The 124822-nt window shown below is 38.5% G+C and overlaps 2 protein-coding genes across 3 annotated transcripts; one reads left to right on the forward strand and one right to left on the reverse strand.

Annotated features, from left to right (window-relative positions):
- The first annotated feature begins 29074 nt into the window (after window positions 1-29074).
- On the forward strand, window positions 29075-30878 carry LOC137944576 (transcription factor RAX2-like). Its single transcript, XM_068790260.1, has 3 exons — window positions 29075-29419; window positions 29561-29690; window positions 30118-30878. The coding sequence occupies exons 1-3, from the start codon at window positions 29284-29286 to the stop codon at window positions 30821-30823; spliced, it is 972 nt and encodes a 323-aa protein (XP_068646361.1). The 5' UTR covers window positions 29075-29283; the 3' UTR covers window positions 30824-30878.
- An 8455-nt stretch (window positions 30879-39333) lies between these two features.
- Window positions 39334-102639, reverse strand: LOC137943895 (kinesin-like protein KIN-UA). 2 transcript variants are annotated; one of them, XM_068789321.1, is made up of 19 exons: window positions 102367-102639; window positions 95769-95869; window positions 95475-95597; window positions 94697-94882; window positions 93688-93909; window positions 93420-93579; window positions 93126-93275; window positions 92392-92480; window positions 91839-92051; window positions 83247-83426; window positions 82258-82383; window positions 81952-82080; window positions 81559-81673; window positions 81368-81460; window positions 68827-68952; window positions 67964-68089; window positions 50439-50582; window positions 50175-50303; window positions 39334-39593 (listed from the first exon to the last, which is right to left on the reverse strand). In XM_068789321.1, the coding sequence occupies exons 1-19, from the start codon at window positions 102527-102529 to the stop codon at window positions 39466-39468; spliced, it is 2703 nt and encodes a 900-aa protein (XP_068645422.1). In that variant the 5' UTR covers window positions 102530-102639; the 3' UTR covers window positions 39334-39465. The 2 variants fall into 2 exon arrangements, with proteins under 2 accessions (XP_068645422.1, XP_068645423.1); XM_068789322.1 differs by lacking the exon at window positions 39334-39593 and having other exon boundaries at window positions 50221-50303; window positions 50439-50509.
- Between the last annotated feature and the right edge of the window lie 22183 nt (window positions 102640-124822).

A 124822-nucleotide genomic window follows, 5' to 3' on the forward strand; every position in this document is an offset into this window, starting at 1 on the left:
TGAAAAAGTACAAAAAGAGTGAGGCTATAGCATTGTCAAAATTAGAAATGACCATGAAGGAGAATTTGAGAATTCTCCTTTCGAGGACTATCATACTCAACATAGCATTGAGCATTCTCTTTTAGCTCTTCGAACTCCTCAACAAAATGGAGTTGTTGAGAGAAATAATAGAAGCTTAATTGTGTTGGAAGATATGAATAAGTTGGAGTGTCATTGATGTAATTATCTTATGATTTTTGTCTACTGTTCACTCATTCTAGGGTGAAGTGTATAGTTGTAAAGCTTAGGGGGAAGTGTATACATTTTGGCATCTATAAGTAAAGCTTAGGGAAAGGGTTAAAACACAAGTCCATAACCCTATACTTTCTCCTCTTTTCTCCCCAAAGTGTGCTCCACCCATCTTCCTTTCTCTCCTAGATGTCCTCTCTCCTCTCTCCTCTCTTCTCTCTTCTCCTCCTCTCTTCTCCCTTTTCTTCTTCCTTCTCTCCTCCATCAAATATCATAATGTATGGAATATTGAAAGCCAACATGGTATCCGAGCAATGATTGATTTTCAGGATTCCAATTATTTTTTCCTATTCGACTTATGATCCATGAATGTGCTATTCGGTTTTGAAGATTGCCAGAGCTGCTGAATCGAAAAAGATAAGTTTTCCTGTTCAGTTGTTGATGATTTGGTGAAGTCCAGAGTGTTATCTGGACGTGGCTCAGATTAATTAATGTTGATTGATGCTGTTAAATTACGTCTTCCTTGCATCTTCTGGTTGTGTGCATATTTTGGTGCTCTGAGTTCTGCAGAATCTTCTTCAACAAGAAGTTTTTCTTTGTTCTTTTTGTCTATTACTGCTGGATGTAAACAGAAACTCAGAAATTTATGTGAAGGAATGTCAGAGAATAGAGGTACTGTAAGTCTCTGATTCCTTCTTAATTTTTCATTCTTATTGCTTGTTCTTGTGGGAAATCATCTCAATGTTCTGTTTTGGCAACTACTCTCATATTACTGCTAGTTTTTCTTTTCTGATTGAGTTGGGTATTTGTCTCTGGCATTGCTGGAAAGACTCTGGTATGGCTTCAAAGGACTCTCCAAGGTGTCATTGCTGGAAAGACTCTTTAGTTAATTTAGGAAAATGTTGGAGGATTCTAACAAAAATGACAAGATATACGACAAACACACGAAGTAGAATCACATAAAGAAGTTCAATTGTGCATGGTGATAGGAACCACAACCACAAATATGACGAGAAGCAGTCTCACTTGGACACGAGTACTTTTATTGATTGTAAATACAAATGTTATATTTGAAAACACTTGGCTAGTAATTGTTTGAAGAAAGCATTAGTAAACTTTGTCAGAAGAGATGAGGAGACAAGCCAACAAATTGAGTAGACACCTAAGCATTCCATGTTGATTCTCAACATTGGTAGTGTTAACAAAATTGGAAGACAAGAAACAAATAGACCAGGCAAGATCCAAAGTACTTCGATGTGGTGGTGAATGACAGAGGGACAAAAGCATTGGTGGACATTGAATTAGACAAATGGAATCTAAAACCTAGAACCCTCCAACGGTATATAACACTAGCCCAACACTTGAGACTTAGGACCAACAATACAAACACCGAGACCCAATTAAGGGATTTTTAGCAACTCCCAAACAGCTTATACAAGTCTTGATTGGTTTAGAAATGCAACACATAAATGTTTAGCAAGTTAATGCATCACATATCCTCTTTTAATAAGTGGATATTACAATATAAAACAAGAACAAGATTGCAACCAATTCTAAGGTGAATCTACCAGAAACTTAGTGGCTTTAATGTATATGACATTAAAATAAATACATTCCAGAACACCACTCAAGCTAGCTATCTGGCAAGTTTTCTAAATCAGACATTTAATGTGAAAATTAGGGAATGATGTAAAAATTCATTACCAAACTCCCACCAATAAAAAACCAAGTGTTTTAAACTTATATTTAATTAAATGAACAAAAATTCTTAGATTTGAGTGAAGGGAGACTAGGGCATGTGTCATAAGAGAAAAGGGAGAAAGCAGACTTGAGGGCATGAGTTATGTTTTCTCTCCTACTTCTCTTCTTATTTATAGTTTTAGGGTAGACACCTATTGATTTTCAGTATTCCATAGGTAATAAGGTTAAGCAAAGGAGAGAAGAAAGAAGGGAGAAAAAGAAGAGAGGAGAGAGTATGATACACGTCCAAGAGAGAAAAGAGAGAAGAATACGTGAGGGAAAAAGGAGGAAGAAATTAGGGTCTTGGACTTAGTCCAAACCCTCCCCTATAAGTTATATTTATAGGTATCAAAAGTATCAATATTACAAGTATACCTTCACCCTAATAAGAGTGAATAAGAGATTAAAAAACGTAAACTAACTACATCAGTGCCACCCTAATTACATCATATCTTCCAACACTCCCCCTCAAGCTTAGAGGTAATGGCAGTGATCCCAGCTTGAACCAAATAACATAGATGTAGTAATAAGCTCCTTCATCATGGTGTCCCAAGGATAAGCACGACACCAAGTACAAACTCTCAAAGCGTAGAAATGGGTGATAAAACATAAGTCGAAACCAACCTCAAAGGGTTTCAAACAAATATAGTGATAATAATCACTAAAGTGGGTAATGTTTATCATTCACAAGACGACATTAAAAGACCAACAGGTACCAATAAAAATCACAAAGGACTTAAAAACACCCATATAAATAAAAGGAACCAACCAAAATAATGCTCCAAAAGGGTTGGCCAATAGGAGTAAGTAAGAGTCAAATAAAGGATGGTAGGAGGAAGGTTGCCGAATAACTAATGAGTAATGGGAAAAGAGGAAGATAAGACGTTGAGGCCACCATGTACTTTATTTTTCTAAGAAATTCAAATTTTGCATTAGACGAACCAATGCCGACAATAGTCAGTGAATAATGAACCCAAGGCAAGCGATCGAGGAATTATATAAAAAATAGTGAAAATCCTTCATAACAATAAGGATACATGAGATAATCTGCAGTGAGTCCATCCTTGAGTAAGGAAGTTGTGCACTAAGTAATAAGCTTGTATTTGAATGACAAGCTACTATATAAATCAAGAACTAAAATGAGTCCTAAAATTGAGCAGTGAAACTCTCATGTGACACTAGATGCTGATCTGGTGATTTGAGTATATAAACTTGGATTCTTCAGTGGGAATCCAATTATGTGATCTTCAATTCTTAGTGGCAAAGACAACGCTCCAGGAAGACAAAACTATTACAGAAACATCGACATCATTCTAATTGTTCACTTCGAAACAAGCATAGTGATAGACTAATTGCAGTTGTGTTTGTAGTTGTTGTTAGAAACACCAAGGCTATCTGACAACTCCAACCAGATTAAGCCAATTCAGTAGCTTATAAAAATGAACATTAACAAGTAGCAGAAACGTGACCAGAGAATCAATAAACCCAAACTTATGCTGATTCACCAGTTAGAAAAAAACAGCAAGATATCAACGTGACATGTCTCAGCAATTAATCATAACCGGTGTGGAAAGAATCCCATTGTTGATTACAGTAGTTGATTCACCAACTTGATAAAACAACCAACTGAAACTTCTTTATGCTGGAGGCACGTAGATGAATTTTCATCATGCTAGAATTTAAACACATGCCGATTCACCAGCTAAATAAAACAAACCACATGAACAACATCAAGTGCAAGACGACTTGTAGCAACATGTGCTGGAATTCAAGAGAGAAGAGAAGGCAGTAGCTGCTTCTCTTACGAACGCAGGTGACTAAGTGTTCAACAACGTGTTATAGCTTGTTAGAAAAATTCCAGAATATTAAGTTGTTGAACCTAATTAACGCATTACGCTGAGTCGGTACATGGATCCACCTTCGCGGTAAGGTCGTCTTGGGGATTAGAAGAGGGGTGGATCCCCCCCAAAAAGGTCCACTATATATTGATTGTTGTTTCATTAAGGGTAGTTTAAGAATTTTACTCTTGTATTGAGGTTGCCCTAGTTTTCTCTTTATATTTGGGGCACCACTATTAGGGTTTGATCATTCGAGGGGCATCATAAGTTGCGGCCAGAAAAGGTTAGAGAAAAACACATGTGAGTGTGTGTGATTTCTCTTGTAAACTATTCCATCTTCATAGTGAATTAATGCAACGGCATATGACATGACGTAGTCTCACTTTGAGGCGAACTTGTATAAATCTTATGTATTTTTCCGTGCTTGCTTTTCCTTTATTTTGTGATTATTATTATTACTCTCGTTAGTTTGGAATTAGGGCATCTAATTCCTAACTCGAAATAGCAGCAACGTGTTGATTAATAGAGAATAAATTCTGAAGTTATATAATGCTTCAAAGCAGCATGGACGATAATAGCAACGTATCAATATTGTTGTTGTTCCTGAATGCTTACCAAGATCTATTGTTGTTGCTGATCCCAACTCTAATCACTACCGTGTATTGCCAAACACTCCCTCTTCCTCTCAGGGATCTATCAAAAACAGAAATATGAAGTCCTCTACATGGAGTTCGCTACGTTGTCTAGAATAAGGTAGAAGAGAACCATAATTCAACTACTATAAATACTTCTCCAAGCAGAGAATGGTAGATGAGAATCAAGAGATAGGCACCAACAACAAATAAAATCTGATCTTAAACTCTGCTGTAAGAAGCAGATAGCAGTAATATCAAAACGGAGAAGAGTGATATCTTCCTTGTGCTGCTCAGAAATAATCTCTATTGTTGGTATACTCAGGATAGAGAAACTAGAGAGAGCAACCTTTGAAACTGAGCCGATCGTATCTGAGTAGCCACACCAGCTACTATTAATCAATATGTTCAGCCTTGTCAATACCAACAAAATTTAATAACTGAAGACAATGAATCGAATCCTTTGATAATCTCCAAAAGATGAGAGGATATCTAATAACCAAAAAAAAAAACAACAATTGCACAGTAGAATCCCGATGAAGAAGTGTGATATCAATCCCAGGAATGTGAGATAACTCTGAATTTTGAAGCCAAAATCTCACTGGATTATAGCAACAACATTGTGAAATATTTCCTCCCTTTATTTTATATTCCTTGACTGAAACGGAAACTTTCCAAACATAACCTTTCCATGTTTATCACTTCCAAAGACAAACATTCCAAACATAACCTTTCCATGTTTATCACTTCCAAAGACAAACATTCCAAACTTTTCAAACCACAACGTGTAGATTATTACAAGTCCAAATAGAAAAAATAATCTTTCAATACTGTAATAACTTTACAATGTCTATTCACAATCAATGTGAGCCTTTATCCCGAGATAACTTCATCAAGCAAGGAGTTTTGAACAGAGTCGTAACCAGTTTCTTCAAATAGAAGGGTTCATCAAGAGAAGGCAGCAAAATGGGTGGAAGCAGTCAAGAAATAACAAAAAGGATTCAAAAAAGAGATATGAACTCTTGTAAACTCCAACATATTAATTCTAAATCTTGTGAGACTTCTTGCTGTAAGAATCATATAGAGATAAGATAGGATCCCTAATATCCCTAATTATCATGATTATCCAAATCTACATACATCAAGGAAAGATAAATCAATTATATTAATCAAGGAAGATTACCAAATCTTCCAACTCATGTGATAAGGATGCCAACTGTGTGATGACTCATCATGCCATCTCACGTGATCATGGTGGGTCCCACCTTGTAACACCCCCCTCAAGCTAGGGGTAAGAAAATATCTTAAATGTTGAGCTTGTTGCAGATGGTGGACAAGATCTAATGAGTGACTAATTTGGTGAGAATATCTGCAACTTACCCTTGTGAGGAGATATGTTTGAGATATAATATGTCGGCTTGGAATTTCTCTCGTATGAAATGGCATTCTACTTCAATGTGCTTTGTTCTCTCATAGAAGACCGGATTATAGGAGATATGTATTTCCACCTGATTATCACAATGTAGATCCATAAGAGCTTCTTTATAGAATCCCAGTTTAGTAAGAAGTGATCTGATCCATAGAAGCTCACTAACTCTGTGTGTCATGGCCCTGTATTATGCTTCTGCACTAGACCCTGCAAGTACATTTTGCATCTTGCTTCTTCATATAACCAATTTCCCTCCAACCATTGTACAATATTCCAAAGTAGATTTTCTGTCATCCGAGGATCCAACCAAGTCTACATCTGAGAACCCTTCTATGTTGAAGTGACCATGGTTCTTATAGAGAAGCCCTCTTCCTGGAGCTCCTTTAAAATATTGCAAAATTCTTTCTATTGCTTGCCAATGAGTAAGTTGTGGTCTGTGCATGTATTGACTCACCACACTTACTATATATGATATATCCGGCCTTATTACACAGAGATAAATGAGTTTCCCCATAAGTCTTTGATATTTTTCAATATCCACATCTTTTCTAGTGTCTACAAAAAAATTTGTATTCGAATCCATAGGGGTTTCTCCTGGTGTACACCCCATCATTTATGTCTCCTCTAGTAGATCAAATACATACTTCCTTTTAGGTAGTATAATCCCATGTTTGGACTGTAGTACTTCAATACCCAAAAATTATTTTAGTCTACGATCTTTTGTCTTGAATTCATCACATATCTTTTCCTTGCTTTCCTAAATGCCCTCGGGATCACTACCGATTAAGACAATATCATCAACATATACGGCAAAAATCAGTTTGCCTTTAGATGTGTCTTTAAGAAATAAGAGTAATCTATGGAACATATATGAAATCTGGCCTGTATGAGTGCTTGGCTAAATTTATCAAATCGTGCACGAGGAGACTGTTTCAGACCATAAAGAGATTTCTTCAATCGACATACTGACTCCCCCTCAACCACAAATCCAGATGGTTGTTACATATAAATTTCTTCCTTTATGTCCCCATTGAGAAAAGCCTTTTTCACGTCAAGCAAATGGACCGACCAAGAAGAATTAACAGTAAGAGATAATAAAATACCTATCAAGTTTATTTTGGCCACCAGAGAGAATGTTTCCTCATAATTGATCCCATAACACTGCATATAGCCTTTAGCAATAAGGCGGGCCTTAAGGCGAGCAACTGACCTATCCGAATTGTGTTTAACTATAAAAACTCACTTAAAACCGACACATTTTTTATCTGATGGAAGAGGAACTAAAGCCCATGTCTGATTTTCATAGAGTGTCTGCATTTCTTCGTCCATTGTTGCCTTCCACCCTAGATGTATTAGAGTCTCTTGATAGAACTATGGGACTGAGATGGAGGAGATAGGTGCAACAAATTGACAACATGAAGAGGATAAACGATGGTGAGACACAAAATTGGATATGGGGTGAGAATTAGAGGGCCTAGTGCAAGTTCTGGGTTCTTTTCTTAAGGCAATGGGTCGAGTAACGTATTGTGGTTCAAAAGGAATAAGAGAAGATGAATTTACCTCGATGGGATCTGTAAACTCCGATTGACTTACCTCGAGATGAATAACATCGTTGGAAAAGAAGAGAGAGCGAAAGAGAAAGACAAAGAGAGTGGCAAAGAGAAAGGAATAGCCAAGAAAGAAGAAGGAAGTAGAGATTGTAGAGCGACAAGAGGAAGTGGCAATGCGATAAGTCTGAAAATGAGTCATTTGTTTCCCTCTCTTCTTTGTTCCCTTTAGATTTCCTGGATTTTTTGTTGGTGACTCTTGAGAAAGCGAACCCGTTGTTCTTTTAGATAGATAGAGTTGAATTACGTCAAATAGGTTCTTCTTCGATATTAAGGAGCTTAGCATATATAAATTATTTTGAAGGGTGCGTACGACCGTAGTAAAATGAAGAATATTTCTTAATTAGGTTTTATTTAGAGGGTTTATCTTTTAATTTTTTTTAGGAAGTAAAGTTTCGAAATGTACGTCAACCTAAGCTAGAGTAAGCTTTATTTTGGGGAAGATATCTATAATCTTTTAAGATGTTTGGGTATTTGAGTATGGGTTCCTCTCTTGCTTCTTTTCTTATTTATATATTTCTGGTATTGTTGATTTAGTATTTTGTTTTCTATTAAGTTGATGCATCTAATATGCATGCACACAAATGGTGATGAATGGTAATATGTTTGGTATTTAGTCGTTAGCCTTTAGTATTGGTGTAGTGGAACCAATAATCACTTGTAGGTGTTCTTACTCATTAATTAATTGAATCTTGCATTATCTTGTTTATAGTTATTCAGTTCATCCTATATTCCAAATTGTACTATGTATGAGGTTCCTAGTTGTTAGTTGTTAGTAATAGTGAAGTCAATGACTAATTGTAGGTGTTCTTACTTGTTAATGAATTGCATCTTGTGCTATATTGTATGCAATTAATCAATTCTGTCTTATATTCCTTTTTGTACCATGTTTGATTTTCTCAATTGTTAGTTGTTGATAACAGTGAAATCAATAACCACTTGTAGGTGTTCTTACTTGTTAAAAAATTTTCTTGTATTAAATTGCATGCATCTATTCAGTTCTATCCTATATTCCAAATTGTACTATGTATGAGGTTCCTAGTTGTTAGTTGTTAGTAATAGTGGAGTCAATGACTAATTGTAGGTGTTCTTACTTGTTAATGAATTGCATCTCGTGTTATATTGTATGCAATTAATCAATTCTATCTTATATTCCTTTTTGTACCATGTTTGATTTTCTCAATTGTTAGTTGTTGATAACAGTGAAATCAATAACCACTTGTAGGTGTTCTTACTTGTTAAAAAAATTTCTTGTATTAAATTGCATGCGTCTATCCAGTTCTATCCTATATTCCTTTCTATAACATGAATGAGGTTCTTTAGTTTGTTAGTTGATGGTAATAGTGGAGTTATTAAGCACTTGTAGATGTTCCTTACTTGTTGATAAATGGTATCTTCTATTGTGTTTTATGCCGCAATTAAATTCTGTTCCATTTTCTTTCTGTTGGGGTACGTATGAAGTTATAGAGAATCATTGATGAGTACACATGAATTTCTTTATGTCAATATTGTTACAGAGCAGTGGGGAATTTGGTCCTCAACTAGGTAACCATAAGAGGATTATGTGGAGCTTATCAGTTGTCTAACAAGATGATGTGGGTCTTTCTTGGAACACCGAGTGACATATCTGGACCTCTTTTGGGATGTCGATTGAGGGATAAAAATATAAAATTGGCCAATGCTATGTGTGGACATATTAAATATGACTCAAAAAATGTTGTGTTTCATCTACAATGAGTAAGGATGACATCAAGTGACCAATGAGGGTAATTATGTGTTTAAACTAATTAATACATTGATTCTCAGTCTTTATGATGAAGATGTTAACCGTTTCTCATGAGAAACAGTTTCTCATAGAGACACAATTGAACTCAACTTCTGGCAGTTGCAACTCCCTACAGTTGCAACTCCCTCGATAATATGATGCCATGATTAACCTTGATGGGAGGTTGGCTAAAACTATCTACGGTTTGGTCCCCTATCTTGTAACTCGCTCACCCCTTCAGTTTTACACTATCACTAAGAGTGATCAGAGAGCGGAAGTGCCAAATAGAAGCCGAGAACGATGGTGATTTCTACGGAATCTGATCGTATGGACGGAGGTATGATTTTTGGCTTCCGTTTATATTTTTTATTCAAAGAATTTGATGAGGATAATTAGAAATTCATGTTAAGTTTACAGTTTTCCGATACCAGACGGTGCTTGTGGTGATCACGGCCACGCACCAACATCTATTCGTCGTTCGGGTCTACCTTCGTCGTAAAAACAATGCTCCTCACATAAACAAAGAGTGAGAAGGAATCGAAATTATTTCTCCCACTTGGTCCAAACTTCAAATATAATCTTAAACCCATCGATAATCTGAATTTAAGTAATAAATACATGAATCATGGTGACAGGTCCTCTAATGACGAGTATTACCTTCAATATATTAACCTTCCATATATTACTATGTATTTATTTATTATACTTTATGAATAAACCCTATGTTTACTCCTTGTCCAACACAAATGAATTTTCTCAAAATTAAGGTGCACATAAATATGAGAAAAAACATCACAATAATTAAGAATTTCACTGAAATAACATTGTTCATAGAATGTAAAATTACATAATGGAACCAAGTCCCATATTTACGACATGATCCTTGAATTTAAACGGTGGCATATCCTTTGTCAAAGGATCAGCTAACATTACTTCAGTGCTTACGTGCTCAATGACCACTTTCTTTTCTTTAACACGTTCTCTTATGGCCAAATATTTTATGTCGATGTGTTTACTTTGACTTCCACTATTATTGTTCTTGGTCATAAAAATAGTATCTGAATTGTCGCAATATATTCTCAATGGCCTAGAGATAGAATCCATAATTCTAAGCCCAGAAATATAACTCTTAAGCCAAACACCATGTGAAGTAGCCTCAAAATAGAAAATTAACTCGACTTCCATAGTGGAAGTGGAAGTCAAAGTTTATTTGGCACTCCTCCATGATATAGCTTCACTGGTCATCAAGAAAATGTATCCTGATGTTGATTTGCATGAATCAATACAACCAGCAAAGTCAGAATCTGAGTAGCCAATTACTTCTAAATTTTTCGTTCGTTTATACGTCAACATGTAGTCTTTGGTTCCTTGAAGGTACCTCATTAATTTCTTTGCAGCTCTCCAGTGGTCTATCCCTAGATTACTCTGATATCGTCTCAACATTCCTACAACAAATGCAATGTTAGGTCTTGTGTAGACTTGAACATACAATAGGCTTCCGATAGTAGAAGCATATGGAATGTCCGTCATTTGTTCTATTTCAAGGTCATTCTTCGGGCATTGGTTCAAATTGAACCTATCACCCTTCACAAATGGGAGCTACACTTGGTGAAATATCCTTCATTCGAATTCTCTCTAAAACTTTATTAATATAGGGTTCCTGAGACAGAAATAAGATACCTTGAAATCTATCTTTATGAATCTTAATGCCAATCACATAAGATGCCTCACCCATATCCTTCATATCGAAATTTTTAGAGAGAAATTGTTTCACCTCATGTAGAAAACCCTTATCATTGGTTGCTAGCAAAATGTCATCCACATATAAAACAAGAAAACAAATTTTACTCTCACTGACCTTATCGTACATACATTGTTCCATAATGTTTTCTACAAAATCGAATGAAGAAATTACATTATAGAATTTCAAATACCAATGGCGAGATGCTTGTTTTAATCCATATATGGACGTTTTTAGCTTTCAAACCAATTTCTCACCATCACTGGAGGGGAATCTTTCAGGTTGTTTCATGTAAACTTCCTCCTCTAGTTCTCCATTGAGAAATGTCGTTTTCACATACATTTGTTGCAACTCTAAGTCAAAATGGGCTACTAATGCCAAAATAATGTGCAAGAAATCTTTCTTAGATACAGAAGAAAAAGTTTCCATGTAATCGATTCCTTCTTTCTATGTGAATCCCTTAGCAACGAGTCTTGCCTTGTATCTCTCAATGTTACCTAATGAGTCTTTCTTTGTCTGAAAGACCCATTTACATCCAATGGCTTTAAATCCACTAGCCAACTCAACAAGATCCCAGACTTCGTTACTCTTCATAGAATTCATCTCTTCCTTCATGGCATTGTACCATAATTCTGATTATTTGGCTCTCATGGCTTGTGAAAAGAACTTGGGATCATTTTCAGCTCTGATGTTGTAGTCAGATTCTTGCAAATACTCAACATAATCATTAGGAATTATTGATCTCTTTCATCTAGTAGATCTTCTTAATATTGTACCATCATATTCCTGAGAAGTATGTGGTTCAACTAGTTGCTCAAAAGTGTTTGGACACTCTTGAACTACCTGATCTACTAGAATGTTGTCAGCAACTTGTGGAACTTCAATGATTGGTTGTTCAACACCAGTTTGTACTTGAGGGGTGTTGTAAACAATAACCAATCTATCACTTGAGGTAGAAGTTTGAGATTTTGAATGATCCTTCTCAAAACCTATGTTCCAAGTTGGATTTCTCCCACTGATCAAGTCATTTTCAAGAAACTTTGTATTTCTTGATTCCACAATCCTAGTGTTGTGAGATGGACAATAAAATCTGTAACCTTTGGACCTTTCAGCATATCCAATGAAATACCCACTAATGGTCCTTGGGTCCAGCATCTTCACTTATGGATTATAAATTCTCACTTCAGACAGGCATCCCCAAACGTGCATATGTCGTAAACTCGGTTTCCAACCTTTCCATAATTCAAATGGCGTTTTAGGAACAACCTTGGTTGGAACTCAGTTTAATATATACATTGTCGTCTTAAGTGCTTCAACCCACAAGGATCTAGGAATATTGGAGCTACTAAGCATACTCTGCACCATGCCTAATAATGTTTATGGTTTCTTTTTTCTACTACACCATTTTGGTCTGGTGAACCAGGTATGGTATATTGGGTAACAATCCCATGTTCTTGAAGAAACTTTGCAAATGGCCTAGGGGCTTGTCCATTCTCTATGTATCTACCATAGTATTCTCCACCTCTATCTGATATCACGATCTTAATTTATTTATCGCATTTTGTCTCTACTTCGGCTTTAAAGATCTTAAAGGCATCTATTCTTCATTCTTGTTACAATGCATGTAGAGATACATGTATCATGAGTAATCATCTATAAAAGAGATGAAGTATTTCTGACCATGTGAGTCCATGTCTGGACTACATATATCAATATGTATGATCTCTAATATGGTTGAACTTCTATTTGCACCTTTCTTTGACTTGTTAGTCTGCTTTCCCTTAATGCAGTCTATACAAATTTTAAAATCAGTAAAATCCAGAGTATTAAGTACCCCTTCATTTACTAATTTTTCATTCTTTCCATAGAGATATGACCTAATCTCCAGTGTCACAATGTAAATGAATCCTCATTAATAACACCTCTTTTTGTACTAGTGTGAACATGTATTGAATCATAAGTGGCATTGTTTTGTAAATTAATGCTATAAAGACCATCGGACAAATTACCATTCCCAACACAATCATACTTAAAATATAAACTGAAAGATGAGTCTGAAAAATTAAAGGAATATTCATAAGGTACAAGCCTTGAAACTGAAATCAAGTTTCAAGAAAAACTTGGAACATAAAAGGACTTGTCTAATTTTAAAACAAAGCCACGACTTAAACTTAAATAGCAAGTTCCTATAGCTTCCACATGTGACCTCATCTTATCTCCTGAGAAAATGTTATGCTTACTTCCCACTAGTTTTTTTAGGTTTTGCAAACCCTACAAGGAATTCGAGATATGGATTGTTGATCCAGAATCAATCCACCATGTGTTAAATTTGACATTAACCATATTAGATTCATAACAAACAAATGAGGTTGGATTACCATTGTCCGCAAGCCATTTCTGAAACTTGACGCATTCCTTCTTCATGTATCCCTTCTTTTTACAAAAGAAACACTTGGAATCTTTCTTAAAATCGGATTGGGGGTATTTTACCCTTACCTTTATGTTTTGCTTGATATTTGCCCTTTCCATGCATTGCCAGCATGACACTTTCTCCATGTTCTATCACCAGTCTCCCTTCCTCTTGAACACACGTGGTCAAAAGTTCATTAATTGACCATTTATCCTGATGTGTGTTGTATGAGATTTTGAAGGGTTCATATTGGTGCGGAAGGCTATTCAAGATGTAGTGCACCAGGAAAGATTCCAATATTTCAACCTCGAGTTTCTTCAAGTGAGCTGCAATATCCCTCATTTTAAGATGTGCTCACGCACACCTCTCATACTGGGGTGCCTTAGGGATGAGAGCTTCATGATTAGGGTGCTTGCTAGTGCCTTATATGAAGTGACAAATTGTTCATCAAAGGCTTTCAGCAAATCTTTGACATTTTTATGCTGATCAACAGAACCACGAATACCAGCAGCAATTCTAGTCTTAATGAACATTACACTAAGGCGATTAGATCACTCCCATCGTTCATAAAGTGTGATTTCAATTGCAATGTTGGTATCAATAATTGATGGTAGTTCGTTTTTCCTAATAGCATAGTCTATGTCCATCCATCCTAAATGAAGAAGAATTTTCTCTTTACAGACCTTATAGTTATCTCCCTTAATATCAGGGATATCACAACGAATATCAGAGAAATTTCCAGGTTGTACAACTGCATAAAATTACAAATTACATGCTTATGCTAAAACTGAGGCCTACAAAAAGTTTCATGTTTTACCAATGTAAATCATGCTTAAAAATTGAATCTATTGACATAAAAAAATGCATGTGGGCCAAAAATTTTAATTCAAGCAGATCTTTATGATTAAACTTTATGATAAAACTATCAAATTATTTATGAATTCATAATTCATGTGGGTAAATTATGAATAATTTGATATTTTATCCTAACTAAAAAACTCAAATATAATAAAAATTTCATGTGGGCTAAAATTTATTATATTGAGTATAATTAATTACAATTAATATCTACTTTTTCTTTATGATAAAACTATCAAATTATTTTTGAATTCATAATTCATATGGGTAAATTATGAATAACTTGATATTTTATCCTAACTACTAAACTCAAATATAATAAAAATTCATGTGGGATAAAATTTATTATATCAATTAAAATTAGTTACAATTAATGTCTAATATTCTTTATGTGATCCTAATTATAATATATATTTTTTATTAAATTAAAGATGTTGTGGCTACTCTCTAATTAATAAAAATTATATGGATCACTAGACATTAAATCATAAATTTGTATGAGAATAGCATGAATTGCATACACTAACATGTTATCATTATGCACAAAATATTCTCAGAATATATGCATAATTAAAAAATATAATATTATGCATAACTTTAATTTTATGCATATAAGTTTATGCTAAAAATTCATAAAAAACAATTACAAGAAATAAATATATAATGTTCAACATATTTGACACACGACGGCCAATCGTCAAATGGTCACTGGCGCCAAATTTTTTGCCAACGCTCGAGTTCGAATCCTCACTAGCACAAACATAATTCTTTGAGAACCAAGTCTGCTCATTCCTCTCTCGGGCAATTCGCTTCAACGAGTTGGAATGGCGAGTCAACTCGAACTGCTTGTGACTCGGTTTCCAAGTTGGAACGATGAGTCACATATGACTCAGCCCAAAACACAACTAGGAATCTATTTACTTAAAAACCTTATGATTTTAATTTTTATGTTTTTGCGAACTAGAGGTCGTCTTCAACCTCCAGCCGCGTGCAGAAACTAAGGTTCATTGACGTTCTGCCGGTGAACCTTTCGTAATGGTCGTCAGTGCCGCCTCCAATGCATTTCACTGATGCGATAGTAGCTGGCCATCGCCCCGAGGAGCGCACAGAGTGAGCCTTCTGCCAAGAACCGCTGGTCTGCCTTCATCAAATTCGACACTGGCCATTTCCGACACCAGACGGTGCTTGCGGTGATCACTGCCACGCATCGACTTCTATTCGACGTTCGGGTCTACCTTCGTCGTAAAAGCGATGCTCCTCACAGAAACAAAGAGTGAGAAGGAATTGATATGCAGGATCAGAGGTCTACTCTACTGTAAGCTTAACATGAATTTATAATTATCCTTATGAAATTCATTGAATATAAAATGTAAACAGAAGGCAGAAATCATACCTCCGTCTATACAATCAGATTCCGTAGAAATCACCGTCGTTCTCTACTTCTATTTGGCACTTCCACTCTTTGGTCACTCTCAGCGATGGTGTAAAACTAAAGGGGTGAGTGAGTTACAAGATAGGGGACCAAACCGTAGATAGTTTTAGCAAACCTCCCATCAAGGTTATTCATGGCATCATGTTGTCGAGGGAGTTGTAAGTACCAGAAATTGAGAGCAATTGTGTCTCTATGAGAAATGTTTCTCATGAGAAACAGTTAATAGAAGAATCTTCGATGACGGAAGAACGAAAAACATAGGAACAAACAAGATAAATTTACGGTGGTTCGGCTGAGCCTACGTCCACCGGAGTGACAGGGATAATTCTTCACTAATGATAATTAGGGTTACATAATCCTTATATAATATTAAACCCTAGACGTATTTATGTCAAAAAGACACAAATACCCATGTACATTAATATCCCCCCAACCTTATATTATATGAGTCATATGCTCAACAATCTCCACCTTGGCGAATATTCACCCCTTAAGAAAGAAAGCATAACTTAGGACTCCACGTGGAACAATAGGTTGGGGGCCGTTTCTCATCTAGCAATTGGAGACATATCAAGTCCTCTATCACTCTCTTCCCCTTGGGAAACTCCACCAACTTCCATAACTGGTTTTTATGCAGAGACTCCATCTCCTCCACCATAGCACCCATCCATCTACTTTTTTCCTGGCTTTGTATTGCCTCCTGAAAAGTAGAAGGATCCCTGCTACTAGTAATAAGCGCATAAGAAACTAAATCTTCAAAATCATACCTGGTAGGTGGCTTGATAGTGTGTTTGGGTCTGTCTATGACTATGCGGTGATGTTGTTAATCACCTGAGCTAGAACTTTCTGCATGTTGAGTATCATTTTCTGTACCATGGTTCTCTAGCTCCACATGCTCATTGGTGCTGCAATTTTTTGGCACTTGTTTCTCTTCTTCTTGACTACATTACAACATGGTTTTTCCATCAAAAACCACATCCCTACTGATCACCATTTCGTTTGCCTTCGGATCCTAGAGCTTGAAGCCTTTCACCCCTTTCTAATAGCCCAGAAAGATACATTATTTAGACTTCGCATCAAGCTTCGACCTCTCCTCACTAGAAACAAGTGCATAGGCTAGACAACCAAACACTCTCAAGCCGAAGTAGTCTACTTCACTGCCTGTCGACACCTCCTCTGATACTTTCCCATCTAGTGTTGCCCTAGGATATTTGTTAATCAAGAAACATGCCATATTCATTGCTTCTACCCAGAAGTTCTTTGCAAGCCCTACATTCAATCTGAGACCTTGAACTTTTTCAGCTATAGTTTTGTTCATCCTTTTCACCACACCATTATGTTGTAGTGTCTTGCGTACTATGAAGTGTCTCTTAATTCCATGTGTTATGGCCTTGAGTTAAGTACCTATGTCTTCCGCTCCTAACAGGCCTGTCTTTTGGGTAGTAATGGCTAGATGCTTAATATTTGGTATCAAAGCGGGCACCCACATCACGAGTTCGAGTCCCGGGACACGCAAAGGTCAGATTAAAATACTGGTAGGTCCTCCTCGGGATGCTACTCTTGCTGGCCCCCAAACATCTGAGTGAACATAGTTTAGAATCCCCTCCGTCTTGTGTATGGTTGCCTTGAACTGCACCTTATTTTGTTTCCCAAGGACACAAAACTTTCAGAAATCAAGTTTGCATGTTTAGATACTCTTTAATAGATTTCTCTTATTAGCTCCATCATCCCATGCACTCCCATATGACCTAACCGCATATGCCACAAGACTCTACACTCTGACTCATACCTACAACAACAACTCCACCTACAACTATGGTACCTTGCAGTGTATAGATATTGCCAGATATTTTCTGTCCTTCATCACTATAAAGACACCTTTACTAACTTTCATTATTCCACTTACAGAATTGTAACTATATCCATTATAGTCTAAAATGCCCAATGAAATCAGATTCTTTCTTAAATCAGGTATGTGTCTAACATCACACAACGTTCTAATCACAGCATCAAACATTTTAATTTGTATACTTCCTATTCCAACAACTTTGCATGAAGCATCATTACCCATCAGAACAGAACTAGAGTTTACTAACCTGTAGGTATGAAACCTATCTTTATTTGGCATCATGTGAAGAGATCATGCCAAATCCAGAATCCAAGAATCTATGAGATGATCTGAACTGGATGAGATAGAAAGCATATCCCCATAACCACACTTTGAGTCTTCTTCTTCCACTACATTTGTAGACTTTGATGGACCCTCTCTGTTCTCTGCATTCCCTTTCTTTTTCTCTACACAATCTCGTTTTATGTGCCCCTTTTTCCCGCACTTAAAACACGTGATGTCCTCCTCTTCCGGGCTTTTGACCGAGATTTGTTGTTACTCGATTCACTCTAAGACTTGTTTCTTCCACGTTCCTGGTTACCCTTCACCAAAAGTCCTTCACCTTGTGAAGTCTCATCACTGGCTTTCTCGATAACCCGAACGGCATGACGACGAACTCAAAGTGGCCATGGTGCTTGCGGAACATCGTCTTCTCGATATCAGAGGGGTGCATCCGGACCTGATGGTATCCCGAACGGAGGTCGAATTTAGTGAATAACCACGACCCATGTAACTCATCCAGGAGCTCATCCACTACCGGAATTGAAAACTTGTCTTTCAATGTCTGCACGTTCAACTCCTGATAATCCACACAGAACCTCCATGTCCCATCATGTTTCTTCACAAGTAAGATGGGTGAAGAGAACGGGGAGCGACTGGGACAAATAAGACCCTATTTCAACATCTCTTGGCACTAACGCTCTATCTCGTCCTTCTGAAGGTGTGGGTAATAGTACGGTCGCATGACTACTACCTCAGATCCTAGTTTCAGATAGATTCTATGGTCACAGTGCCTCAGGGGAGGCAAACCCGAAGGGTCCTGGAAGAGATCAGAGAACTCCTCAACCAGACCATCACTAGTACTGTCAGGTTGTTCCTATGTCTGCAAAGTGTTCATGCAGTGGGCCCTATCCACCTGACAGCACTGTAAGAGCACCTGACTCTCGGCCAAATCAAAGGTCATGGTTAAAGCCGAAAAGTCCCACAGAATGGGCCCCAACGTTTGTAACCATTTAATGCCTAATACCATATCAAATCCCACCAAGGGAATAACAAAAAATTCAGCATTAAACGAAGTAGAGCTAATGGAAAAAGTTACCACCTTACTAATCCCATAGCTAGGGACCTTCTCGCCATTGGCCACTGAGACAGTGGTTGTCGGATGAGTGTGTATCTGGAGCTGGAGATGTTGTGCGGCTGTCAAATTCAAAAAATTGTGTGTACTCCCAAAGTCGACTAGTCCCACCAATTCTCGATCAATGACATGAGCTCAGACTCATATTGTTTTAGGCAATTTTTGCCCAATAATAGCATGCGAGGATATCTCTGGTGGTTCCTCCTCGATAATACCCTCTGGCTCCTCTAGATCCTCTGAATCCTCCACCTAGAGCCAAAACAATCATTTACATTGGTGCCCCACCCGATACTGCTCATCGGAGTTATAACATAAATTTTTGGACCGCCTTTCTGCCATCTCCGCACTCGTTAATTTTTTTATAAAGTTCTGTAGGGGATTACCAGGGCGGGGATCGGCTACCCGAGTCGTAGTCGGAGTGTGTTTGGAGGATGGGATTGCTGGTGATGCTCCTTGAGATGAAGTATAGCAGCGCCCTTGCCACGTGGAGGAAGTGTTTTTCTCACTCGACCAACCCGGCTTACGTTGCTACAACTGTTGTCATTGTTCGATTGTTCGGGCCATATTCATTGCATGAGCTAAATCTGTAGGCATAAGGGGTTCTACCTCTAGCCGTATTGAGACCCGCTGTGAATAGGGAGACCTTTTGGTCAACCAATACCCTTTCACCAGCATGAGCCAACTTTTCCTGGAATAGTTTTGTCGCAATAGGACTAACTCCCCCAGGGGGTTGCTGTTGGAGGGAGGGGCAAATCTAACTGTGCACAGATTTTTAAATTCTCCCCAAGTCATCCCTGGTCTCTCTTTTTCTACTTGAGTAACCCATAACATGGCTTCATCTGTCATATGGAAAGAGGCTAGTTGCACCTTATCCCATTCAGTAGTCCCTTGGTTCAAAAAAAAAAAATTCACATCTACGCAACCAAATTAAGGGATCAACTGAACCATTGAAAGAGGGAAACTCTAACTTGGTGTACCTTGGAACTGTGCCTCCATCCTGGGGTCCTTGGATAGTAGTGCGCCCAGGCCATTGCTCCCCTCTTCTGTGATATGGTTGAGCAACCTCTCTCACCTCTGGACTCTGATGTCTCTCTGCCCTCAACTCAGTTAGCATGCTGATGACTCAGCTCATCTTTTCTTCCAAACCACAAACCTTCCCCAACACTGGTTGTGCTGTTTCAAGGCTATCTTCTATCTTTTGTATCCTGATTTGGATTTCTTCATTGCTAAGAGTATCCCCCATGTTACCCTGCTCGAATACCACGTTGTTACGGTCCTAGGTCATGGATTGAGTAACACGACGTGGGATTTGTGAATCCAGCACTGGTATTGAGTTGCTGAATTCGGTAAGGAGGGTTAAAGATCCCTTCTTTGACTGGTCTTCTACACGTGATCAGTCTCCCTTTTGATGAACCCCTCTAGTGCTAGAATTATAGCTAGAATTGAAATATTATCAAGTGGAGAGGGGATTGAAAGAGGTACCTTTTCTTGCTCATGTAAATCAGGGTTTCATGTGGTTGCTGCTCATGCTAGGATTGAAGTCCTAGCTTAGAGGTAGCCCTTGGCTCACATTGATGGATGTTTCTGCTCTGTTTCCATGATGACTCCCAAACTAGAGGAGTTCCATTAGTCCTTTACGTGGAAGAACCAGAAACCCTTCCTTTTTCTGCTCTTCAAGAGGGTTAGAACCCCTGCTTGATGTTGACGCTGAGGAGGAGGGAAGACCCTCTCTTTTGGCTCGAAAAAAGGGGCGGAAAGCTCCTCTTCCAACTATGGATGATGATGGATGAAGGTGGATGAAGATGGATGGCAATGGAAAGTGAAGGATAGGTTGGATTTTTGGAGTAAACCCTAAACTCAGAGATCAAGAGGTGATCTCAGCCTGTTTACACTAGGTTATTCTAAAATCTCAAAGTTTACCTATTTCATTCATTCTTTCCTTTAAATAGATCACGTCATGGAGTTTTAGGGTTAGGGTTACAATAATTCCCCAGAATGCCCCTATATATAAAAGTAATTAGAAATAACTCCTACTTAAAACAATATAAGAAATAAATCCTACTCAAAGTAATATAAGAAATAAATCCTATTGAGTGAGTTGTTGTTGCCTCCTTTGTTGTGTGACTCGGTATGCTATTGAGTCCACAACACCATGTTGCTCACACAACTCGTTGAACTTTGAGTTTGTGTACTCAATACCATTTTCTGATGGGAGGCATTTAATCTTCCTCCCTCTCTGGTTCTCTACTTCAGCTTTCCAACACCTAAACTTGGCAAATATTTCTGACTTGTGCTGCATGAAGTACACCCAAATTTTTCATGAGTAGTCATCAATAAAGGTCTCGAAATACATGTGTACTCCTCGGGATGCTACTCTTACTGGCCCCCAAACATCTGAGTGAACATAGTCTAGAATCCCCTCCGTCTTGTGTATGGTTGCCTTGAACTGCACCTTATTCTGTTGCCCAAGGACACAAAACTTGCAGAAATCAAGTTTGCATGTTTTGATACTCTTCAATAGATTTCTCTTATGAAGCTCCATCATCCCACGCACTCCCATATGACCTAACCACATATGCCACAAGACTGTACAGTTTGACTCATACTCTACAACAACAATTCCATCTACAACTGTGGTACCTTGCAGTGTATAGGTATTGCCAGATATTTTTTGTCCTTCATCACTGTAAAGACACCTTCACTAACTTTCATTATTCCACTTACAGACTTGTAACTATATCCATTATAGTCTAAAATGCCCAATGAAATCAGATTCTTTCTTAAATCAGGTATGTGTCTAACATCACACAACGTTCTAATCACACCATCAAACATCTTAATTTGTATACTTCCTATTCCAACAACTTTGCATGAAGCATCATTACCCATCAGAACATAACTAGAGTTTACTAACTTGTAGGTGGGAAACCTATCTTTATTTGGCATTATGTGAAAAAAGCATGCCAAATCCAGAATCCAAGAATCTCTGAGATGATCTGAAATGGATGAGATAGAAAGCATATCCCCATAACCACACTCTGAGGCTTCTTCTTCCACTACATTTGCAGACTTTGATGGACCCTCTCTGATCTATGCATTCCCTTTCTTTTTCTCTACACAATCTCGTTTTATGTGCCCCTTTTTCCCACACTTAAAACACGTGATGTCCTTCCTCTTCCGGGATTTAGACCAAGATTTGTTGTTACTCGATCCACTTTGAGACTTGTTTCTTCCACGTTTCTGGTTACCCTTCACCACAAATCCTTCACCTTATGAAGTCTCTTCACTGGCTTTCTGCCTCTGATGGAAGCCTAATAAAGCACTTGTGATTCCCTCCAATTCTAGAGTTTCTTTTCCCCACATCAAAGTCGTAACCAAATTTTTGTATGTAGGAGAATTCGACAAAGAATTCAGCAATATTAACGCCTTGTCTTCGTCTTCAAACTTCACATCAACCCACCTCAAATCGCAAATGAGCTTATTGAAAACGTTGATATGCTGGCTTAGATCCGACCCATTTGTCATCTTAAGCCCATACAGTTTCTGCTTAAGATAGAGCTTGTTCGTCAACTACTTGGACATTATCGACTTTCCAGTTTCAACCAAACTGCCATCGGTGATTCCTCATCCATGACATTATACATCATGTCATCAGCCAGACAAAGCCTAATAGTCGCCACATCCTTCACCTCCATTTCTTTCCAATCCATGTCATCCATTCCTGCTGGTTTTTTTTTCGTACAGTGCCTTCAACATGCCCTGTTGCACTAACGGGTCCTTCACCCACCTCTGCCATAATATGAAATTCCTAGTGCCATCGAATTTTGTCATATCAAATTTGGTAGAAGAAACCCTAGTCATTATAGCCTAACTTAGGTTCTTGATGATTTGTCTTGATGAAATGAATCCAACTCCTCCAAAATCACTTTAATCAGACGTTTGTGCTGAAGAAGTACTCACGTGTGCACAACGTGCACCAACCGCCCTCAGAATGTGCCAACACACCTCGTCAGAAAAAATTTCTAACATGTCAGGCGTCACTTCAGACGCTTCACATGTTAGTCTTTTTCTCCCCCACAATGCGAGTTAAGAAAAAAAAAATCTTCATTGTCGTCCCGCGCCACAATTCCTCCTGATTCCATCGTCCTCCAATGACGATTCAGAGGAATACTCACAGTGGCCCGTCGTCTATGGCAATGGCGACGTTCCCTCTCCCGATTCAGTCGTCCTCCGTCTCCGTCAACGGCCCCGTAGACCGTCGCTGAGCCTCTGAAAAAACCTCATTTTTTCTTTCGGTTTCCTTTGTGTGCAATCTCTTAGAAACCTCAGATTACATTGGTTTCATTTTCGACGACACGTCGCCGACCATGCGTCGTCGCCGAACGCCGAAAAAACTTTATCTATATCATCGCAAGAAACTTATATGCGTTGTTGCGAAAAAACATAGACCTCGATGTCGACGGTTGCGTCTTCGGCTACCGCAAAACTTCTCTGCGTCATCTCCAACCAGAAAAATCTCTCTCTGTTTCTATAATTCCAGAACCAAATACCTTCCTCAGAAAAACCTTCCTCCTGCAATTCTAATACCAATTGATGACGGAAGAACGAAAAACATAGAAACGAACAAGACAAATTTACAGTGGTTCGGCTGAGCCTACGTCCACCGGAGCGACAGGGATAATTCTTCACTGATGATAATCAGAGTTACATAATCCTTATATAGTACTAAACCCTAGAGGTATTTATGTCGAAAAGATACAAATACCCCTATACATTAATATCCCCCCAACCTTATATTATATGAGCCATATGCTCAACAGTCTTCCTACTGGTAAAAATGTTAGTAAGTTTAAATGTACGGTTTAGTAGCATATCTAAGTTGCATATGCATTTGGACTATTTTATGTTGATTGTAGTTGCAGAATTTTTAAGTTAGGATACTTGAGATGAGTATAAGTATGTAGGTTACTAGGAGGGACATTTGTTATTAGGCCCTTCAATGTGTGTTTTGTTTTTTTCCCATTTCTCTAGTATCATAATGCTTGATAATCTATAGACTGGAATTCGGGTGTGACGAGTTGATAATTATTAGATTAATTAAGTTGTAGTAAACTCCACTTTCAACCAAGGACAAAAGTTTTTCATATAAAATGTTGTCAATTAAAACACATTTAAAATGCAAATTTTCAATAAATTATCCAAGTAATTCCTTAAATTTTATTCTTTGTTCTAAATAACCGGTTTTGTATTTCTGTTAAGAGCTTTTATGTAACTTTGGCCTAGACTTCCCGACTAATCGGAAATGGCTTGTATGCAGTCTAAGACTTTTTTCCACTCAACTTTTATGTAAAAAGTGATCAGTTAAAGGTTTAAGGAAAGGTTTGATAAACAAGATTTAAGGAAATATCCTTCAGTGTTTTGGTGATTTGAGTCCTTGAACCTACAATGGCTGTCATATTCTTACCATTATTAATTTATCAGTGAAAAACCCAGTTTAACTGTTCTGACGCGGATTGTTGCTAATTAGTGCCAGCACATATTGTATTTGTATAGGTCAAGACTCATAAATTGTTATTCTAAGCCTTAATTAGTGCCTGCTCTATTCCTTTCGAGCCAGTTAAGGCCGGTTGCCAACCGTTGAATTGCATCCTCACTGTGCTTCCTTCACCGAGTCAATGCAAGTGATGACACTAACCCTTCCGTAAGCAAGTTTTTTTTTATTCTTGTTTCGCTCTCTTATTTATATTCAAGATTCCAAGACAAAACACAGTAGAGAGAGAATCTCTAATGGCATCTAACCCTACTGTTAGGTGAGACCCATCTCTCTCTCTCTCTCTAAATATATAAATAATCCTGTATATGTTGTTATATGATATACTTGCATGAACTGGCTTCAATTATACATGCTAAGTATCTATCGAATCTACATTGAAAAACCATATCCTTGTGGCTTGGATATTTCACTTAGTTAATTGGAACTCAAAGGGTAGAAAGGAAACAATGATTGGGTGCATGGGTTAGTGCATGTGCTTGGCTCTTAATGGAGACAGATGTATAGAACAAGGATACTCATGTCTAGGGATAAGTTTTAATTAAGAAGCCTTTTGTCTTTATCTAATGCTCAAGGATCTTGGAGCTTAGCATATTTCGCTGCTTCCATTTCTTTAATCCTCTTTAAATTTACCATGTCGTGGAGGCTTATTCCTTGTATGAGGTATCTTCTTGTTCTTGCCCTTTCGTTCACGCCATGATTTGTTTAATGAGGGAAAGGCTGATGAAGGTTAGATGCTGTTCACTAAGGATAAAACAAATGCCAGTTTGACCTCATGGACGAATCTCTGAATTGTGTTCATTCAGCATCATCGGCATGACTTTTTGGCTGGTCAGTTGGTAAGCATTGTAGAGGGAAAGAAATTTGATAGTTTGTGTACATGATTAAGGTCAGTTTTCAACCCACGACTCTCTGCAGGAATTTGGAACTTGAAAGCAATCTTCAATAGTTAAAATGCTCAATCTACTGTATTTGGAGACTTATAGTTAGATTAGATGAGCTGCCGATAAAGAGCTTGTTAAAATGTTCACTCCAATGAGATGATGTTTTAAAGTGGAGTTCCTATTTGAGTTGTCAGTTCATCTTTAATTGTTGTGAAATGGTAAAATACACTAATTTTTTTAAAAATCGACTGTAATTTTTGTAGTGAATAAAGGAGGCACATGAGTCATGTTTTAAAAAAAAAAATAGTCACTCGACCTCTAGTATGAAGGAAAAGAAAAAGGAATCAAACTCCATTTACAATAACTTTTCAGAAGATAAAATGAGTCAACCCCATCGAGCAAGGACAAAAAAAAAAGAAAAAAAAAATTGTTTACCCTTGCTCTACGGAGCATACAGTAGAAGTCGATTACATGGGAGGAGTTCACCCCAATTGAGTGAAAAGCAATAAAAAAGATTCGATTCCACCTAATAGTAAGTTGTGAGATGAAAATAGGAATTGACTCTATATGGAATAGAAACAATAAGTGGAAAACCATGGGGAGATTCAACTATAGAATCAAGACATTGGAGCACAAGGGATTCAATGCCACAAGCACATGAGTTGACCCCATATTGTAAAAAATCATTTTTTTTTTAACGTTAGAGTTAAATCTAGAAGTTGTAGGTCTTAAATCTTGTAAGACATACCAATGTGTTCAATAGAAAAAAATATGATTATTAATTTTTTCATAATTTTGCATCAAGTTTTCACGTATTTTTGTCAAATTTCAAAAGTAGTGTTATCTATTCATAGCAACTAGTTCTTGAGTGTTTGTAACCGTACTATAGAAACCAAACACACCCAAACATTGAAATATCGATGCTTACATGAATTCCAAAGCTCTCAAGTGCCTCCACTATTAATTTTCAAGTCCTAGCCATCTCAAAAGCTTAAAGGGAAGTAATTTTACCAAGGTTTTTAGTAAAAATTAAGTATATCAGTGCCTAGATTTTAAAATCTGGTTTGAACACTTAGTTTTTTTTTTTATTGTTGAGCAATTTTAATCTAATTTTCATATCATATTAGGTTAGAATCCTCATATTCATTGATTGCAAGTAGGTTTTTTTTTTTTTTTTTTTGTATAATCAACTTAGTAGTATATCTTTAATGCCATTAATTCTTTTTAATTTGAATCCAATAGAAGTGCTAAATTGCTTTAGATTCACCCTAGGATTTGAAGTAATCTTGTTTTTGAGTTTGATTTTAATATCTACCTTTCAAGAGACTCAGTTGTTCTATAACGAGATAATCAAGTAAGCCTTATATTTATAACCCAATCAAGACTTCTATAAGCTAATTAGTAGCTACTGAAAATTCCTTAATTGGGTCTAGGTGCCTATACTTAATAGTTACTGACCATAAGTCCCAAGCATTAGGCAGATAATGTAATTGAACCCTTGCAATAGATGTCGATTGGTTGATTTTAACGAATATTTTAATGCCATGCTAAGGCCTCCTTGGGAGTGGAGTAGCAATCTAAAATATTGACCATAAACTATTATAAAATTGAGTTGTAGTAGATAACACATTTTTGCATTTAGCTTTACAAACTTGATGAACCCTATTCGCTAAGTGGTCCTTTATCTGTGACCTCACTTAGAAATGTTTGAATTTCAATTTCATAAATGTGGTTAACATTGTCGATAAGAATCAATCATGTACCGATTTTATTTTTAAGGTAAGACAATAAATTGAAATATATCATTTTCTTTTTTCTCTCTCTCTCTCTCTCTCTTTGGTGCAAATAAGACAACAAATTAAGCTGACCAAGTTAAATTATTAATTAATTAAGCCTACTAGTAGCTTTGTTTATGCTCCTTTTGTGGTCCTTGCATGATTTGGTCTCTTGTGTCAATAATTCTTAATCATATTTTTGAGGTTTACTATTGATATATATATATATATATATATATATAGCTGGATGTTGACAAGAGCTACCCTGGTAAGTGTAGCCTTCTTAGCTGTTTGATTATCATACAAGTGTATATCCAAAGGCCATCAAATTTTAGTTGGTTGTTAAACAACAAAATCTTAGGTTGGTCCCATTAGATGAAACTTGTCATTGTCGGTATCGTGTGATAACTTAATACGATGATGAGTATTTTTTAAAGCTAACATGTGATACTTGTATTTTTTTTATATAAAAAAAAAATAGTATAGACATTGAATTACTCGAAATTGCATGAAAATCATGCACAAGGAAGAGGAAAAATCAAGAAAGTTAGAATTGTGTTCATGTCTACTTTTTGTAGTTGAATTTCCTGAAAAATAGACATGAACTTGATGAAAAAGGCAACATGGCTCACAGGTGCACAGTATAGGAGCATTATTTTCATATCTATTGTCACCATGATGGAAATAAACAACAAGGGTGCCTTGCAATTAAATAACTATTAATGGTAACCCATTATCTCTTATTTTATGTCCATAATCATGGCATCTCAATAAGGTTTTAGGTTGTAGGTGGGTTTAGTGTGTGTGGAAGCCGAGTTTTTTACGATTTTGTTTGTGAAAGGCAACTCGATGATCACAGAAAAGAGAGGATCTGTGTTCCATTTTAAAAATGTATATAGATTAACAATTTAATCTAGAAAACACTAAACCCACATAGGGTTACCATTAGACAATTTATGACTGAAAGCTAAAATTTTGTATAGAAGTTTGGTGTATAAAAGACTCTGCTCCCTTATTTATCTAGTTGCATTCTTCCATTAGAAACTTAAGAGGTAGTCAACTTTTGTTCTTCTGATATCCCAGTTCTGTAGTGCTCATATGATTGTATTTCCCTTTCCCTTGCCCTTTTTTCTTGTCAACAAATTAAATAAAAAAACGAACAGAAAGACAAACAAATTAACAGAAAACTTACAGATTTTGTATTCAATGCTTAAATGGAAGTGCATCTTCCTCTTTAGAGTGTCTCCACAGGTAAAAGACATTCACAATTCAAAACCAGAGTTTGATTGGCATAAATGGTCAGTTTCTGTTACCTACCATAAGCCTCCTTCGTCTTCCTTATATTTGAGTAATATCCAGGTAACGACTCAAGCAATTGTCACATGTTAGTCTAGTTTTTCCATCTCACCTAACTGAAGAGACCAAAGTCGTGAAACATGGCCATCCATCGGCATTTCCCAACCAATCTAAACCTAAATTAATTAAGAGCTGTAATGGTCAGTGGAGGACCCAGTGATGATACAGCGCCAACTATCGTATCGCGATCGTTACTCCTACTCTCCAACAGATTTCATGTTTTCCTTCAGAGGACAAATCGATGAGTCCAAACTGAGTGTCAAATCCGCTCTGGGCTGTCACCACGTTCATCAGCAACGTCCATATTTTCTTGACAGAAATGCCCGTTACGACTGGTTTGCTGGGTGTAAAAAGTCTTGTCAGTGGCAGGGTTGTGAATATTGGCAATGGTGAATCTTCCGTGTGTAGTCTAATAGTTTGGAAAACGTCATGTTTGATAGCCCCACGCCCATCCTTTTCACTTGTTTGTATTAAACTAAGACTTTTGTGTTTGATTCTGTAGAGAAGGGAAACGAAAAAGGAGAAAAAAAGGGCGAAAACAAAGATTTGTTTATCAAAGAAGGTTCTACAATGGCTCAACCGAGAGGTTACAACTGATGGAAAATTTTGGATATGACACTCCATGGAGCCACAGACCATTGACTTCTCTATATATAATTATCTCTTCCATTGTCTCTGCCCTGGGATGCCAACAAACCAATCTGGAGCTAAGTTTTCCTTCTCTTCTTCTCGTCTTTTCATTTACATATCCGATCGAATTCCGATAGTGAAGCAGATACAGCTGCAGTTCAGGAGATGGGTCGAGCTCCTTGCTGTGACAAGGCAAATGTGAAGAAAGGTCCCTGGTCTCCTGATGAAGACTTGAAGCTGAAAGATTATATAGAGAAGCATGGAACTGGAGGGAACTGGATTGCTCTCCCCAACAAAGCAGGTAAGGACTTTTAAATATAAACTGAATTCTGAAAAACTACCTTATCTTTTTCTTTCTGTTTCTTCCATTTTTAGATCTTTCCTACCTGTTCTTTTAGTTCTGTTGATTTAATTGCTGTTTTTTTTTTTCTTTTTTCTTTAGGATTAAAGAGATGTGGAAAGAGTTGCAGATTGAGATGGCTCAACTATCTGAGGCCTAACCTGAAGCATGGAGAGTTTTCGGATGATGAAGATCGGATTATCTGCAGCCTCTTTGCCAGCATTGGCAGCAGGTATCACATCATAGCTCTCCTCTGTGATGTGCTTACACCCAAGACTGCCGAAAAAAATTTCTAGAATTTCCAGCTCTTCTCTCTCTTACCCATTCTTAAATGATTACATAGAAACAAGAGTTTGATCTTGAAAGAAAATAAAATTTCCCCTCTTTGGTTCTGAAGAGAAAGCTTAACCTAGTAAACTTAGATACCATTGTGCTCATCGAATGGAAACGATTACTTCCACCCAGATCTTTTTGTTCGAAGTTATTAATTTGTCAGGTACTAATTTGTCATATTTAGACTTACAACGCTCATTTAAATTCAGAATTAATCCCTTCTCTGTGATGCCTAATCGCTCTTGAGTTAATTCATCTAGAATCTCTTCTGCACAACTACCTAGAAATCGGAAAGTGATCTCACTGTTTCTTTTGTGGAAGTGCAGATGGTCAATCATAGCGGCTCAGCTTCCAGGCAGGACTGATAATGATATTAAGAACTACTGGAACACCAAACTGAAGAAAAAACTACTCGGGATCCGACCACCTCAAAGAAAGCCTCTTCAGCAGCCTTTCCCATCTCCTCTCGCACCGTCTTCAACCTCCAGTCACTACACCAGCCTAGCCTCCTTAAAGAACTCTACTTCCCTTGGACTCGCAGGTTTCCCCAACTCTCCAGATCTTTTCACCGCTACCACGAGCTCTCCGTTCCAGAGCCACTACGATAGCTTTCCTATAAATCAGAACCCACAACAATCGAAAGAAAGCCTCCTCATCTTTGGAAGTGAACAAAGCTGCAGCTCGTCTGATGGAAGTGGGAGTAACCCAATCAGCTACAAGGAGGGCGGGTATGAGTATGAACAGCTGGGTCTTGACAATTACAATTTCTACACTCACAATGGGTTCGACGAGCATCAGAAGGTTCTGATGAGCAGCGGCAACGGTGGCGGTGGTTGTGGTAGCGTTGCCGGCTGTGGGGAAAAGGGTTCTGGGCTATGGGCTGAACCTCCATTGGAGTACGGCCTGGAGGAGATAAAACAATTGATCAGCAGTGGTGGTGGCTGCAATAATCAAAACCAAGATTATCCTTTCCTTAACGATGGGAATGTAATTAGAGGGAACAAATCGAACGGGAGATTCATGTACTTCTGACTGTAAAATCATGAGAAAGCAATGGTGAACATGTTTTTCATCTTTTCACGGGTGACAGCTGATGGTACATGGTAAAAAAATTAGACTCTTCTTGCCTTCTTCCTCATTATAATTTCTCTTTCTTCGCTTCTTTTTTCATGAACTGACATGGGGAACGTACGGCAGTTTGGCTAGTTTAATAAGAAAAAGAAAAAAAAAAAAAGGCGTAGGGCAGGATGGATAGGGATAGCGTCGTTTTTAAAATGGAGAACAGACATGCACTGGTTTTATCCATTTCTTTATTTCTTTTGGGTTTTCAAACTTTGAATCAACCTCGTGGACTTGCGGGTGCTTTGGAATTTGTGGAGATGTGGTTCAGTTTCGTCGTTTAAACTTCAAAACTTTGCCATGGGTATTAAATCGGTAGCTGGGAGCAACTCCTCGTCACTTAATGCGCATATTACGAAATATAACCTGTATAAGTATCGTAGTTAACACTTTTTTCAACTGTACAAAGTGGTAAATGTCTCTCCTAGGAGATTGTCTAAACCGAAATAAGAGCTAGAAAGAAGGTAATATAGAAGAAGACGACAGAGCCGAGGCCAAAGAGACATTCTAGGCATTGGTGTTAAAGAATGTTTGTTTGAGTCACAAGGGTTTTTAGGGTTTCTTGAAACTTTGGTTTAGGTAAGGGTGGCATCGAGCGAAGTTGAACTTGATTTAAATATTTCGAATTCAATCTCAAGTCAAACCCAACCTCGAGCTTAAAATTATTACATACATTTAAAACTTTTCAAAAAATACATGTCAAATAAATTGTATATAAAATTATATATATATTTTACATAAAATTAGCCATGACCTCTACATAAAATTGGACATAACCTCTACTTAAAATTAGGCATAAATGTGGCATTGAATCGAGCTGAGCTTGAACCTTCCTATGTTTTAGCCGAGTTTGATTTAAATATTTCGAATTTGAACTCGAGTTGACCTTAACCTCGAGCCTAATAATTTTAATCGAGTTCCAGCTCGAGCTTAACTTACATTTAATACTCTACATAAAATATATGTCAAATAAATTATATATAAAATTATGTATACATTTTAAAAAAAAAAAGAATGATGGGGAGGTTCGGGATTGAATCTCGATAATGGATTAGAACACACAAATATTAATATTTTTTTACTCCAAATGTTGTCTAATTTTGTAAATTTTTTAATCTGGCCATTAATTTATTATGGCCTCCTTAGTGCCCTTGGTTGAAAATTTATATTCTAGGAAACTACAAATAGTTTTCCTAGGATACATATTTCCAAAAAACCCTTTAAATAAAATCTTATTACTAGTAGTGACTTACTAGAAAATTACAAGAAATATTTTAAAATTTTCTTAGAAAAGTAAAATGGACCTCTTATTGCCTCTTCTAGGGTAATAAATAAAAATTAATAATCAATTTAATATATTACTATATTTATCGATAAATTTTTAATCAAATAAAATGTCAAACACAAAATTGCTATGAAAATTATCTCATGCTAAAAATATTACAGCATCAACTGTCAAATACTTATACAAAAATTTTCTATACAGTTTTCTAGCCCATCTTGGCAGGAATATCTTACCTAGAAAATTATATGATTTTTTTAATAAGAACTTCCAATTAAAAAAATGTTTCCAAAAAACATGAGTCACTAATAATCCCTAGAAACATATTTCTACTAAAAAAGTCTTTTCAACATTTCTTGAAAAAACCACTAATAGTCCCTAGAAATGTATTTCTACTAAAATGTCTTTTCAATTTCTGCAAGAGCCATGAGGAAGGGACAAACGGAGTTTAAGAAACTTTTTTTTTCACTTGCTTATGATCTCGCACGTGCGAAATCGTCTTTGAAACGACTCGGAGGGAAGGGGATCTTTTCCGCTGAGATGATAGGGACAACGACGCGGAGGGAAGGGGGTCTTTTTCACAAAGACGACAAGGACGGGGGGAGGGGGAATTATTTCTCCCTTTAACTTAGGTCTCTGTTTTCCGTCGAGACGACACGGAGGGAAGGGGGTCTAACGGCATTGGCGAGGACCTATCGTCGGGGATGATGGATGTGACGAAGGCGATGACAACGGAATCGTCAATGACAGAAACAGAGGCGAAGGGAAATGAGAGGAGGAAGAAATCGAATCGAGCAGCGCGCGAAGGCGGCCGGAGAGCAGTTGTCGACGGTGATAAAGGCGGTCATAGCAGCAGACGGGAGGGGCTCGGCGGTGATGAGGGGAGGAAGAATTTTTTTCAGCCCTCGGTCTCGCTCCCGCTCCTGACTCTCTAGCCCGTTAATGAGCAGACTCGCGAGCTTTCGAACCGAACCATGGTTCGGTCGAGCTCGGCTCATCAACTCAAATGAGCCTTATCTGGTGTTCGAGATCTAGATAAATCGAATCGAACCAAGCCGAGCTTGAGTCGTTCACGAACTGGCGTGGTTTGATGCCACCCCTAGGTTTAGGCATTGTTTATGAGCTCAAGTCAATATAAGAGGGAAAGTTATTCACGAGATATGAGACAGTTACCTTAAGACCTATTGATGCATTATGGGGTACAAAACCAGTTGCACCAAGGGAAGTTGAGTGGAATCACTGTTTACCAATGTGTTCTCAAATACAAGTCCTGTGGCTTAGGTAGGAAAATAACCTGTCACAAAACTATAAATAAAACAAATAAATCCTATAATATAAGTCGGTGTGGATATCTACCTCTTTGCTGAACATCTTTACCAATATACAAAAATAAATAATTAAACAATATCCTCAGTAGGCTCAAGACATGTATTCACTATTTTTAGAAGAGATTCACCTCCTATAGTGCATTGAAAGTTAGCAATCTCTCAATAGGCTCATGACGTTACTAATAAAGGCCCAGGAACTCAAAATGACTTTTTTGATTGCTTGAACTAGACCAAACTGAGGTCTTGTTCTACTTTTTTATCAAGAAAAGTCACAGGAGATTTTCTTTTTAAAACAATGAATTTTCTTCTCTAGGTATTTCTTTCTTGTTATGTAGTTCCATTCATAGAGTTCTCAAACTACTACAAAAAAATACTCCACCTTGATTTGTGGCATAATATAATTGTCCAAATCTATAACCCATGATTTGATGGTCCTGATGAATATGTGCCTGATCTAATTGTTTAGATCTACAACCAACATCATTTGGTGGCTCAGATCAGTGACCACTACACTGCATGATAGATCACATAGAATGTTACCAAGGCAGAATATAAAGAATGATTGATCAACAGTATAAAACATGGTAGATCAACCAAATATGCAAAGGATTGTAAAGTGGTTGATTGATGTTATAGTCAATCATAAAGCCATAGGAACTACAAAATATAGTCATTGGAGGGTGATTGATCGATCAATGTAAATTTATTATAAAATATAGCTAGTGATTGATCAATCAATGTAAAAGTATGATCAATCAACTCTTTTGTGCAACTCTTTGTGCAGTCTAAATGGATAGTTTCTTATAGCAGGTCTCTAATAAAGTAATAAGTATATATTAGCATACCAAACCTTTGGAGAAAGATTTTTTGTGCCTTAATATCTATTCTTTTCCATTTTGCATGAGAAAAAGCACAAAGTTGCCTATATTTCTAAATTCTCTACATATTTCTTGGTACTCTTAGTTCCATCAAGCTCCATGTACAAGGTTGTCTCTCAAAAGAGAATGTGTAAGTTTTATTTTCTCTTTCGTATTTTTACTTTCTTTTGAAAATTGTGTCATAGATCTTGAATCTAAAAAAGAATTACCCAGTAGAGTTGGAACTTAGTTGTATGAAAATCTCTTGAGAAGAGATTGAGATAAGTGTAATTAAGTATTACACTTGGCTTAAAGAGCCTTGGTTAATCTCCTTGTATTTTTGCTACCAGAGTTATTGTTGAAGACATTCAAGTGGTATATCATGTAACTAAGAGAGTGAATGGTATAAGTTGTAATTAGTTATAAGTTGAAGGTTATTATTTGATTCCTTATGTACTAGAGCATGCAAGCCCTTAAGTAACATAGTGAGGGGGAGGAGGCACATTCGAGCTTTTCTCTAAACCCTAATTCTTCACTCCAACTCATGCCTTTCACACAAGCTCTCTTCTCTCCATCTTCTCTTCTTCCTTCCTTCTTCTTCTCTCTTCTTCTTCTTCACAAACCTAGTTCCTATGGATTATATCCTAGAATTTAACATGGTATTAGAACTGAAATTCTAGGGTTTAAATAAAAGTTAATCAAGTCATGCAAGTATAGAGAAAATGAGTCTCAAAATCATTCTTCAAGCAAGATACAGTTTGCCAACTTAGAAGAAAGGAAGAGGTTGAAGTTAATTCAGCATGGTTTCTCTTTAATCAGCTAAGTTTCACTCTATATTTTATATTATGATGGATCAAATTCATGGCTTTGAAAGTTGGAAATCCATTCATGGTCAAACTTTGTCAATTCTCAAAAATATCCGTTTTTTCTTCAAATTCAATGACTGAATTTTGCATGCACATAAGTTGATTGTGTAGCTCATGACTTGCTTTGTTTTCATGCAAAAAATCCTTCCATAATATTCAAAATATCCTCTGAAATTTCTCCTTTAGTTCATCCTTATTGAAAGAATAATTTTTTAATTAATCCATTGAAACCCTAAGTTAGGGTTTGAGGAGTTGTTGTGGAAAGTAGTTCATAGTTCAATTGTGTTTAGGATTACTTTCATACCAGTTATTATTTTATTTTTTATTGGCTAATTAACAGTGATTGTTGGCCAATTGGAGTTCTAGTTTAAAATCTAAAAAGAGAAGAAGAAAAAACCAAATAAGGGAAGCCATGCTCGTATGCCTATTGGTTAAACTCTCTTGCTTGATTGCTGAATTCAATGTGTTGTTAGTGTTATTTTTTGAATTCTATTGCATCAAGAATTTGATACTTTGATTCAATCTTGTCCTCTTCCTTCTACACCTCATTCAAGAGTGCTGTTTTCAAAAAAAAAAAAAAAATTGAGTCATCATGTCTGAATTCTTGAACTCATCTTCCTCCTCTACATATGCTGATTTCAGCAATGGAGATCCCTTGAGGATTACTACAATTCCACTAAAAGGGTTAAGTAATTATGTATGTTGGTCCCAATATGTAAAATGTTACTTGATTACTAGAGACCGTGCTGGACATATTACTCAGCCATCACTGCATATAGATGAGCCCTCTTGCCCCAAGTGGTTGAAGGAAAATATTCTAGTTATAAATTGGCTGATAAATTGCATGAAAGACCAAGTGGCAAACAATGTGGCATACCTAGAGACAGACAAAGCAATATGGGGCACATGTTTTGAGTTATACTCTACCCCTGATAGTCTTCAGATGATTTATGATATTTTTCATGAGATGTACAACACAAAGAATAAAGACAACCTTCATGAGTACTTTGCTAGATTCAAATGGTTACTACAACAATGGAAAGTTGCACAACCATATGCTCTTGATATTGCTACACAGGAAAAACAAATAGAAGACCTTGTTTCAGCTATATGTCTTGCAAATCTACCATCATACTTGGTTGTTGCCAAGTCACAGGTACTCAACTTTGTAGCAAAACCCTCTTTCAATGATGTATGTGCTACAATGCTACAAATTCTAATTAAGGAGTCCAACAATCAGCCATACCAAGTGGAAAAGTTAGCTATGTTCTCCAAAGGGAGGGGGAACAATGCTTATGGTAGAGGTAAAGGAAGAGGAGGAAAGACATCTGGAAAAAGGAAGAGGCAGAGGTGGGAATGTTCCTACCTCCAATTCAATAACACTAGTAATCAGCAAATGAAGTATACCATTAAGGGATAGCCATGTGTGTAGGGGTGGCATAGCTAGTAAATAAGTGGAAATTTCATAGGGATGGTCGTTGGAAGATAAGTTCGAAGTATAGTGGCATAATGTAAGTTATCTTATTTTTGTCCACTTTCCTCCCTTCTTAGGGTAAAGGGTATTGATGTAATTATTGAGTTCTCAATTATTATAAATACATATTGAGTGGAGGATTAGGTACATCCTCCTTCCCTCTCTTTCTCTCTCCAAACTCTCGTCCCTCTCTTCTTCTTCTTCTTTCTCATTCTTCTTGATTTTCTACTTCTCTTGTGCTACTCGTTTACTTTATGATCAAGGGATCCTAAATCCAACATGGTATGAGAGCAATGAGTTTAGGATCCCAAAGTTAAGATGGTGTCAAGTTAAGTTTTTTATCAATCCTCACGTGTGGGACTCTTGTTGGTGAAGCAATGATTCAATTTTTCTCAAGGATAGGTTTTTTCTCTCCTCTCTTTGATGAGATGTTTACTTCTATTCAGTCTTGAAAAGATGATTGGTATAGGAGTTTTCTCGTCCAATTTGGATAGGAAGTTAAGTAATTTTATGCCTTATGCTCCAACATTAAATTTCATTGTTTGGTCTGCCTTGAACCTTGCATGTTGATAAATAATTTTTTTAAATGGTTTGTTAAGCATAGAAGTTCAATTTTTCTTCTTGAAAGTTGGATCAAGATTTACAAGTTTTCTCCTATATCTGTGGGTTTTCATTATCAGAAGCATATTTGAATTCGTTGAAGGATGTTTCATATTGTGATTCGTGTGATTTGCTCTCTCTATAACTCAGTAAAGACTATTTTTATTAGCAAGAGGACTTTTTTCTTGAAGATGTTGCTAGTCTTTGCAACGATTTTTTCCTTCCAATAGTTGAATTATTTTCTGGATTTTTTTAAGCATATCGAGGTAGACTGTCACTTTGTGATAGAAAAATTGCAAGCAGGAATCATAAGCCTTAAACATATATCAACTCATAGACAACTTGCTGATACTTTCACGAAGTCAGTCAACTTCAAAATTCTCTCCACTGCATGTATCAAGTTGGGGATATACAATGTTTTTTCACCACCAGCTTGAGGGGGAGTGTTGAAAGACATAGACAAACTTATGTGTCATTATTGTAAATATCTTTTATTTTTTCTCTTCTTCACTCTCTCTAAGGTGAAGGGTATAGTTATAATTTATATTGACATCTATAAATAAAAGTTAAGGGGGAGGGTTTGGATATCTTTCACCACCCTTATTCTCCCCTCAATTCTCTCCTCTCTACCATCCATCTTTTCTCTTATTCTTTCTTTCTTCTTTCTTTCTTCTTTCTTTCTTCTTTTTCGCTGTCATTGCCTACTAGTACAATATCACCTTTTCACTGTCATTGCATAATAGTACAAGACAACTGCAGGATTTTTTGGGTGCAACTAGATATTATAGACAATTTGTTCCGCATTACAATTTATTGCTTGCCCTCTTACTTATTTTCTAAAAACAATGTCTTTGTTATGACCGAGGAGCCCAGTCATGCCTTCAATTCTCTGTAGAAGGAAATGACTCTGCACCTCAATTTTGGCTTACCTAATTTCACTCACTTATTTGTTATTGAATGTCATGCTTCAGGCATAGGTATTGGTGTTAATCTTATGCAAAAAGGTCACTTGTTGGCCAACAATAGTGGGGCTATTGCGGGTGGAATCCTACCCTAGTTAAGCTACCATCCTCAAGCGGATGGTCAAACAGATGTGCTTAGTTGATGCTAGAGACTTATTTGTAGTGTTTGCTAGTGATAGGCCCAAGGAATGGGCCTCATACTTTCAAAAAGCAAAATAATCGTAAAACTCTCCCTTCCATAGGTCTTTGCAAACTTTACCCTTTCAGGTGATGTATGGCCGCCCTCCCCCACCATCTCAAACTACTGTTGTGCACACCAACTGAGTGAGGGATCTTGAGAAGACACTGCTAGAATGAGATGACATGATAGAAAACCTCAAACATCATCATATGAAGATAGGATATGACAAGAAGCATAAAGAGCCTCAATCTTGCTTACCTCAGACTTCAACCCTGTAGATAACATTTTTTGGCTGCCTAGACATCAAAAGTCTTTCCAACACTTTTATGGCCCCTTCAAGGTGATTGGTCATGCGGGCCACTATAAATAGTCCCTACACTGACCTGGCTCTCTTTTCTTGCTCAACTTTGCCTTAGCCCTTGGCCATCTTAAATAAGAGAAGAGTTTGCCACAACAATCATTTATGAATTGAAGTCCCCATGTAGTGGGATCGCTCTCCAATTGAAGATACATAGGAAGTCGAAGACGAGTTCCTTTACAAATTTCCTTCCTTTCAACCTTGAGGACTAGGTTAATCTTCTAAAGCGTGAAATATTAGGACTATACTGTAATTAGTAGGATATTGTGAATACATTAAAGGGGTAGTTTTGTAATTGTGATTAAGGAGTGCATACTAGAAGATTTTTATTTTATTTACCTTCTAAATAATAGTAGTAGTAATAATAATAATAATAATAAATAAATAAATAAATAAATAAATGTCTAAAATTTGCATTTCCCATTTGTATTACTTCACACTAATTCCTAAGGCATTGTTTGAATAACTGTGAAACTTCCATTACTAATCAATCTGTAAACTAAATATTCATCAATGGTATCTTCCCATAACCTCCAAAACAAGGTTGCAAAAAAATATATATATATAATATAATAAAAAAATAAAAATAAAAATTACATACAATAACATATGGCACATTTATACAATCAACCTCTTTGCATTTCTCTTTAAAATAATGGATTTTTTTTCAGTACCTTCCTTGCAAGGTTACGAATATCTTCTTTAGAAGACTCACGAGATATGCGAAGAAGCTCCTTCATTGCCGCACTAGATACCAAATCATGGGCATTTTCATCTGTACAAGAAAAAAAATTAGAATTTATTGAAGTTTTTTCTCTGCACAAAGATCACGAACAGTGGTAAAAATAACAACAAACACTGATAGTCACACAGAGTTTGAACATAAAAATTTAGAGGCAGATGTTTAAGGTACATTAAAGGCAGAAAGGGTTGTAAACTATGCCTAGATATAGACAACCCTATTTAGTTGTTGCTTATGCAACATAGGAAAAAGAGATTTCCGAAAGGCTTCATTCCTAAACGATCGCTAGGAAAGAAAAAAAGGGGGATTAATTAGGAAAGAGCTGCTAAGAGGAGAGAGGGATGACTCAACCTCGGATTAAATACAAGTGAACCAAGTGAACTAGAGCGAGCAGGAGGAGCAAGCAAATAGAGGCAGAATGAAGCAAGAGTCCTAGATTTTAAGGAACAAGGGAGTAAGAAAATACTCCCACTCACACCAAAGAGGCAGGCGATAAGCCTGTAAAAGAAAGGCAAGACAAACTATTCTCAGCATCGAGGAAGTGCCGCACCTAGGGTCCCATGTTGATTACAAGCTCAAAAGAGACAGAAGCATGAGAAACAGTAGTCTAGTGTTGGAATTTGCACAAGAAGAAATGAAGGAAGAGATTAGACTTTACAGACCCTTTCCCTTATTTGTAACTAAAAAAATTTTAATTTATATTAATGTCCCTTAAATTCATAAATCTTAGGAATATTGTTTCTACAAGAAATAATTTTCTAGCAACTAAATAAACCTAATTAACTTAAATTCATATCTTCACACTCCTACAAGCTGGAGCATATAGCCTGATAATGTTAGAAATCTGTCTCACAATCACCTTAAGCATAAAAAAAGGAATTTGTCTTAAAAGACCTGACTCAACACAAGTGAACTTCTTTAAAAGAGGAATCCTAATCTAGAAGGAACTCTTGGTGTTGCCCATAGTACTTTTCAACAATAAGAGGTTTTTAAAGTAATGGAGCGACTGAAGCAACCAGAGAGGGATACAGGGAAGACATGTACGGAGCGACGGGAAAGAAGTACGGATTGGCTGGAACGGCGATCGGAGAAGAGTACGGATCAAATGGAAAACGAAAATCGATCAGAATGACGGAAGAGTTGAATGTTGTGCAGGATTTTGAAGTTTTTGGAGGGAGAAGAAGTGGTCCACTGGATGACAAGGATCGGGACATTGAGAGGCCCGCGAACACAACTGTTGGCGCCCGTACTGCCACTCCTTTTCGACTGGGAGAATCTCATCCTGACACACCTCCCCCAATAGTTGCCGGCATTCTTGATGAAGCAAATGGAGTCCCTCAAGATGACGATGATTCTCGAGGATGGCAGGTTGTTGATCATCACACTACAAGCAGAAGATGAGCTCACAGGAAGCATGGTAATGCTGAAGGTCGGACCTAGGGCCTTCTCTTTCTCTCGTGCACCAGATCGTAATGGCCAGGTTGTACATATCTCCTCTGCGATGGGTAACAAGACCTTATTCATATCCATCCCTTTCATTGCTTGTGCTGCCTTCATCACCCAATTCGAAGCTACCACCCAGACGCAAGCCTCGGCTAGGACCTCCAAGGAGCTCTAGACTGGAAACATTATATTCCCTATCTCGGTGCATGTGTACAAAGACTTTGTGAGTGAAAAATTACTCAAAGCAGAGACCAACTGATCATGGGGAGAATCTACATCCCAGAATCCTCTAATTCTGGCTTTGGTTGGGAGCAGTTCAAAGCAAACATCATTCACATCTCCGCTACCCATGATACCTATCCCCCTAAATCCTCAAACCAATCCTTTCCCACCTCTTCCAACCCCAAATCCTGCGCCCCTGTTACTCTCTCATCATTACCACTCATCAATCCACACTCGATTTCCTCATGATCCTTCTTTGGCTGATGAATTCCCTTTACCTCACTTACCAGCCCAACCATTCCTACCTGAATGACCAAAACTGGCTCCTCCATTTTCGTAACCATGCGGATGCAGAACTGGCTTTGTTCACCTCCCTCACCCCAGATTCGCCCACCTTCAAAATCAGCTGTTGACCCCTTTTCCACCCTAAGCTGCTCCTCAGTCAATGGATTTGCATCTTTGGGCTCCCTGCCGAACTCCGGCAAATGGAAGTCTTTCGACAAATTGTTGATCGTTTTGGACAACTTGTAATGCTGCATGATGATACCTCCCGGATGTTTCGCCTCGACATGGCCCGTCTCTTCATCATTCCCTCGCAGCCAAACTCGGGCTGCTCTCTCCTCAAAATCACCATTGATCCCCATGTCTTTTGGATCAGGGTCTGCTTCCTGAACCCAGAACATGGCGCCACTCCTGCGGTTGGCAACCCTTCGGCAATGGACCATGATGTGGACTCGACAGCAGGATGAGTCATCCAGTGGCGACACGGATGAGTGGACTCAGTGGGGCTATGAAGAACATTAGGCAATACATTTAGGCATTACATGTTCTTTTATTTCTTTATTTCATGAATGTTAAGTAGGAAAGCCTTAAAGGGCATTATTGTAATAACTTTCATCTCGGGCCTTGGCTTTAAGAGGCTATCGAATGGATTGAGAAAGAAAGCCGAAAATTACCAAGGATCTGTGTTCTCCTTCAACGAACCAGGGTCGGCATTCCCCTGGAACCCAAGGTGCAAGACTCCCTTTGACGAGCCTGATCCCCTCCTCTCCATCGATTTCTCCAGTTCCATCGTTCCATTCCGTTTTATCATCCTAAATCGTCACCATAGGTTGTCCGGGCAGAACAAGGAGACCTGGTTCTGATTCGGAAGTGCAAGAAACCCTCTCCCACCATTGAATTACTCGTTCTATGGTCAAAGACCACAACATCTTGGTATCAGAGCAGGTCAATATGGGAGAGCCATCGAACAATGAAGATTGGATAGCCACCGTCAGGGGAATGATACAAACAGAGCAGGAAGAAACCGAGGGGCGTCTGGCTATGTTGGTGGACAGCAGATCTTCTCAGGTAAATATCCAAGTTCAACATTTAGCTTCTAAGATTGACAAATTGATGGGGGTAAGAAACCCCACCCTCGTGAAGGAGGGAGGAGCCCTGCGACTACGCAGGGAGACCAATTTGTTGGACGAATAGAACATCCAACTAATGGCATGAGCTCGGGTTCAAGCGGTGGGACCATCCCGAGGTATACAAAATTGGACTTTCCAATTTTTAAGGGATCTGAGGACCCTTTGATTTGGCTCTATAGGTGTGAGAAATTTTTTTCCCATCAAAGGACGGCTGACATAGACAAAGGGCTGGCCACATTCCACATGCTCGATGAATCGCAACTATGGGGACACCAGTTAGAAATGGAGAATTTGAACCTGGACTGGGAGAAGTTTAAAGAATTGTGTACAATTCAGTTGGACTCCAGCTCAGAGCAATCCGTCAGGGGATTTAGTCTTACTGCACCAAACCGGCACAAGTTGAGCAATATCAGAAGGCCTTGCAAGAAAAATTGGCCAGAGCCAGCAAGGTGGTTCGGGTGGATCAACAGGTGGGGTTCTTTACTGTAGGCTTTGACAGAGTCTCTCAGGTTAGAGGTGGAACTCCTTGCTCCCTCTAATTTAGCCTGAGCGATGAACTTGGCCAGAACATTAGAGGCCAAACAGAAACTTCAAAACCGTGGGCCTACCATTCCAAATCCCTCTCAATCTCCCAAACCCAGTGCGTCTCAACCGGCATTCATCAGAAAATTGAACAAGGCAGAGATGGAAGACAGAAGATCACAAGGCTTATGTTATAATTGTGATGAAAAGTACACATTTGGACATCAATGTCAGAAGTTATTTTGGTTAGAAGTGGATGATGAGGAGGAGGAAGCCCCAGAGAGCGCAGAGCCAGTGGTGGAAGAAAAAGAACCTGAAATTTCTCTCCACGCCATTACTAGCCTCCAATCCACCAAAACCATGCAACTTTGTGCTCTCGTCAATGAGTAACCTCTTCTAAGTCTGGTTGACTCAGGGAGTACCCATAATTTTATAAGCTTCAATGCGGCACAACAGTTACAACTTCAAGTGCAGCCTCGTCCAGTTGCTTCAATGTCAGTGGCTAATGGAAAAAAACTTCCAAGTTATGGGATTAGCAAGGTTGTGATGTTTTCCATTGAAGGTCATCAGTTTGAGGCAGAATTTCTTATTATCCCTCTAGCCGGATTCGATATGGTTCTCAGAATTAAATGGCTGCAAACGTTGGGGCCGATTTTGTGGGATTTCGTCGCTTTAACCATGAGTTTTGAGCTGGCCGGCCACCAATTCACATTCAAAGGGCGCAAGGCTGAAGTTCAGCCACAAGTACATCTACTCCAGCAGCAGCCTCTTTCCTCTACGTCGTTAGAAAATTTATTGGAGGACTATTGCGATATTTTTCAGGAACCTACAGGTTTTCCGCCTTTGAGTCATTGTGACCACAAAATTTGTTTGAAGGCTGGCTCTGAGGTGGTGGTGGTGCGACCCTATCGCTATCCACACTTGCAAAAAGATGAAATTGAAAAACAATGCAAAATGATGCTCGAACAGGGACTCATCAGAAGGAGTATGTCTCATTTCTCTTCTCCAGTCTTACTGGTCAAGAAACAGGACCATACTTGGAGATTTTGCGTGGATTACAGAGAATTAAATGCCAAGACGATTAAGGACAAGTTTCCTATCCCGGTAGTCGATGAATTATTAGATGAACTACATGGGGCTCCGTTTTTCACGAAGTTGGACTTGCGTTCGGGATATCATCAAGACCGCATGTATCCTCCGGATATTCAGAAAACAGCATTCCGTACTCATCATGGACACTTTGAATTTATCGTCATGCCCTTTGGTCTCTCCAACGCCCCTTCCATATTTCAGGCGTTAATGAATGAGGTATTTACTAACTGTCTCAGAAAGTTTGTTCTCCTATTCTTTGATGACATCTTAATTTTCAGCAAGTCATGGTCTCAACATTTAGAACATCTCCACATGGTTTTCCAAATTATTCGAGCCCATCGGCTTTACTTAAAAAGGACCAAGTGTACATTCGGCAGCCAACAGGTAACTTATTTGGGGCACATTATTACAGCATCAAGGGTTTCAGTGGACCTGGGAAAATTTGCAGCTATTACACAATGGCCTGTACCGAGCAACATTTCAGCTTTAAGGAGTTTTTTGGGCTTAGCCGGATATTATAGAAAGTTCATTCCATGGGTGATTTGGTTTGACTTCAGTTGCTGGCAGCAAGCCCAAACTCGGATGGAGTATTATGATCAAGGCCACAGAGACATTCAGTACAACCAAGGTGATTTGGTTTGGCTCCAGCTCCAGCATTACCGACAATCTTCTATAGCCCATAGCAGGCACAAGCTCTTGCCCAAATATTTTGGGCCATTCGTCATTTCTCAGCGGGTGGGTGAAGTCGCCTATAAACTCAAGCTTCCTCTAGACGCAAGGATCCACGATGTTTTCCATGTGTCGATCTTCAAACAATTCAAAGGCAGCGTCCCTCCTCTCACTTCGTCTTTACCACCCATGGAAGACGGGCAACTTTCTATAATGCCAACCAAGATTTTAAACGCTCGGTAGAATCAACAGCGCCGGGAAGTGTTAGTTCAATGGTCCCACTCTGACGCCACCAATGCAACTTGGGAGGACATCGACGTCTTTCAACAGGTCTACCCCACGTTCGAGATTGCGGACAACCTCGTTTTTAAGGAGGGGAGTGATGTTGTGGACTCGATAGCAGGACGAGTCATCCAGCGGTGACGCGGATGAGTGGACTCAGTGGGGCTGTGAAGAACATTGGGCATTACATTTAGGCATTACATGTTCTTTTATTTCTTTATTTCATGAATGTTAAGTAGGAAGGCCTTAAGGAGCATAATAACTTTCATCTCGGGCCTTGGCTTTAAGAGGCTATCGAATGGATTGAGAAAGAAAGTCGAAAATTACCAAGGATCTATGTTCTCCTTCAACGAACCAGGGTTGACGTTCCCCTGGAACCCAAGGTGCAGGACTCCCTTTGATGAGCCTGATCCCCTCCTCGCCATCGATTTCTCCATTTCCATCGTTCCATTCCGTTTTATCATCCTAAATAGTCACCATAGGTCGTCTAGGCAGAACAAGGATACTTGGTTCTGATTCGGAAGTGCAAGAAACCCTCTCCCACCGTCGAATTACTCGTTCTATGGTCAGAGACCACAACAGACCAGCAGCTCCCCAACCTGCTTTGCCCTTTGGATATTGACCTCCCTCCTTTATCTTCAAATCGGACAAATCCCATAACCTCTCACTAGGATAACCCATTGCAACAAGTTATTTCGAATTCAAATTACCCACCTAATCCCTAGCAGTGTACCTCGACTGACGAACCTGACCCCATTTTAATGGCGTTGCCCCCTTACCTAGAGATCTTCTCTACCACCCATACCAATCACCCCAGTTTCTTCGAAAATGACCTGATCTTCCATTTCGATGACTACATCCCAAATCAGATTCATATGTAGGATAAACCACCGAACTCAATCAATCCCACTATTACTTTTTCGTTTGACCACATTCCTAGGTCAACTCTCCCTAATAATATAACCCCCCCCCCCCCCCCCCCCCCCCCCCCCTTCTACATTCGACAATGCAATGAATATTGTCACCCCCCAACCATCTCCCCCCTTGAAAAAACCTAGAGACCTGATACTTACTTTCCATGCCTCTTCAAACTTTGGCTTTCCTCCGCCTCATACCGCTCCAGAAATGTCCATGCCTTCATCTCCATCCGACCCAATTCATCGATCCAGCAAAATCCTAATCCCAACTTTACCTCCAACTTCCCCTACCATGAATCAAATATTGAATCTAGCTCTCGCACCCCAGCCCCATCCACCTCACCCAGGGAGTATTGCCTCTCATCAAAGGGTGATCACCTACCAACATAGGAACATGGCCCCTACCCAAACTGAGGGTCTAGTGTAGCAAGGCGAACCCAGCCTTCCTCCAACTCGCTACCCAATTGACCTGGCGACTGGAAAACTGATTTTCCCTCTGCCTGATGATGACTATAGAGCTTTCATTGCTACCCTCCAATCGGAAAAGCACAAATACGACGGCGATACATGCAATGAGATGATAAGGCTAGCAGATATTGTGTGAGTCATCTATCAAGGCCCACTCCAGGGATAAATCGCAACCCTGGAGTCAATAGAAGACAAAATCAATGATTATTCTCTCATGGAATCCCTGTGGAATTGGCACTACTCAAAAGCGGTCTTCTATCCGTGAACTAATTAAATTTTGTAAAGCCTCGTTTTTCTCCAAGAAACAAAAATCTCAAACCAAATTGTCTATGATCTTTGGAGTTGGCGAAACGTGGCCTGGATTGCAGTTGATGTGATTGGCTCTACCAGGAGTATATTGGCGATGTGGAATTGCAACTTTGTGGAAGTTATTGATGAACACATTGGTGAGCATTCGATTAATCTGCTCATCAGGGATAGAACCAATGAAAATTCTTGGGCTATTACTGGGGTGTAAGCCAGCACAATAGCTTCTGGGAAGAGCTCCTTGATATTTCCCTTCGCTGGCAGAGTGGATGTCTGCTGTTTGGCGACTTCAATGCCACAAGGTTCTACTCTGAAAAATTCCTCCCTTCCAGGTGTATCACTACCACCATGAGGAAGTTTGCGGATTTTATCGGTAGCTGCGAGCTCGGGGACATTTTACTTGGACCAACGGTCAGCACCAAAACCCTATCCATTCCAATCTAGACCGCTTCCTAGCCAACGGAGAATAGCTTCAATTGCACCATCATGCCACTGGGAAAGTCCTCAACCACCTATGTTTGGATCATTGGCCGATCTCTATTGACACTCATGTGGATAATTGGGGCCCCAAGCCGTTCCGCTTCGAGAATCCCTGGACCAATGTGCCTTCCTTCACATATATGGTCGCCTCAATCTGGCCTACCCTTGACTCATCTGGTGACCCCAACTGGTCCCTTCCCTAGAAATTCAAGCTTTTGAAGCAGCATATTCAGACTTGGGCAGCCTCTCACCATTCGGGTGTTAAAACCACCCAAACTATTATCCTCACTCAGCTCATGGAATTGGACAACCATGAGGAAAGCCACCCCTTGACCTTACAGGAGTTTCAAACCCACAATAATCTTCAACTCCAGCTGCAAGACCTCTCATATTCAGATCTCATACGCTGGAAGCAAAGAGTTCGCTACAAATGGATTACCGAGGGGGGTGGAAACACGAGATTTTTTCATTCAATGGCGTCTGCCCAGCACCAATCCAACTGGGTCTTTTCTCTGTCAATTGATGGGAAAATTACCAGCGATCATGACACCATTTCTAACCCCTTTTTTTAGCTTTTTTGCAGATCTCTATCGTGAGGAATTATGTCCCCGGCCAAGACTCCAGTGTGTCTCCTTTGCTAGACTCCCTCCCGGGATGGCATCCTTATTGGATTGCCCTTTCTCTCACAAGGAGGTTGAGATCACCACCTGGGCTTAGCCTCTGCCCATGCTCCGGGGCCATATGGATTCAATGGGGAATTCTATAAGCTTTGCTGGCCCGTTATCAAGGATGATATTGTTGAGATGGTTCAATCCTTCTACTACCGTGCTCTCTCCTATAAGAGTATGGCCGCTTCCTTCATCGCTTTGATCCCCAAGAAGCAATCAGCTGAGCATCTGAGGGACTTCCGACCCATTAGCCTGACCTCCAACCCCTACAAAATCATAGCTCGGATTTTTGCCAATCGCCTCTAAGTTGCTATGCCAGTTCTGGTCCACCTTTGTCAGTGTGCTTTCATCCATGGCCGAAACATTCTTGATTCTTCCATGGCCTCTCATGAGATGTTGGAGCACCTTCGTTGATCTGGAAAACCTTGTTTTACTCTAAAATTGGACTTGGAGAAAGCTTTTGACCGAATCTGCTGGTCCCTTTTGGATGATCTGCTAAACAAAATGGGATTCGGGTCTAGGTGGAGGTATTGGATACATAGCTGCATTTCACCTACAACCTATTCTATTTTACTCAAAGGTACGGTTCTGGAATACTTCAAGGGATCGAGGGGTATTCGACAAGGGGACCCCCTCTCCCCCCTGTTATTCAACTTAGTGGCTGAATACCTATCCAGTCTAGTCCGAACAGCTAAATTGATTGGCTGGCTCCAACCAGTTTCCCCTCATGCTGAATTTGATATACCTTTAATACAATTTGCGGATGACACCATGTTATTCGGTGCGAGTACTATTAGTGAAGCTCAGCGCATCAAATCCTTTCTGGGTCTGTTTGAAATGACATTGGGACAAAAAATCAGCTAGAGAAAAACGTTTAATTGGTTTCAATATTCTTGAGAACACACTTCAAACTATGGCGGATCTGATGGGCTGCCAGATTGGGTCCCTCCCTACCACCCACCTGGGGTTTCCCCTTTTCATCGAGTGGCCTCTCAAGCAATTTTGGAATCCAGTCATTGAAAAATTGGAAAGGCAATTGGCTACTTGGTGTGAGCGCCTCCTTTTCTCAGCCAAGCATTTAACCCTCCTTCGGGCAGCTATTGATGGTATACCTACTTTCTTGGAAGGTAATCTTACCTCTTGAAGAATAGGAAGTAGACAGTGGTTACTAGACAAGTGTTGAAGTAAAATATCGAGCAATGGCACATACTAAATGCAAAAATTTTGGGAAGTGTATTCTAACCGAATTTGGCTTCTTTACCTTCAAGTATATGCAAATGGCAAGTGATAATCAAACTGCCATTTACATTGCAAATAATCCAATGTTCCATGAGATAACTAAGTACATTGAGGTAGATTGCCACTTCATTAGAGATGCAGTGATGAAGAACTTGATCTCTAGTCCTCATGTTCAGTCCATTGAACAGTTAGGTGATTTTTTCACCAAGGTACTTCCCAAGCAATAGTTTGATACATTTGGTAGCAAGATAGGCATGTTTAACATATATGCTCTAACTTGAGGGGGAGTGCAAAAAAGGTAGAATATTTTGTTTTCCAATGTTTTTTTCTTTTAAATAGTGCTGAATTATATTAAAGAGCTAAAAGTTTAGCTAATCTATCAGCCGAGGAGTAGTTTCCCAATGTTAACTACAGTAATGTTTCCTTTGGTATTTATTTTTATGCTATAAATGAAGACATAATTTTAATTTGAGCTGCATTAGGAAACTATTTTAATAAAGGCATAGAAGGATGGGGCTATTCCTTTCTCGTCTCTCCTCACGTTGTTGCACCCTTCTTCTTTCCCTTTTTTTTCACAAACCCCAATATACTTCCCTTATTTTCTCTCTTTTCTCTACTCTCTCGAAATTTCTGAGTTTTTTTTATCATCCTCAACTTTGGTTTTCACTTTAAAAGAAATCTCCAATATTAAAAAATGGAGCTAGAAGAGAAGCCCTCACCAAGAGTCTCGGTGGGCATAACATTGTACTTAAATATCTTATGCAAGGGAAGGCATGAGCTTCCATTTAGAATTCACTAATTAGTTTGTGCACAATCTAACAGATCACTAGCTCTACTCATTAGTTTGATATGTAATCTTGTGAAAGAAGAAGCGTGAAATACTAATTCACATACCATTTTGTGCTAGATGACAAAGAGCTAGTTCAATGTGGCGCCGAGTAGGATCCACAACTTTACTACAGTTTGCAGTCATCCACGTAAGTGCACCATCCTCAATGAGAATAGATTTTCCTTTCCTCCTTCCTGTATTAAGAAGTAAAAGTTAGCTCGCTAACAAGAGATTTATATAACACATATACTAAGACGGAGTCAATGCCCCCATGGACATATCATAAGGGCAAAGTGCTCCATCTACTCATGCAAATAAACAAAGAGCACCTTGACTAATTCCTCGTGATTCACACTTTGCAAAGTTTGCTATCCCTCTAGCAATCTGCGCCATGACTTCGCTGTATCCACAACTAACCATTTTAGTCAGCATCCTGGTACCACCATCTTCTATAAGCATATCATGTAATCTTTCTGTCACTCGGAAAATAGATAATAATCAGTCATGTGATGCCAATGGTAAGAGTATCCTAATTCTGTTTGAATAAACTTGAAAGAAGATTAGAGGCATCATGAAGGAAGTTTTCTGCTTGTATATGCAAGCTTAGATTCAACATTATTCTCTGGTTGTGCTTGTAAGGACACTAAAGAACAATAAGAGTGTAAGAAACTTTTGCCTTTCATCTAGGATTGCAACAGGTCGGATGGGGTCAGTTTAGGGAAACTCGTCCCTGCCTAGGCAACTTGCCACATGAACTTGTCTTTGAAAAACCCGTAATGGGTTGGATTCCAACCTCGTCCCAATCTCATTCCCATAAACAAGCAAAAATAAATTTTATGGAGTTCACACAAGTAATTTAGAGAAATCCGATTATCCACTTAGTTGAAGAAAAATTTAGCTTTCAACTAGCATACATTGGCTCCTAATATTCTGTGTATGACGACCATTATTTCCTCCCCAGTTCTTAGAGCAGGTATAAATGAAGATAAAACAAGTTCTAAAGCATAAAGACCTATTAAAGTTGGATCCAAGTCTAATTTAAAATGATTACCTGCACTTAATAAGCTTTTTTTCCAATTAATACTGTAGGATTTGTCCTAACATTATCCTAAGAGGGACATTTCCACAAACAAGACCAGGCACCATAACACTTTAGACTTGAGTTCCCCATAAACAAATAACAGCCAAAGATTGTCATAGGACTTTTGGTCCTTGTTTTTCTTAAAGAATTAGTTGGGAGAAACTATAGATTGTCAAGTACTTAGAAAATTTAGAGAGCATGGAACCTAAGCACCGAAAATTATGATTTAATCTGGAGAAAGACATGCAACTCAAAAGCTCAAGCTTAGAAAGGAGAGAGTTATGATCCCATTTCCTTGCTAGAGCTCAAGAGGTTAGAACAATTAGTTGGGGACCCTTAACTTTGGTCTCAAGTGAAGAACGAAGGTTCCCCAAACAAAACTCTAACCAGCTTGACAGAGTTTGGGCTTGAGTATGGGGATTAAGTTAGGAAACTCGAGTAACTAGGGTGGAATGGTTAGGCTAGTGATGTGAGAGCTAGTGGGGACTCTGTGGGACAAGGGCTATACACCTATTAGACTTTAGTCTATAGTATGGGGATGGGCCGCTAAGGCTATCAGAATGGGAAGGCTAATAATGAAATGGATGGAAAGTAAAACCAAAGGAGAATACCTTTGCCAAAGGGATCTTCTCCTAGGGTGGATAGCATGGTGGACAACTCGAGTGAACAGTAGAACCAAGGACTTGTGCCTTGGCCAAGGACCATCCTCCTTGGGGGAGCATTTGAACTGCTGAGACTCCGTATGCCGATAGACACCCTAAATTTGGGGGGATGTCATGGGGTGGCCAAAGCCAATAGGTTAGCCATAGATAGAAAAGAGAATAAATTGATTGATAATTACAAGGCTTATGGAACTTACTATTTTTAGACTAGAGCTACTTCCACAGTTTCTCTTATGTGGGATTAAAAATTGGACGTCCTCCTTGGGCACCAAGCAAGTTCTAGATGCCTCTAGATTCTTTGCTGAGTTGGTGCCCCTTCTAGAAAGTTCTTGTCAACATTTCTGGCCTTGGATGAGTCGGCACCCCCTTCTAGAGCTTTCTTTGGACATTCTAATCCCTTTTTGGCTGTGTTCAACTCTAGTGCTTTACCTCATACATACTACAGTAAAGGAAGAGCAAGAGTAACAAAGGAGGAGAAGAGAAGAGAAGAGGAAAGAAGGAAAAGGAGAGCTCCCCCTTAGGGCCTACACAAGTCCTTTACTTATTTGATTTATAATAAAATAAATTATCATAATTACAATTCTACCCTTGGGCTACAACTAATGAGGAGAACTGAATAATCAAAGGTAAATACATGGCTACTTGTAACACTCCCTCTCAAGCTGGTGCAAAGACATCAAAAACACCTAGCTTGAAACACAAATACTGAAGTGAGCCCATAGCAACAGCTTTGCTAAAAATATCTACGAGCTGACTCTTGGAAGGAACATAATGCATGCTAATAACTCTAGTTCTGAACTTCTCCTCTATGAAATGATAGCCAATCTCAATATGCTTGGTTTTCTCATGAAATACTAGATTCGTAGCAATGTGAATAGCAACTTCATTATCACAATGAAGTGGCATAGGAACTTCCACTAAGAAACCCAATTCTGTGAGGAGAGACTTAAGCCATAACATTTCACTTACTACTTGCACCATGGCTTGCTATTCAGCCTCTGCACTTGACCTTGCTACCATACTTTGCTTCCTGTTGTGCCGTTTCACTAGATTTCCACCAACCATTGTACAAAAACCTGGAGTGGATTTCCCACATCATGAGAACCTACCCAATTTGCATTTGAAAATACTTCGACATTTAGGTGTCCATGTTTTTTAGGGTTTAGGGTTTAGACTTTTCTTTAAATACCTCAAAATCCTCTTGAGTGCCTGCCAATGAGAGAGTTGTGTTTTGTGCATAAACTCACCAATACCGCTTATTGCAAATGAGATATCCGGTCTAGAAACTGTCAAATAGATTAATTTTCTTACTAATCTTCGAAGTTGTCCAACATCTACCTCATTATGAGACCCTGCACACAACTTTACATTTAGGTCCATCGAGTTGTCAAGAGGTTTATAACCAAGCATTTCAGTTTCTTCAAATAAATCTAAAACATATTTTCTTTGAGATTGTATCACTTCAACTCTAAGAAAATACTTCAATATTCAAATCTTTTGTTTGAAAATATTTAAATAGCCCCTCCTTTGCTTGTTTAAAATAATTATGATTCATTTTTTTGAAAGATGTCACCTCCCTTAAATTTGATCATTCTATTACTTCTGAGTAAAGCACCCTCCTAAAGGAAGGTAAACAGGAGTTAATGGTAGGCACAATAGAAAGGCAGTTGGAAGCAGGCAATAGAGAGGTGAGATGGGCTTAGATGCAAGCATGCTCAGCCTCAATATGCACATTAGAGAAGGGGGAGTAAGGGGGGGGGAGGTCAAATGGCTAGCTTCCCTCCTTTCTGTTTTAAGTGTTGGGCACAGTCGCTTGAGTCTAGTTCTTGAGCAAGGAATCACTTTCAGTGATAGAATTTCTCTTTAGCAATCAGCCATCAGACCTCTGTAAGCTGTCAAATATAGATTGAAGAGGCAGCAAGCAATGGGAATCAAACATCCTATCGCTCCAACACATTTATAAGCTAACCCTCTTGTTTTGCTAGATTATAGGACTGAAATGGTAGGGATTTTTTCTTCGGAGGAGACTCTATATCCACTTCCAAACCATAAAAAGATTCTCCAGTTGCATATATGTTTCCATTATCGAGAGCATACCACCGGTCTGGGGATCACCATTAGCATTAGCGCAGGCACCGGGTTGCAGGAGCAGAGGAGTAAAAGGTATAGACGGCAGGAAAAGCATCAAAGGCAAACTGGGTCCGTACCCGAGTATGTTAGACAGTTTCGGTCATTGATGCTGGAGATTGGGAACACGGAAGAAGAATAGAAGGTGTTTAGGTTTGAGACGGGAGAAATTAAACTAAAGTGCTAATATAAGGTCTTAAAGAGCCTTTTGTGCTAGGCGAGGGTTGGTGTGGCCATGCGGGCCATTACTTGTTGGGTGGGAACAGTAACTAGGAAGGCGATCTGAGGCGGCAGGAGGTCTTAAAGTTTTTGCACTATCCCTCATTACCGTGGGAGGATCATAAGCAGAAGTGGCATCGCTAAGCAACATTAAGGATGAAGCAAGTTTAGCTGGAAGCAAGCCAACGTTCACCCCAATTCGTCCCAAGTCTGCCTCACTTGCTTTCTGAACTCTTTATTGAGAAACCCATTGTTTATTTAAACATTTAAGGGCACCTTGTAGGTCCATTAAAGCAGCAAGACACTTTTCTTTCTTATGAGAAGGAGGCCTTCTATTCTCAGTCGCCAAAGCCCTGCTACATAACTACAAATGCGAGGGAGTGAGACTATCTATCTTCTATAAAGAAGAAAGACAATCAGAACAAGAAGAACCTAGAGAATGACCTCCTAATTGATTAAGACATTCCGACCCATTCAAGGGCACCAACACCTGTAACCCACCATCCTTCATATTCTTTGGAAATTCATTCCCCTTCCCCACCCTTTTGGAATCGCTTCCAGTGCCTCGAACTCCCTAATTCGGATTCCCCAATCAGTATGTATGTCACCTTCGGAATGCACATGCACCCAACGAAAGCCATCTCTCATGCATTGATAATCTTGTCCTTCTTTCATTTCACTCTAAACATGTAATAGGTCGGACTTCTCAATGTTAAACTGATTTTATAACCAATCCTTCTCATCCATCAAGACATCTTTATCTATGATGATATGGAACTTCCCTTCCAAGCCCAATAGCAGATAAAGGTAGCACTTCAGGGTAATTACCCCCTTCCCACTCTTCGTTCATTTTCTTCATCACCCAGATCTTGTTATGAGTTCTCATTCTGTACCTTCCCCATAATCTCAGGGTTTAAGCTTAAGACTTTGGAATCACTTCCCCATCATACTCTCCCCCCTTCTAACCCCACCCTAGTCCTCCCTCCGCTGCTGCTGCCTTCTCTCCCACCCCCTTCTTAGTTGAAAATTTTCATTCATTCATAACTCTACTCCGCCTTTTCAAGCTATGTGCCAATCTGCTAATCAAGTAAGAAAAAAGGTTCTTAGCCATGGTATCAGCTTTGGCCTTCCATCCATTGACATACCTGCTTCCCAATACCAGATGTATTTTTTTTTTTTTAAATAGTGATGAGTTATATTAAAAAGCACAATAGAGCAAGATTACAAGGAGGGGGAACCATCCCAAACAATGAGAGAGTGCTGGGAGGTTCCAAATTTAGCTAGCCCATCAGCCACAGAATTGATTGACCAAGGAATGTGATTCCAAGTACAAGAAATAGAAGATACAATATCTACAATAGAAGAAGTAATTGGCCAATGCCGTCAAGGGGGAGAAGCTGAATTAGAGCACCAGCTTATGACCACTTTAGAGTCTCCTTCAATCAGCAGCTTCCTTTGAAGTCTGTCTTTGAAAATATTCAACCCAAGACGAAGAGCATTCACCTCCGCAGTGGTAGAATCTGCAATGCCCATAGGCCCAACATAGGAGAAGATGGTCTCTCCACTATGATGTCTGAAAACCCCCCTGCACCAGCCGGTTCTAGGCATCCCAAAGCACTACCGTCGAAATTCAACTTAATGCAATTGTTAAATTGGGTCTAAGACCCATCCCAAAATGACTAGCCAACTTAGGAAACCTCTTTCCTAACTAATAAACTCAAGATCTTTGTACTCATTAATCCATGTGGGACTATTTCTTAACACTCCCCCTCACGTGTATGCCCTCTTTTGTGGCTCTACAAGTGGATAGTTTTAGGTGTAGGCCCTCTTTTGTGGCTCTACAAGTGGATACTTTAGGTGTAGGTCCTCTTTTTGTGGCTCTACAAGTGGATAATTTAGGTGTAATCCCTCTTTTTGTGGCTCTACAAGTAGATAGTTTAGGTGTAGGTCCTCTTTTGTGGCTCTACAAGTGGATAGTTTAGGTGTAGGCCCACATATGAGTACCTACTCTGATATCATGTTAAATTGGGTCCAAGGCCTTATCCTAAAGTGACTAGCCATTTTGGGATGGGCCTTGGACCCAACTTAACATGGTATTAGAGCAATCACTCAGTATATGGGCATTCCACCCAAATTATCCACGTACCACACGTGAGGGCCACCACCCAAAATTATCCACGTGCCTACACGTGAGGGGGAGTGTTAAGGAATAGTCTCACATGGATTAGTGAGATAAAAGATCTTGAATTTATCAATTAGGAAAGAGGTTTCTTAAGTTGGCTAGTCAGTTTGGGATGGGCCTTGGACCCAATTTAACAGCAATCTCTGGGGTGAAACTCTCAATTGGCCATGATCGGAGTCCTCTGGGGGCCTGCCATGTGGACCAGAAGACACCAATTCCATCGAAAGGAAACACTAGCCTGAGGAGCAAATTCCTTCCTAGTGTGGAGCCAGTTGGAAACCATACCCACAGTGCAAGAGACTGTACTATCCCAATTACTGAAAGTCTCCAAGCGAAGTTTGCCTTGTGGTCTGGCTGACTAAGGACAACTTCCCTGATGTGGGAATAGACTAAAGCAACTGTGAATGTACCAATGATACTAGGCTTCCAAATCAGCTTATCTAACACTCGCTCCCGAAGGATGGTACCACTGAGACTGGAAAGAAGCAAGTAGAAGGCTACAACTTCATCATCATTCAAGCTTCGGCAGAAGAGAAGACTCCAAGATTCGGCTACCGAGCATGAAAGGTCCATAGCAATCCTATACAGTCCTGAGTATACCTCAGAGAGGGGGCAGGGACAGCACCACTCGTCGGTCCAAAATAAAAGAGTCCTCACATTTCCTGGGTAGAAGGAGGTCGAGGCCTTGAAGGTTGGAAGCAGCTTATAAACGGATTTCCAAATCAAGGATAGACAGCAAGGAGCACCTCCCTCTCTCCACCAATGCCCTAGAATCTGAAGATAGTAGCACACCATATTTCTCTACAAATTTCTATGGTTAAGGTTCCAAATCCACTTAAGCAGGAGGGCATTATTCATATCCTTTGTAGGTCGAATGCCCAGCCCATCCCTATCATGAGGCATACAAATTTCCTTCCAACTGACCAAATGATATCTGAATGTGTCTTCTGAACCTCCATAGGAAGCGACGGCAAAAAGCATCTATCTTTGAGTACACAACGGTTGGACACTTAATAAAAGATAGGAGATACTTTAGCAGGCCAGCCAAGCAAGACTTTACCAAAGTGAGTCTACCTGCTGTGGATAGGAGCTTGCCCCGCCAATTTGCAAGACGCTTCTCAAATTTCTCAATAAGGGTCCCCCAAAGCCTAGTCGTGGGACGAGAATCAAAGAGGGGGAGACCCAAATATGTAGCTGGCGTATTCTCCAAAGAGCATCCCAGGAAATCAACCATATCTCTGAGCTTAGCTCCATCTATATAATATCCCAGAAGAGTGGATTTCCTCCAATTAATATTCTGACCCAAAGCCAATTCGAATAGACCAAGAACAACTCTCAACTTCTTGATTTGATCCATGGTGCCCACGCCGAAGCAAATAGTGTCAACCGCAAACTGAAGAATCGGTATGTCAAAAGCCGCAATATCCGCTGTGGGGAGAAGCCAACCCAAACCCTTGGCCGAATAAATAAAAAAGGAGAGATATTCCGCCACCACATTAAAAAGTAAAGGGGACAAGGGGTCCCCCTGACGAATGCCTCAAGTGCCTTTACACATTGCACCATTCAGAAGCACCAAGTAGTTGGCCGAGAAGATGCAGCTTTGAATCCAAAATCTCCACTTAGCACCAAAGCCCATTCTTTCCAAAAGAATATCAAGAAGCTTCAGTACCATGTATATTTAACACCTTTATCATGCTAGACAAGCTCTCCTTTTTATTTTCTATACATTTTCCATTCGTTGTACATTCTATTAAGTGTTAGGCCAATCAATCACAACAATTGACATTGACACAACCATGAGTGTCAAGTCCTCCCATGAAGCCCTTTCACTTCGTTGCTTTGAATCTATGCATGGAAGCATCCACCAGAAGAAAAGGAATAAGTCTCATTCTACCCCTTGGGCCATTCCACATCACCCATTCCAATCATCTTTTTAACGAGAAACTTGAGCCCTGGGATTAGAGGAAGCAAATGTTCACCCTCTTACCCATTCTCATGGTCATTCTTTCAAGAAGCAAGCACCCTGAGTTAAGGGATAGATCGAACCAGTCCAACTGCACACAAAGGCAACCATTCATTTGCCCTCATTTCACAAATTGAGAAAAGCTTAGGCAGCATTTAGCTAGGCCTTCTTTTGCAAAGGCGGCCTTCGATTTTGGGGGCGAACATACGCCAACCATAATTACCACCCAGACGACGTTGTGAAAGCTATAGTTTCCAAATAAAGCCGATTTATGTAGCACACCAAGCATGCCCAGGAAGGACGGTGGGAAAGAGGAATGGAGTGGGTGGAGGGAAAAGGCAGAAAAGTGGTTTAACGCAGATTGTTGCCAGTTGTTGCAGCTGGCAGTGATTGTTTAATGATTGATGCTATTGCAGCTATTGCTAGTCGTGATTGTTGTTATTATGGTTGTTGCCCAAGGCCCATCCCAAAATGACTAGCCAACTTAGGAAGCCTCTTTCCTAACTAATAAACTCAAAATCTTTGTACTCACTAATCCATGTGGGACTACTTCTTAACACTCCCCGTCACTTGTAGGCCCTCTTTTGTGGCTCTACAAGTGGATAATTTAGGTGTAGGCCCTCTTTTGTGGCCTTACAAGTAGATAATTTAGGTGTAGACCCTCTTTTGTGGCTCTACAAGTGGATAATTTAGGTGTAGGCCCTCTTTTGTGGCTCTACAAGTGGATAATTTAGGTGTAGGCCCTCTTTTGTGGCTCTACAAGTGGATATAGGTGTAGGCCCATATTTGAGTACCTACTCTGATACCATGTGAAGTTGGGTCCAAGGCGCATCCCACAATGACTAGCCAACTTAGGAAGCCTCTTTCTCAACTAATAAACTCAAGATCTTTGTACTCACTAATCCATGTGGGACTATTCCTTAACATGGTTGTTGCTAGTTGGATAGTGAGAATGAATTTTTTCTTCGCAATCATCACATAAACAGAGATTTCACGTCGATAGCGTTATAAACACCATGTTTTCGCATAAAGCGCATATAACAGCGCTAAATCAACCCTAAGCAACAATGCACCAACAGGAATTTAGAAAGCAGACTTCCTTCCCCACCCCCTGGGTCTTTTGTTGAACCACCAATGTCAAATAATGCAGCGGAGACAGATGCAATATGAGTGGTCTTTCTCCCTGTGATTCTTTCGCAGTTTTGAGCTTGTGTGATTCGCCCTAACTGATCGATCAATGCACTCCAAGCCCACCCACCGCCCTCCCTTAATTGAAATCTACTGATAGACTGGCTAACCCAAGACCAGTATCTAACGATGATATGTTCGAATAACGTGCTATCATACCACCCAACCTTTGATTTCCTTGCCTCTTACGTCAGGCTCACTTATCTGCTCGCTCGCTGACCTTTTGAAGTTGTTGCTTTCAATTCTTCGTGTATCAACGAAAACTCTTTTGCTTCAACTTTTTGTTTGGCATGCACACTACAAGCCTTGTCTATGTCTGCAGTGCTAGGAGCTTCCTTTATGCTATCGTGCTCCTTCGAGCGGCCTGACCTTCACTTTGCTGCTATAGCCAATGATCTTGTTTTCTGGGTAGGTATTCGCTTCTCCTTTTTTCTTTGTCCTCTTCCTGACCTCTCTAAGATCTTTGCATCTCTATCTCTAAATCGGAAGCTATAACTCAGCATCCGTTTTTGTTTTGCCTCATTTGTTCTGAACTCTGCTGATGTTAAGATATTCTCTCATACACTTCTGCTATAAGCTTTGCCATTCATGTTGTTTTCTTCCAAGGCGGTTTGCGATTTAACAATTCGTCCCTGCTCTGAAATTTCTGCTTCTTGTCTATCCTTCCAAATCGGAGACCAACTCCATTTGCAATGTCTTTATAATTCATCGAAGTGCCTTATTTTTTTACGGAATCGAATTTCCTTCCAAAGACCCTTCTATCCCACAATTTGTCTCCAGTACTGCTTGGCTGTAAGTGCTTGACTTGCCCCAAAATCATTCTTGATATACAGACCTCCTGCATCTCTTGATTGAATGACTTCTTCCCATTTCACCAAGGAGAATTTCCTCCGTGGCCCCGACTCCCCTCCCCCCATAGTCATTTCCTAATCATCTTATTTCATTCTTGTGAACTAAGGGAATCACTAGCAGGGAAGCTCTATAGACTGGCATGTTAGAGTCGAATTTTTTAACTTGACCCTTCCTGCAAAGGAAAACCATCTATCTGTTGGACTCTGATCATCTTATTTTAAGAAACCTAATCTTTTTTCTTGATCTCAAAATAAAGGGATGGGGACTCCAAGGGGCTGAATCGGTTCCTTAAGAGTACAAAACTAGCTTGTCAAACCCCTCTTCATGGAAGGATAAAACCTTGCTCTTTCTTTCTTTTTTACTGCTTTACAAAAAAGGTTTTTTATAGCCTAAAGAACCTAGCCTCAGACTTACTCACTTCCCCCAAAAATGACGCCATCCATGTACTGTCCATGGTTAATTGCTTAAACATTTGGGGCAAGTTTAACACCCGTTGATTGGCCTAGGCTTATTCCCTAGCTCAGATACTTGCTAATAGAATCTGCAATGAGAATGAACAAGTAGGAGACAGTGGGCATCCTTGCAAGTGTCCACGACTTGCCTTGAAGAAAGATGATATTTTTTCGTTGACAGGGCAATCCAAGGCCCGTTGATACATGCTTTGATCCAGTCTACCATTTCCAGGGAGAAACTAAATTTGAGGAGATTGTAGAATAAGAACGTGTGGTTCAAACAATCATAGGCATTGCCATGCCAAGTTGAACCAGTCTCTCTGTCTCCCAATGGAGGCTAAGTGGACAGCTTCAAAAAGCTGGAGCAAAGATTTGTCTCCCAAATGAATGCTGCTTGTCCATGATGCTCTGGAGTCTCTCGGCAATCCTTTTGGCTGATAAAAGTTTATTACACAAAGAAATTGGCCTGAATCTAGATAGTTTGGGACTTACCTCTTTTGGGATGAAAGTGAGGAAAGTACTATTGGCCCCTCATTTGACCAGTTTTCCTAATACTCTCCACCTGAGTATGCAGATCAGCTTTGATTAGTTGTCAGAGTTCCTGAAAAAGATTGGGAAACCAGAGCTGAAGGCCTTTTCTAGCTATGAATCTTTTTGAAAAACATAATATGCCTATTTGATGATGGAGTTGACATTCATCAAGATAGAGTTTGCTTGCTAGTGTCACCTTCCTTTGTTATAGGTCTCTCTTAGCTTAACATAGTCTTTCGTCTCAGCTGGGAGTGGAGAGTGTAATCGTCCTCTTTTTTTATTTTAGAAATTCGCATGAAACAATTTCGAACATTTGTCTCCCTCGATTTTTTCTGAGTTTCTCTTACAATCTCTTGAGGCTTTCTAATTTATAAATACACTTCGTTTCTTTCTCTATCCATAGTCTGCTTTTGATTTTCTTTTCTATTTCAATGCCACTCTTCTTTTTCTGACGTTAATGGTGTGATTGCTCTTCATCCATACCTTCAATTTGGATTTGAGAATACTTTGATGTCTTTGACGTAAAAAATTTTACCAAACAAGCAACGGCCCGCATGGCCGCGCCAACCCTCTCCTAGCACAAAATCTCTGTAAGACCTTGCGTTAGCGAAGCCGTTTGATTGATCTCTACATGTCGGGTGAATAACACAATTTCATTCTAATCTGAACGAGATGGAATAGGAACAAGGGTAGGAGACTGATTAATCGGAGTAGAAGTCAAATATAGAATTAGGAAGAATCACTTTTTGTTTGATTTTGACAAAAGACAACTCCTCAATTACTAGCATACGATAAATTCTGTCCAGAATTCAATCTCTTACTCTCCTTATCTTTGTCCAGGTGAAAAATCCACTTGATGGACACCAGAAAGAAGAGACTTTCCAAGAAAGATTAGATAGATGTTGTACAAGCAATTTTTAAATGGGTTTGCCACTCTTTCAACTAGAAATAGTATGTCTAACCAAGCAAGAAAACAGCACAGCGCCAGATGAGCTTTGCTCAAAAGGCAATCTGCATATGTCGAAAAAAAGAAAGAGAATGTCAAACGCTCTACGGTTTTCACACATCGAGCTTGTCTCAACACTCCAGCTAGAAAAGGCCTAAAATGGGGTTAGGCCACCTATGTGCAGCCTCAAAAGTGTGGATTGACAACTGCTTATAGTCATAGTCTGTTAGTCTCTGTAGTTGGTATTCCTACACGCACGCATCCACTAGAATGCCTTCGCAGATTCAAGACGAAGCCAAACTGAGACGAGATGGAGATAAGCAGACTTGAACTACTGACATCTATCACAGGGTAAACCATTGCCTCTCGAGCCTCCCCAACTGATTCTATTACAGAGCCAACGGTAGAAAAATAAAGACCAGAAATTAGGAGTTAACTGACTCAAGAAATTAAGAGAGTTGGCATTGAGATAGTTTGGAATTGCTATTTTTGGGAAAGGAGAGTTAACAAAGAATTGGAAAGCTTGAGTACTTGGGAGTTTCTATTTTTAGAAGTTAAGTTGACTCCTAAGTTTAGAAGTTGGTGTCTAAGTTAGCTTAGGATTAGTTAGTTCTTGTTTCCCATTCAAACTCTTTGTAATCCATTATAAATGAAAGCAAATTGGATGATGGGAGTACTTGGACAATCCTTATTCTCCTCCTAAATTCTCTCCTCTCTCTCAATGTGTTTCTCCCTTACCCTAAGCTTTCTCACCTCTCTTAATGTTTTTCTAATGTGCCTTTCCCCTTCTTCCTCTTCTCTCTTTACGTTCCTCACCCCTTCTTTTCTTCCCTCTTCCTAGCCAAGCTTGACGAAAGCCTTGATTCTTGACTATTAATTTTTGGGTCATAACAACAAGAGATCCACAATTGGGTACTACAACTTTGTAGGAGGTAATCTAGTAACATGAAGTAAAAAGCATAACATATTGGCCCTTTCGAGTGTTGAAGCTGAATATAAAGCTATGGCACACACAACTTTTGAGTTGTTGTGGCTGAAATCTATCATAGCTGAATTTAGATTTGAAATTAAAGAACCTATGGCTATGGGTGTAATAATCATGTTTTTCATGAGCACCACGAAGCACATAGTGGTCGATTGCCACTTCCACACAAATATAGTTATGAGAGGGAAGCTTTGTACTCAATATGTTCGGTCAGTAGACCAACCCAGATATTTATCTACTAAAACATTAAACAAACAAGAGTTTGGGTTTTTTCATAACAAGCAGGGCAAACTAGATATCTATTGCACAGTTTGAGTGTTGAATAATATGTTGTGTAATGAGTATTTTGGTTATTGTACTCATGGTTAGTTGCCTCATTTAGCTTCCCTCTCACTTAGGCTCAATAAAAGAGTGTTAGAAGTACTTATGTTATTTTCTGTATTTTGAATTATAATAGATAAGACATTTGCGAGAACCAGAATTGTCTCACACCATACTCTCATGTATTTCTTTCTTATAAATCTTCTTTCTACCCTTCCATCTCTCCTATTTTACAGTATCAAACCACCAGACCAGACTAGTCATGGTTCACAAGACCTTTAACTTTTCAGAACACCAAAGCAAATGAAGCACTTACAATCGTCAAAATGACTAAGAGAAAATACTTATGAAAAGGATAACGTTAAATGGTTCTGTTGTCTCAAGATTTTCAGAAAAGGTCCCTAAATGTGATTTTTGGAAGATGGGCCCAAGCCCACACGACCAAGGAAGGCCGACATATCTAAGTGTGTTGGAAGATGGGCTCAAGCCCATAAGACCAAGGAAGGCCCACACATCCAAGAGATGTAGAAGATGGGCTCCAGGCCTATAGACCAAAGAGAAGGCCCCAGGCCCATACAATGATGGCATGATGAGTCCTACACAATAAGAAGTCTTACAGAGCCAAAATTATTATGGAATCAGGTCTCAAAGAAAAGTTTCCGTTTAAAGGTGTTTTAGTTATGTTAGTCTTTTATTTATGTTGAGTTATTTAAGTAAGCTAGGATTTATCTTTAAGTATTAGAGTTTGGATGTAATTGGGACAAGGGTAGTTTAATTGTAATTGGACTCTACTACTTTCCTCTATTATAAATAGGGATTCATGTACTCTAATTACATTAAGTTAATGAAACTTTTCTCTTTTCCATAAATTCAACATGGTATCAGAGCAGGTTCTGTGAGTTGACTCGGTCAACCCACAGAGATAATGTGATCCTTTTCTGATCTATTATCTCTAGCAGTTTAGGTTTGTATCTATCTTTTTTTTTTCTCTTTTCAGTCCCTATACCCATTGTTTGTTTTACGTTTTCACCTCTACACTGAGCTTTTAATATTGCATATTATATATTGACAGAGTTTTATTCTGAGAATCATCTTCTTCTCTATTTGGTTTACTATTGCTACTGCTGATTGATCACTCGTTACTATATCTCGGTGATCTTTTGGAAATTTTCTGCCGAGTTATCTGCCTAGCCATTATTCCCAACATTACGCATTGCCTTGCTCTACTTCATCTTGAAAATCATCCGAGATTGCCTATCTGGGATCTTTCTACTATCTTCGGAAGGCTTACTGTTGTTAATCCGGGAAGATTTTTGCTGCTTAATTTGGGTCCAGCTGTTTTTGACTCGTTGCCTACTCTGGTTTTTCGACATTGCCGAACGTTACTGCTTTCAGAAAATCATATCTTCACTGTTGTTTCTGTCTTGCTATCATTCCGAAATTATTTCGTTGGATTATTTCCTCTACCGAAAACTTCACAATTCACTGGACTCACGCTGGAATGTCACTCATCTCTAGAAAATTTCAGCCCGGATATCACTGTTATCTTACAAAGACACGTCTGCCCGGGATTTTCTGCCATACCATTCTGTCGAGGTTCTCTCGGAAAGTTTCCTGTCATGGTTGCCGTTTCTGGAAACTGTTCTCCCGCTCTGTTCGGTGTCGAGGAGGAAGACGACTCAGCTATGTTTTTGTTTTTGCTCGCTGGTAGGAGAGGTTTTTGTTTCTGACCCGAAGTCGCTCTCTAGTTTCCGTTGTTATTTCGTTGCTGCTTCTTCGGGATATTACTGTTGTTAATCCGGAAGATATCTCCTCTGCTGGTTTTCGGAAACTCCTCTCTCCACCAACTTGATTGCCAATTCGGGCGGACAAAGACGTTGGCCTTTCCATATCGAGTTCATCGCCAACTTTAGAGGAAGACGGAAGCTCTGTTCAGCCGCGGGAGGAAGTCGAAGGCACTATTGCCAAATTAAATTTTTCCTTAGGAAAAATGTAATGCAGCACTGGTTTAGCGCCGAACCCAACCAGGACCAGGCAGAGTTAACCCAGCGACGTTACCTACCTGAGCATGGCTTCTGATCTGCCGAGTTAACTCAGCTCAACCCAGTCCGGGTCAACTTAGTCGGATCAACCTGACTCAGCCCACTTATTTTCTGCCTCGGTTATACGGGTCCGGGTCACAAGGTTTATACCTATTTTCCTACAACTCGGCTATATTGGTCTAATATCTTACTTGGTTCGACTCGATTCTATTTCTCCGTCTTGATTATTATTTTGAGGTATTCCCAACATATTCCATGGTCAGCATATTATTTGGTGCAGATACCCGCATCAGATTATTTCATAGGTCCTTTTACATGGATTTTTATTATTTTGGTTCGTGTTAAATGGGCCCAAGTCATTTCAGCAGCAGCTATTGTGTCTCTTTGGATGAGACATTATTATTGAAGGACTTCTCAGTTGCTGATTTTTATCAACATTGGCTATTCCGATTGATGACGAAAGCCAGTGGCCCTAGAATATTATCTTCCGGGTAATTACCTGTTACCTCTCTTAATTGGCATTTATTACTCCTACCACTTGAGAGTCAGTATCCCGGGTTGGAACACGGTGATGAGGGATTTTTATTACACTTCTGCATATAGCCCCACAACCTACAATAGATAGGAGTGTGTGCCCTACAACCAACATGAGTTATGACTGGAGTATGGAGCGATGTCATACGACTTGGAGTGATTTTACTCTCACTTATCTTATGCCATCTAGGCCTCATGGAAGAGACCACCAGTGTGAGGGAGAGTGATGTAAGATATCGAGGACTGCCATTTTATACGAGAAGATCCTATACACCATTTACAGCAAGCTGGGAGTACATGATGTTCTCTCACCCCCAACTTGAGGAGGAGCGTTAGAAGATGGGCCCAAGCCCACACGACCAAGGAAGGCCCACATATCCAAGTGTGTTGGAAGATGGGCCCAAGCCCATAAGACCAAGGAAGGCCCACACATCCAAGAGATGTGGAAGATGGGCTCAAGGCCCATAGACCAAGGAGAAGGCCCCAGGCCCATACAATGATGGCATGATGAGTCTTACACAATAAGAAGTCTTACAGAGCCAAAATTATTATGGAAGTAGGTCTCACGGAAGAGTTTCAGTTTAAAAGTGTTTTAATTATGTTAGTCTTTTATTTATGTTGAGTTATTTAATTATGCTAGGACTTATCTTTTTTTTTTTTTTTAAATGATGCTGAATTTTATTATGAGAGCTCAAACGAGCAGATTACACGAGGGGAAGCCTTCCCAAACAATGAGAGATTGCTAGGAGGTTCCGAATTTTGCCAATTTATCAACCAAAGAATTGGATGATCTAGGAACGAGGTTCCAATTACAATGAATGGATGACACAATGTCAGCAATACAATCAGTGATTGGCCAGTGGCGCCAAGGAAGGGAGCTTTCTTTTGAACACCAGTTGATTGGCCAGTGGCGCCAAGGAGGGGAGCTTTCTTTTGAGTCACCTTCGATAATTAGCTTGCCATGGAGCCGCTCTTTAAATATTTGGAGGCCGAATAGAAGAGCACTCACTTCAGCAGTATTTGAATCAGCAATACCCACTGGCCCTGCATAGGATAGAATAGGGTCTCCACTGCTGCCTCTGAAAACACCACCTACTCTAGCCGGCCCAGGATAGCCTAAAGCACTGCCATCAAAATTGAGTTTGATGCAGTCGTAAGGGGGAGGATCCCAGGTGACCATAACCGGATTCCTACAGGGGCCCGCCATGTGCGCTATTAAATCCCAATTATCTCGAAGTGAGACGCCCGATAGAGAACCAAACTCCTTCCTAGAATGTAGCCAGCTCGAGATAAGGCCCACTGCCTGAGAAGCTAGACTTATCTTTAAGTATTAGAGTTTGGTTGTAATTGGGACAAGGGTAGTTTAATTTTAATTGGACTCTACTACTTTCCTCTATTATAAATAGGGGTTCATGTACTTTGATTACAATAAGTCAATGAAGTTTTTCTCTTTTCCATAAATTCAACAATGATTTTTAAAGATGAAAGCAAAAAAAAATCATAACCTGGAAGAAAAGAGGTATCAAGAGTTATTTATCAATTTCTAAATCATTTATGAACTAACCTTCTAATCCGGTTTAGTTGATGCATTTACGGCAAACACATCTTTTAGTAAATCAATAACAATTTGGCCATCTTAATTTCTACTCTGCATTGCTTCAAACCTTTAAAGATTTTCTTATTGGACTTTATAAATTAGCATGTGAATTATTTTCTTGTAATAAGCATTAGCAAATGTTGATAAATGAACAGGATACAGCTTGATTTACCATTGCCACATAAATTTGCAACAGCACCAGCAACCATCCGAAGGGTTTGAGGATCATCTGTTCTTGATGCAATATTAGCCAGCAACCGGATGCCTCTTTTGCTAACAATTAAGCCTTGATTCATTTCTGTAAACATTATAAACATGCATATGAGTAGAAATTTTAAAATCAAATTTTCCGTAGATAGGTAAGTACATCTGTTGTTTCTGTAAGTATGCACTTCAAAATAAAAACATAAAAAAATTAACTTATCATCATCAAGAACAACTATGTGAGTATGAGCTTCTATATCATGCGTGTTCCTTCAAAAAACAGTACCACATAATTCTCTTGTAAACAAAAACTAAGTAGAGCTAAAATAACCTGCCCTTCAAGATGCAGAGAGGAAGTCACAAGCCATTATAAAGAAAGTGCAAAACTTGTGTAGTAGAAAGTTAGTTATCAAAATTTCATTCCAAAACCTACTTGCTGCAATTCATAAAAGGATAATATTCACACAATAAGAACCAAAAAGCTATATAAAATAGAGATCTTCCAATAACACATGAAAGGTGGTGTCTAGAAGAAATTCATTATTTAGTTTGACTGGAGCATATTCGTCAAGATCTTCCAATAACACATGAAAGGTGCTGTCTAGAAGAAATTCATTATTTAGTTTGACTGGAGCATATTCGTCGACACATTCATCTTTGCAATCTACAAAAATTACAGTTAGAGCATAGTTTTTTTTTTAGTTATTTCTTTTGCAATTTCAGTGTATGGTCTTATTAACTGGAAAAGAGAGCCAATATGGCAAGACTGAAATTTTTTACGCCTACAGAAAAAGTTAATAACGCTAGAGCCATTACTTTTGAAGTCATTACCATTCATTGCCAAGTTGGCAATAGCACCAGAAGCAACCCGATGGATAGTTGTATTTTGGGACGACTCCAAAAGCATGAGAAGAGAATCCAATCCACCACCCTCAACAATCTTCTCCTGATTTGAGTCTGAAACAGATGAAATGATTATTCCAATGTTAGAATATCATAGACTGCAAACAACAACAATTTGATAAAATTATAACATGACATTCTTCATATCATCTCACCCAGTTCTTAGAACTCAGACACGACTGGATGGTCCAATCAGGTTAAACTTAGTTCTCTAGTTCAAAAAATTAACCAGAATAATCAGGCATTGATAAAGAGAAAGAGAGAGAAAGAGAGACAGAGAAGAGACAGAGAAAGGAAGAGAGAAAGAGATCTAAGCCTGACTGTTTTAGATTTATTGGTGGGATCAATGTGCTTTAAATTGAATTGCTGTAATATGTCTATTGGGACTCTAGTACTATAGGGTTATACTTGTGTCTTTTTATTTGCACATTTTTTTAACACATAAACATCTTGACATTGTTGGATATTCAGATGCGGACTTATGTAGGTTCTAAGCTTGGTCCAAGGTCCATTAGTGGATATTACAATTTTGTAGGTGGAAATCCGGTTATATGGAAAAGCAAAAAACCAAATGTAGCAGCTAGATGAATGCAAAAGCAAAGTAATGGGTCGCACATACTGCATGTGAATTTATGCGGGTGAAAACACTCATGGCTGCTGTATTTATTTCTAATAATCTTCTTCTCCACAAGGCAACCAACCATGCAAAAGTGGACTGTCATTTCATCAATATGCTTCTAAAAAAGGTGACTTTTAGGGTTTTGGAGGAGGAGAAGGAGAAAGAGAGAAGAGAGGAGACAAAACAGAGTTCAGAAAGACTCTCTGTGGGGGTCGAGCTCGACCCCGAATTCTATTTATAAGGTTCTGAATTACAAATTATAGAAATGCCCCTCGTCACCTAAAAATCAATTTAAGCCTTATCTCTCCCTACATACTAGTCCAAATTACATAAAAATTGAACTAGAGATAGAACTAAAGTGTAGCAGCTGGACTTTATAGTAAGAGTAAAAAGATGATATTGCCCTTCAGTGGATTTTCTAATACTCTCCTCAAACTGGAGCATATATATATCCTTGCTGCAAAACACACCAAATTCCAGTGCTTTGGCAAACATGTCTCCAGTTTGATCACCAAAGCCCATATAAGGGGTGATGACTTTATTTTTCATCACAATATTTCGTTCGTTCATGAAACACGGGGTTTCCTACAATAAATATGGCAGCTTGATTGTCACAGTATATAGTCATCGGCCCTTCCTATTGTGGTTTCAATTTTTGACCACAAATCTTACCCATATTAATTCACTGACTGTATGAGGTTCTATACTCAACTTCAGCAATAGAACAAGCAACAACATTTTGTTTCTTACTTTTCCAGCTAATAAGGTTACTTCCTAGGAAGACGCAGTAGCCAGTAGCAGATTTCTAGTCAAGTATAGATCCAGCATAGTCAACATCTGAGAAAACCTCTATCTTCATGTGATTGTAAGGCTTAAAGAATACTCCCCTTCCAAGTGCTCCTTTCAAATATCTCAAGATCTGCTAGGTAGCTTCCAAATGAATTTGCTAGGGTAGTTCATGAACTAACTAACAACACTCACAGCAAAAGATATGTCAAGATGGGTGACAGTGGCATATATGAGTTTTCTAACAAATTGACGATACATTGTCTTATCGAGGAGTTCATCACTATGTTCATCAGGAAGGTCATGTCCAACCTCCATAGGAGTTTCAACAGGCTTGGCACCCAACAGTTCGTATTCATGTAACATGTTTGTGATATATTTCTTCGAAGTTAGTAAGCTACTTCTGTTAAGTTGGGTCCAAGGCCCATCCCAAAATGACTAGTCAACTTAGGAAACCTCTTTCCTAACTAATAAACTCAAGATCCGTGTACTCACTAATCCATGTGGGATTATTCCTTAACACTCCCCCTCACGTGTAGACCCTCTTTTTGTAGCTCAACAAGTGAATAATTTAGGAGTAGGCAGTTTAGGTGTAGGCCCTCTTTTGTGGCTCTACAAGTGGATAGTTTAGGTGTAGGCCATCTTTTGTGGCTCTACAAGTAGAAAGTTTAGGTATAGGCCCACATATGAGTACCTGCTCTGATACCATGTTAAGGAATAGTCCATGTGGACCTATACCTAAACTATCTACTTGTAGAGCCACAAAAGATGGCCTACACCTAAACTATCCACTTGTAGAGCCACAAAAGAGGGCCTACACCTAAACTGCCTACTCCTAAGTTATTCACTTGTTGAGCCACAAAAAGAGGGTCTACACGTGAGGGGGAGTGTTAAGGAATAGTCCCACATGGATTAGTGAGTACAAGGATCTTGAGTTTATTAGTTGGGAAAGAGGTTTCCTAAGTAGGCTAGTCATTTTGGGATGAGCCTTAGACCCAACTTCAACATAACAACTTCAATACCAAAAAAGTTGTTGGAAGATATAGTGGACTACCATTTTAAACGGGAAAATATTATACACCATTTGCAGCAAGTTGGGCATTTATGATGTTCTCTCACTCCCAGCTTGAGGGGGAGTGTTGGAAGATGGGCCCAAGCCCACACGACCAAGGAAAACCCACATGTCCAAGTGTGTGGAAGATGGTTCAAGCCCACATACCAAGGAAAAGGCCCACACAGTGGTAGCATGATGGTAAATAAAAAGTCATCTCATAAAGATGGCACTGACGTAATTAGTTTATGATTTATGTCTCTTATTCACTCTTACTAGGGTGAAGAATATTCTTGTAATATTAGTACTTTTGATATCTATAAATACAACTTAAGGGGAGGGTTTGGACAAGTCCATTACCTTATTCTTCCTCCTCTTTTCTCTAAATTCGTCACTTTTCCTCTTCTCCTCCTAAGACCTTCCCTCCACAACTCTTCTTCTTCTTCTCACCCCTTAATCCTCTTCTATCGTGATTATTAAGAAATAGTCCCACATGGATTAGTGAGAACAAATATGTTGAGTTTATTAGTTGGGAAAGAGGATTCCTAAGATGACTAGTCATTTTGGAATAGGCCTTGGACCCAACTTCACACGGTATCAGAGCAAGTACTCGTATGTTGGCCTCCACCCAAATTATCCACATGTAAAAGCCCAAATGGCTTACACGTGAGGGGGAGTGTTAAGAAATAGTCTCACATGGATTAGTGAGAACAAATATGTTGAGCTTAATACTTTGGAAAGAGGTTTCCTAAGATGACTAGTCATTTTGGAATAGGCCTTGAACACAACTTCGCAGTGATTATACATCATGGAACTCTTAAGTTTCAACATGGTATCAGAGCAGGCAATGATCTGAGATGGAAAAGGAGAAGAAGATGGAGAAGAAATGGAGGAAGAAGAAGAAAAAGAAAAAGAAAAAAGAGGTGTTTCTCATTTTTCCTTTAGTCTTCTTTTCCAATTCATGTTTTTCATTGGATTTTTAACTCTAATACCATATGTTTAAAATAGAAAATTATATATCATTTGAAATATATTTGAGTCTAGTTTCCTACTCAAAATGAATATTTGAGATCAGAATTTTATAGAAAGAGAAATCGACATCTGAAGCAGCAAAGATCAAGGAGCAAAAAAGTTTCAAGCAGCAATAGAAAGCTTCAAATTTTGAACCATTTTATGACATCAAGAAGGCAAATTTATATGGAGAATTATATATCAAAAGAAATATTTGTAAGTCTGTTTTCTTACCTATTCAACCAAATTTCAATCTGAGTTTTTTAAATGGAGATATCGATCTCGGAAGAGTCAATGGTCAAGCTGGCCAAAGAAGAAAGAGTTTCATTTCGGCCAAATTACGGAGTCCGAAATCTATTAGATTATTTATCTCAAAAGAAGTATATTTTATGAACAGAAATTACACTTGGATGAAAGGTATTTAAGTCTAGTATCAAAAGGACAAAATTTCATGTCAATCCGATCTATATTTAAGGAGATATTTGCATTGGAAGAATCCAAGGTCATGCTAGTATACTGTTGCAAGTGAAGATCCTGATTTAAGCCGAATTTTTTGCTTAACTTGTTAGTTGTTGTTATTGATCAACAATATGAGGAAAGTATCTCATGATCTACCCTTCGAAAGTTTATGTTTTTTAATTAACAATATCTGGAAAGGATCTTTAGAAGATCATCTTATTTTCACAAACTTTCCTCGATTTATTTGTCAAAGATTGTCTTGCCTAAAGATTTCAATGAAAAAAAGGCAAGGAAAAGTGTCTTCTTTGATTACTAAGTTGACACCAATTGATGGAGAAAACTACCTTATTTAGAAGATTTTTCTAGCCACGAATTTTGTGAGATTTTGTTGGTATTTTGAAAGATTACAAAGAATTTGATTTGGTATCCTTGCCTAAAAAATTAATGCAAGAAAAGATTGAAATATTTGGCTTGGCTTGATTTACTTGGTTTACAATATTTGACCTAGTGAAGTTGTGATACTAGCCTTCTTTTACTTGATCATACAAGAGGTGGATTAGTACTTGAGCTTGCAAAATATTTGTTGACTTCAAGTTGGTTCATTGACATTATCTCCCAGCTTGAGGGGGAGAATAGAATGAGAAGTATGAAGGATGAGCACATTGGAGATTGTTTGATTTATTGATTATCAAACAGCACTCGGTTCAACTTATTATTGGCAATCTATTACTCAGTTTGACTCACTCACTCACTGTCAAAGCCACTATTACTATCTGCTATCTGCTACCGGCTTGACTCCGGCTTTATTATTACCTGGATTATCCTCAACTTATTACTTGGTACATAGCTTCCTTATTCAAGGATGGACTTGCTACAGATTATCTTATGTATCCTTATTGCTCTTAAGGACTGTTACTACCTACTAGTTATCCGTTGTCTATTTGGTACGCGTTATTTGGGCCCAAGCCCATTTCAACTGTTGTTATTTTGTCTCTCTGATTGAGACATTATTATTGAAGGACTTCTCGGTTGCTAATTGTTGTCAGTATTAGTTATTCTGATGAAAAAGAAATCACATGGTGGCCCCAAAATATTATCTTTTGGTGATTACCCTTTCTACCCCTTATTTGGCATTTTTACTCGTACCATTTGAGAGTCGATGTCCTGTGGGGGAACAGCGTGATGGAGGAGTTTATTACTACACTTATGAGCATATCCTATAGACCCACTACCTATAGAGGATAGGAGGGTGCCCAACATCCAGGGTGAGTCAAGTCCATTATTCACCCAAGAGGTGTTTTTTTAGCTACCCTGAGAAAGTAGGTAGTCTCTATGTTGTTAGGAATTAAACGCCCTAATTCCAAACTAAAGAGAACAATAATAATAATCATAGAAGAAAGGAAAAACAAGCATGGAAATAACACTCAAGATTTATACAGGTTCGCCTCAAGGTGAGACTACGTCTTATCTTCCGCCACTGCAGTAATTCACAATGAAGATTAAATAGTTTACAAGAGAAATCGCACACACTCACAGGTGTTTTTTTCTCTAACCTCTTCTGACCGTAACTTGTGATGCTCCTCGGAGTATGGAGCAATGTCTTACAACTAGGAATGATTTTATTCTCTTTTCTATTATGCCACTTGGGTCTCTTGGAAAAGAACAAAGAGACCGCCAGCTTGAGGGGGAGTGTTGGAAGATATAGTGGACTGCCATTTTATACAAGAAGATTTTATACACCATTTGCAGCAAGTTGGGCGTTTATGATATTCTCTCACCCTCAGCTTGAGGGGGAGTGTTGAAAGATGAGCCCAAGCCCACACGTCCAAGTGTGTGAAAGATGGGCTCAAACCCATAGGCCCACATAGTGGTGGCATGATGGTAAATAAAGAGTCATCTCATAAAGATGGCATTGATATAAGTAATTTATGATTTATGTCTCTTATTCACTCTTACTAGGTTGAAGGGTGTTCTTGTAATATTAGTACTTTTGATATCTATAAATACAACTTAAGGGGGAGGGTTTGGACAAGTCCATTACCTTATTTTTCCTCATCTTTTTCTCCAAATTTGTCACTTTTCCTCTTCTCCTCCTTAAACCTTCCCTTCACAACTCTTCTTCTTCTTCTTCTCACCCCTTAATCCTCTTCTACAGTGAGTATACACCATGGAATCCTAAGTTTCAACAAAAGTATTTTTAGTGACCCCAGGTCTTTAGTCTGAAAGCATTGTGCTAAAGGGGCTTTTACCTTTTCAACGCCTTGGACATCATTGCTAGATAAAATGATGTCGTCCACATAACAAGTTTTTTTTTTTTTTTTAAGAAATGATGATTTTATTAAATGAAAGAACAAAAGATCAAGAGAGCAAATCCCTAACAACAAGGGATTGAAGGGAAGCTCCCTGCTTAGCAAGAACATCAGCTACAAAATTGGCGGATCTCGGGATGTGAGTCCAAATACACTCACAGTGGGAAACAAGATCCATGATCTTAAAGAAAACATCCCAATGGCCAGTCTTTTGGGTAATATTTGCTAGGTGTTTAACATTTGGTATCAGAGCGGGCGCCCACATCGCGAGTTCGAATCCCGGTGTGAACAAACTTTGCGGAGGGGGCGACCTAGAGGCTGGATTAAAATTACTGGTAGGGTCACAAAAAAAGGTGGGTCGGTCCAGTGTCGCTAGAGTGGGCAGTCGCTATAGCGGAGGGAGCGACCTAGAAGCTGGATTAAAATTACTAGTAGGGTCACAAAAAAGGTGGGTCGGGAGAGGACCCTTGTAGTATTACCATAATATCAAACGACCTCCTCATAACAAAAAGTGCATGGTCACAGTGGATTCTGACAAATCTAAATAACATAACTACTTGACTAAACTTCTCAAACCATGCCCGGGGACTTGGTTTGAGACCATATATGGCATTCTTTAGTTAGCATACCTAATCATTCTCCCCCTAATCAACATACCCAGGAGGTTGCTCCATATATACTTCCTTAGTTAGGTCACTATAGAAAAAGTATTTTTAATATCAAGTTGATACAGTGTTGTTTTAGAGATTTGAGAGACGGGAGAGGCGATTTGCTCAAAAATCGAGGGAGAGAAACGTTACGCGTAACGTGTGCCGATCAACGAGTATCGTGCGTTGGAGAAACGTGTAACGTGCGCCGTTAGCTTAGAATGCGCTAACATGCTCTAATTTTCGAAAATGAGCCGAGACCCTTCTCCGGTTACCATCCCCGCGGCCGGTGATCGGAACCCTCGACGACAGACTTCCGGCAAGGACATAGCCACCTTCTCCGATGCCGATCAACGGAAAGAAGTCGTCTCTCCGAGAAGACTCAAAAGATCAAACCTAGAAAAATGTCACTCCAGACGCTCAGAAACCTTGGAACTCCCCTCCGACGAGCCAACAGAACCTCCTTCGGAAGGTTTCGACGCCAGCTGGAAAACGATCTCCTGGTGAAAGAAGAGGAACCCTCATTCCCGTTTCAGTTACGGAAAGAACAGAGTTATAGTGGAGAAAGTCGCCCAAAGTTCCAGACTGGTGATTCGCATCTCCTCTGCCATCGAATCGAAGATGTCCTTCATCTGTGTTCCGATGGAAGCCATTTCAAGCTTCGTCCTTCAGCTCCAATGAGTCACGAACGAAGCTAATCGAACTCGTGAACTTTGGACACGGGATTCGATTTTCTTCCTGTCGGTGAGCTCCTTTCGGGGACAAAGAGAGTATCGTGACGTCCATTGGCGTGGCTCAACAGTGCTCAGCAGGATCTATATTCCCGAGGTCACCAACTCGGGATTTGGTTGGAAGGAGCTCGCAGAAGCCATCCGGAGCCTCTCTCCGGGGCAGACACCAGCAGAGGGAGCCCAAACCAAAACCATCCAAATCCCTCCCAACTTGCTCCATAAAGGGCGACAATCTCTAGCCCGCTCTATCCTAGTCCACACCTCCCCCAGTATCGTCAAATCCAGCATCCTTCAATGGCTGACTGATGAGCTTCACCTCCCCTACACACCCAGAATTTCCTACCTCAACCCCCAATCCTGGCTTGTTCACTTTGAAACCCAGGAAGAGTCTTCTGCGGCCCTTGCTCTCACACGCCACACCCCCTTGGGCATCATTTGGATATCAAAATGGCTCCCCTCAACTCCTTCTAGTCAATTTGGGCAGTGGGCTAAAGTCACCGGCCTCCCTGTGGAACTATGGCACAATGAGGTCTTCACGAACATCATCTCAGAGTTTGGTGCCATAATTGCTCTGGACCCTCTTACTGAACACTGGCATCGCCTTGATGAGGCCCGAATCCTCATCAATCCTATTTGTCCTTGCAAAGGACACTACTTCTGATGCCTTATGGTGGATAATGCCCGATTCTAGATCCGCATTGAGTTGGTAGATATGGAAGACTTCAGAAATGTGACCTCAAGTCCTGCAGCTAAATCCAGAGATTCTCCACAGCCTGTCCGCACATTAAGAGCAACAACCCCGGTCTCTTCTCCCTAGAAGATGCGACCTGAACCAGACAATCTTACAGTTGGCGTTGATTCTATTCCAGTTGCCTCCTTGATAGTCCCTCCCTCCAGCCTGCCATATCACCCACCCACTAGTCCATCTCAACCCACCACAGATATTATCCCTGATAGAATCTATCCCAACCCCCAGATACCTACAGTTGCCATACACCCTCCCACTTTATCCCCCAAAATAACCACACCCCCCCCCCCCCCATTAAAAGCCCCGCAGGCCTTCCTATAACTCTATCCCACAGTCCTCACACCCCTCAAACCACCACTCAGATAATGAACTCTCTCCCTCCACCACCTCCGAGAAATTTCCACTCCAAAATTCCTTCTCCTCCTCCCCTTGCCATCTACCAGCTCCGGAATAGAGATCAACCGAGACAACTTCTCCAGGTTGGTCCTAGTGTTACTACTAGATACCCCTATAATCCAGAGATAGGGGACTTCATCTTTCCAGAGACGGGTGAAAGAGCTCAGAATTATGTGGCTGCTCTTCAGATAGAACAACAAAAATTCAACCCAGAAACCTGGGCCCAGATAGTGGAACTTGCCAAGGTGATGGGTAACGTCTATACAGAGCCCCTCCGAGGAGATAACCACCTGTCTGAGAAGTCCAAGAAGAAGACTAGTGATCAATGATCATCCCACCCCCCCCCTTTCAGATTCAACAATGTTTGGAAGGCGGACCACTCTTTTGACCCCTCTATCCAGTCCTTCTGGGAGAGGATGGTCGTGGCGGGCCCCGAACTGATGGACTTTCCCAGCCAAACTCAAGATGTTGAAGCCGTTGCTTCGATCCTGGGCCTCTGCAAGAAAGGCCTCTTCCTCAGCCGAGAGAGCCTCCATCCTTTCTCAGATTTCCACTCTTGACTCTGAAGAGGAATCTATAAACCTCTCTTCCTCGGAAGTAACCAAGAGATATGCCCTCCAAGGGCAAATGCAGTCCTTCGCTCATAGTGAGCTCGAACACTGGAAGCAGCTTGCCAGATTTAAGTGGCTTGTTGAGGGGGATACCAATACCAAATTCTTCCATACAGTCGCCTCTGCACAGAGAAGAGCCAACCGCATCACCACGCTCAACGTCAATGGTGAGAGTACCCCAGATCGATCCTTTATTTCAGACTCATTGGTGAACTGTTTTGTAGAATAATACTCTGATGGCCAACCAGTTCGCCCTTTCTTCGAAAGGGTTCATTTCCAGACTATTCCTTCGGCCGCAGCTAGACTCATCGAGCTCCCTTTCTCCAGTAAGGAAATGAAAAAGCAGCACTAGGTCTCCTTTTGGATCGTGCTCCGGGCCCGGATGGTTTTAACGGGGAATTCTATCGCCAATGTTGGCCCTTCATCAGAGACGATATTGCTTGCATTGTCCACTCATTCTATCAGCATGGCATCAGATATAGGAGCATCGGAGCTTCGTTTAATGCCCTCATCCCTAAAAAAGAAGGGGTAGAACTTCCATCTGACTTCCGGTCGATCAGTCTCACCACCAGTGCATACAAGGTACTTGCACGCCTCCTTGCCAATCACCTCATGGTGGTTCTCCCTATTGCCATTCATCATGACCAAAGTGCTTTTATCAAGGGAAGAAATATATTAGATTCGGCCATGGCATGGCACGAACTCATTCACCACTTTAAGGCTTTAAAGCTTCCCAAATTCATCCTAAAGCTTGATTTTGAGAAAGCCTTTGACCGAGTTAATTGGAAGCTTCTAGACACTCTCTGGGGAAGATGGGATTCGGGGAAAAATGGCGCTTCTGGATTCGAAGTTGCATCTCCTCTGCAACCTACTCCGTTCTGCTCAACAGAATAGCCTGCAGGCATTTTAAGGGATTCAGGGGAATCAGGCAGGGAGACCCCCTTTCCCCTTTGTTTTTCAATGTCGTAGCGGAATACCTATCATCTTTGATCTATTCGGCCAAAAACCTGGGTTGGCTCCTCCTCACGACGGACTGTGCAGCCTTTGATGTGCCGATCCTTCAGTTTGCAGACGATACCATTTGCTTTGGGGTTGGTACTATGGATCAGATCCGAAAACTGCTTGTTGTATTGGGACTATTTGAATTGGCTTCTGGTCAGAACATTAACTCGAAGAAAACCACCCTTCTAGGCTATCATATTGACTAACCTGTGCTTCAAGGTATGGCTTATTATTTGGGGTGCTCAGTGGGAAATTTTCCAGTTACATATCTTGGACTACCACTCTTTGACTCTCGGCCTTCTGCGACGCTTTGGTTCCCCCTCATTGAGAAATTTGAGAAGAGACTAGCTACGTGGAGGGGCAAGCTTTTATCTACTGTTGGGCTACTCACTCTCCACTAGTCTTGTTTGGCAGGACTGCCAAACTATCTATTATCTTTCACGCACTGTCCAGCCTCTGTTTGCAACAGGATTGACGCCATCCGTCAGCGTTTTCTCTACAGAGGATCAGAAGACACCTTCAGATGTCATTTGGTGAGTTGGAAGGATATTTGCATGCCCTGTAATCCGGCCTATGAAAGAGATGAATAATGCCCGTAATTGGAACCTCGTTCCTAGATCAACCAATTTGTTGGTTGATAAATTGGCAAAATTCGAAACCTCCCAGCAATCTCTCATTGTTTGGGAAGGTTTCCTCTCTTGTAATATGTTCGTTTGAGCTCTCTTAATAAAAATCAGCATCATTTCAAAAAAAAAAAAATATCAAGTTGATACAATGGTCACCCTTGGTTAACGGCAACACATTAAAATACAAACCAAAGACAGTTGTGCAACAAGAGAAAAATTTCAAAGAGATCAATCCCATATTTTTGGGTGTAGCCTTTAGCAACCAAGCTAGCCTTATATCGTTCAATAGAACTGTTTGGCTTGTACCCATCTATAGCCCACAACTGTAGCACCAACAGGTAGATAACTTAGCTATCAGGTGCCTTTATCGAATAGTGCCTCCATCTCAATATCCATAGCTTTCTTCTACTCAAGGGAGAAAAGAACATCTTGCATAGACCAAGGAATAGTACAAGATGACAAGAACAAGGCAAACTATTTGTACCTGTCAGAAAGTGAAATTGAACGACACAAAGTGAGACAAGGGATGATGCGTACCTTTTCTAACACCATTTCGAAGAGCAATGGGCAGGTGTAGGTTGCTTACCTCAGGATCAATAAACAAGGGGGATTCTTGGTCCAACGGAAGAGAGGGAACTGATTCATCTTTATTAGCTTTCCATCTTTGATATACCTGTAGTGGCATCTCTACAGTAGCATCAAGAAGTGGACAAGGGATATCATATAAGAACTGGGGCAACAACCGCAAGCATAGAAATTGGTGGAGACACCTCAATGGAAGATGAAGAGAAGAAAGGAGTATAGTGACTATGTTCATGGCTAGGATTGTACATTGGGATAAGATCTATGGTGAGGTTGCAAAGGCTGTCGGACTTTGAAGGAGGGTTCGATGAGCGGGAGACGGGAGGAAAGAAACCCCTTGGGGGTCTCTCGCCGCCATGGTGCGAAGGAAGGGGGCGCTCCAGCTGTTCTCGACTGCGGAGGTGTGCCCGTTTGTTCCAACCATCTCCAGACGATCCCTTCCATGGGTACAAAGGAGGCTACCGCGGCGGCGCAGTTGGGGCACGACGGCAAAGGAACAACATCGGCGATGGAGGAGAATGGTCAGTGGACAACGGCTAGAAATCAAAAAGTAAAAAGGAAGGAGAAGAGGAGGTCTTTGATGACCTCGTGGAGTTTTGGGACTACCGAACCATCGTTGGATTTGAAATCACAAGGGCCCAGGATTGTGTTGAGAATCACAATTAGAAACAGGACGAGAAGATCTTTTATCTCATTTTACTTCCAGTATGAAAATTTAAAGCAGTCATGCTCTTTTTTTTTTTCTTTCCCCTGCATGTCTTAAAACCTGATTTATAAAAATTTATCGGTTCTAAATCTCACTGGACTTCTCAGCCAATCAATAGATAAAATAAAATGCTATAAATCATGAAAATTATGGTTTTTTTTTTAAATCTAATAGCTATCACGTACCTTCTGCAGCAAGATTGGCCACCACCTTTAATGCATGAATTTGGACATCCTCATTTGTAGATCTTAATGAAGCTAATAGCATAGAAAGATCAACTGAAAGGCAACCACTACAACAACTCAAAAGATTGTTCAGAAAAATCAACATTGTAAGGAAAGAGGTTTGCTTTCTCCAAATGTTTTTGTGATTGTACCTTTCTGTCCAAAAGACAAATTCTTCATGGATTCATGTGCCTTATGTAAACTTTTTGGACTAACCAATTTTGGCATTGCTCCACCGAGCTCATCTTTGATGGATGACTTCTTATCCTGTAAATAATGTCAACATAAATCCAGATGTGTGAATTGAATCTATCCAAAGTGTTATCATACTAACCTCATGCTGGTTGATGGTATAAAAAGCACTCATCAACATGAAGAGCTTTGCACCAAATTGCAGATTGAGAAAGTATGTCAAGAGCTGAACTGATAGCTCAACAAATGAGCTAAATCAAACATTCAGCAAAAAAAGAGATGTGGTGCACCTGCCTTCAGTACTCCAGCATGAGGTAGATATTTCTCACAAGATTGTTCCTAAGAAAAATTACCTCCAAGTAAAAACTTTTCTCAGAAGCAAGCTTCTTCCACTTGGAAAGCTCGTCTTCAAGGCAGTTTCGCTTCTTCTCTTCATTTGAGAGCTTCTCTTTCACAGTATGAAGCTCTTCAGATAGCAGTGTCTTCATAAAGGACAAATGTCAATACATTAGTCTCACATAACTAGAAAAGAACAATGTCTGTTAACTACTGTCAATAAGCAAATATATGAGAGACCAACATAAACAAGCCCAGATGTAGTTTCATAGTGTCAGTAACCACAAAAATTAAGGCACACTGTTCTACTTTGTAAACCATACCATTCCAGATAATAACTCTTCCTTTTCTTCTTTTAAAAGATTAAGTTTATTTACTGCCTTTTCATGCAGCTGATGAACCTCCTCTAGCTTTGTTTCCAGTTCTATCATCTGCTTTTGCTCCTCAATCTGAAAATAATAGCACATGTAAAAGTTCCTGAATCTGAAAGTAATAGCACATCTAAAAGTTAAAAATTGAGAAGAGAGAGAATAGAGAAAGAGAAGAAGGCAAGAGAATGGAGATAAAGCTGTGATCTCTTGCAGCACTCAGTAGAGGTCCAAAATGTGACCTCTTCTATGACTCTTTAAGTGAAATTAGGGTTCAATGATAGAATTACCCTTCTAGACTAAAACTCAACTCCCTAATTACATGTCATAAAAAGCTGAAAATTAAAGCAACTAACTACCACATGAAACAGAATATTTCCAACTCTAGAGGGATAATATGAAGAGGGTAAAATGACAATAATACCTTTTACATATAATGCTACACTCCCCCTCAAGTTAGTGTATGTATATATCAAGACATCCTTGCTTATTATAAAAATTCTCAGACTCTCACTTTCCCAAAGTCTTGGAAAACGTCACCAAGCTAATCAGCTGACTTAACAGACAGTGTGACCACCTCACCACTTATTTCAGCATCACAAAAGAAATGGCAATCTACCTCAACTGTTTGGTTCTTTCATGGAGAACCGGTTTACCAACAATGAAGATGACAAATTAGTGTTTACAATGCATCACCGGATTACTTCCTCCTTAATGTATCACTTCTCTTCTAATTTTTGTACTTGAGACTCTTTCCCATTGAGTTTCCCTCCTCTTTGCTTCCCCTTCTCAAAAATAATAATAATAATAACAGCTCTATGAGGGAGAATAGAGACAACAAACAACGTATACCCTTGACTAATATCTCCTAAGAATAACAAAAACGAAGTTGGAAAAAGCAGCATATATTTAAAGTTTATGGGATTATAAGATATGGTAATAACCTGAAGTAATCTTTGATAATCAGTTAGCAGTTTCTTTGTTGCATCTAGTTCTTCCTGCATGCTATCATAACGTTCATTTTCATATTTTATCAGCTCCATCAACTCTGTGATTTTGCTCTCGTACATCTGGGTAGTATCTGAAAGTACCTTCTGATATGTACAACTTTCCAGTTGTTGTTGCTGTGAAGAATGACAAGGAAAATAGCTTGTTGTTCGTTTCTCACTTTACTCAAAAAAAAGCTAGTTGTTTATAGCAATCCAAATATAGAACACAAAAAAATTCGTTGAATATTTAGGCTATCAAAAATAGAGCACTTCATGATGGAACAAGGCATATCATAGATAATTGTAACCTAATTAACAAAATCCCAACAATTGATGTCAGAGGATCAGCTGGCATGTGAAGAAAGGTGTGATTTGGAGAAATCTCAAGAAATCAGATTACTGTTAAAAAAAATTGATTTTTTTTAAATGATGCTGATTTTTATTAAGACAAAAGCTCAAAAGAGCAAATTACAAAGGAGGGAAAAGAAAAGAAATAAGGAGAAGAAGAGCTTGGAGAGGAGCAGCAGCTGCTGCCTTGGAGTGCTTGCCTCAAAATGGATGCCCCCTCTTCTTTTAAATAGGGGTTTAAGTGATTTTTACATAAAAGACAAAAACGCCCCTCAAGACATAAACTTACACTCATAGAATACACCTCTAAAATGAATGAAAATTGAACCATATGCATATGAAGACATTGCTACCTAACAGACATCATATAAGATAAAAACACAATATATAAAATGACCAAAATACCCCTGAATTGATATTTTAACAACTGTAATCAGAGAATGCATTAGGACAAACAGCACCTAATATCAGTAGGAGAACACCAAACCAGCAAGTTTTAACTGTTATTGCCGTCAGCTGAAGATCCTGCTCAGTCAGATCTTGATTTGCCAATTGTATTATGTAAAGGGGTATGTTATATAACCAAGTACCTTATCCAAGTTTGTCTGTTTTGATTATGTGTCTCCCTCCTAGAGATCACTTGCTACTTCTTCGTCTTGTATTTCAAGTCTTTTTTTTTAAATGTATTTCAAGTCTTAAAACATGTAAGAGTTGAAACAAGCCATGCATGAGGAAAAGCAAGAGTTGTGTCATCATCCAGAATTATTTGTAGGGAGACAATGGATTTACAATGACGAGCACAAAGGAAAAGGGTCTTTCCCCCCTAAATATGTCAAAGAAGCTAATTTTGTGGAGTCTAAGACAAGCCCCTCATTGAAGACAAGTCTCACAAGTCGAATAAGCAACTCAAAGTTCAAACATGGAAGGCACGTTCCTTAGGTCGAGAAGGCTAATTTGATTAAGCAACTCATGGAATTTCCTTATTCATAAAAAAAAAGGCATTCACAAGACTTTCTCCTAGTTATTAGTTGTCATTATGTCTCTTGTCTTGCTTTTAGTAAGTTAATTATGAGTGTAATTGGGACTAGGGTAGTGTAGATTAAGTATGGTTCTCTGTGTAATTAACTATATAAATAGAATAACAAAGAGGGCAAACCCAATGTGCTCTCTTTTTCGTTTTTTCCTCCCTTGTTCCTCTTTGCCTAAATTCTCGTTTTCTGGTTTAACAAAAAAAAATTAAATAAAAAATTTTTAGTTTTAAAAAGGTTGGGCCCATTAAGTGAAACAAAGGAAGATTGGTTACAAATGGATATAGTCAAGCATATGGTGTGGATGTTTCCAAGACCTTACTCATGCCATGGTTCGCCTTGGCATGCATTCTAATTTCTGTTGCAGTTAATAAAGGGCGGTCGTTTTGTCATTTGAACGTAGAAAGTGTTATTTTATATAGTCATCTAGTGGAGGTGTACATGGAGCAACCTCTTACCAAAGTAGCTCAAGGGGAGGAAAGAAAAGTGTGTAAACTACAAAAGGCTGTCTATGGTTTGAAACAAAGCTAGCGACCTTGGTTCTATAAGTTTAGTAAGTCATGATGTATTTTGTAGCCCGTCAGACCACTTAGTGTTTATTGGTAAGAGGAATATTGGAGTAGTTATTTTGATTGTGTATATTGATGATACTGTTATATTTGGCAATGACTCATAGGGTCTTGAAGCCATTAAAGCTCACTTGAAATCTCATTTTCAGATGAACTTGGGGCAACTAAAACATTTTTTGGTGTAAAAGACACAAGAAGTAAAGAAAGTATAGTACTGTCACAAAGGAAATATGTTCCAAAAAAAGTGAGACAGGTAGCTTTGAGCCAAGTCAGCAGAGACACCAATGGAAGCTAAACCTGCATGATACACAAAAGTCCCATCTTGAATGACAAGAGTCAATACATTTAGCTGTGGAGTTTCTATTATCTCCTATGCTGGGCCAGTGGGCATCGCCGACTCAAACACTACTGAAGTGTTCTATTTGGCCTTCAAATCTTCAAGGACCGTCTCCATGATAAACTGCTTATTGAAGGAGACTCCAAGGTTGTCATCAGCTGGTGCTCTAAAGAAAGCCTCCCCCCTTGGCACCACTGGCCTGTCACTGGTTGTATTGCTAACATTGTGTCCTCAATTTATTATAATTGGAATCTCATTCCTAGATCAGCCAATTCCTTGGCTGATAAATTGGCTAAATTTGGAACCTCCCAACAATCTCTCGTTGTTTGGGAAGCCCCCCCCCCCCCCCCCCCCCCCCCCCCCCCCTTGTAATCTGCTCTTTTGAGTTTTTGTTTTAATAAAATTCAGTATCATTTAAAAAAAGAGTCAATACATTCAGTAAGTATAACTAGTAAATTAATGGAGAATCCTAGGAAAATCAATTTAGAAGTTGTGTTAGACCAAGGGTTCAAATCATGTTGATCTCAGTTATTTTAATGATAACAAAACAAATAGCTTGAAAATGTACTGTAAAAATCAAGATTCGGGTGAAGGAAGAGGAGAAAATTGAGAGAAAAAAGGACGAAAGAGAAGAAGAGCTTTCTGAAGAGCCTGAATGTCCTTGGGAACAGTGCACAAATTCTTAGACTCCTTAAATAAGTGTTTTGAGTTACATATTACAAAAATGTCCCTATACACTTAATAAAACTTTAATCTCTTTATATCTCCCTAACTAACACATCCTACGTACATAAAAATTTAACCTCTGATATAATTTAATATGCAGAACAAGATTACATAAATAAAGTTAACCACTAAAGTGTTAAAATGATCAAAATACCCTTGGATGTATTTTCTAACACTCCCCCTCAAACTGGAGCGTATATATCCAGGAATCCCAACTTGTTGCAGAATGATATAAATTCTTGCTTGCCAAGGGCATTGGTGAAGACATCTCCCAACTGATCGCTAGACCGAACAACTGGAATTACTACCTCCTTTTTCATCATTGCATCTCAAATGAAGTGGCAATCCACTTCTATATCTCTAGTCCTCTCATGGAAAACCAGGTTACTTGCAATAAAGATCGTAGCCTGATTATCACAAAACATGCTCATTGGCTAATCTAGGTTGAAACCCAACTCTCATGAGACTGACCTAACCCACATGAACTCACTCACTATGTGAGTCATCGCCTTGTATTCATCTTCTGCAGTAGATTGGGCTACAACATTCTACTTTTTACTTCGGCAACAAACCAAATTTCCTCCTAGGAGGACACAATATCCAGAGGTTGACTTTCTATCTAGTTTGGACCCTACATAGTCTGCATCAGAGAAAACCTCTATCTTCATATGATTGTCAGGTCTAAAGAAAATACATTTTCCTGGTGCTCCTTTCAAATACCTCAAAATTCTTTGTGCAACTTCCAAGTGTACTTTCCAAGGACGTTACATAAACTAGCGCACTACACTTACTGCAAAAGAAATGTCAGGTCTAGTAACTGTTGCATAAATTAACATTCCCACTAACCTCCAATATTGTGTTATGTCATTTAATTCATCACTTTGCTCATCATGGAGATCATGTCCCAATTCCATTGATGTATCAGCTGGCTTGGCTCCCAACAAACCATACTCTTGAAGCATATCTGTGACATACTTACGTTGTGTCCTCACAATGCCTTCTTTACTTTTTGCAACTTCAATGCCCAAAAAGTATTTCAACGGTCCCAAATCTTTAGTTTGAAAATGTGCAAACAAATGAGACTTGGTATCCTCTATACCAGAAATATCACTCCCAGATAATATAATGTCATCAACATAAACCAAAAGCACCACAATTCCACATGACCTCTTCATCACAAACAAGGAGTGATCACAATGACTCCTAGAAAACCCCATACCACAACCTAGCTGAATTTTTCAAACCAAGCATGTGGACTCTGCTTCAGCCCATAAATCACCTTCTTAAGTTTGCATATTTTATGTGTGTCTCCCTGAGTAACATATCCTAGAGGTTGCTCCCTATATTTCCTGGAGCAACATATACCTCTTCTTCCAAATCACCCTATAAGAAGGCGTTTTTAATGTCCAATTGACGTAGGGACCACCCCCTGATTTACTACTAAGAGCAAAATACGTATAAACGACAAACGAGCAACAGGAGAAAAAGTTTTAAACACATCAATACCAAAGGTTTGAGTACACCATCGCAACCAACCAGGCTTTATAGCGCTCAATAGAATCGTTTGCATTATACTTGATAGTATAAACCCAGCGGCAACCAACAACTTTGGCCCCAGATGGTAGATCACACAGTTGCCAAGTGCCTTGATCTATCAAAGCATCCATTTCAACATCCATAGCTTGCTTCCAATGAGGAGACAAGAAAGCCTCTTGCACTGGAAAAGGGAAAGTGCAGGTAGAAAAAGACAAAGCAAAAATTTTTTAGGAGTCAGATAAGGAATAAAAAGACACAAATAGAGATAACGAATACCGTATACCTTTACCTTTCCTGACACCCTTCTCCTGAGTGCAATAGGAAAATGTAGATCATTACCTCCAAGATCTTGAGACAAATTAGAGTCATGATCCGGTGAGAGAGTCGGCGGTGATACTTCTTTTCGGCATTTATATACTTGTAATGTTTTCTCGACAATGACAGCTTGTGATGGTCTAACGGGCTTATCAATTGGTACACGAATTACCGGTACCGGTTCAGATGAGACAATAGGACCAGAAGGTAATGACAAAAAGGAAAGGAAAAGAACTATACATCCTCAAAGAAAGTAACGTAGATACAAATGTCTTTCTAGTGAATGGACAAAAACATTTGTACCCCTTCTGTGTAAAAGAGTTAAAACTTGCTTTTGAATAGCTTATGGTGTTAAAATGTAATATTCAAGCAGCCATATTTATTGCAAGTAATCATGTCTTCCATGAGAAACCAAAACAAATAGAAGTTGATCTTCAATTTGTTAGTGGCAAGGTAGGTACCCCACATGCAGGACCACTAACCAAATTGATGATATATACACAAAACCTTTTGGAAAGAAAGAAATTTTATACTAAACAAAGATTGGTTGGCATATATGCTCCATCTTGCAAGGGAGTGTTAGAAATCAGAATAAATTCGTAATTTCTTATGTGGGTAAGTCTGTAATTCGGTCAACAAAAGGATTCAGCTTAGTGTTTCTGAAGTGGTGTGGTTATTATGTAAATTCTGAAGAGTTTAAAGAGTGTTTTACTCATTTACGTATAAGTTCTCTTGAGGGGCTTTTTAGTCTTTTTGTAAAACAACTTAAGTGGATTAATAAAATAGGACGGGTCGATCTTTCCCCATTGAGTAGGCTGCATGCAGCCCTATTTTCTTCCCTCTCTTCTTCTTCTCTCCCCTTTCTCTCCAATTTCTCTTTTATCTTCTTCCTTTACACCCCTGAAGCAAAACAGTTGTATGGCAACGACCCATCAGGACCCTCATTTTCAAGCATAGCTTGCGACTCAGGTGTGCAACTCAGACGTTATGAACAGCAGAATAACAGTCTTCAGGCAGCTAGTGGCCAGCCATTCCAAAGAACAGACAGTGGTAAAGTCACAAACATCGGTGGCAGCTGGTGAGATGTAGAGTTCGGCAGGATAGGAAGGGGTTTGTGTACAAAACCAATTACCAAAATTGGGTTGAACCACATCATATTTCGCTGATCAACTTCCTGAAATTCATTGAGTTGTTGTGGGCAGGATAGAATATAGAGCTGCCTGCATCAAAACAAGACAAGTTACACTGAAATTCCAACATGGAACCCAGGTCTAAGCCAAAGGACTTGATGATCTTCAGATTGACAGTTTGCTGAATAGTTTGCTGAAGAACAGATGTAATTGCTGATTGAAAAGCACATTATCGAATCTCAGCCCTGCCAAAATGATGATCTTGCCAGTCAAAATCTTGACAAAAATCTGCATTTGTCCCCTCAATAAAGCACAAGATGGAGAGTGGACTCATCTTTGGCTCAACTTTAGATCTTTGATTCCGTGCTTTATTGAGCACAAAATTGCTTTCCATCACCTTCACGACTTCACGTTCCACCATTGAAAGCGACAATCTTCTCTCACCAATCACAAGAGAATGCTGAACAGATCTATTGTCGCCAAAGTTTTAGAACATTATGTTGCCATTGCCAAAAAAAATGCCTACCAACAAAATAGAACATCATGAGGGCAAGAAGATCAAACGCCATCACAAACTTCACCTCCTTCTGTTTTTGGATATGGTACTAAACATCGCAGATGTCTCAGCAGCAAAAATAAAAAAAATTCAGATCCAAAACAAGGACTTTTAGATCGAAGTCACATCATGCAGGTGTTTGCAAACTAAAAATTGAAGTGGGAACGTAAAAGGAAGAGTTACAATTTGGAGATAAACTTGAAACTTGCACAACCTAAATAATCGAAGAAATGCAGCAATCTAAAAAAAAAAAAAATTTTTAGATAGTGTTGAGTTATATTAATAAGCTCAAAAGAGCAATATTACAAGGAGGAACCGTCCCAAACAATGAGAGATTGTTGGGATGTTCCGAATTTAGCTATCAGCCAAGGAATTGGCAGATCTAGGGATGTGATTCCATGTACAAGAAATTGAGGTTACAATGTTTGCAAAAGAGGAAATAATTGGCCAATGCCGCCAAGGGGGGGAAGCCGAACTGGACCACCAACTAATGACAACTTTGAAGTCCCCTTCGATCAGCAGCTTCCCGTGAAGACAATTCTTGAAAATCTTCAATCCAAGATGAAGGACAGTCACTTCAGTAGTATTGGAGTCAGCAATACCAACTGGTCTCGCATAGGAAAGAACAGTCTCTCCTCTGTGATTCTTGAAGACTCCATGGGCACCCGCCGGCCAGGGGCAACCCAAAGCACTCCCGTCAAAGTTCAACTTGATGCAATCACTAGGGGGAGGCTCCCACATTGCCATGGCCGGAATCTTCTGAGGGCACGCCATATGGGCCATAAGACACCATTTCCAAAAACGAAAATGGAGATAGTGACCTGTGAATTGACCTAGGTCAACCGAAAAACCCTATCTGATGCCATGTGAAATTTGTACGAAAAAATGGTGGTATTAAATTGGGTCCAAGGCCTATCCCAAAATGACTAGACAACATAGGAATCCTCTTTTCCAACTAATAAACTTAAGATCTTTGATCTCACTAATCCATGTAGGACTATTTCTTAACACTTCCCCTCACGTGTAGGCACGTGGATAATTTGGGTGGAGACCCACATGTGAGTACTTGCTCTGATACCATGTTAAATTGGGTCCAAGGCCTATCCCAAAATGACTATACAACTTAGGAAACCTTTTTTCCAACTAATAAAACTTAAGATCTTTGATCTCAATAATCCATGTGGGACTATTCCTTAACAGGTGGAGATATAAGGGTTTAGAAACCCCCTTCCTCCATTTATAATTGAAACAATATTAAGAATTACATTCAAGTTCCTGCTCCCCTTAAACCCAAAAAAAAAAATTGTAGGAAAGAACTTTGCCTTAAAAATAAACAACATCCTAATTAGGAGAGTTTTCTTTACAAAGATCTTTCCTTACCAAGTCTTCTATTAATAGTCAATTTATGGAAGTTCCAAAGTTAGTAAGTTCATTGTTGGTAGTTTTTATCTAAGCTAGTTGCTGGAATTCTTTTCTAGCAAGTGGTTTTCAATTCAGTCGGAGGTTTGGTCTTAAGAAAGTTTTTTTTTGGTGATGCAACTTATTTTGGCAAGTCCGTGGTTGTTTTTTACTATAAATGGGGGAAATCTGTTGGTAACTTTCAATCAGTTTCAAGATCAACAGAAATTTTTATTTTGGCTGTTGGAGCGCCTTTCTTTTTTCTTTCTTTTGCTGAGAATAATTTCTTAGTAATCTTTCTCTTTTGCTAACTACTGCCAGTTAGAATGCAGCACCTAAAAAATCAAGTTCTTCCTTTGGAACTTGAAAACTAGGAATTTCTTAAAGTTGAGAAGGTAAGGATCAGATATCTCATATTTCAGCCTTGTCTACCAACTATATTTCAGTAATTTTTGTGCCATTATTTTACAACTATACCCTTATAGCCAATGACTAAAACACCCTAAACCTTATTTTTCAACAGTAACTGAAAATAAAAAAAAACGAGAAAATATAAAGTTCCAAGATCAAGAGCTCGCCTAAAGTCTAGTCAAAGAACAAGTACCTCATATTTTGCAGTAAAATTTCTCTCTGCTTCAGCAAATTTATTTTCACAATTTTCGATCATTTTCTTCGTTTCCTGTTTCTCATTTTCTCGCAACTTAGATTGCCTTTCTATCTCTGCAGTTAGAGAGTCAACTTGATGCTCAAGTTTCCTGCACATACTTTCATAATCAAACTCCTCTTTGAGCTTAAGGATGTTAACTATTTTCATTGCCTGAAACAGATAGCAACATACACATTCAGACATAGAATTTGAGAAACTATTTAACCTACCAATGTCACAAGCAACATTATAATACACACTGTGACAGAAATGCAGAAAAGAATCAATGGGAGAAAAACTTATTAGACAGAAACAAGAAAACAACTGTTGATGAGTATCCATCAAAGCAAAGTTTTGGTCAGCAACGACATCGGCTTCCACCAGAGCATCAAATAATCTTCCTTATTTGAAAAAGAATATATAATCATCAATTGTATTTAATTAGCTGACCAAACACTCGATTTGAAATATTACTTGAGATAAGAGACAAAACATATTTAAACAATCTTACTCGTTGACCAAACATTATAGTGCTAGTTGCTTCTGCAAGATGCAGTGCAGATGGTCCAATTGTTATGATAAGGGAAGTCCTTGCAGATCCTGTATGGTCAAAAACAACAAAAGATTCTGGCGTCACATGTCATCTCTTATAGCATTTTATAAAAAAATATATATTAGACAAAAACAATTGAAATCACAAATAAATAGAAGCCACGCAAATTAAACAAGGTTTTAGAATTTTTGTGATAAAAAGAGATCTAGAACTTTTTGCATCAATTTTAGTTTGCATATCTTTTTATTGTTCATGGTGATCAATGAAATGGGTAAAAAATTGACATCAGAAATTAAGCTGGATGAGAGTTAAGTAGCTCAAATGTGTCTGATTCAAGGCAAAATAAAACTCCCCTCATGGGAAGGTAAGAAAGACACCTCGGGAAGGGGGCTTTCATTTACCAATAAGGTGCCACAGGGACCACACTTCAGTCTTACAGTAAGTCAATATAGACTATCTTAAACAAATATCCTTTTCTTACTCCACTCACCCTCCATAAGACTTGAAAAATTCATTTAGAAAACATGCAAGTTTAAGAACAATATTTGCAATATCTAGAAGTACTAAAACATATCGAAAATTAGAGGTCATCATTCAGAAGAATACTCAGAGAGTTATTTCTTGAGACACATATGGCCTTAATACTGCAGATAAATACCATAAAGAAACAGTAATAAGAGCAGTTCTTTAACCTCCAAATGAGCCACGAAGCAGCCTAGTAAGTTTGGAGTCTCTTGTAGGTATATGGGGACTATTCTCAGCTAATGCATTTATACATTTTCCCAAAGATGACAGAGAAAGATTAATGAACTTAGCCTCCTCAAGTGCATGACCTTCACTCCCTGCAGCATTAAACAATACAATGAGGAAATAAGAGAAGACATTTGGACAAATACTTGAGAATAATAAAATAAATAACCACAGCAGATGCAAGCATAAAGTAAGCTAAAATAGAAAAAGATATTTATAAAATTTAATGTCAAAACCTGTTTTGTCTATTCTTTCTGAGCCAGCAAGATCCACAATAAGCAGCTTGCTTCTTAAAACAATGGGAACGGAATTGCCAGCAGTCTCAATTCTCATGTGATTTTCTATTTCTGGAGAACCATCTTTGCCTTTCCCATTACCATACTTTTGGACATAAACCTAAAACGTAAAACCAATCTCACATGTGCAGTAAGCAATTCCTTAACTACAAGTCAATAAACTAGGAAAAAACTATATTAAATTAAAATAATTATGGTAAGTACTCACCATAAGAATAGCATGACTACGTGAAGATTCAGTATTCAAATTTGTATTTGCAGCATGTCGATTTCCCTCACCAATTTCCAGAAGTTGCAGAAAGTGGTTAACACCTCGAATTCTGACCACTTCAGCACCCGATAAAAACACTTCACCACTCTTGGGGTCCTCAGTGATGGGAATATCATTATTCTCAGGGACTAGTAAATCTTGGACCGATTCCAGATACAACTGAAGGAAAAAAATGTGAGAATAAGAGGGAAAATGAAAGTACATATTAAAATAGTTGGTGGATACAAAAGTTCACCAATCTATAATTGTACATGTGCCCACATATCATATAAGTTGTCTGAGAATGAGAGTTGTTGTGTATAGGAGAATAGTTCACATTTGCTTACACTTGACTAGATCCTAGGTACATTAGTTGGGAAGAGACCTAACTTTGGCTAGTCATTTTAGAAGGAATTTTGCCCTCCCTTATCAGGATCTTTGTATACTTTTTAGCGTCTCAACTGAATCCAGGACATTTCACTTCTCACATTTTCATCTCATGTAAATGAGAAATGTTTCTGAAATATAAAACAGAAGGACACGCAGCTATCACTGTGAGGTGATTCTCCACAAAAATTAGGTGCCAATGAAAAAGATTGTGATGAAGAACATTGTTGAACCCTCCTCAATCACTTGGAATGAAGTCATTGCGAAGCAACTTGCAAGCCAATGGATTTGGAAATCAGGGGATTTCTTGGCAACTGCTTGTTATCACCTACCATTTTGTCTTGATAGCTCCCATGTTAGTAGCTGAGTTGCTTCTACCTTTCTTCTCTTCTCTTCTCTTCATTCATTTGGCAAAATTATTACTTCAATCACAACCAAAAAGAAGAAGGAGAAGAAACACAAGAAGAAAGACAGAGCTCCTACATGAGAAGCTGTTGACTGAAGACTTAGTCAAGAAGAGATGCAAGAGATCAGATAAGCCACTATTTATTCAGTTCCACTTCAAGAAGACAAACTTTACCTGTAAATAAGAGATTGACACCATATGAGTTGTTGGAGAGGTAGAGGCGAGAATCTCCTCTAAGGCCCTAACCATTATCCCACGTTCAGATGGATCATCTTTACCTAGTTGGCCTACTGTGTAAGTTTTACCAGTCCCCGTTTGACCATAAGCCATCACAGTCCCATTATACCCATCTAAGACACTCTGCAAGTTTACAAAATAAGATATTAAAGATAAAAGAAATTGAAAAAATAAATAAGTCACTGTGTTACTGTATAATTTAAAACACAGAGAAATGAAAAGTTTTAATATCATCCAGACTTGTCACAGAAATAAACCACATGAGAAAGCCCTTCCTCAATTTTATCTGTTGCAATATCAAGTAAAGAGAAGAATGCTTCATTTGTTGTATGACATTCTCCAAAAAACCCCAAAAACATCGATGAGAAAAACACTGTTGCAAGTATTATCCTGTCTCTATGTTAGTGCGTATTTTAATTAGTTAGTTACAAACAGCAGATTGAGTGAATTCTAGAAAAAACATGGATCAGATGTACTGATCAGCTTAGCCAAAGAAAACTTTTTAAGGAAAATTAAACTGTTAAACATGAAATTCACCATACTTTCAGCACATAATATTAAAATCACTATAATAAATCTATTCAATGAGAATTTTGCAGTGTCATTTCTGTCAGGTTAACATTTTTGAAGAAGATGAAGAAGAAAAAGAAAAGGAAGGATAGCAAAACATAGCAAATCTTATATCTGAAGCAATTAAGACTCCAGGAAGCCTCACCTCCACCACTGGTTTTGCAACAACCTCATAAACACGCCTCTGAGATGCACTTTCAGTAAAGACTTCATCAAACTTAAAAGATTCTGAACTCCAATTATTTTTCCGTAATTTTAGCCTCTTCAACTACACAAAGAAGAATTATAAATAGTTAATGCCAATAAATTTCCCTAGCATCAAGTATTGGGCAAAATCTGCTCTTTTTCTCTCTCTCAATATGTTTCAAAGATGTTAAATATACCTGGTGTTTTAGGACATAATATCAACTCAAAGATCATAAGTGAAAATATTAAATACCTCTGGCTGCAATTCAACACAATCAGCAAAGTCAGCTTCTGATGCAAGATCTTCAGTATTCCGTGGCCGAAGTCTTACTGCTACCCTAACTCTTCCAGAGTCTATTTAAGAATGAAACTGATCAAATTCAACATTTAAGAGAGAACAAACTCAGCGTACACGCACTCATTCATCCTTCCCACAGGTATAATTGATTGTAGAAAGAGCAATATACAGCAACTCTCACCAAATTAGGTCCCAGCATTCTTCTAAATAGAACATAAAATGCATTATGATTGCATGTTAACACAGTTAGCAGTACTTGTGGAGTTAATTTCTGAAGTCACATAAATAAGCAGATCTGAATATAATACACCGCTCAAAGAAATCAAAATCTTTCTCCTATATCAAATAAGGCTTTCCTACATAACTTCTCTTTCATTGGTGGAAACCATTGAAGTCTATATTATGATTGTCAAGTGTAAAATAAGAAAGGATAATAGGAGAAATTGAAGAAGAAAGGAGGGAGAAGAAAGATGGAAAGAGACTCTTGAAAGAGGTCGCATTAGGGGACAAGCTCAATCCCTATTCTATTTAATACGTGAGATTAGAAAAAATTACAAATATACCCCTTACACACTTAACTCACTTAAACCCTTATATCTCTCATCCTACATAACTAAATTACATGAAATTAAGTCTAGAGACATACTAAAAGATGTAGAATAAGATGGTGTAGAAATCAGTAACATTTGAAGATGTAAAATGACCAAAATACCCTTCTGTAGTTTTTCTAACACTCCCCCTCAAGCTGGAGTATATATGTCCATAAGGTCTAGCTTGTTGCAAAATGTCACAAATTCGCATTTTCCAAAAGACTTAGTGAACGCATCTCCATGCTGATCTCCATAATGAACATAGGGAGTGACTACTTCCTTCTTTATCACAGCACCCGGAATAAAGTGATAATCCACTTCAATGTGTTTCCTCCTCTCATGAAACACTAGATTATCGGCAATAAATATGGCTATTTGATTCTCACAATTCAAAGTCATAGGTTCATTCTAATAAAATCCCAACTTTTGAGGTACAGACCTTACCCACATCAGTTCACCGATAATGTGGCCCATTGCCCTATATTTTGCTCCATATACACTTCCTCTTTCCAATCACCATACAAGAATGCATTGATAATATCAAGTTGGCATAACAACCACCCCTGATTCACAACAGAAACTAAAATCCAAATAGAGAACAACCTAGCAACGGGAGAAAAAGTCTCAGACACATCAATGTCATAAGTCTGTGGGTAGCCCTCAGCTATCAAGCTAGCCTAGTACCTCTCAATAGAACCATCGACCTTATAATTCACAATGTGCACACATCTACAACCAACAACAGTAGAACTTGGGGGTACATCACATAATAGCCAACAGAACCTCCATTTAAACATCCATACCCTGCTTTCACTGCAGAGAAGAAAGAGCAACCTGCACAGAAAAAGGAATAGTGCAAGTAGGCAAAGAGAAAGCAAGGCTTTTATACTGGTCAAAAAACAAATCAAAGCAAACAAAATTGGACAACGGATAGCGTATACCTTTCCTTACACCTCTTTGAAGAGCAATGGGAAGATGTAAATCACTGACATCAGGATCTGCAAACGAATTGAAGTCATGGACCGGTGTGAGAGAGGGAACTGTAAGCTGAGATGAGGGCACCCTTCCTAGTTGGTAGACCTACATCGGTTTCTCAACAATAGCACTAGGTGAAGGCCTTGGACTATCCTCCACAAGTGTAGGAATGACCAACTTTGCTCCTGTAGAAGAAGGAAGAACAACATCTAGAGAAGGAGACTCAAAGAAAGAGGTATCCTCAAAAAAAGTGACAAACATATGTTTTTCTGGTAAATGGACAAAAACATCTATACTTCTTTTTTGAACGAGAATATTCTAAGAAAATATAGTTGACTACAAGAGGCAACAATTTATCTCTGGATGGACCAAATACATGTGCAAAACAGATGCAACTAAAAGCACACAGCGATACAAAAATAATGAAGCAAAAGGGAATAAAATTTGCATGGGAATTTGACCCCCAAGAACAAAAGAAGGCATTTTGTTAATGAGAAAACATGCAATAAGAACTACATCACCCCAAAATGACTTGGGTACATTTATATGAAACAATAGTACGCACCACTTCCAACAGATGACCATTTTTACGTTCAACTACTCCATTTTTCTATTGAGTAAAGATAAAAGATGAATGGTGAATAATCCATTAACTCTGAAAAAATATATCAAAGTTATGGTTCATAAATTGAAGTTCATTATCAGTACACAATACACAAATAGAAGTGGCAAACTAATTTTTTATTTCATTGTAGAAATTTTGAAATACATCAAAATCTTCAGTCTTCTCCCAAAGGAGATACACATAAGTACATCTACTGTAATCGCCAACAAATGAAAGGATATACCAATGACCAAACAAATTAGTTACATGACAAGGACCCCAAACATCTGACTGAACAACTTCACACATATAATCTTGTGATGAGATACAGGAAACATGATTCACACTAAAATGAGAGACTAGAAGTAAATACAAGAAAAAGGAATCAGTTTTGCCAGGGATGGATGACCTAACTGTACGTCCCACTATAGAGGTGAGATTACAAAATACAAAGCCTGCTAAATATCATCTGGCAAGTGGCTCTCCATATAATATAATCTGCCCCTCTCACATACAGAACCAATCATCCTCTTCTTCTCGAGATCTTGAAACACAAAATGAATAGGATAAAAAGTTGACAAACATTTCATTGATTTTGTTAACTTAGTGACCAATAATAGAGTTAGTGGAAACTTAGGAACCAGTAACACAGACTGAGGAGACAAGAACGATGCAGGAGTGATAATACCAATCCCTTGAACTAATAAAACAGAACCATCAACCAAGGTAACATGTTTAATATTAGATCTCTTTGAAATTAAAAAATAAGGAAGACATACCTAACATATGAGTAATAGTCTCTGATTCAAGAAAACGGGTAGACAATGGACGCACGTGAAGAGCAGACATACCTGAACTAGCCAGGGTAGCTATAGGAGTAGATGTCTAAGCCATAGATGTTGAGGAAGAGATAACTGAAAGTTGGGCCATACGTTGCACAATCTGTTGTTGTTGTAGTAATTGGCGCATTTCATCAGAGTGCCCTGGTGCAACAGTGTTTACAACCTCACTAAATGTCTCACTGTTATCATGAATGATCGAGTTTACCCACAATGTTTTACAAAACTTGATCCGATACTTATCTGAACAATGGTTTTCCTGCCACAGTGATTACATTTCCTCTCAGGTTTACTATCTTCTCAGCCTCTACCTCGACCAGATTCATCTTGACGTTTGCCTCTACTAGCATTGCTACGACCTCTAGAAGGCTCTTTAAAGCTAGAGGTATTAAGTGCAAAAGCCTCTACCACCTTAACTCTTGTACCAGCCCTGGGTACAACTGTATTTTTTGCACGCATGATTCAGTTAAATGTTGTAGACAATGTAGGCACATCATCATATGCAAGCACTTGTGCCTTTACTCCATCAAATTCAGAACCTAGTCCATCAAGGAATTTAGCAACTCGCAACTAATTTTGTAGTTTTCTCAACTCTCTTTCATCTGTAGTGAACGGATGATAAGCATTTATCTCCTGCCATACCCCTAGAAATTCACTGTAATATTTTGTAACAGATTTGTTACCCCTTTTTAGACCAAATAAAAATGTGTATAACTCATACACCCGAGATAAATTGCTCTCTTGTGCATACATTGATTCTCAAGACATCTACATCTCCTTTGAGGTTTCACAATATCAGAGTGGTTCCGTCCACCATGGTTAAGTGTTATGTTTTCCGCATCTAACAGACCGGTCTTTTGGGTTGTATTGGCTAGGCGTCTAACTCAGAACTCTGAAGTTAAGCGAGCTTGAACGAGAGTAGTATTAGGATGGGTGACCTCCTGAGAAGTCCTTTTGGCTAGGCGTTTGACACACAATTCATGACTTGATTCCTCAATTTGGTTGTTTACAATCCAAGTCATAACTTGGTTGAAATCTGCTTCCCAATCCTCATTCATAGGCACTGGAGGATCTTCTCTAATATATCTGGACTGCCTCTTGGCATTGGATAGACTTAGCCCAGCAAAGATAGTTTTGCCCATTCAATTTTTCTGAAGTGATAGCAATCATGTCTTTTCCATCAGAACTGCTAATATCCCTTAATGGAGTATAAAATTCATTTGAATCAGCCATAATCACCATTAAACAGTCACAACTAAGCAAATATAGATCCAGGTTACAAGTCTAGTGTGCAAGGTAGATGCCCCACTTCTCAAAAATTAAGGTTTTTATACAATTTTCGCCAAACCCCAATTTGACACAATTTCCACCAATAAATGGTAAATATGCAATCAGAAATCACAAATCTGACTTAGTTAGGACTGATGTCATCATCCAAGGTGATGAGACAAACAAGAAGCTCATATTGGGTTGCATACCAAGTAGAAGGGGGATTTTCCCAAATCAAAGGTCCTTCAAGGACTCTATCTCATCAATAACTATATTTAAGGGTAGCAGAGACCAACAACCCCAAGGTTTTAGCAGGAAAGAAGAAGAAAATTTGGTTTTTGTTAAACCAGTAGGGCATAACCTCAAGAGCTCTTCTTCTAGGATGACGCAGATTTTAATGAAGGAGAAAAACCCAAATTACAGGCTTCCAATTGTGATTCACTGTTCGGATATCATGTCAAAGTGTAAAATAAGAAAGGAAAAGAGGAGAAATTGAAGAAGAAAGAACGATGGAGAAGAAAGATGGAAAGAGATTCTTGAAAGAGGTCTCATTAGGGGTCGAGCTCGACCCCCCTTCTATTTAACAAGTGAGATTAGAAATATTTCAAACATGCCCCTTAGACACTTAACTCACTTAAACCCTTATATCTCGCGTTCTACGTAACTAAATTACATGAAATTAAGTCTAGAGATATTCAAAAAAATGTAGAATACGATGGTGTAGAAATCAGAAACATCTGAAGATGTAAAATGATGAAAATACCCTTCAATAGCTTTTCTAGCAACGATAAAACATGGTTATGCTTGGGAAACAAAAGAAACACGATAAAATTTGAGAATATGTGTCCATCAAATGTTTGTGTAGCCTAAGAGTAACAGAGAAAGTTCAAATAGCAAACTGGGGCACCTATTGAACATCAACAAAAGGTTCTCCCTTATTTTGTTCATAGCTTGTGAAAGCTATCTTTTTTATGGTATTTCCACTACACTTTTTGGAACTTCATTAAGCATTTATCAATGGATTATTTAGTGGATTACACCAGCAGCAGTGGAAATATCTCACTGTGTTTATGTCACATTGAATAAACCATATTTATACATTGATTTTCTTTCTATTCCCTGTCATTGGTTGATAGCATTTTTTTATGTAATTTTATGTTTTAAAGGTTTTTGGTAGTTAAGCAGCATAAGGGTAATCTGTCATTTGAAAATTGTAATTAGGGTTAAAATTCCATGGCTGACATCTCCTAAGTATTTTTTTTAAATGGTGATAGGCTTTATTGCATAAAGGAAATGTGAAAGAATATAAAGGGAAACACTCACCCTTACTTAGGCAACTTATCCGGTACGCTATTGGCAGATTGCAAAGAGCGTTTGCAAGATACATCAAGAGAGCTAAATAGTTTTTTAATTTCTTCAAATACATAGAGAAATCTCCAACAAGGAGGAGAGGATTGTCCATCCAACTTATACCAATTGCTTAGTCCCTTTCTATGAGAACCTGCACTAAGAAGTGGAGCAAAAAAGCTTAAGACGTTGCAGGATCACTTTAATTTCTGCTTTAGCTGAGCCACAGGGGGGCAATGCTCTGAAAATGTAAGCAGAACAGATCCCTCAGTGATTTCTGATAACCCCTCAATACCTAGCCCAGGTTTTCCCAAAGAGCACCCATCAACATTTAGCTTTAGGTGGCTAGGATGGGAAACCAAGCCGGCTGCTGAATCTAATGCTAAACAGTGAATGTGGAGACTTCTTTCCAATGATCTTTGATATGTGGGAGGAGGAGCGGTGTAAGTTCTTACAGGTCCTTGCGCATATCATTGTTGTTTGAAAGATGTTCTCAATAATAGTTGGAACCTTGCAAACTTCGTCGTAGAATTATTCACTTTTGTGTAAATCATAAACCACAACCAACCACTATGACAACCCATCATTTAGCACAAGAAGGGGTCGCTGTTTATAGAATGCAATGCACGTTTAGTCTCTGTTAAGGTAATTCTGTTCCATCCTTGATACCATCTTCCTTTCTGAGGGCACAATTTTATGAGCTCATTTGTCTATTTATTTTTTTTCATTCAAATCAACTTTCTTCCCACCCTTGAGGAAAAAGGATCCATTAAAATCGTATAATCTAAAATAACATGAAGAGACAAAGAAAAGGAAAAATTGACAGCAACAACCCAAATGTACAGAAAAACCCCCCAAAATAATCACAATAAAAGAGTAGTTGCAAAAAAATGTGAGAGCTTGATGACAGAGAGAGATAGAAAGTTTACTAGCAGCATCGTCCTCATTGATGTGAACCCTGGAACCGGCTGCTACCGATCGTTTTGAAGGAGGTAATTTCGAACGAATGGTCCCGTGTCCAGCACCGCTGGAGCGCACGGTTATCTGCTTCTCGGACCGGAGAGAAGCTCTCAAGGCCGAGCTTGACGCCATTAGAGAGAGACAAACATAAACCAGGCACAAATTTTTCGCGAAATTCCACGAGAGTCAAAAACAGAAAGAGTTAGCCGCACGAAGGCGAAGAAGAAGAATCTCCTGAAGCAGATTGCAGTACTGTGCGGGGGATGGTTTTGCAGATTATAGAAAGAGAGGAGACTTCAGAGGAACAAAGAAAAAGGACCGTTGAGGCCGGCACGATCAATTGATCGAGTCCAATTACTCTTTTTTTTAAAAAAAAAGTGGAAGGCGGCATTTTGGCTACTCGTGAGAGAGTATAAATCATGCTGGCCTGTCCTAGACACTCCGGACGTAGATGAAGGCAATAGATATTCCCTAGCCAGCAGACACAAAGGGGGGGGGCAAAACCGTCCCCCGTCTCAATCATCTATGATTTACAATATAAAATCTGATGCTATCTCGGATAATATTGAATTAACATAAAGGTGCAATATTAGAATAGCTAACCAAAGTTTGTTATGTAACAAAATATATGTTAGAGGATCATATGGGATTGAGAATAAAAAGACAGCAAAAACTTAATCAAAGTTTAGCATAACTAAGTTGAATTTGGTGGAGCTTGTTAGATTATAGGGGCTCGTGATTAAGTGATTTAAAGGCTTGTCTTTGAGTGTGAAGTGAAAAAAAAAAAAAAAAAAAAAAGAGGTGAAAGTGAAAAGGAATCAAGAAAGGAGAAAAAGAAGATGAAGAAGATACATGAGGTGATTGAAGGATATGAAAGTGAGAGTGTTAAGGTATGAGTTCGACCCTAACCTCTTCTCCTTGACTTTATTTAATTAATTTTTATGTAAAAGTTATGATAATGCCCTTAGAATGGGTTGAGAGAAAAAAGACAAGTAAATAAAGAAAAATTACATAAATAAGACCACAAAATTAGCCCTTTTAACACTCCCCCTCAAATAGGTGCATAAACATCATAAATACCCAGATTGGAAGAAGTCAACCAAAGTATCCCTGCTACAACTGTTTTGGTAAAAATATTAGTAACTTGATTCTAAGAAGAGGCACGTTCAAGGCATATTCCAATTTGTAGTTTCTCTAGGAAGAAATGATAATTAATCTCAATATGTTTGGTTCTTTCATAAAAAAATGAATTTGATGCAACATGTATGTACTTGATTGTCATAATGGAGTGTCATTGATGTATCATTATGGAACCCAAGTTCTCAAAGAAAATATTGTACCCACTATATTTCACTTATTGCATTGTCATAGCGCTATAATTAGCTTCGACGCTAGAATGAGCAACACATTATGCTTCTTACTCATCCAAGTTGCTAAGTTACCACCAACTAGGGTATAATTACCTGACGTAAAATTCATATCATTTGGAGAGCTAGCCCAATCAGCATCAGCAAAACCTTCAATATTGACAAGACTATAAGATATGTATACAAGACCTTGTCCAAGAGATAAATATCAAAGTATTTGCTCTAAAGCTTTCCAATGAGATACTTGTGGCTTATGTGTATACTAGCCGATATTAATTACAATAACAGATATGTCAGGTCTAGTAAGAGTGAGATAGATCTACTTGCCTACAATCCTTTGAAACTTTTTTCACATCTACTTCTTTTCTAGAACCAACACTTAGCTTAACATTAGTGTTTACAAGAGTACGTACTGATTGACATCCAAGCATCCCTATCTCTTTAAACAAATCAAGTACATACTTCCTCTATGACAAGATCATGCCACACCAGGATTACAACATTTCAATCTTAGGAAGTATTTAAGTTGACCTAAGTAAGGGTGGGCATGGGTTCGATAGGGGTCAAGTTTCTTGAAAACCGAACCCGGCCATGAACCTTGACATTAAAACCCAAATAGGAAAAAAACACAAATATGTGAAACATCAAACCCAACTGTAACCCGATCACCATCATCACAACCTCATACCCGTAAACCCAACTTAAACTTGGTCCATCCCCGCCTTGTCCCCTTAAACTCCATGCATCTGTGCCCAATCCAAGGTTGTCTCTAGCCCATTTTATATCCTCGTCTTGTCCCCACTAGTCAGGTATGGGGAAATATGTCCTTGACTTGAAACCCAACGGTTTTTTTTCTTCCCTCTCTCAAACCTGGAAGGTGAGACCAAAACCCAAACCCTGTTAAGTTGTGATTCCTAATCAATGTCTTACATTGAGTTAGTACGCGGATCGACCTTCACGTTAAGGTTACTGTGGGGGTTGGAAGGGGGCAGGGAGCCCCCGAAAGGTCCACGATATATAGAATGTTGTTTTATTAAGGGCAGTTTAAGAATTTTACTCTTGTAAAGCAATTGCCCTAGTTTTCTGTTTATATTTGGGGCACCGCTATTAGGTTATATTATAATCCGAGGAGCATCATAGTTGCAGCTGAGAGAGGTTACAGAAAAACACATGTAAGTGTGTGCAATTTCTCTTGTAAACTATTTCATTTTCATAGTTGATTACTGCAACGATAGAAGACAGCACGTGGTCTCACCTTGAGGCGAACATGTATAAATCTTGTTGTTATTTTTGTTACTTGTTTTTCCTTCTTTCATGATTATTATTATTGCTCTCATTAATTTAGAATTAGGGTATTTAATTCCTAATAAACCCAATATTTTTGAGTAAAGACAAATCAGGTTCCCTATGAAACCCAACCCAATGCCCACCCCAAACCTAAGTATTTGGTCTGGAATTCTCTACACAACCCATCTTTCACTTGCTGAATTGCAACTAGATCACTTCCTATCAAGGAAATGTCATTTACATATATAGGCATGAGTATTACTCTTTTCTTGGTAAGTTTCACAAAGACATAATGATTCACATCTCACCTAGTAAAGCCAAATCAAAGTACTACCTTGCTGAATTTGTCAAACTATGCTCTCAGTGATTGTTTTATCCCATATAAAGATTTTGCACTTTAAGCATACCAACTCCCCCTCAACTACAAACCCAAGAAATTGATCCATGTAAACTTTTTTTTGTAAGTCCTTATTAAGATCTGCATTCTTAACATCAAGTTGATAAAGAGTCCACTTGAAATTTGGAGCAAGGGAGATAAGAATACGTATCAAATTCAGTTTAGCCACTAAAGAGAATGTTTGTTCATAGTCAACATCATAGCACTAAATATAAGCTTTGGCCACTAATCTAACAATGTTGACATTGACATTGCGTATAACAGTAACCAACCATTTACATCCCACAGGTTTTATATGCATGGGAAAGTTCACCAAGTCCCATGTTTGATTTTTACATAAAGTTGACATCTCCTCTTCCATGGTTGTTTTCCACCCTGGATGTTTAAGAGCTTCTTATACTAACTGAATAGAGACATAAGGAGTCACAAGGAAGAAACACCAACTAAGAGAAAACCGATCAAAAGACATATAATTGGACAATAAGTGAGAAGTGGAAGGTTTTTGAGTGCAAGATCAGGGTTCTTCACAAATAATAGTGGGTCAAGTATCGATTATAAGACCAAATGGAATTGGAGCAACAAAAGGAGGAGGTACTAACCTCATACAGATCAACAGATGGCATAGGTGGATGATCAACCAAAGGAGCAGGAGTCTCTGGAGTACGTGGTGGCTGCATACTTATGGCAAAGGATCCTCCTGTGGTACAACTGGTTTAGGCATACCTAGAGAATAAGAAAATCTAGGAGGACCAACATTGGAGGAATAAAACGGTTGATCCCCAATGAATGTAACATTGGCTGACACAAATAATTTTTTAAGTAATGGACTATCGCATCATAACTTTTATGAGTACAAGTGTATTCCAAAAAATACACTAGAAAGCACGAGAAGAAACTTTATTTTGTGTTGAGATATTATGTACAAAGCATACACATCCAATAACTTTGGGAGGAAGAGGAAATGCCTTGTTATCATTGAAAAGGGAAGATATGGAGTTACATTATGAAGCACTGTAAAAGGCATACAATTAATAACATAACAAGCTACAAGAATTGCATGAAGCCAATAGAATCGAGGTACACTCATATAATATAATAATGCAAGAACATATTTAAGTAAGTTTCTATTTTTATTTCAATCACTCCATTTCGTTGTGGAGTGCGAGCATATGAAGTTTGATGAATTATACCATTTTTGTGTAAAATGATTGAAATCCATAAGGCATATATTCCTTGGCAATATCTAATCGGATCACTTTAAGTTTGCAATTAACTTGAGTGAAAACAATAGAATAAAAGGATTGAAATATTGGGAATATTTTGATTGTTTAATATTGCACACATGAATTGGTCCCATAAACATTAGATTTCACTAAAAAATTGAACTTTAAAAATACTTCCAATTAGGGGTGGCATCGAGCTGAGCGGAGCCGAGCCCGAACGTGCATATGTTCGAGTTGAACTTGATTTAAATATTTTAAACTCGAGCTTGAGCCGAGCCTAGGCTCGAGCATAAAAATTTTATCGAGCTCGAACCTAATAATTTTAATCGAGTTCGAACCAATATACATTTAAAACTTTTCAAAAAATACATGTCAAATAAATTGTATATAACATTATGCATACATTTTACATAAAAATGGGAATGACCTCTACTAGATATTGGGCATAAGGGTGGCATCGAATCCACTGAGTCTGAAGCTTGTTCCAGCCGAGTTTGATTTAAATATTTTGAACTCGAGCTCGAGTCAACCCTAGCCTCGAACCTAAAATTTTAATTGAAGTTGAGCCTGATAATTTTAACTGAGTTCGAGCTTAACCTACATTTAATATTCTATATAAAATATATGTCAAATAAATTATATATAAAATTATGCATACATTTTAAAAAAAGAATAATAGGGGAGGTTCAGGATTGAATTTCAATAATGGATTAAAACGTACCAATATTAATCTCTTTTATTCCAAATGTTGTCTAGCTTGTTTTGTAATTATTGAATCTGGCCATAAATTTACTATGGCCTCCTTAGTGCCCCTGGTTGAAACTTATATTCTAGGAAAAACTATAAATGTTTTTCCTATGATACATAGTTCCAAAAAAAAATTGTCTTACTTAGAAAATTATATCATTTTTTTAATAAGAGTTTTCAATTAGAAAAATGTTTACAAAAAAATGAGACATTAATAGTCCCTAGAAACTTATTTCTACTAAAATTTATTTTCAATTTCTTCAAGATCAATGTGGGGGGGGGGAGGGGATGATGCTGGCGACGGGAACAGAGGCCAGAGGCGAGGGCGAAGGGAGGAAGAAATCGAACGGTCAACAACAGAGGCGGCCGACGAGCAGTTGTTGACGAAGACAACAGCAGACAAGAGGGGCTCGGCGGTGACGAGGGGAGGAAGAATTCCTCCTCCCCCCCCCCCCTCGCTCCCTCTCCCACTCCTGTTCCTCTGCTCCCGACTCAGCTTTTTAACGAGTCGGCTCGCGAGACTGCGAGCCGAACCTGGATTCGTTCGAGCTCAGCTCGTTAATTTAAACGAGCCGATTTCGGATCTCGAACTCGAGAGATGTAACCACCTAACCAATACAACCCGAAAAGACTAGTCTATTAAGGTGCGGAAAGTCAAATACTTAATACAAATCACCAACATATTCCAACACTCCCCCACAAACCAAACCCCCGGGTTAAACCTAGGGCAAATTCCAAATACAAATAAAAATGCAAATGCAAAGTCCCCGCGCGTGCGGGGATTCGAAGGTGGGACGGGCGAAACCTACTCTGATATCATGTAAGCCCCTAACCAATATAACCCAAAAAGACTAGTCTATTAAGGTGCGGAAAGTCAAATACTTAACACAGATCGCCAACATATTCCAACAAGAGATACTGAATCGAACCGAGCCGGCAACGAGCTGAGCTTGAGCCACTCGCGAGTCAGCTCGGTTCGAAGCCACCCCCTACTTCCAATAGTAGAAAAAGAAATTTTGTGGTGTTTAGTAGGATAATAGACTTCACAAGGTAAATCTAACACTTATTTCAATGAAGCAACTTGAGTTTGTAATGAGGAAAAAGATGGAAGCCCAATTTGTTGTGTCATTGAAGTGTCTATTGTTTTGATATTGTTGCAATAGTAGTTGTTTTTTTATTTAAAAAATAGAGACCTTCTTGATCATTACCTCCATCAATCACCTATTTGGCTTGCAAATCCTAAAAAATGCAATGTGTAGAATAGATGGTGGCACAACAATTAAAGTTTTTTTTTTTTAATTTGCTTACAAGCATAAGACTATTACAAGGTGGGACCATGATCACCACGCCCACACGAGGTGGCATGATGAGTCACCACACGAGGTGGAATGTTCATGAGGTGTCATCACGTAAGGTGGAAGATTTAGAAATTTTCCTTGATTAATGTAATTGATTGATGTAATTTATCATCCATTATTGATATAATTAGGGATCCTAATTGATTCAGGAGTTTCCTTAAATATGTAATGGAAAAAGTATAAATAGTGGTCTTGGTTGAAGGGTTCCAATCAAGCTCTCGTCTTCTCAATTCGTGGAAGAATCTCTCCCCTAGCCTAAAATCTCTCTCCCTTTTCTCTTCCCCCGTCTCTACCCGTGCTCTTTCTCTTTGCTCTTTTCTTCTCTTCTCTCTTCTCCCTTTTCTCCCTCCCTCATATTGTTCGAGGTTCCAAGCATGGGGTCCTAAATTTAACAAAGTATCATAACCTTGAATTTAGAATCACCACAACAAGAGCATGGGGTCCTATATTATATGAAAATATTGGGATATAAGTATCTTGGATTGGAATAAATTTGCCAAAGTTGTTCTTGTCGATTTGTAAGTTCTTGGAAGAAAAATCGGTTTATGCTGAATTTTTTTACATAAAGGGTTGTTATTTAGTGAGAACAATATTTTATGATGAATAAAAATTGCTTGAGCTTATTATATGTGGGTTTTTTATCCATTGGATTTTTTAAACATCTTATTACTTAGCTACTAAGCTAAGCTTCTCCATTAACCAAGTTGTTTGAAGAGTTGGAACTCTACTCGGTTTTGTGAATTTTTTGAGCATTTGCTTTTGAGGTCTTGGCCTTCATATGAGCATTGTAGAGGTATGATCATATCTCATGCCAATTTTCATAAGTTTTTGAAAAAAACAAGGAAAACTAGAAAGAAGAAGGTAGTTTTTGTGCAAAGTGTTTTTTAAAAAGGTGGTCGAACCTTGTTTAATTCAAAACCACGAGTTGGCTTCCTGTTAATGCCTCAATATTCACAAGAAATCAAGATTAGAATATTTTTTTTACATTAAAAGTAGCAAGGTCAAAGGAATTAAGGAAGTGGTATTTTTGAAAGCTAAGTTGGCGCCAATCTATTTGAAGCAAGATTGCTGATTTTTTGAGAGCTTACATTGGTGTCATATCTCCTTGATTAGGTCTAATTGGTTTAATTTTCAATCAATCATTGTCTGAATCATGAGGGATTGAATCTAGATAGGTTTATTACTTGCGAGCATCAAAACGATTTTTGGAATGATCTTGGAAATATCTTACTCGGCATGACATATTATCTTACTTGATTTCATGTTTGTTGATTGATTTTTGCTATTCTCTACAAGGAAGACTAGCGAATTGATGATAAAAAAATTTGAGCAAGCAATTTACATGCCTAAATGGGTTCCCTCCTTGCTCAAAAGGATTGTTAAGTTTGGGTTCTCCTCCCATATACCCAAGCTAGTCTTAGGCTTCACTTGGTTCTACAAGCCTATTACATAGGCCGAAGAATACACGGGTAGTAAGAATGATATTCTCAAGATTACCACCTTTGTGAGGGATATAAAATTACATGAGCAGGTCCAAATCGGTTCGACGATTTCTTATTACAAGGGACCTACTGGGTCACCTAACCAAACTTGTACCACCTATTGATTAAGAAGATGTTGCTAAGTGGTTAAAAATGACACTTTGGTGATTAATTAGCTCATCAATAGCATGGAAGAGCTTATTGTTAAGCACCAAGCCAATACTACCCAAAAGACCGGCCTGTTAGACACGGAAGGCATATGTACTTAACCACAGGACCAAGTGGGTCACGGTGAGCCCATAACATCACACCCCACCTTCACGAGCCAATGACCCTGACGGCTTTACCCGCTAGCGACGAGGAGGGGTGCCTGCATCCGGGATTTACGATCTCCCGTGCCTGTCGAGAATCGAACTCGTGACCAAGCGCTAGCTCTAATACCAAATGTTAAGTTCTCTCGCCATAGATCGAGTCACCCAATGCTCACTTCTACCTTCCAGGTTGACGTGCGACGTTGAGGGAGACTTGGAGTTCTTTGATCGACCAATAGTTGGAATACTGAATTAACGAAAGGAGGAATAACTGAGCTTGTGAAGGAAAGCTCTCCCTGGACCTCGTTAGGGAGAATTCGACCTTGCTATATTTTAATTGATCAAAGCCCTGACGTTGCACCTTCCAAGCCCTCACTTTCCCATGACGTCCATACATTTCCCAAGCCACTGACTTTGCCATGACGTCCAAACTGTTGGAAGATAAAATCAAACCCAAACGACCAAGGAAGGCCCACATACGTAAGATTATTATAAGATGGGCCACATGACCAAGGAAGGCCACAAGATGGGCCCAAGCCCATAAGAAGTAGGACCCACAATGATTACCAAGAGCTAGCATCCTAATCACATCAGCTGGAAGATCAAGAACGACTCACAAAAGTATATTTATCTCAAGGTCACGACCAAGAAGAGTTTTAGTTTAAATTATATTTATCTTTTATCAATATTGAGTTACCTAATTATGTTAGGACCTACCTTAAGTGTTAGAGTTTGGCTGTAATTGGGACAAGGGTAGTTTTATTGTAATTGCACTCTACTAACTTCCTCTATTATAAATAGAGGTTCATGTACTCTGATTACAATAGGTTATTGATGTCAATGAAGTATTTCACTTTTCCATAAATTCAACATGGAATGAGATCAGGTTCTGTGAGTTGACTTTGTCAACTCACAGACGTAATGTGATCCTTTTCTCTAAACCCTAAACCCTAGGTGTAGGTTTGTAGTTATTTTTATTTGAGATTTTTACCTCTATATGTACTTTTTTATATTGAAATATATATATATATATATATATATATATATATATATATATATATATATATATATATATATATATATTGACGGAAATATATTTGAGTCTACTTTCCAAAGAAGAATGATTTGTTCCAATCGGAGTTATCTACAGAGAGATATCGATATTTGAATGAGCGAAGGTCAGATTACTAAAAGGTTCAAGCAGCAGCAACAATCTTCAAATTCCGAGGTATTTTTTTCTATCAAGAACTAGACTTTATATGGAGAAATATATATAAAACGAAAGATTTGTAAGTCTATTCTTTTATCTATTCAACAAATTTTTTATCTGAGTTATCTACAAAGAGAAATATATATTTGAAGCAGTAAAAGTCAGATTATAGAATAGGTTCAAGTTGCAGCTGAAAGCCTCAAATTCTGAGGTATTTTATGTTATGAAGAAAGAGACTTTTTATGGAGAATTATATATCAATATAAATATATGTAAGTCTATTTTCTTACCTATTCAACCAATCCTCAGTATGATTTTTTATAAGGAGATATTGATCTTTGAAGAGTCAATGAAAAACAAGAGAAACAGTATTTAGTTCGGCCAGATGATAGAGACCAAAATATATAAGATTATTTATCTTCTGAAAATTATATTTTATGAAGAGAATTTATACTTAGATGAAATTTATTTAAGTCTACTTTCAAAAGGAAATAATTTCATGTCAATCTGATCTATATTGAAAGATGTATTCGAATTGGAAGAATCAAAGGTCATGCTTGTATTCTTTTACATTGAAAATCCGAATTTTTGCCCAATGTTTTGTGTCACTTTTTGAGTTGAAATATCAGAAAAATATCTCACTTCTCCATGGTTTGAGGTCTTATTTATACTTCTCTGTTATTTGGGCTTATTTCTATATCTATGATATTTGGTTCAAGTTGGGATTATTGCCATTACCTCCCAGCTTGAGGGCGAGAAGTCGTAGAAGAACAAGAAAGAGGTATTGTATTCCTTATGTTGTGGATAAGTTTATGTGACCAAAATATTCAAGAAATGAGGAGCACAAAAGATGAAGATTGTGTATCAAAGAATAAATTTTTATATCGGATTATTTCATGAGTTCTTTGACAATGTTTACTATTTGGTTCGTGTTATATGTATTGGAAGATGGTCGTGTTATATTCAGCTGCAGCTATTATGTCTCTTTGGGGACATTATTATTGAATAAGAGGTGGCCTCATGTCATCATTTATTTTACCTCGTCAAAAAGATCAAAATTGTTTGTGGTTGGGAGTCCACGACGAAGAAACTTCATATCTGTCAAAAAGATGAAAATTATTTGTTGTTGGGAGTCCACGATGGAGGAAATTCATCCCCATAAAAAAGATGAAAATTATTTGTGGTTGGAATTCCATGAAGGAGGAACTTCATCACGTCAAAAAGATGAAAATTATTTATGGTTGGGAGTCCACGACAGAGGAACTTCATCCTCGTCAAAAAGATGAAAATTATTTGTGGTTGGAAGTCCTTGATGGATGAACTTATGATAACATCCGTGTTATATCTCCCCCCCCCCCCCCCCTATAATGGATTTTATGTCTCCTACCACTTGAGAGTCGTTGTCCTAAGGAGGGACACGGTGGTGGACACTTCAGAGCATTGCCGATTGACACACTACCGATAGAAGTGGAGTGTGCCCTACATCCAGCATTAAGACTGGAGTATGAAGAAATGGCTTACCGGTTAGGAGTGATTTTTACTCTCACTTATAATGCCGCAGGGCCTCATGGAAGGACGTAACAGCGTGAGGGGGAATGTTGGAAGATGAAGGCATATTGGAAGATGTGCCATTTTCTTCAAAAATATTTTATACATCATTTACAACAAGTTGGGAGTTCATGTTGTTCTCTCACCCCCAGCTTGAGGGGAAGTGTTGGAAGATAAGATCAAGCCCAAACGACCAAGGAAGGCCCACATATGTAAGATTATTATTATATGGGCCACATGACCAAGGAAGGCCCACAATATGGGCCCAAGCCCATAAGTAGGACCCACAATGAACTAAGAGTTGGCATCCTTATCACATCAGTTGGAAGATTAAGAAGGACTCACAAAAGTATCTTTATCTTAGAGTCACGACCAAGAAGAGTTTTAGTTTAAGTTATATTTGTCTTTTATCAATATTGAGTTACCTAATTATGTTAGGACTTACCTTAAGTGTTAGAGTTTGGGTGTAATTGGGACACGGGTAGTTTTATTATAATTGGACTCTACTACCTTCCTCTATTATAAATGGAGGTTCATGTACTCTGATTACAACAAGTTATTGAAGTCAATAAAATATTTCTTTTTTCCACAAATTCAACACATACATTTCTCAAGCCATGACTTTTACTCTTCCCAAACCTTTGTTTCTAACTTCCATAACCATGACGAGCCCCACACATATAACTGAAAATTACATTAGAGCCAACCCATAACGTATCTGAAAATGACACCACTTAAGTTCTACGTCTAGCAATGACTCTAGATTCTATGGAGTCCATAACACTTATCTCCAACAATGTGGTTCATCTAGACACCGCTACACAAATTTGGGAGACATGTCCTAAGTTGTACTCTAGCTCCGAAAAATTACAAAGGCCATATGATATTCTCCAAAGTATGTTTTATACCATACAAGGAGAAAATATCTATGAGTTATTAACTAGATTCCTTATTCAAGAATGGAAGCTAGCTCAACCTAACTCCATTGATGCCTCTATCCAAGACAAGTAGAAAGAAGCCTTAGCCACTACCAGTTGTCGAGAAAATATTAAGTCGTATCTCGAGGTTGCTAAAACTCAACTCCTTAATGCCTCTGTTATTCCAACCTTTGGTGATATATATACCACATTACTCCACATTCTAGACTCCTCTTCCCCTTCTCCTACTGAAGTATCATCCGCTATGTACTCCAGTAATAAGGGAATAACAACCGACCTTGGCCAAGGTCATGGAAGAAATTATAGAGGAGGACAAGAAAGAGGTGGAAGGAATGGTTCCTTCAGAATAGGAGGCGGACAATGCACCCAGTGTGGAAAATAAGGCCACACTATCATTCAATGTTGGAAAATCCATGGCACGTTGGAATGGACCAAGGTTAATCAAGCATCAGTAAGTGACACAAAGGAGGACAAGTCTGCCCCACTAACAGAAAAGAAGACCCTTACCAATTATGAGTATGACTTATTTCAGAAAATAAAAACTCTAATGGTCTCTCCTCCAAACTCTTCCTTCAATGTTGTTGCCACCATAGCTTCAGGTATGCTCTCTACCACTTCCTCCTCTTCATCCAAGATAATTGACTCATGGGCCTCCGAGCATCTCACAGGTAACAAATGTCTACTCCACTTTGTCTCTCCTTTGCTCTCAGATAAATTTGTTACTATAGTTGATGGATCCCATACTAAAGTTCTCGAGAAATGATCAATCTCTGTTACACCATCACTGCCACTCATAGATATTCTTTTTGTTCCAACCTTTCCCATTAATCTTTTATCTGTTAGTTAGCTTACACAACATTTCAATTGATCCATCACTATCTCACCTTCTTCCTGTGTTTTTTAGGATCTTATAATGAAGCAGGTGATTAGTGGAGGTCCTGAACAAGGGGGACTCTACTAACTGGACGTACCTCAAATAAATGTCATCTCAACTAAGCACACTAAGTCTATTCTCTGGCACAATCGGTTGGGACATCCTCCCACCCAATCTCCTCATATTCTTTTTCCTAATTTTAAGGATATGTCCAATTTAAATTGTGAAATATGTCAACTAAGCAAACACCAGAGGACCACATTTTCTTCAGTCTAAACTTAAAAGGTGTTGTTCCCTTTTCATTGATTCACATTGTATATTGGGATGCTTGAGCATCACCAATATTTCCTGAGTTAAGTATTTTTTTTCCTTATGTTGGAAGATAGGGCTCAAGCCCACATGATCAAGGAAGTCTCACATATCTAAGAGTATTATAAGATTGGCCAAACAACCAAAGAAGAGCTACAAGATGGGCCCAAACCCATAAGAAGTAGGACCCATAATGCTTACCATGAGCTGACATCCTTATCACATCAGTTGGAAGATCAAGAAGGACTCAAGAAAATATCTTTATCTAATGGTCACGTCCTAGAAGAGTTTTAGTTTGAGTTAGGTTTGTCTTTTATCTATATTGAGTTATTTAATTATGCTAGGACTTATCTTTAAGTGTTAGACTTGGAGTGTAATTAGGACAAAGGTAGTTTTATTGTAATTGGACTCTACTACCTTCCTCTATTATAAATAGAGGTTCATGTACTCTGATTATAACAAGTCAATGAAGTATTTTTCTTTTTTATAAATTCAACACCTTCATTGATGATTTTATTCGTACGACATGGCTATTTCTCTTTAAAACATGATCTAAAATATCATCAATTTTTAAATCCTTTCATGTTATGGTGGTCACTCAATTTGGTCAGAAAATTAAAGTACTTAGGTCTAATAATGCCAAAGAACATATCTCTAGTGACCTTGACTCTTTTTGTGAAGAAAATGGCATTATCCATCAAACATCTTGTGTCTACAACCCTCAACAAAATGGTTTAGTAGAATAGAAGAATCGTCATCTTCTCGAGGTAGCTCATGGCTTATTATATACCGTGAAAGTAGCATACTTTTACTAGCCACATGCCATCCTTATTGTGTGTATTCTTATAAATAGGCTACCCTCTTCCGATCATAGTCATAAATCCCATATTCCTTATTGTTTCCACATGGTTATCCTTTCCCACTTCCCTTGAAAGTCTTTAGGTGCACATGTTTTGTTCATATTACCTCACCTCAGTGTAGTAAAATTGATCCAAAATCTATCAAGTATATCTTCTTAGGATACTCTCGCACGTAGAAGGGTTATGTTTTCTATAATCCTACTCTCCAAAGGTAACTTGTGTCTAGGGATGTAGCCATTTTTGAAGACTCTTCATACTAATCAGAAAATGCCCCTCCATGCCTCTCCTCTTTCCCAGACTGTCTTCAATTAGTTATGCCTTGTGCTAAAAAAAACTATTCAACTCCTTGAAGCATTGGCTTCCACCACACCTACAAAGTTTATAGATCCCACCGAGGTAAGTCCACCTTCTCCTGTTCTTTTTAGACCACAATATGATACTCAACGGATTGCTTTGAAGAAAGAATCCAGAACTTGTACTAGGCCCTCTACTTCTCATCCAATATCCAATTTTATGTTTCACCACCCTTTATCTTCTTCATGTTGTCAATTTCTTGCGTCTAACTCCTCCACCTCGTTCCCACGGTCCTATCAGGAGGCTCTAAGACATCCAAGGGGGAAGAGGAGAAGGGGACAATGGAAGGAGCAATGCATGCACTCTATGAAAATCAGACATAATCCGGATGGTTCATTTGCTCGCCTTAAGACCAGCCTCATTGCCAAAGGTTATACTCAATGCTATGGGATTGATTATGAGGAAACCTTTTCTCTGGTGGAAAATTGAACTTGGTAAGTATTTTTTTTGGGTGTTATATCAACATGATGTGAAGAATGCTTTCCTCACTGGGTACATAAAATAAAAAATTTATATGCAACAACTAACAAGATTTTTTGTTGAGGGGCAGTTGATATTTCAATTTAAGAAATCTCTCTATGGTCCGAAACAATCTCCTCGTGCTTGGTTTGATAAATTAAGCAAAGCACTGATACGGGCTGGATTTCACAAATGATTCGTAGATCACTTTGTGTTTATTAAAATCACACTTAAAGGGAAAGATCTTTTTGCCATCTATATTGATGATATTGTCTTAACTGGTAGAGATCTCTAGAGCATTCAGAAAACCAAGGAAAAGATATGTGAAGAGTTCAAGACAAAAGATTTTGGACTACTTACTTTCTGGGTATTCAAGTACTACAGTCCAAACATGGGATTATACTATCTCAAATGAAGTATATCCTTGATCTACAGGAGGAGACATAAATGATTAGGTGTAGACCAGTAGAAACAACAATGGATTCAAATACAAAATTATTTGTAGGCATTGGAAAAGATGTGGATATCAGAAAATATCAAAGACTTGTAGGGAAACTCATTTATCTTTTTGTAACAAGGACAAATATATCATATGCAGTAAGTGTGGTGAGTCGATATATGCCCAAACTACAACTTACTCATTGGCAAGCATTGGCAAGAATATTGTGATACTTGGAAGGAACTCCAGAAAAAGGGTTTTTCTATAAGAACCATGGTCACTTCAACATAGAAGGTTTCTCAAATGCAGATTGGTATGGATCCCTGGATGACAAAAAATCTACTTCGGGATATTGTACAATGGTTGGAGGGATCATGGCTACATAGAAAATCAAAAAGCAGAAAGTAGTTGCAAGGTCTAGTACAGAAGCAGAATACAAGGTCATGGCACACACAATTAGTGAGTTTCTAAGGATCATATCCCTTCTCACTGAATTGGGATTCTATAAAGAAGCTCCTTTGGATCTACATTGCGATAATCAAGTGGCGATTCATATTACTTCAAATCATGTCTTCCATGAAAGAACAAAGCACATTGAGGTGGACTGCCACTTTATTCGAGCAAAATTCCAAGTCAGCATATTATCCCTCAAACATATCTCCTCACAAGAAAAAGTTGCTGACATTCTCACCAAACTAGTCACTCATAAAATATTGTGTAGCATTTGCAGCAAAATGGGCATCTATGATATTTTTACCCCCAGCTTGAGGGGGAGTGTTAGAAGGTGGGACCAAACCCACCATTCCCACACGAGATGGCATGATGAGTCACCACACGAGGTGAAATCTTCATGAGGTGTCATCACATGAGGGGGAAAATTTGGTAATTTTCATTTGATTAATGTAATTGATTGATGAAATTTATCTTCCTTGATTGATGTAATTTGTCTTTCTTGATTGAAGTAATTAGGGATCCTGATTGATTGAGGAGTTTCCTTAAATATGTAACAAAAAAGTATAAATAGGGGTCTTGGTTGAAGGGTTTCAATCAATCTCTCCTCCTCACATTTTGTGAAAGAATCTCTCTTCTAGCCTAAAGTCTGTCTTCTCCCTTGTTTGTTCTCTACTCTCTACCCTAGCTCTCTCTCTTTTCTCTTTTCTTATCTTCTCCCTCTCTCATCTTGCTCGAGGTTCCAAGCATGGGTCCTAAATTAAACAAAGAATTAGTTGAAATTCAGGCACAAATAACACTAGATATGGGTAAAGAAGATATAGGAGTTGAAGAACCAATTCCTTGTACCTTTGTTTGGGTCCCATTAGCTATAGATACAAACCTATTAGAGGAACATTAAGACAAAGATGAAAACAAACTAATATTCTTAGCAAATGCTTAGTTGCACCTGAACCAATTATCCAAGGTGCAAAATCAATTATCCGCTATGTAGAACATACTAGTAATGGATGTTGCAACAGTAGCATGCGGAGTTTCATAGTAGGATTCAACATATGTTTCAGTTTTAGGACTTCAAAATCTGCTCTATGAGCACTTGTTTTTACCTTTAGGGGATTCAAATACCTCCTCAATCTTGGATGTTTTCCATCTGTGGCTAGATTAGCCACAACCTAGTCAGGTTTTCCATGCAGCTTCCAACAAGTCACTGCAAGATGATTTCTACCTCCACAATATGTGCACACCCGAGTTTGACCATTTTCCTGTGAAGGAAATTGGAGTTGGTCATTCCTTCTCTGCTTTTACCATGATAGTTTCTTCCTCTACCTCTACCAGTGTTGCCTCCTCCTCTTCCTTTGGTGTACATAGAAGATGTATCATGCTGCTAGTATCACGGGTGTTGTTTTAATCTCATAATCTTTAGTTGGTATATGAAGCATAGTCGCATAGAAGACATTGAAGGAAGATAGAGCAATGGAGCTAAATATACTTGTTTTAGCTACTTGAAAGTACAACTTCAAATTGGAAAGACAAATCACAACAACCATTGCTTCTCATTGCTTTCCTAAATGGCAGTATCAGTGGAGTAGAGTTGAACTAGCTTCTATTCTTGTATCAATTATAAAAATAAGCAAAATATTCATGTAGATTGTCCCCCTATTTGGTATTACACATTGACTAAAAATTTCATACAACTTTAGTAAGCTATCAAAAATGGAGTATAACTTGCCACACGTATCTCAAATAGTTTTTGTAGTTTCTAGGTGAAAAACATCATTAGTGACATGTTCTTCCATGCTATTGATCAGCCAAGTGATGACCAAAGTATCTTCCCTGAGCCACTATTTTTAAGTAACATCTTCAGTGTCCTTAGTGGGTGCAACTTGAGTGAGGTGATCAACAAGAAACTAGTATCAAGAACAATTTTTCCCATATTAGGACCATGCAAAATAACTGGACAAACCTTTAAGAGGGACAATAGTAATCTTCAAACAGTCACTTTTTTTAAACGTATTGGTTGTAATTTCTTCAGCCAAGGCTAAAGCAAACAGTAGGAGTAATTAGGGTGTATTGTTGGAAAAAATAATTGCAATTCACAAGGTTGATCGATCAATGAGACTAGAATATGATCGATTATGCAAAGAGCAGAAGAGGGATTTTAAATTGCATGATTGACCGAGAATGTAGTGGTTGATCAATCATACAAAATGCAAGTGAGAAAACTTAAAATGTATGAGCGATCAACTAGAATATAGTAACCATATGATCGATCAACATTACCCAGATTGATCAATCATTCATAATTGCAACAACAAAACAGACGTTGATTTTTAGTCTCCAAGAAAAAAGATGATCAAGGATGATTTAGAATAGACGCAAGGAATTCCAAAATTTAGTAGGTAGTGGAAAAAAAACATGTTTCTCATATTAAGCCACACTAGTAGATGGAAAAGTTGTATATATGTGATCCCACCAAATTGATAAACTTTCAAAGTTTCCAACTCACATGTATAAAATGATTTGAGAACCATGAGATGGACTCAACTAAGAAAGGACTCTAATGATGAAGGTGAACACAACAACAACAAAAACTTATTTGAGGTCGTATTGTAGTCATAAAAAACCAGTCTTGAAGAAATTCCAGCAATAACAAGAAGACCCTAGACTTCCAGTTCTAATACCATGTTTGATTCTAGGACCTCATGATTAAGTGATCTAAAGGTTTTTCTTCGAGTGTGAAGTGGGAAAAAAAGGGTGAAAGTGTGAAGGAATCAAGAAGGGAGAAGAAGAAGATCAAGAAGATGCAAGAGGTGATGGAATTGAGATGTTAGGTCAGGAGCTCGACCCTAACCTCTCCTCCATGACATTATTTCATTACTTTGTATGAAAAGGTTTTCAATCATTCTCCTAGGATGGGTTGAGAGCAAAAGAAGATTAAATAAAGAAAAATTACATATGTAGCATACCAAAATTACTCTTTTTAACATGAACTAAATTTAGCAAAGCTAAATTGAAAATTACATAAACTAACTTTAGCAAATCTAAATTGAATTTAGTGGAGCTAGATTCTACATACCCAAGTCTTGAATGTATACCTGAATAAAAATACCCAAATTCTAAACGGATACCTAGGTGCAAAACTAACTTAGATTTTTTTATTCAAAACTTTGGCATCCAATCAGAACTTGGGTATTTTTAAACTAAGTCCATTCAAAATGACCTTTCCTTTTTCTGATATTTATATCACTCTCTAGAAAATAAAATTGAGAAATGGTTTACTAGGTTGGGAAATAAACTTGATGATCTTCCAGTCTTATTCACAAATCATCCAAAATATTAAAGTTTTTATTGCGAGACGAAACCTTTATTTCTACTTGATATTTGATACTTCATATGTCAATTTCTCTTTAAAGAAAACTTTGATTGCCAAGGTTCTTTTTATTTTTGAAAGTAGACTCAATGATCACACGTGAATATCTTATTTGAACTATGGAAAATGTCATATGATAGTGAGAACTCCAAGGAAAAATGGGTGAAGGATCAAGAACACTATTTCCTTCTTCTTTCTTCTTCTTTTTCTTTCTTTCTTCGTCTTATTTCCCTTCTTTTCCATCTTCTCCTCTTCTCTATTTCAAGACCATCGCTCAAATACTATGTTAAAATTTATGAATTGGCAATGAAAGAAAAGAGGCAATGTGGGAGAGAAAGTTGGAGAAGAAAAGTTACTCACATTCAATTGCGGAAGACAATTCTTTTAGGGTTCCCACTTCTCACCTATTTATAACATAAAATTATGCTAAAAGACACTATCACCCTTGCTCCTATTACAACCTTGAAAATAAGATTCAATTAAAAAATACATTTCTAGAAACGTATGTAAATACAAGTTACATCTTCCAAGTTTGTTCTTAACAAGAAGATATTAACACTTTTCAATTACTTTTTCAACATCAAATTCACTATTCTCAAGTGCAGATCATAACTCATTCCCAAGGCCCATGAATTCCAGTTGGCAACTTCTTTTTAATTCTTCACGTTCACTTTTTTAACACAAGAGGGCTCCATCCCAAGTTTCCACTCTCAATGTCTCTTTAGCTAGTTTCTTTGTTGTCTTCTTTACATTTTTCTTTTCTTCTCTCTTCTTACGAAAGCAATCAACAATAAAGTGATCTTTTCTATAACATTTGCAGTATTGGGTCCTCTCTTTTTCAACTCTTTAATTGTTTTGAACTTTTCTTAGGGCTTGAAATCCTCCTTTTCTAAACCCTTTAAACTTTTAAATTTTCCGAAAAATATGGAAAATATCATTATCATCCAATTCAAAATCACTAGAGGACCAATTACTATGATTACATACGAAAGCATTTATTTCTTAAGCATGTATTTTTCATTTTCATATTCTTTTATTCTTTTAGATTCATTTCATGGGTAAGAAGGTCACCGATTAACTTTTTAAAGTAATACTCCACTAATTTTATGATAACGAACACTTAAGTTACCAATTATGTGCATTGAGGATGCCTTGCAATTCATAAAGTTTCAAAATAAATTTCTAGCAACATATTTTTGGTAGGCATTTGACCGACAAATTAACACATACCAAAAGGGATGTATGTAGTTCATACCAAAAAGCACATCCAAATGGTCTAGTAGCACTGTTTGACCAAGAAAGAGAGTTTAGCTCAGTAAGCAAGCAATCTCCAACAAAAAGAAAGAAAAGAAAAGAGTGAAAAAGAAGAAAAACACCAAAGAAAGGCTGTCCAATCAAAAATCATTGACCAAATGGAGAGAAAGTGAAGCGCCGGTGAGAAGATGGAAATAAGGGGAAAAGAAAAAGTAAATAAGGAATGAAAGATGTGTCGAGAAAGTTATCCATCCAAGTCAATTTGACTAGACATTGCATGTAAAAGTCATAAGAGAAGATGATGAAGGCTAATTGGATGATTGCATCTTGTCTAAACAATACGAGAGAGAAAAGTCTCATTAAGAAGTCATACACCAAAACATTTGGACGAAGTGGGTGCACAATGATCTGTAGAAGAAGGGGCATTGAGGGCAATCGACCGACCAATATCAAGTCAATTGGATGAATTGAGATAGAAAGGTTTCTCGAGTTTTTCACTCATCCAATCAGATGACCAAAAGAAAATAAGTGGAGGAAAAACTAATATTGACAAGACGATGCCAACTAGATTGAATGACATTATTGGGGCATGAAATGCAAAAAAGTTTTAGCCATTTGATTTGATTAAGATTGGTTTCTAAAATCTATACATCACCTATTTATGTGATTAGAAGCTCATCACGATTTCATCAAATTTTTAAAAAAGATAGTAGGTCCTTTCTCAAGCCTAAAAGTTAAAGTTATCAACATTGAGGACTCGTTTATTTAAGTTTAATCGCTCTCGACTCCTTAGGCAAAAAGGACCTCTCCTAAGCTCATGTACACTTTGAAATCAAATTTTATTTGAGTTTATCAAGAGAGATCTACCAAAGAGCTATGTATTGTCGGGCTTGTACTTTGAAATCTTTATTTACTTAGCATTTTTCATGCTAGAAAATTTTCTCTCATAATTTGAAATCATTTTATACATTCTAGCATATTGATTTGTTGGAACATGTGAAGGGCTTTTATATGACATTGAGTGTTTGGGCACTTTTCAAAAGCCAAGCATCATTTCTCTCTTTGAAATTTTTAGAATGATCCAGGCCTAACAAATGTGAACTCAAAGATTTAGATCTCAGGCTAGTGAGCTTACATAGTGAAATTAATTTGAGTTGAGCTACTTTATGATTCCCCCATTTGAAAAACTAACCATGTTTTGAATGAGTGTTGTTTTGAAAATCCGGTCAAAGGACTTATTGAGTTGGTATTATATTGCATAGGTACTAAGAATTGATATGTCTATCCTGGTGTGCTTGAATTGTGAAATATACCTATTGAAGAGGCAAGACCATTCCCAACCTCAAGAGAATTGAAAAAAGTTGTTGTATATATGGAAAGAGGTTGGTAAACTTTAATTACAAGCCTTATGTCCTTGTAAAGGCTAGTGCCGCTGAAAATCCTTTTGTTTGGTCTAGACTGAATTGCCTAGTAAGTTGTTGTTATGAATCCTAGGGTGTGGGTTTAGTATGGAATGCCTAATGAACAACTACTCTAAATCCCTACAAGGGTCTAGGATGCATTGTTAAGTTGTGGAGCCTTATCAAAGCCCTATGCTAAGTTGATACACGGATCGACCTTTGCGGTAAGGTCTCTGTGGGAGTTGGAAGAGGGACGGGATGCCCCTCCCGAGGGTGTGGGGGTGGAGCCCCCTCTCTATCCACGATATATTAACTATTGTTTCATTAAGGCAGTTTGGAAATTTTACTCTTGTATCACGGTTGTCCTAATTTACTCTTTATAATTGAGGGGCGTTGCTATTAGGGTTTGATCATCACCGAGAAGGAGCACCGGGAGAGGTTAGAGTAAACACTTGTAAGTGTGCGCAATTTCTCTTGTAAACTATTTCATCTTTATAGTGTATTACTACAACTACGGAAGAAAGGACGTAGTCTTACCTTAAGGCGAACCTTTATAAATCTTGTTGTATTTTCATGCTTGTTTTTCCTTTCTTCCGTGATTATTATTATTTCTCTCGTTAATTTTGAATTAGGGCATTTATTTCCAAACTTGCATTGCCTAGTTATTTGCTGGAAGATCTCTTTATGGGCTTAGGTTGTGTGCCTAGTGTGTTGTCTATATGAGGGTGTGAATTGTGGATTAACCATTGTGGTCAATTGAGTGGTGTGAGTTCCTGAGTGGCAGCATTA

The sequence above is a fragment of the Aristolochia californica genome, unplaced genomic scaffold (assembly GCF_029961685.1).
Source record: "Aristolochia californica isolate CCGP_79_NKW_82.1479 unplaced genomic scaffold, dmAriCali1.0.hap1 SCAF_11, whole genome shotgun sequence".
Taxonomy (NCBI): domain Eukaryota; kingdom Viridiplantae; phylum Streptophyta; class Magnoliopsida; order Piperales; family Aristolochiaceae; genus Aristolochia; species Aristolochia californica.

Coding starts and splice junctions, on each gene's coding strand:
- LOC137943895 (XM_068789321.1), bottom strand. CDS start 102,529: ATGGCGTCAAGCTCGGCCTTGAGAGCTTCTCTCCGGTCCGAGAAGCAG. Junction 93,276..93,419: donor AGAAAGAATAGACAAAACAG/GTTTTGACATTA, acceptor TTAATGCTGCAG/GGAGTGAAGGTCATGCACTT. Junction 92,052..92,391: donor CTATAATGTTTGGTCAACGA/GTAAGATTGTTT, acceptor TATCTGTTTCAG/GCAATGAAAATAGTTAACAT.
- LOC137944576 (XM_068790260.1), top strand. CDS start 29,284: ATGGGTCGAGCTCCTTGCTGTGACAAGGCAAATGTGAAGAAAGGTCCC. Junction 29,420..29,560: donor TGCTCTCCCCAACAAAGCAG/GTAAGGACTTTT, acceptor TTTTTTCTTTAG/GATTAAAGAGATGTGGAAAG. Junction 29,691..30,117: donor TTTGCCAGCATTGGCAGCAG/GTATCACATCAT, acceptor GTGGAAGTGCAG/ATGGTCAATCATAGCGGCTC.